Raw genomic sequence first — 144179 nt, forward strand, 5'->3', positions numbered from 1 at the left:
TACAGTATATGGTGCTGTGTGTATATTTCTGACCAGCTATACTGTAGGTACCAAAGAAATGTGTGTTTCAGTCAGTCACAGAAAAAAACAGTTGCAGAAATCTTTGAAAGCCAAATGACAATGCCAAATACATGTCCCTTATAAGTGTATATAAACATTTGACTTCAAATGTAGGTGTAGGCTATAGTACTCCTTAATATAACATTTAAGTAAACATGTTTCATATTAATTAATACACATATACCCAAGAGTTTACAGTGTAATGTTGATTTTTCTATGATACGCGTAAGCTGTATAAAATGTCTTTAACACACTAGACTTTATAACCTGTACAAAAATAAATAAATGAATATAAACTGTAATGCACTTGTAATTTTTCTGTCTCATTATGTGTGCTAGCTGTTTGAACATTAGGTCTTGGGAGTATTTTGGAAAATCATTGTCCTTTAACTCTGTCTATCTCTGCATTAAAAAATGCTCTTTAAAAAGTAGGATAAAAGAGAAGAACTTACGGAGGAAAGAGCAAAGAGAAAGCCATACACAAGCCAAAGATGGAAACATCAAGCAAAGAGACAGAAGGAAGTTAATCACTGTTTTTATTGCTAAAACAAAGCACTAGAGAGCTACACAATAAAATAATACAGTGATATAGTGAAGCCATTTGCAAAGATTGTAGCTACAGTCTTTGGCAAAATCTCGATCATCCTGGTCAGATTCCATTTGTTTATTTTCTATGTTAAATTCTAATGATCTTGTACACCTGTTAGCAATGGGTACGGCTGAAAAATCTGAACTTGATAAGTATGAGGGGTGTCCACATACTTTTATTGATATACTTTATGTTTAATTCAGCAAATAAACAGTAGTTATGCATTAAAGTGCATATAAGCTTGTTTCCTCAGGAGGATGTATTAATAAGTCAACAATATAATGGAATTTAAACCAAGAGTGTTCAAATTTTGCATAAACTGTATTATAGCACATCTTAGTTTTAAAGTTATATTCTTTATATTTTTTGGCAGTCAGTGTTATGTATTTTACTACTTCATTATCCAATTTGGCAGATTCAGAAATAACAAAACCAAACACATTTTCTTAAAGGTATCATAGACATGATACAGATTAATGTGCTTTTAGGGCCTATGAGAAAGAGTTACCATTTAACTGTCTATGAAAAACTGAAAATTAAATGAGTTTGATGAGGTTTTTTGGCAGTATTACATCAGGCCAAAAACTTCAACCTGTCATCATTACTAATTATATAGAGCACAATACATTTGTAATATCAACACCTTAACCATCCTCAACCATTACATCCTTTTTATTACTTCTTAGTGGGGGTTGGGGACCTAAGAGACCTGGGTGGAGTGGGGGACTTGGTACTCCTAGGTGGGGTAGGGGATTTTGGAGCTGGGGTGGGGGACTTCATTGATGGAGTAGGTGTTGGAGATTTAACAGACGGGGCTGGGGATGGACTGGGGCTTTTCACAGATGGGGCAGGAGTCTGGGGCTTGGCAGCAGGAGGTGCAGGGGTCCTGGGTGCTGTGCTTGGTTTGGCGGTCTGTCCCAGTTTGGGTTCTGGGATCTCCTCGCCCTGCTTGTACACACTGACAGTGATCTCCACAAACTCACCACCATACTTGTTCCTCACGTTGATGCTGTACTTGCCAGAATCATCCACGGTGACTGTTTTAATGGTCAGACTAGCAAACTTGCCACTCTCAAATGAGATCTGGTTGTGGTCACTGGACACGACTTCCTGTTCATTCTTGAACCAGGTGACCTCAGGTTTGGGGTCACCCCACACTGTGCATGTCAAACTTAGGGTCTGCAAAGTAGGGAAATCACAATAACACTGGATGAGGGCTGTGTTAGTTAGTTATTCATTTATTAAAGATTGATGTCAAAGTAACAATGCAAATGTATTTAATTATTATTTATTACAGCTGTTCTATTGTTATTTAATATCACTATTTTGTATTATTCCTAAGTGTCTCAGGTTAAGTGTAGCTAAAATTGAGCTCTAATTGAATGTTTTTCCTCATACATCACACACATTTTTTTTCATGACATTGTAAAGACTAAAAATCACAGTTGGGTGCTCAGGTAGCATAGTGCAGTGGTCTATTATGCTAGCTTACCACTACAGGCAAGCCATGACTGTTTATGTCTAAGAGGAATAGGATGAATATGAATCCATTTGAATATCAATTAGCTTGTAGGATAAATTTATACTATCAAATATAGAGTCAACATTACTGGTATTCCAATCTTACTTGTTAAGCAAAAATAGCTTTTTATTTACTTTGAGTTCTTAATACATAACACACAATGCAATGACATTAAAAAAGCCTACATAGTTCACTACATACTAAATAGACTGACATTTAAGATTCAGCCAGAGGTATGCCTAAGTACCTGTGTGTAAATGATTACACTAGGGTCACAAATAGGGCACAAATTTTGCTCTTTTAGCACATTTTAATTAGATTTTAAATATCATTTAAAAAGATTTATATAAAATAAAGTTTATTAGCATGTATAATGTATAAAGTATTTTGCATGTACAGTATATCTTTCATGTAATTCAGCCAAAAGGTTAATCGTGTTGATAGATTTATGTTAGGGCTCCTAAACATTTAAAAGTGTATTTTTGCCTTTCTAATTTAAGCATTATAATAATGACAATAGTTTTAAACAAGTGCTAAACATTCATAGTCTGAATGCTTATACCAGCCTGCATTCCAAGTGCAGACTTGAAGGTAATAAACCAAAAATAAACTTTTGGTTGTGAAATAGTTGAATGTCAAATTAACTTAAGCATTTGTTACATAAACAACAAAATAAGTGTGTTTATGTAACAAATGCTTGAGTTAATTTGACACTTGGGAATTATATTAGGATTAAGTGTTGAGTTCACTAACTGGCATTAGCTCACAACAAACCTCGTCCTACGAGCTGGACACACTTTCACTGTATGCAATTTTCTACTCAGAGGGCGACCACAGTGAGTATGCAAAACAATATGCAATTTAATGCTGGTGAAATACACATGAAGCACAATTTTAATGGCTTGTAAAACCAACGAGGACTCCTGTCACTGCTCAACTAAAGAAACCAAAAAAGCCAAAAGCCAGGTGTCATTTTTTTAATTTACTAAGGTTTCTGCAACTACGTATAGTCTAATACACACTGAAATAGAAGTCTCACATTATAATCGTTCAATTCCTACATGCATTCTGATTAAAGCCCAGGCCTGATAAATAATTAATTACCTTATACTCCATAATAGTGACAACATCTGGCAGTCCACCCAGTACCCTACCACGATCTAGATAAAGAGAAAATGAGGAGATGAAAAACCTCATTAAACATGAAATAAAATGAATATATTTATCTGTAAAAATGTACTTGAATTGAATTAAAAATATAACTGAAGTGGTGAGTGTGACTGATTAAGCAAGCTGTAAAACGCAGTAGGAATGCATTCATTAAATTGTATTTACTGTTATTATTTTACTTACTCTTCTCAGCAAATGCAGCAGCTCTGTAAAAAGAACACAAGCTCATTAAAATTACTTTTATTTATGCTAATTTTACAAATATTAGAAAAAAATAATTGTAATGCATTGTACTGTAATGTATTATTGCTTCTCTTACTTGAGCCTCTGGAACTCTGCATAAGCATCAGTGTATGCTGTTGAGAGAAGAAAACAATTATTAGGATTATATAAAAAAAATTTGCATTTGCACTATAGATTGTTCCTTTTTCCATTAAATTATCATTGTAGCTTGCAGTTGTCATGTAGCTACACATATGAGTGGAACGTTAGGGTTAGAGCTTTTAATGGTTCAGTATAATCCCAGATCTATTTAACAGCAAGCAAGCCTAAGAAAAACATTTTATTTTACTGTTTACAGCATGTAAACAAAAATATTCAACCGCCCCACTTTTCTACAGAGCTAGATTTTGCTTTAAATTTTGCATTCGTAGGTTAAATAATATTGAGATGAAAGATGCAGAGTACCAGGATATTTTGTTATTACTGCCTGGCAAAGTTGTTCAACCCCTACATAACATTGCTATCTTAAAACCTATTTCTAGTCTGTATGGGCTAAAGTTGAGTTACTACATGTTTAACCATTGGAAACTCAATAATAATGTCTTAATTTGCTTCAACTGTGATGTGTTATATAAACACCACCCAGAAATGTAAGTGTTCAAGGGGTGTTGCAGCCATAATGAAAACCTAAAAGCTTTACAAAAGTTGAGAGAGGGGGTCCTTTCATTGCAACAAAAGGGCAATAAGTATAAAAAGAAGTCATTTCCTGCAAAAGACTCACATGATGACCTGATAAAGGCTGGGACAAATGTGTCAGTGGCAACCTTAAGAAGATCACTTAACAACCAAGGACATTATGGCCTCCACGATGCACATCATTCTTGACCAAGAAGCACAGGAAGAATTTGGGTAGGTCTGTAGAATTCTGGTTCAGTTCTCCACACAGAAAGGACCCAGACCGCCCCACCTGGGGATTGAACCCAGGAACTTCTTGTTGTGAGGCGACAGTGCTACCCACTGAGCCACCATGCCATCCAACTTTGGTTATATCAATCAGCATTTTTTTGTGTGGCAAAAGGCCCATCATCAAAAGAATACTATCCTCACAGTCAAGCATGGAGGTGAGTCAATGACTATGACTATCTTGCTTTATCATTTTAGGGTGGGGGGTTGAATATTTATACTATAAGACCTTGACTATGATCACTGTTCTATGGGTACTCTGATTTGCACCAGGTACCGTATGGTGGTGTGCCACAGTGATGCCAAATCATTAGAATGTACAAAGTTATTATTACAAAATACTTCATATAGCAAAGACTTACCTTGTCCAGAGAGGTCAAAAGAACGGGTGTGAGCAGTTTTGCCATCATGGATCTCAATAGTGTACTGGCCCTTCTCTCTATCAGTGGGCTCACAGATCTGCATCCAGGCCATCTCAGATGTACCTCCAATCCTCATTTTTTCTGAAGAGGCAATCTTACTCTCCCTAAGACCCAAAACATCATTTTTTGCATTACTTCACTGACAAATATGAGGATCTTGTTAAATCTGGCAGATTAAGAGGAAAAAAACAAGTGGAAAGGAGGGTACCTGTGGAACCAGCTGGTCTTCATCTCCTCGGTGTAGTACTTCATGTAGCACTGCAATCTGATGCCCTCTGGTGTGCACTGCAACATCAGCTCAGAGGCAGAGGAGCCTGTAACAACCAAAAACGTTTGCTGTTTTGATATTTCAATTACCAGTCATGACAATTTCTCACTGCAAGTATTGCAGTTCAGGGACACAGTAACAGGGCTTAGTCATGTGTCCACTAACATGGCAATGTGTTTCAATACTCATAGATTCATCCATTCATTTATTGTCAGTTTTATCACGTTTTATGGACAGGTCAAATGGTCCATCAGAGGGCAAACACACACATTCTCTCACCCACTCTTACCTAGGACAATTTTGTATCTCCACTTAACCTGACTGCATGTCTTTGGACTGTGGGAGAAAACCAAAGCACCAAACCACTGTGCTGCCCAATACTGATAGATGCACATATACTTTTTGGAAACATATTACTATTTTATATTATTTATTACATACATTACAACACCACACATGCTAATAGCTAATAGTAAGTAAAACATTAGACACAGTGAACTTACCAGAAACATGTGCAATGGCATTGATGATTTCCTCAAATACTATAAAATAGTAAGGAAAGAAATAAGAATTAGAAAGCTGTTGCAATGTCCCCTAGTTAAACTTGATGTCTGTGAAATAAAAACCTTACTTTGGCCAGAAATGTCATAAATAGAGGTGTCCTTTCCACGATTGTCTTCGAGTAGAGCTTTGTAAATTCCCTGATCTTTTCTGGAAAACTATAAATACAAAAAAAAAGTTTTTGCTTTAGTCTAAACTATTAAAAATAACACATATTATACCTGATTTACTAAACTTTTGTGAGTTTAAAAACACTTGATTAACTCGATTATAACCATCTACTTTTATTTTGTGGTTCTTTAGCTGGTTTATCGTATAGCTCAGGAGGGGGTACAGAATACAGGATCATGCCCACTAATAACTGACAACCTCTGTTTTAAGCTGTTATTTTTGCACTCTCTCTAAGGCCATGATGCCGGGCATGGTACATTGTTTTTCCGCCAGTTCATATGGCAGCATTCTTTATCTTCTTTATTGGATAACTTAATTAAGGTGTCTTTTAGCCGAACAACACTGGATGGATGAGCTTCCTCCAGAGGTGTTGTGATAGCCCCCCTAGGAGTCGAATGAATCCACATATGAATCTATGCTGGATTGATTTTTAAAAATCAGATAATTAAAAAAAAAAATTTCTTTGAATGTGCTATCAATTAAGTTTTTAATGTTAGTATATTGTCTGCAAATGCCAGCTGAATACACATTCGATCTGCTCATATTTTAAAAATTAAATAAGGCCTGCAACAACAACATTCAAACTTAACAATTCATAATTACCAATGGGATAGGAAGAGCACAGGATCCAGACATTGGGTTGGGTGCGACATCAACAGTGATTTCCTCATCATCTTTAAACCAGGTAAATGTGGTCTCCTTTTTCACATTAGCCAACTATAACACAATCACACAAACATAACCAGAATGTCATTATTTTGGATCAGTAATTATGCCAGATGGTAAAAACACAGGATTTTAATGGATGAATTTTTAAAATATCCATTAAAATCTAGTAATTATAGCTGTTAGGAATCTATGCTTTGTTTTTACGATGAACACAAGGGTCCTTTATCTGCAGCCGGGGGTCTTACCTTACATACAAGTTTAACAGTGCAGTCCTCTTTCACATGGAAAGTCAAGTACTCTGAGAAATGAGGACCTAGACAAACAGTACAAAACATTAAAATAATATTTAGCAAAGTGTGATTTTAAAATGTGCAAAATGAAGTTCAAAGTTTATAACTATATTATTACATTAAAACAATATGCTGTATAATTGTGATTTATAACCTTGTTTTCTAATGTGTTCCTTTCTTTGGAAGTCAGCCTCCTTCAGTGCAGCCTTGAAAGCTGAAACCAAAAATATGTCAGACTGAAAAATAAAAAAACTACAACAACACTGAGATACTGAGAACACTGCATAGTTTTAGGATCAAGGCTTTAATTATATACAGTCAGTTTATTCATTAAAGTTCGCACCATCTCCAACAAGCACCAAAGAGCTTTGGGTCTTGGCTTTTCCATCATGGATCTGAACGGTGTATGTGCCCTCATTGGCCCTGGTGAAGTGCTCGATGACCATCTGAATGACTCCAGTGGAAGCATTGTGGCTGATCTTGTGACCCTAATCACACACACATACATGCATTAGAGGACAAATCATTTATGTCCAAACTGTACCTGTAGATTCTTTTGATATCAAGAAATACTTGTAAACCAAATAACCATAACCTAATAATCGGCTGTATTTGTACGCAAAAAATATATCAAATGTATTTTTATATATTTAATAACATAATGGGATATGAATTTGTGTTTGTTTAGAAAATAAATTTAGCATTATTAAAATAATATTGATAAAATTATGTAGCATTTATCAATAAGTTATCACCTTACAGTCTAACTAATGCAAAAAGGAACAATGCTACTGATTGACTAAAAAAAGTAATTAAACAGATAGTATTTGCTCAAACCAAAACCAAACGTGCTATTGTTTTGCATGGAGTGGGATGTGCTACAATTTAGCATGCTAGTTAATACTGTATTTTGCTGTCTGGGACACTTAATTGCATTCATCTTATTACAAAAATGAGTTTACACTTACACTTGCTTTATGCTTGCATAAGCTATATTTAATCCTTTTCTTGATGAGTAGGCACATTGAGGGGGTTTAAATAACAGAAAATAGTCTAATGTGGCTATATGTGGTGAAGGCTATAGCTTAAAAGACAAGTTATAGCTACACCACATACTATTTAGTGTAAATATAAAAAAAAACATTACCTTATTAATAATCAAAGAGGTTCACATTAAACTTTCTTCCATTATGAAACTTATTGCAGCCTTATGCACCAAAGCAGTGCAGTAACGGGTATAATTATTAATAGTTAAATTAATAAAAGTTAAAAAAAAAAGTGAGGGCCATTGGTAGTGCATTTGTAGATAGTGGTTTTGGCTCAGTAGCCATCAGACCTATATGTTTAGTATTTGGCCACTTAATTGTTGTCCAGCTAAGAAGCCGTCTGGACTTTTGACATTTGCATAAATAGTAATAATAACTGCCATGGTAATTATTTTACTAAGTAACACTATGAAGAATTTGTTTCACTTTTTAATATTAATAAGAAAATAAAAAATCATAAACAGGAACGGCTAAGTACCTCAGCACTGGTGACTTCCTTATTATTAACGATAAACCTGTAGGTTGCAGAATTAGACATCTTCTTAGCTTGCACCCAAAAACGCACATGTCCCTTCTCAAGAACCTCATAGTTTAGTTCTGTCTTCAGAGGAACAGCTAAGATTCAAAAGCAAAAAAGGCATTAAAGAAGAGAAAACTATATCCCAGACAGATTATTAAATTGGAAAATGATAGCAGTACTTACTTGGATTTTTGATGTTGTAGCTAAGTTCACGCATTTTGTTGAGTTCTAGTGGAAAAAATAAATTTTAAATGAAACGGTCAAGTCACATCATATGACTTTCTTTATAGACTGCACTAATGAACCATGCTTCTCCACGTTCATGTTGCTACACTGATATTTGCAAGTTGAGTTGCTTTTGTGCTTAATACACCCACGTTAACAGCACTTGTCTAATTTTTGCACTTACTCCTGATAAATGTTTATTCCCTAAATGCAGCTATTTCCCATAATCAAAAATGACACTGTTCACCTTTATACTGGACCATACATCATGGGCGGTTCACATACCCTCTTCACTTATAGTGTAACTGGAAGACACTCCGTCAGTCTCAGTTACTGCCACAGAGTAGAGACCCAGATCGTCCTTCTCAGGATTCACAAAGGTCAGTCTGGATCTGGAAGCAGTACAGTTACAGTTAACGTTAGCAGTTATGTATGAACATATTTTGAAGACCTGGGGCTGTATTGACAAACCAAAATCTATCACACAATTAGGAGTTTTTCAAACCAGATTCACAAACAATCTGAGAGGACTTTCAGTTAATATGAGCAGGTTCCATAAGTTGAGAGTGAGGGTGGGCTTGATCCCATTACTGTAGCTTAAATGTATGTAATGTACTCCAAGTTGTCACAGGTTTAGGAGGTGCTTTTAGTGCTAAAATGTTTTGCTAATCACTAACAAAAATTACTGTTAACAAAGACATTGATTAGATGTTTGTCCTTAATCAACTAGTTAGAAACAACCTTTAGAGTTAAAAAATTTTTGTCAATACAGCCCCTGTATGTTTAGCATCCAAGCAATGTAAAGCATCGTACCGTCTTCCCTCGCTTGTCACAGTTACTCTCTTGGAATCAGTAATTTCTTTGTAGGACTTTGACCAAGTAAACTTAGAGAGCTCAGAAGCCTCACTGGCCTCAAAAGACAGGAAAATATCTCCAGACTCTTCATCCACACCACATACAATCTCCTTAGTTCCTTTAACAAGGGCAAAGATGACAAAAATATTTTTTTTTATTATTTATAGAACATTATTAAATAATCAAATAAATAAAAAGAATGGAACAAACCAATATAAAGGTATGATTACCTGGCAGAGCCTTAATGCACACAGCCTCAGACAATTCAGATGCCTTTCCTTTACCTGCCACATTCACTGCACGTACTTTAAACACATAGAAAGCTCCAGTCTCCAGACCAGTAACCTAAATGACAAAATCGAGATGTATAAATGTAATGTTTTAAGTTTCCGGTAACAGTATTGATTACAGGTACAACACAAACGATAGAACAGAATCAGCCCTCAAGTTTTCATCAGTTTTAGCTTTAATAATTTCTGTTATCACATAACATATATCATAGAACTTTTAGAAAGTTGCTCATTACCCTCAGGTAACAGCGGCTCAAAGCTTCAGCATTCACTGTAGCAAAATCAGACGATCCCTTCTTGGCCATTTCCAAAAAGTAACCAGTGACGGGGCCGGTACCAGTGTACACCGGAGCCTTCCACTGCACCAGGACTGAGGTGTCCCTTACCTCCCAGAAAGTGATGTCATATGCAGGGCCTGAGGGTGGAAAAGGGGTAGATGTATAGCAATATATGTAGCATTTCTGACTTTTTCTATGGGATTAATAAAGTGATCTATCTATCTATCTATCTATCTATCTATCTATCTATCTATCTATCTATCTATCTATCTATCTATCTATCTATCTATCTATCTATCTATCTATCTATCTATCTATCTATCTATTATTAAACTCTCTGTCTCTTCTTGTAGAATAATAACACAGTAATTTTCTGCTTGTAATTTATGAAAATTTATGATCGATTGTTACATACAGTTTGTTACAACAACAGTTTGTCCATGAATGCATATGAAATCAAGGCTATTTTGATTTAGTCAAAACAAACTGCTATATTTTTCCATTTCTATTCCCATATTTCCCGTAACTAAAGGGTTTATTATGAAGGTAAACTTGTACAAGGGCAAGAGATACTTACCAGGCTCAGGCATGGTCCACTCCTCACAAGCAAAAGACTTGCTGGGTTCAGATGGCACACCAACACCAGCCAGATTTGCAGCTTGAATCTTAAACTCATAAAACACTCCAGCGGTCAGGTTCTCCACCTGTAAACACAGAATACACAGATGCATTCTCTCAGACAAATGCAAGAATCCCACACTTAAATGCACAAAAACCTTTGACTGCAAATATATTAGTTTATAGTGTGAATATAGTTTATCTATATATGAACCTTGTACACCCTGGTGGTGGCAGGAGTGGAGCTGGCCTCCTTCCACATCAGAGACCCTGCTTCACGTTTGTCCAGGTAGTAGGAGGTGATCTTGCTGCCACCGGTTGTTTTAGGACGTTTCCAAGCCAGAGTCATGGAGGATCCGTCACAGCTGAGCAAGGCGATGCCGTACGGGGCGGAAGGAACAGCTGAAGAGCACAGATTCTGAGATTTAGCCTACTGACTTCAGGGCTATTTTTCTGATTCTGAAACAGTATCTCTATTGGTTGAAATAAGACTGACTGAGGTGCTAGATCAGAAACCGAATAAAAAATTGCTTAATAACTTTTTAAATCAGTGACTAGAACATATTTCTGTGTGGATACAGTTCTTATAAAACATTACATGCACTTGTAGGGAAGATGTTGAAGAATCAAGATGCTTCATACCACAAATAATTATTTGGGGGAAATGGTTCATTTTTGGTGCAGAAGTGCAAGGGTGAGTTCAATCTTTCTGGTCACTGAATAGTACTTGATTACAGTCCTAATTAACTCAAGGTTGTATTAATAAAGCTACCTATCACATCATACATCTGTGTAAAATTACACAGTTTTTTTAATGAGTAGTTATTGATGTTAATGATCAAAATCATGGACTGGACAGGAACATGATGATTCCCTTGTGTAGTGTACTAGCTAAAAAGTCTAAGTTTCTACTTCTGTAACTACTTTAATTCAGGCCCAAAGCTAGCCCTATTAGTGTGGATTTTTAAGTGGTTGGTTTATAGATAAAAACCAACAGGAGGAAAGTGAGTAAAACAGGGAAAGGATACTGGAGAGTGAACAGTTAGCTAGTGATAAGAAGAAAATACAGCACATACATACCATAATCCACTCCTTTCTCTGTATAAGGCAACACAAATATTTATATCTTTCTTATGAGTTATTATAGCACTTAAATAACAAGATCTCATTAACATAATCATAAACAATAATGTAGTAAAAATGCAGCATTATTAATATGCTTGTCAAATTGTCAAATTCTCTGTTGTTTACACCCAAGAAAACCTGGGTGCAAAAAGGAAAACACCCTGAACAAAGCACTTGTGACTTTCCCTAATTCATCCACTCATGTGGGCATTTTAGAGTAGCCAATACTATAAGGAAACTGGGGCACCAAGAGAAAACACACATGGACACCATGTCAAACAACATGTCAAATTTCTCACAGACAAGGTTGTGCTGTACCTAAATTAGCCGCTGGGCACTTTTGAAGTTGTAATAAATTCAAATATTAGGTAACAGTTTAACACTGATGATATTGTCTGCTATAGTATAATGCTAAAGTAATCAGTTTGTCCCACCATTAATTCCAACTCTGTTTTGAAAAGTCTTTTCTGCCTCCCCTTTCAATCATTTGAAAAGTCTTTTCTGCCTCCCCTTTCAATCATTTGAAAAGTCTTTTCTGCCTCCCCTTTCAATCATTTGAAAAGTCTTTTCTGCCTCCCCTTTCAATCTGCAATTTCCTTCGGGATCAATAAAGTGTTATCTTATCTTATGTAAAGCCAGCCAATCTCCAGCATATAAACAAGCACAGTTAATGCCCATTCCAAGTGCATTACTTTTACCCAATGACAACAGGAAACTTGAGGAAAGTAGTAAAATAAAGTAAAATATTTTGGATTTTTAGAAAAAGTGTATTGGATTAAATCTTTAAATCTGGGATTAAATCTTTAACTTTTGGATTTGGTCCATAATAACATGTTTAGGGTTTGCTTAGTATGTTTTTATAACAGTGATTTGTGTTATATCAGACATTTGTGTTAAAAGAACTATATGAATCCAATAATCAAAAGAGGCAGAGGAAGAAATTTAACTGCATACTTACTGAGAGCAGCATCAATGAACAGGGGAGCAGACTCCTGAGACTCCTCGCTTAGCCCAAAAACATTCACTGCCTGGACACGGAATTTGTACGTATCACCAGAAGTCAGGCCATGGACCACAAACCTAGAGAGTCAGGGAGAGTCAGTATTATTAATGTGCTCTTTAGATAAGCACAAACTTCCACGCTTTTTAATTAGACAAATACAGCATTTATATAATACAAAATATTACAGAGGTAATAGAAAATCTCTCAAGAAAAAAGACAAAAAATCTTCAATAAAATCTAAATGTTCCAAATACACAGACCAACCATAACAATAAAACCACCTTCTTGTTTCTACACTCACTGTCCATTTTATCAGCTCCACTTACCATATAGAAGCACTTTGTAGTTCTACAATTACTGACTGTAGTCCATCTGTTTCTCTGCATGCTTTGTTAGCCCCCTTTCACCCTGTTCTTCAATGGTCAGGACTCTCCCAGGACCATTACAGAGCAGGTATTATTTGGGTGGTGGATCATTCTCAGCACTGCAGTGACAATGACATGGTGGTGGTGTGTTAGTGTGTGTTGTGCTGGTATGAGTGGATAAGACACAGAAATGCTGATGGGGTTTTAAAACACCTCACTGTCACTGCTGGACTGAGAATAGTCCACCAACCAAAAACATCCAGCCAACAGCACCCCATGGGCAGTGTCCTGTGACCACTGATGAAGGTCTAGAATATGACCAACTCAAACAGCAGTCAGTAATTGTAGAACTACAAAGTGCTTCTATATGGTAAGTGGAGCTGATGAAATGGACAGTGAGTGTAGAAACAAGGAGGTGGTTTTAATGTTATGGCTGATCAGAGTAGATTTGGGTCTAGAATAATTTAAAATTCTAAGAATTCTAATACTATAACTCACTGGGCATTTTTATTAATTGCCGTTGAAACAAAATAACTGATTTGGATAATATTTTTTACCTGGTGTGCTTGTATGGCCTGTGGTTGCAGGGGGACCAGACCTTGGAGCCAACAACACAGCAATCCACATAGTAACCCATCAGGTTGTTGAGGTTTTTGGGGGGATCCCACTGCACAAAGGCAGAAGTTTTGGTGTTTCTGGAAGCAATGACTTGACCTGGAGCTGAGGGAACACCTGCATAAAGCCCAGACACAGAAAAAAATATATAAAGACCCATAATCACTTTGATACCTGGGTGTGAGAATGTTGGCTTGTTGGGTTACATGTTGTTGAGTCTTATTGTGCTTAATTTCCTACCAGTTTTACAAAGAAAATACTGCTAATGTGAAAATGTGTAAAAATGATTAAAGCTCTGATATGCACACTGTGAACGTCAATAGTTGTGTTGTTCTCAAACAGTAAAAAAATGTATGTGCAATACATGATAGACGACCATTCAGCTTTGGTGACATACACAGTGAGCAGTGCCAAAAAAACAAAAAACGATTGTGGTGTTATTGGCATAACCAACATATAGTATGGTGATCCTTACATACCAACGTTTGGGATACTGTCTGAAAAATAGGGCATGGAAGAAATTTATCAAGGAAGCTTTTAGACTTCAATAAAATAAAATAATTTATTATTATATTATTAACATTGCTTGATATTTATCCATCTTACCATGAGCATCTGACTTCTGTACCAGATCTGTTGACTCAGATGGTCTGCTTTGACCGTACATGTTGACAGTGATAACACGGAAACGATAAGCTTTCCTGTCCTCCAGATCAAATAGTGGGTAACGTGGGGAGCGTATTTGCACACCAGTGTCGATTTTCTGCCACAAGCTATTGTCACCCACCGACTAAGAGGTAAAAACCATGTCAGCAGGTCAAAAAAATAAATAAAAAATGAGAATGATACTTGCAAGCTGTAAGCTCTCTAAACCATTTAAGCTGTACGTTAGTTTAAAACTCAAATACTGTTTAATAATTCTGGAATTACTTTAGTTGCCAAATACACAACATAAAAATCATATGGGCACATATTTTAATTAGTGTGTTTAGCTGAACCTTATTCTTTCTTGAAACTAACATATAGTTACCAGTTTGGCCATGTAGTCCATTTAAATAGCCTAATAATTAGATTTTTTATTGTGAAAGTTGTGGATTAGTGCTTTATAAAAATTAGGTTTAACAAACATGATTTGAATTCATAGACTAAAAAGCCAAATATCCGTACACACACCTACACACCTTTTCAATGAGGTACCATACAGGTGCCCATCCCCTTGGGCTGGGAGGTTTCCAGCTCAGCACAATATACGAGTGATTTATTTCGGAGGCATGCACATCTGTAGGCGGCTCCAGCAATGTAACATGTTCTAAATAAGAAAGGATCAAAGCTTGATCTAAACATGAAATTTCATTGTATTGCATTATTGTAGTTTTGGGTTATGACTTTGGACATAAAGGAAATGTTAATGTAAGTTATAAATGTAAAGATTTAGTTAGATATTTAGATATTCTATGTTATGTTATGTTAATTATTTAGATATTAATATTAATCAAAATAATAGTACCGAACACCAAACCACCAAACCTTCTCACATATAAAAGGTTGATTGTAATGTACTATTTTAGATTTACAGTTTCTTAATTTTTTCAAATGCATTGTCTCAAACCTGGTGACCCCTGCCCTTTACACATCACCCTTGTTGGCACACCCTTCCTCCTCCTACATGCATGACACTACTTGTTTACACCACTTGTTTACATCAGATATACTTATTCTTACACAAACAGAGGAACACACTACACCAGTCTGTATTCCCCCGCCACTTCAGCTAGTGCTAACACAGATAACAGAATTTGGTATTGCATCGACAAGAAGATGATTCCATAACCTTCCCTCCCTTCCCTTCCACTGAGGTGATCAGTTGTTACCTCGATACAAGTAACTTTTCCAACAAAAATGAAATGTATCTTGTTACTAAACATGTCATATGTGACATAATACTTTGAATGGGGTTTGATGTGTATGTAGAATGGTTGATAAAAAATATATTAGTGCTATATTAAGACCAAAAAGTTTGGAAAATGTGAGATTAGTGCTTCTGTGCAATATAAAAGATGGGAAGATGTGACATTTGTGTACAATAAGTTAGTAGATATCAACAGTATAAGATACCTTCTTGCAGCTCTTGTCGAGTCACAATATCATATTTCCCCTCAATCTGAATCACTGTTGTGATGATAAAGATCATTTATATACAGTATATATATATATATATACATCTTATTTTTTATTATGTAATATTGCATAAATTGCTTACATTTCAAAAAGGCCCCACGTAATTCACAGCCGTGAAAATTGTTTTATGAACCGTGAAATGAGCCATGTAATCAGTGTAAATGTTCTCTGTGTAATATGCAATTTGCTGTGAAATTCAAAATTTAAGGTTTGAGTTTAGCAATATAATGTTTCTCATTCGCGTAGCATTCAAGTGCCTCTTGTTTATTGGGTAATTTGCATCAGGCGGGCCTAGTGTAACTGAGGTTGGGCCCTGGTTACATGTAAAAATATCAAAAAAATTTATTAAGAACATTTTTTCTTGTATTAAACTTGTCTTCTGGTCAAGAAGGACTTCAGACTAGCACATGTCCCCTCTAACACATGTGAAGCCATTGCTGTTTTTTTTTCACCGGTCATATAGAGAATATATTTTGTGTTTGAGCTGAGCCCTACCTTCCACATCGCTCTCCACCTCAGCAGCAGACACCCCAGAAGACATCCTGGAGGGCCGACTCATGCCAGCGCTGTTCACAGCTCTGACTCTGAAATGATAGGAGGCCCCCTCAGTGAGCCCATGCACAGGAAGCTTGCACACTTTTACAGGGGAGTCGTTGCACTGGATCCAGTCCTTGGTTCCAGATTTACGCCTGGAGAAGACAATCGGAAACATTGGCATACTACACTACTTCTGGTGTAATAAGCAATGAAAAGTCAACATGATAATATTGTAAATCAGTTTGCTAACTTGTCCACAAAGTAACCAGTGATGTGAGGCTCATTGGTGGTGTTGGGAGGCTTCCAGGACACCAGGACATAATCCTTATTAGCATCAGAAACTTTGACATCCATAGGAGCTCCTGGGGCTCCAGCCACTGAGGGAGCAGCATCTATATAAACAGTTAAACAAACCCATACAGTATGGTTAATGGATTTAAATAAACACATAAACAAAACTGCTGGATGTAAACTATATGACTAAAAGTAGTTTTTACGGTATCATGAAATAATATCTAGCCTATGTCGTCTTCCTCACCTGTTTTACACTCTGCCAACCCCTGTTTGAGAAATGTAAATATATTGCCTGAAACTTTCTCATTTATCAACATTAACATTTTGTAACTTTTACTTATAACACACCTTTGACAAATAAGTAGGCACTGTGCTCAGTGGTTCCCTCCTTGGTCCAGATGCGCAGGGTGTACAGACCTTCATCATCCTTATTTAAGTGAGGAAAGGTAAGCTTGGCAGCTCCACCACCGACAGACATCTCAGCCCATCTAGACTCAGTCAGCAAAGTCTCTACAGTTCATACACAGACATGTGAGAGACAGAAAACTTTTTATAAAGCAGTAAAGAAAACTATGCAATACACAGATACTCTTCTTACCATCTCTGTACCACATAACCTCTGGTGGGAGGTTAGGAAGATCAGGAACAACCGCCATGTTGGCCGTCAGAGTTAATGACTCGCCTTCAGTGCCAAATGTCACTCCAAATCTATCAAGCAGGGTCACTTCTAGCTTACTTGCGTGAATATCAGAAGGAAAGGGTGCTAAAAAAGAAAACATAGAATATGAAATTATAGCCCAGCTGTAGTATCTTAGAGTTAGCTGTGCTACAAATTAGTCTACAAAATATCTTTCAGAGATGTAGTAGAAATACCACAACACCACACTTAATGATTACTGATGTAGACTAATTATTTGCTAGTTACACACAGTATACACTTGGTTATGTGCAATCATATTGTATGTGATTTTAATCAAGCAAAGCAGGTGGTTAAAATACCCACCTAAACAAGCTCACATAAACACAATCTATCCATTATGTTGTGCAATTTCTCATTAGCGTCTTTTCTCTTTTTTTAACTCAGTGCAGGCTGCATGAAATAACCAAATGTGGCTTAATATTTATCGTAAGTAAATTAATAGGTTTATAGTAAAGGTTATGTGTAGGGTCCTGCCTAATTCACAACTGAAAATCGTGTCACAATCCATGAAATAAATCTTTTCCTGTGTAATATGTAATTTGCTGTTAAATTCAAAATGTAAGGTTTGTGTTTAGCGATTTAACATTTTTCATTTGCGTAGCATTTAAGTGCCTAACGTTTACTGGTTAATTTGCACTGTGCACTCCATTTGCACTCCAGGGTGGTCCTAGCACCTATGACAGTTCAGTTAGCAATCAGTTAGTCAAAACATCCAAGATGTCGAAGTTTAAAGCAGCTAAAAACAGTAAAAACACAGACAAGTATTTTCTTTTCTGAGACATGAAGCCTCGCACCGTCGCTGGATGTGCTAGGTCAGGGCTGCCCAATTTGGGGCCCATCGTCTCTTTTTTTTGGCCCACTCGCTAGATCAAAGAAGGGCCTACTTTTGTCAGTAGCTGGGAATTTCTTTCAACAGGTGTTTAACTGCCTATAACGCTAGCTGCAATCCATTAGCTGACCACAATTTTACATGAGACAGTGGAGAGGAAAGGAGAGGAGAGGGGGCGCTGTGGAGCTCCTGTCAGCAGAGATCAAGTAACTTATTACGACACTAATGAGGCTGTTAATCATGGAGTGTATGAGGAAGTGGCATAAGGATGAACGAAAATTTAAAAACAGTTGGCAGCATGAATATTTTTTCATCGAAATAAATTCGACTGCAGTTTGAGTTCGACTCAGATTTTCTATCATCCGTTGAAATCAATAAAAGCACTGTTAATTAGAATAAACAGTAGTGTTTTATTTAACAATAAAAACGTGATATATTTTAATTTAATGCAATATTAAAATAACTAAACCTTTAAGTTTTGGCTTGTGGCCCTTTACTGAGATTAACTTTTAGCCCCTATAAGGAATTATTTGGGCACCCCTGTTCTAGGATTACATTCAACCATTAATGTTGGCTGTGCTGTCCTTTGTAGCTTCCATTTATTCTATCATTCAATTTATAAGTGCTATTTATTGACTGCCGTGAAATGTGACACTTTTCTTAAAAATCTGTGAGATCTGTTAAATTAAGCACATTTTCCTGTGTATTTAGTCTGACCCTAGATATGTGCCAAGTTGTTACTGTGCTGTATTATGTTTACAAGTTAAAAACTTGGCATCTGTTGTAGCCACAACATATTTTCCACAAATTATCAAGCTCCCATGACTTAGACAGAGTATGACAAAGGAAGTTATTTATGGCTTATGATATTAAAAAGAGCCCTTTAGATTTGATTTTCAGCCAGAACATGACAGCAGCCATTCTCTCACCTCTTCCTGGCAGATAAGAGAGCTCAGAGGCCCAAGATCCTCCTGCAGGGAAAAACAAACAAGTTAGGAAATTCGACACATAGAAATAGTAATACAATAAAAAAAGCTGAGGAGGACAAGGAGGACCAAAAACGTACTTCTCACACACACTGTGGCTTTAGAGATGGCCTTTCCTGCAGGGTTGGTAGCGACAGCGCTGTATACACCAGAATCAGCCACTGTGCATCTAAAGAGGAAAGATTCAAATGATTATTTTTACATTTCAAACAATTCTCCTAACATGGTACATGGTACAGTACATAGCCAAATGTATGTAAATACCTAATTTAATCAGTGGGATCTGTATGATGAGCCACTTACATATTCCTCCTTGATATTTAAATTATTGTATTCATACATGTATGTATATATCGGTTATAATCTATATTATTTTATCTATGTATAGTGCTATTATTATTATCTGTATATTACCACTATTATACTTATCCATACCTATATCTGATATAATTTCTATCTGATATACATAGTCTATATTCATACCTATATCTGACATATTTATATTATATTCTATATCTGATGTACATCTGTATATATATATATATATATACCCATAACCAATACATTGTATATATTTATAACTACAGTATAACAATATCCTTATTTCTATATTTATTCTTATATATCTGTATATATATTGTTTATAAGAATCTATCTATCTATCCATCCATCCATCCATCCATCCATCCATCCATCCATCCATCCATCTATCTATCTTGCTAACAAGTCAAACGTAGCCAAACAGTGTTTCCAAACAAAACCCGCCTTTGTGAATGTAGCTGGTCTAATATTTTATTTATTAACTAAAAAGCCTACAAAAATACTAAACATTTATTCCTATTCTCTTGAATGTTTTTTAAAATGTTAAATTTATTACATCTGTTTTATTAGCAGCTGTACGACACATGCTATACATGTTAAACACTTTGCTGACAACACCCTTAAAATGTTGGACTTAGTTTTTTGTCCTGATCCTCACATCTCCTAAATAATTTCCTACAGAGTTAATCCACTGTTGCCTTGGTGCAGTGGTAAAACATTGTACAGAACATGATCTCCCACTGCTAAAGCACATTGAACTGGCGAAGAGATGTAAAATATGCAGCGCTGGTCTTGAAGGAGAGGCCAGGGAATCAGAATAGAAAGAAGAAATGTGACCTTCAGTCAGACTATTTAAAAGCATCTCAGCTGCCTTGGCATTGAAAAATTAAAAATTACTTTATTACAGGACAGCTAAAAATTTTCTAAACTGCTATTATTTTATAAAAGAAAAAGATTTACAGAATCAAAAAAGAGTCCAAATGTGAAGAAAGATTTAAGACTTGTTATATGGGTAACTGTGTTACTGTAACAGTGTTAGTGTCACTCAGATGTCAGGCATTCCAGCATTGAATGACACAGAGCTCAGCAGTAAGGAACGAACAGCTGAGGCGTCTTGGAGATGAGGACAGACCCGCTCCAAGACCAAATAGGAACTCTTAGACCACTCACTTTCTACGACTAAGATATACTGTGTTGTTGGAATACTTTCATACCTGCTAATAATCAGACCGTGAACGCCATATTTGCTCTCGATTTTGTATTTTCCAGGTGCACTCAGAGTATTAATAGTAACACCATTCTTACACCTGCAAAGGTACAAGACAGAGATTTATATTAAGAACCACATAAATGAAGTTTATATCTTATCTATATCTATTGCATCTGCAGTGTAATCCAAATTTTTAAAAAAAGTATGTGTATCTCTATTTTTTGTTCTAAATTATCATTATATGATAAGTGGAGCTGATAAAATGGACAGTGTGTGTAGAAACCAGGAGGTGGTTTTAATGTTATGGCTGATCGGTGTGTGTATATACAGTGTATCACAAAAGTGAGTACACCCCTCACATTTCTGCAGATATTTAAGTATATCTTTTCATGGGACAACACTGACCAAATGACACTTTGACACAATGAAAAGTAGTCTGTGTGCAGCTAATATAACAGTGTAAATTTATTCTTCCCTTAAAATAACTCAATATACAGCCATTAATGTCTAAACCACCGGCAACAAAAGTGAGTACACCCCTTAGTGAAAGTTCCTGAAGTGTCAATATTTTGTGTGGCCACCATTATTTCCCAGAACTGCCTTAACTCTCCTGGGCATGGAGTTTACCAGAGCTTCACAGGTTGCCACTGGAATGCTTTTCCACTCCTCCATGACGACATCACGGAGCTGGCAGATATTCGAGACTTTGCGCTCCTCCACCTTCCGCTTGAGGATGCCCCAAAGATGTTCTATTGGGTTTAGGTCTGGAGACATGCTTGGCCAGTCCATCACCTTTACCCTCAGCCTCTTCAATAAAGCAGTGGTCGTGTTAGAGGTGTGTTTGGGGTCATTATCATGCTGGAACACTGCCCTGCGACCCAGTTTCCGGAGGGAGGGGATCATGCTCTGCTTCAGTATTTCACAGTACATATTGGAGTTCATGTGTCCCTCAATGAAATGTAACTCCCCAACACCTGCTGCACTCATGCAGCCCCAGACCATCGCATTCCCACCACCATGCTTGACTGTAGGCATAACACACTTATCTTTGTACTCCTCACCTTATTGCTGCCACACATGCTTGAGACCATCTGAACCAAACAAATGAATCTTGGTCTCATCAGACCATAGGACATGGTTCCAGTAATCCATGTCCTTTGTTGACATGTCTTCAGCAAACTGTTTGCGGGCTTTCTTGTGTAGAGACTTCAGAAGAGGCTTCCTTCTGGGGTGACAGCCATGCAGACCAATTTGATGTAGTGTGCGGAGTATGGTCTGAGCACTGACAGGCTGACCCCCCACCTTTTCAATCTCTGCAGCAATGCTGACAGCACTCCTGCGCCTATCTTTCAAAGACAGCAGTTGGATGTGACGCTGAGCACGTGCACTCAGCTTCTTTGGACGACCAACGCGAGGTCTGTTCTGAGTGGACCCTGCTCTTTTAAAACGCTGGATGATCTTGGCCACTGTGCTGCAGCTCAGTTTCAGGGTGTTGACAATCTTCTTGTAGCCTTGGCCATCTTCATGTAGCGCAACAATTCGTCTTTTAAGATCCTCAGAGAGTTCTTTGCCATGAGGTGCCATGTTGGAACTTTCAGTGACCAGTATGAGAGAGTGTGAGAGCTGTACTACTAAATTGAACACACCTGCTCCCTATGCACACCTGAGACCTAGTAACACTAACGTGTCACATGACATTTTGGAGGGAAAATGACAAGCAGTGCTCAATTTGGACATTTAGGGGTGTAGTCTCTTAGGGGTGTACTCACTTTTGTTGCCGGTGGTTTAGACATTAATGGTTGTATATTGAGTTATTTTGAGGGAAGAATAAATTTACACTGTTATATAAGCTGCACACAGACTACTTTTCATTGTGTCAAAGTGTCATTTTGTCAGTGTTGTCCCATGAAAAGATATACTTAAATATCTGCAGAAATGTGAGGGGTGTACTCACTTTTGTGATACACTGTATATCATGATTGACTGTAGTTGTGCCTCCTTTGTTTTAATAAAAGTACATGGAACAGTGGTCCTTTGGCAGGGTCAAAGAGAAAACCCAACTGTCACATTATGCTTAGACTAAATCGGTCTGGACGGACAGATACAATTAAAAAAAGCCGTAAAACAGCTCTGCCATAAATTAAAAGCTGCTAAAACACAGGTCTTAATGTTCACAATTCAGCAAGATTCATACTGCCATGGGCTTAGAGGCTGCCTTGTAAGTCAACAGCACTGCTCCAAAGCTGCCACAATAAAGCTTAACTGTAGTTAGGTGGTGGCAACATGGACAAAAAAAGCGGACATATGGCAGCCACTAAGACCATGGAGATGTCAAGAAATGTGTAATTAAATTAAAGTTCTAACCATTTGACGATGGGAGTAGGGGTGCCAGAGACGGTGCAGAAAAGCTTGACTTGGCTTTTCTCCCACACAGTATGAGGTCTTAGAGCCACCAAGAAGTCTGGAGCTCTGAGAATCTGTGTAGGAAATTCTCTACTGACCCACATCCTCTCTCTCACCTGACAGAAAACATACAAGTATTAATGTCATTGTAATATAAGCCTGGATATACAGTGCCTTGCAAAAGTATTCAGCCCCCTTGAACTTTTCAACCTTTTGCCACATTTCAGGCTTCAAACATAACAATATGAAATTGTAATTTTTTGTGAAGAATCAACAACAAGTGGGACACAATCGTGAAGTGGAACGAAATGTATTGGATATTTTAAACTTTTTTTAGAAATAAAAAACTGAAAAGTGGGGCGTGCAATATTATTCAGCCCCCTTGCGTTAATACTTTGTAGCGCCACCTTTTGCTGCGATTACAGCTGCAAGTCGCTTGGGGTATGTCTCTATCAGTTTTGCACATCGAGAGACAGAAATTTTTGCCCATTCTTCCTTGGAAAACAGCTCGAGCTCAGTGAGGTTGGATGGAGAGCGTTTGTGAACAGCAGTTTTCAGCTCTTTCCACAGATTCTCGATGGGATTCAGGTCTGGACTTTGACTTGGCCATTCTAACACCTGGATACGTTTATTTGTGAACCATTCCATTGTAGATTTTGCTTTATGTTTTGGATCATTGTCTTGTTGGAAGATAAATCTCCGTCCCAGTCTCAGGTCTTTTGCAGACTGCAACAGGTTTTCTTCCAGAATGGTCCTGTATTTGGCTCCATCCATCTTCCCATCAATTTTAACCATCTTCCCTGTCCCTGCTGAAGAAAAGCAGGCCCAAACCATGATGCTGCCACCACCATGTTTGACAGTGGGGATGGTGTGTTCAGGGTGATGAGCTGTGTTGCTTTTACGCCAAACATAACGTTTTGCATTGTGGCCAAAAAGTTCGATTTTGATTTCATCTGACCAGAGCACCTTCTTCCACATGTTTGGTGTGTCTCCCAGGTGACTTTTTATAGATATCTTTGAGAAATGGCTTTCTTCTTGCCACTCTTCCATAAAGGCCAGATTTGTGCAGTGTACGACTGATTGTGTCCTATGGACAGAGTCTCCCACCTCAGCTGTAGATCTCTGCAGTTCATTCAGAGTGATCATGGGCCTCTTGGCTGCATCTCTGATCAGTCTTCTCCTTGTTTGAGCTGAAAGTTTAGAGGGACGGCCGGGTCTTGGTAGATTTGCAGTGGTCTGATACTCCTTCCATTTCAATATGATCGCTTGCACAGTGCTCCTTGAGATGTTTAAAGCTTGGGAAATCTTTTTGTATCCAAATCCGGCTTTAAACTTCTCCACAACAGTATCTCGGACCTGCCTGGTGTGTTCCTTGGTCTTCATGATGCTCTCTGCGCTTTAAACAGAACTCTGAGACTATCACAGAGCAGGTGCATTTATACGGAGACTTGATTACACACAGGTGGATTCTATTTATCACCATCAGTCATTTAGGTCAACATTGGATCATTCAGAGATCCTCACTGAACTTCTGGAGTGAGTTTGCTGCACTGAAAGTAAAGGGGCTGAATAATATTGCACGCCCCACTTTTTAGTTTTTTATTTCTAAAAAAAGTTTAAAATATCCAATAAATTTCGTTCTACTTCACGATTGTGTCCCACTTGTTGTTGATTCTTCACAAAAAATTACAATTTCATATCGTTATGTTTGAAGCCTGAAATGTGGCAAAAGGTTGAAAAGTTCAAGGGGGCTGAATACTTTTGCAAGGCACTGTATATACATATATATACATATATATATATATATATATATATATGATTTCTATGATTTTCTATACACATCACTGCTAAATTATTCATTCTGACTGATCAGATGACATTGATTAATGATGTATAACAGCATATGTAAGCACTCTTTTTTAAATGTTATTTAAGATTTTTTAACCAATCAATTCCTAAATGAATTTGCACTTGCATATTTTCTTTCAAATGCAATCAATGGGTGTGTTCGAAAACCTAGGGAGCTCTCAACAGCATTTTACATCATCCTACAAGTGCTCCCAAGAAGTAGGCTGTTCGAAAACCTAGATGCCTTAATATCCACCCTACTCAGTGAAACCCGATGTTATCGCTGTCTAAGTAGTGCAATCAATATAACTTGCCTTATAAGTCGATGACTTATTAGAATCCTCTCTACTTAGGCAGCTGCCTGAGAAGACAGTAAGACAGCAAGGCAGCTCACTAGGTTTTCGAACACACCCAATAATCAGTTTTCACAAGGCTTGTGATTTTGTCTAATCCCCCAAAGTTTTCACTCTGAATTTGTGTTTCAAATAATAATAATTATTATTATTGATAAGTATTTTTGATACTATGATAAGCAGGACAAAGCCGTTCCAGAACATTTACAACATTCATGAAAACAACTTATAGCAAGGTAAATAGTTGTTTGATCTGTAACATGGACCACAAACAAAAATGAATAATTAAGGCCGGAAAGACACTCAATACAAAGGGTCACTATATCAGCTAAATTTTTCTGTACATTTAACCTTTAAAACATTAAGCAAACACTAAAAAAAGTGCAACCAAATACAGTTCAAGCAACTGAGGGTTTGAGGTCCAGCTCAAGGGCACAGCAATGGCAATTTAGAGGAGGTGAGTTTAGTACTTTAACCCTTTGATGCACAACCTGGGTCAAAAGTGACCCAACTGAGTTTTTATTTTCTATATCTTTGCAATAAATTAATTTCGTCATTCAAGCTTCCATGAATTTTTCAATTAACTTGTTTTTGATCATCACAAATCCTTATTTCAGTTTTATATTTTTTGCTTTTTTAATAAAAATCATTTTTGTATCACTACCCTTCTAATGCACAACATGGGTCAAAAATGTATTTACTATGGAATTTGACAGAAACTACTGACATTTGTAAGTGTTTGTAGTCAAAAACATATTTACTGATCTTTTGAAAGACAACCAAAGATTAGGCTCTTGAATCTTGAATATGTACTATACTATTTGCTTGCTAGCTGTTTACATATTCTAGTATAGATAGCTTTTATTAGCTAAGTCAGCAAATACATAAATAACTGACAAATGTGCATATGAAAATATTCTTGAATGGATGAATATGGGTCATTTTTGACCCATGTTGTGCATTAGAAGGGGTTTGCTTAGCTTGTGCATCAAGGGGTTAAATGCTGAGATAACACCACCTATTTTTTAAGTTTAAAGTGTGCACGTGAGTGTGTTTATCACTATGTCTTGGCAAAACAATTGAATTGTGAGCTAGTTTGGCAGAACAGCTGTGAGGTTTAGTAATAGCTTTAATATTTGTGGGTTAGTCTGTTGCCCCTGTGAGTACTGATCTTTTGACTTTTTTCACTTTCACAAGTTTTAAATGTTTGTTTTATTCTCTTGCCTTAAAAAATAAATGGTGCCACCGGTTTAAATAAAAGCAGCTGCAAACATCATTATTCTGTACCACTGGGACAGATTTTTTTTTAACGCATTTTCTCTCCATTTTCCTCCCGATTTAGCGCACTCAGTTTTGTCTTCCGCTGCTGAGAGATACCAGATTGCATCCAAGGAGAGCACGTCGCTGTACACGCCTCTTCCGACACGGGCACAGCCCTCCCCTTCTCGCCTCTGCTTTCTGCACAGGCGTCTCTTCCGCCAATCAGGGTCCTTACACAGCGTATGAAGACCCACCCACCCACACATAGTCCGGCCCCCACCCTGCAGATACGGTGGCCAATTAGTATCTGCTGCAAGCACTGCCAATTATGCGTGCCAGATGGAGCCTAGCCGACTGGTGGCAACACTGAGTTTCGAACCCTTTAAATGTATCAATGTATAAAAATAGACAAACTGCTAGCTTGGCAAGATGCCTGGGTACAAAAGTAATAAAGAACTTTTAGATAAGCCCTTCAAATGACACCTCACATCACACCACCATACTACCGATACTAGACCTGATTCCCAAGGTTCCAAAGACACAAAGACGACTCAAAGTTACAATAAAAATATCATGTATTAAAAATGGTATTTGCCTCTTTAGTAATCTCAATATTTTCCACTTGTTCATGAGTGACTCTTCTAATCCTGTGCAGCTCTTCCTGCAGGGTGTTGAGGTCTCTTTCAAGACGAAAGGCCACACGTTGGTACTCAGGCGTTCCTTCAGGCTCGCTGCAAAACAAAAAACACACACATATTGTGAACTTTTTTCTGATGTTTAGATGTGTTATATTTATGAAGGTTTGGGTTACAATTAATGTAATATGCATAACTGCATTTAAACTGTCATTTTGTTGACTCATTGTATTTTTATTTGCATCATATCTGCAATATTTCACCATAAGTATCATTACCAATACCAAATACATACAAAAACAAAGGAATGCCATTTATTGACAATACTGAATGAATAGATCCAAAATGCAACTATTGGCAAATAGTTTTTGGGGCACTCAAGACAAATATTTCTTATCATATTAAGGTGTGTTTGGAGCAGAGAGCAGGACTGGAGTTGAGAAGCTTTTACAGGTGGAGCTGTTGTGAAGCACAGTAGAGTTACTATAGCTATAAAACTTTTCTGCATGGTCAGTTAACTGCTCAACAGTTAGAGACAGACCTGACTGATAGTGCATTCTAATCTTCCTAAACAAGCATGGGCACTTTAGTGGCACAGGGTTCAAGGTCTGCACAGACATGATTAGCTAATGTCCCATGGGGGCAGCCTAGCCAAGCCACTGGGAGGTGTACTTGTCAGTGTGCTTTCAGTGCTGCGCCCAAGCCAGATGGAAATAGGAGGGTCGCATAAGGAAGGGCATCCAGAATAAAAACTGTGCCAAGTCTGGTACAGACGCCTATATACAGGGTCAGCTGAAAGAAAAAAAAAAACTTTCTCAAACAAAAACATGTTTAGCTTTCATAGGTAGGCTGCATAGCAAAAATTGTGTCCTTTGGAGGAAATACTGAGTATAGTTTATAATAAGTAGAGTTTATCCCTATATTGTTCCATTTTTAATACATAGAGCAAATAAAAACATAACAGCCTACATTTGTATTGTTTTATTATCTTTATGTTACTATATATTATTATTATTGTTATTATTATTTTGTTTTTAACAATATCAGGCAAATTTTACACATGAAACATAATTTGCTTTATCATTTTAAATTTTAATGAGCTCAATGTTTTTCAGTTTTAAATGCAGAAGCTTGTTTAAAAAGCAGCTAAAATGTTTTTATTCAACTGTGATTTTAAAAAGTTTCTCAAGAGAAACCTGGCAGCTTCCTGGTAATATCCTTAATTTAAATATGCTGCCCAGAAAACCAGATTCGGTGTGTGCTAGACTCTATAGAAATAACTTTCCTCTACTGATAAACCTGTTTGAGCTAAGATGCTAAATGCTAAGTGAAGTCGCCATCTTTGAATTCAGTCCTATTGGTAAGAAGCTAAAGTTAGGAGCTTACAGTGCTCAGGGATATCATTTTTACTTACAGTTGATGGGCATACAAGCTCAAATATTCTCTTGCACTCTCACTTTCTTAAAATAGCATGCTGGGTAATTACTTCATCTGCCAGCAGAACTCACCTCTCCCTGAAAGCAGGCACTGTATAGGCTGGTTCCGCCATAGCCTCGGAGGCCTTCTTCACCTGTACCTTCTTCACAGACTTTGAGCTGGTTTTTCTGTTCCATCACAAATAAAATGAGTAACATTAGTAAAGAACATGTATTTATGCATGCATGATAGTCTGTTGAAAGTGCAGCTGAAAGCAAGATTCAAAGCAGCTTTTTATTCTAACTGCCATAGCTGGGTACAGTATATTACTGTATATCACTATAGTATATTACTCTAGCCCTAAATTAAATGACCTGAACATGTGTTAAGGTTACACAAGGAGCAATACTAGATGATGTGCACTACTTCTGTTAAAACGTACAGTAACAAATTAGCATTAAACAACAAAGCAGTGGCATTCACTATTTAAAGGTGTGATTAGTCATGCTAATGTGATGTCAATTCAAAATTCCTCTAATTTAAAACCCCGGCCTGTGCAACTCCTGGTGAGAGTGTGTCATTTAGTAAATAAAAAAGCATATCTAGTTTGTGAACCACAGCTAAAATATGCTTTATAATTTCTTTGCAGTCAGTGATTTAACAAAAAAACGATGCACATGCACAAACCTAGACTGTAAGAAACAGGATTGAAGTTTGGTTTGTACTTCACATCAGTGATAATGACACATTCAGCAGGCAATGTACACTTAATATTTAACTAATGTTATTATACCATTCTACCATTAAATTTTAAAAACCACTATGTCTAAATCAGCACAGCCACTTTGGTTTTGAATAATAAAAATAGTAACTCTAAGTGCAAAAGGGGAAAATGAGCAAATTATTGATATGCCTGTGGTATAATCGCAAGATTACGCTTGTACCTGCACAAAAAAGGTCTTGAGTAACTATTTTAATAATGTTTTTTTTTTTTTTTTTTGCTCATTTTTGCAGAAATAGTGTTTAACATCAGTTATAATTAATGCAATACAGGACATGTGTCACCTAAAATGTAGTCACTTAAGTTTACTATCAATTCTTCAATTCAAGTGCAGATTGTTTATTGTTTATGAGTAACACTAGTTATGGATCCAAAAAGCTGACTGCACATTTTAATGTAGCCAGATTTAAATATTTTCATTCACTAATGGTTAAGCATTTAAGACTTTTTTAAAAATAAAAAAAGCATTAGGTTCTTCAAAGCATTTTTATTTTACAAAATGGCATTAAATGAAAGCAGCAACTAGAGCCAAAGATGCAAGCTTGCACCGCCTAAAGTGCACAAGTGCCCAGCTGCACACTCTACAGCCTTCAGTCCAAACCTGAGAACGTCCCCTACCTCGATGAGCTTTGCTGGACAACATGCTTTGAGCTGGAATATTGATGTGAAACCTGTTTCTGTGCCTGATGATAATACGGCATGACCCTCGTAGTAGGCATGTCAGGAAAACTTCAAACAAAGACCTAACAATCAAATCACATGCTACTGAATATTATTACAGTTTCTTGAAGGACCAACTGTAGAGTTATGGAAAAAGCTGGTGGTCTGAGTATGATAAATGTACAAAACCTACCTAAATAAAAGTATTACTCATTACTGGTAATATTGTTTAATTTATAGGGGTGCACAAATACATATCCTCATGAGCCTGCCACAAGATGATTATGGGCTTTAATTATGGGCTCTCATCCATCAGCCAAAGAAACTCTAAACACCTGCTAAACAAAGTTTAGGACTTTTAATACACTATAAGGCTGTAACTTCCAAATTCACAACTCATTAACTCACTTAACTAGATAAATAGTTGTCTATATATTTGGATTACATTACATTAGCTACATTTTTGTAACATTGTTAACAAGGATCTGGGCAAGCGCATTGAAGCATTACCTTGTACACCCCTAATAATTACAATTCAAGTTAATATTAATTCAAAATTGAGTACTGCTGATTAATTCGGAGGAACATTTACTTTGGTTAAAAGGATGTTAATATCTATATTATATTAATACAAAAGGTATCAACATAACACAACATGTTGTTGCTTAAAGATGTGCACTGACCAGCTTTTTTAAATGGAAAAAGCTACAAGAAAACAAAGCATTCAATCTACAGTACTGTCTTGCTACTAAAGAGGCAATTTACAGAAACCACTTAGTCATAACACCATCATAAGCATATCATAAACCTGTCATGCCAGATATACATCATATAACTTCATATACCATTACAGTTGACTACAGTTGCTGTTAGGTATTATAACAGTGTAACATAACAGCTACCATAAAAAAGTTATCCTGATATATTGTTGTATATGACATGATACTGGCACCAGAAATGTGTATTAACAATAGAAAAACAACATAGCATTCTCACATCTGTCCATTTGCATCACCTTGTCAGGCACAACAAATGGCTTAGTGGCCTAATCAGTGTCAGTGGGAAAGTGGTTCCCCTTCACTGCATTAATGACCCCTGAACTCATCAGGGTAAGGATGTGCACAAGGTCACACAATAAAATACAGCAAAATGAAATACGTTTTTTGGGCTCTTAAAAATAGCAGTACAACAGTCGGTTGAAAAAATGCTATAAGGTGCTGACATCTCTTTGTTCTGTGAGCCTTTTTAAAAAGGCTGTTATTGCTGTAAAACTTTAGTAAAGCTTACGAGGACGTGTTTGTCCTTTCACAATTTAATCTCATAAAAGGTTGGCACAATTAAACAATACCAAAATGTTACCCATTTTTGCCAGGCTAGGTCTGATCAGGTTTTCAGCTGACATTGGCTGCAGCATCAGATGGTGTTGTGACAGTTTGAGGGGTGTCACCTTCCTCACAGTTTCACAGAAAAAAGCAGGTTTGCCAGAATCTGAGTGGGAGAGCCTGTAATATATAGATGAACATCCACCTGGAGCGAGTAATTGTCAATTCAAAAGGGAACTGACACTTCCATCATCTCTGGATCCAAGCTTATCTCAGATGGACCAAAAGACCACAGAATTGTGTGCTGTGCTCAGATGTTTTTTAGTTAATTGTGCCATAGACAAATAGGTCCATCTAAAGTGTTATTAGGGAGAAATGCAGAGAGGATGGGGACACATATGTGGCCATCAAAGTGCCATCATCCTGCACAAACTACAACAAAGTGGCTTTGTAGACACATGCTTGACTGGCCTGGCTGCAGTTCAGCACAGGTACTGAAAATGTATGCTGCAAAGTCTGGTAAGCAGCTTGTATCCAGCCAGAATGACCATAAGTTTTACTTGTAAAACTGTAGTATTTGATATCCTGGTTCTAAAACAGCTAAAAGTGTAATTCATAGTAAGGGTGATATAACACAGTGGTTAAAAAAAACCAAGCCTCTGTCACCTTTTTTGAGTGTGCTGCTGCAGTCATCAAATTCAAAATGTATTTATAATTACAAAACACAAATAAGTTGGTCAAAAATGTGTTTTAAATCTTTATTCTTCTGTCAGCTAATCAAAGGTTCAAAAGAATGAATAATTCACAGATTTACTGCATTTTATAAAATGTCCCACCATTTATGGAAATGGATTTTGCATTATTATCATTTTCAATAACATGAAAATAAAATTACTCTCGACAGTCATGGTTTATTTAGTAATGCTTAAAGGTGTAACCATTTTTTTATTTTACAAAATTTGAGGAAAAACAAAGAAAACAAGGAATCTATATTTATATAAATATAAAAATGCATTTATATAAATGAAAATGTAATTCTTTGGATTTACATACAGATGTAATATAGTCTTAAAACATAGTTATTACAATCATTTAAGGGAATTCATTTTTTTAATGTACATAAACATGTTCTAGCTTCAGGGTTTTTTTGTGTGACAATGCTACACAGTCTACCACAGATCATCTATTATTTCTTCAGATCATAATTTCATATAATAATTCTGAACTGTTCATTCACATGTGGAAGGTTTACTTGGTTAACTAGACATGATGATAGAATAATGAAAAGAAATTTCGACTTACCCCAGGAGAACTGAACAGCGCTGAGAGTTAGATCAGTTGGGAGCACTTGGAACTGTCTTGCTGACCGAAACAAAAATAATGCTGCTCACTTAGAGGAAGCCTTCCTTCTTCCATCCCATGTATGGAGACACTTCAGCCTATATATAGCATTTACCTCCATTTTCAATCCTCATTTCACTTGCAGTGAGAGTTTGTTAGGTGATTATAAAGATATGCTTATGCCCTAACACAGGAAGGTGTCTTCTGTTCACCTGTGTGTTTACTGATATATTTGTATCGGGCTAGGCTAATCTAGAGAACAATAGGGATAACGTGAGGATGATGATGGGAAAACAAGAAAATATTATGTGCACACAACGGATTTTATGTAAAAGTCATTGTTCTGCTTATCAGTGCATGTTTTATACACATTTTATACATTTGTTCTGCATTCTGTCAGTGATCACACATCAGACATCAGCCTGTATTAATTAAAAACTTAACTAGCCCACAGACTGTAACCAAATAATAAAATAAGATGAAATAATAAAACATGGTTACATTTTTAATGAATAAAACAATTTTAAAGTTATTTACTGTTAAAATATTTGGTACTACATCTTGCCCTCGAGTCCTTTTTAGGGTTTTCTTATTTGATGCACCCTCCCTCCTGTAACAGTTGCCAACAACTATTTTTAACCGTGGATAGAAGACATTTCTCAGACTCAGTTGTGCCTGATATCCTCCACACTAACAGACATATAGTTGTATGCAGTTTGAGCATCAAATTACATACGTTCAAAGTATTATAAACAAAAAGTAGTAAAGTCAATCTCAGTAGCAAGAAATTTTCAGGAATATTTTTGTCCTGCAAATAAAGTTCAGTTCAGTTTTAAAGTCTCAATCCACTCATTAGGTTTGTTTGTTTAATTCTTAACGCCATGTCAGCTGCTATGGCTATTATCATGGCTAGCTAATAGATTATTTAAACATCAAGGTGGTGGGTCGATTAGCTTTTTTGTGCGTATAGTGATCGAGTGTCCACTCATTAGGTCTCATTGGGCAAGTCAAGAATTGTCAATAGAAACTGTTGACAGTTCAAGTGTGCAACAAATTCTCTGACTCTTTACACCATGTGCTACAACAACCACAGTCTCTTTTAGATGAATTAGCTGATCCCTACAAAGCAGAGAAATGCTAAAAAGATGTCAAAGTGCCCCTGGGTCATAGTACCCACTGTCCAAATATCATTAAGAAATGGCGGGTACAAGGACCTGTTAAAGTCAGGGCAAGAGCTTGCGGAACAGAAAAAAACCTCTCAGATAGAACCGATCATATGCTGGTCAGAAGGGCAAAGCAAACCCCTTATTGGACAGCACAGAACCTGCGTGATGATAATGCTACGACAGGTGGTAATTCATTGTTCTGGTGCGGAGCATTGATGGCACAAACATGATCCGGCTGAGTCAGAATAAGACCTGTAACCAAGGTCTGTAAGTCAACATCTAAAAGCACAAAACAACATCTACTTAAATCTTACATTTCTACATTGCATAAACCACTATTACCTTTAAGATTACAGTACATGGCCAAAATTATGTGAGCTTATATAAAATTAATACAATACATTTTAGTTGCAGTATGCAGTGAAATTTACCTCAGACATGTACGTCTTATAGCCAACCTGTTTTTTTTTTTTTTTTTACATCAAAGTATATATCCTGGGTAGAGGTCCAGGGTTGTTATCAGGAGAACGTGGGGATCATCTATTAAATTGTGTACACATTTTTTGGCCCTCTCTTATTTTGTGGTAGGTAGTCGTAGCTGTTAGGCAGATTCATGAGGTACACGGCTCAACTACAATTATTTATACTACTAGTTTAACATCAACCAGATAATACACACTACTCCAACACAAAAAGACACTTAACATAAGAGCTTTGGAGACTGTTTTATTGAATGCTGAACAGTTTCATCTGCAACAAAGTGAGTATTTTAAATTTAAATCAAACTTCAGAAAATCGTTTGTTACAATCGGCAAATAAAAACCTGAGCATTAACAGGATCACAGCAGATTAAAATTGTGAATTCAGAAGCATCTTTGGTTCATATCATCTAAAAGAAGGTAAGATTCAAAAAGCATAAAAACATATTTACAAATCATACACATCATTCATTACGGTGCTATTCTGGTTGCATCATTTTTCAAAACTCCAAAGACTTTGGAAGAAGTCGCTTTGTTTGTGCTTGGTTTCTGAAGCAGTCAGCGGGAATACTCGTTAAAGTGCTTTACATACAGTTTCAGTAGTTCAGGTGCATAGAATAAGCGAGGTAAACACTTTCATTAGCTCACATCAACACTCAGTTAAACCACAAAACATATCACACACACATCATTCTTACACAGCATGTGCTTATCTTATGTAGCATACGCTAATCTTATTACTAATTGTAATCAGACAGTTTTCTGTGGAGAGGACGTTATGGTTATGGATTACTTATGACTGACATGCAACTGAGCTGTGAGTGGAACACAGTGTGATTAAATTATTCCAGAACACCGTTATGTATATGCAGTTATGTAAATTGAATTCATTCGGAAGCTCATAAGCAGTCGCCAGAGACTATAAAGTACCATTCGGATGGGAAAAGTTTGGCAGAAATGTATCTGGTAAGCAACATCACTGAAATGCTAAAGCTGCAGTTTGTAACTTTTATCTTCTTGAAACAGATCAGGTGATTAGTGTTAGTATGTAGATACAGAATAGTCATTTATTCATTCATTCCTTGTCATGTTTTATCGTTGCATTATTCTTGTCAGGATACAGAAACACACCCCAGACAGAATGCCAATCCATCGCAGGGCCTTGGCCAACCCCTTCTCAGACACAGCCAATCATGTCTGTGCGTAGACCACCAACCAACCAATAGCACAGTTGGGGATTTGAACCCTTGCTATAGTTCCTTCTTGCAGGTGATTTATACTGTGCATGTGTAATTTGCTTTAAAAAATATGACTGGGCAAAATGAAGGTAATTACAGTGTGCAGGTGTAAAACCTCGTATGTTACACTGTACACACTTACTTAGTGATACACTGAGTCAACATCAGTCTTTTAAATTTAAGGACTAAAATGACATATTATTTATGGCAAACATGCACCCAAGTTTATTTTGACTATATTTTTAAATGATTGCTTAAGCATTAAATCAAGGCTTCATATGTGTACTATTTTTTTGTATCTGATTATAGGAAAAGAATACATGAATACATTGTGCAACATTGTGTGACATTCAATTCAATTTTTTCAAAAGCAGCAGATCTTATTTTTTTATTTATAATTTTGAGGTACCATGATGTAATTTTACTCTAGTGTTGTGTTAGTTTAGTACAGATTCTGTATTTTTGTTTTTGTTTTATCATAATAGCCCTGGTGGAAGACAATACAAAGAGCACTTCCAGAAGTGTCTACATACAAGAAATGCATCAAATCTTTTTACTGCTGGCTTTAAATACAGTACTACCTTAACTGGGGTCATTTTTATCTGTTATTTTATTATGAGATTTTTATAAAACAAATGTAGACAGAAATGTAAAATTCAAACTACTTCAGTAATAATAGCATTACACAATCAGTACGTAAAACTAATCCCATCCGAATAAGAAATGACTTACATTTTTAAAAAAGCTTCTATGTACACTTGATGGATAATCTTGCCAAATCTAATAAGAAACTAAGAAACTGGCACAGAGTAGTTTGATATTATTTTGCTGACGATGCAATGAACAGAATTTAGACTCAATGTGATCTGCACATAAAGTCAAACAAAAAAATTCACCTTCAAGAATGAACAAAAAAATGAACCGTTCCAGTTTAGCATGGTAAGAAAGTGCGATCAGTGCTTGCTCAGAAAAAGAAACCAGATCAGAGCTACAGCACACCCAAAACCCAAAACAGCACAAAAATACTGCATTATTCCATTTTTGGTGGTCTTATTTTTAACAAATGTACAAAAAACAGTACATTAAAGAAATGATCATTAAAAATAAGACTGCCAAATTTCTGTACCTCTACAAACCCATCCAGCGTTTTTAATTATATTAATTCCAAAGCCTGGGAGTGTTGGGCTGAGCAGTATTTACAGTGAATTAATTGTTGGACTTGTTTTGCTCAGTTTGTGGAGTGTTAACACTGAAAGGCACAAAAACCTGCGTTCTCATTGCTGCATGCAGTCCAACGGTTACTCAGTCTCAGCAATCATACTGGTGCTGTCAGCATCATCAAAGTTCCTCTGGTAGCGCACTGTAGAGAAGTAGCGCTGACGGGTCTTTTTATACACAACAAATGCAGCAACAGCAAGAACACAGATGAGCACGACGATGAAGAAAACCAGAGCGACCGGAGTACCTGCTGATTCTGAAATAAAAGAAAACAAGAGAATTTATTTATATATACTGTATATTTATTAGGATTTAAATGTCATGTTTTACACACTTTGGCTACATCCATGACAGGACAGGTAGTTACTGGTTACACAAGATTCATCAGTTTACAAGTTTAATGTCAAACACAAATGATGGACAATTCTGTGTCTCCAATTCACCTCACTCTCATGTTTTTGGACTGTGGGAGGACACCAGAGCTCCCAAAGGAAACCCACGCAGACACGGGGAGAATATGCAAACTCCACAAAGAAAGGACCCAGACCGCTCCACCTGGGAATCAAACCCAGGACCTACTTGCTGTGAGGTGACAGTTCTACCCACTGAGCCACAGTGCCACGTAAACAAATAAAACAAAAGAGCTCCAACCTTATTACACTTTGATCCATGTATATAATCAAAGTATATAATAAAGTAAATTTGTTGCATGTTAACAAAGTACTTGTGGTGGAACAAAAAAAAGGAAAGAGTCATATTAAAGACCGTTATTCTAAAATATGTTGTGCTTTTTAATGAATAAACTGTCGTTTGCATTTTAGACAAACACCCTGGTGAGGTGGAGTAGCTGAGTAGGTTACTTACTGGTGGGTGTTTTGCAGACAACACGGCTGCGGCTCACAGTGCAGTCTGCTTTTACCCAAGTTCCATTCGTCGACACTAATACAGCGCAGTCGGGGTAAGACTGAGGGGTGTTCCAGTTAGAGAAACTCAGTTCACTTCCATCCATCCATATAGCAGCTTTTTCTAAAAGATTAAAATATTTCAAAGATTACACTCTGCTTCATAAAACTTTTTCATTTATAGTTTCTAAACACTTTATGCTTATAATAGAGATATTTTATATAACGTTATTTAAACAATTGTTTTCTTTGAATTGCATTTATTTTATGCATACTGGGAAGAGACATTAGCATCATCACTTGTCTAAACTTAATATTTAACATGCAATACAGTACATAAACATATAACATTTAAAGTGCTTTTGAAAACATGTAAAGTGCATGTTCAAACAAATCATGAGACAGAGTTAAGATAAAGATCAAGGACAGATTCACACCAGGCTTTAATTGCCAAATTCAACTCAGAACTTCCTTGTTGTTACTTTACCTTTGGCGGCGGGCCGGAGAGCCAGCCAGACTCGTTCGGTAATAAGAGGGCTTTCAGCAACATGTCGAGAGACAAAGTCATTCTCATCCTTACTGTTAATGGTCAGAAGTTCGGCAGAGGAATCTAGATTTCACACAAACAAAACACAAAATGAGAACATTCAACAGTCTGAAGATACCTTTTCTTGGTGACACTAAGAGTGTGAAATCACATCAGGATACAATCAATTTAAGTGACCTTAAAATATAAAACATTTGTAATAAATGACATGTTGTTTTTCATGCAAAATAGATTTGGAGTTTAAAATTTAGTAATATTAAAGGTGGGTCATTTCTGAAGCTTACGATAAGAGAAATATACAGAATGTTAAGACGACAAGATTAAATATTAACGTAAGACGTTTTGTTTGTTTGGAAATTAAGAAATACGTGGAAAGATAAAACAGAGGCACGAGTACATGGAATATGCAGAATTGACATGTTTTTAGTTGTCCTCCACTTAAAAAAAAATCAGTGTGGCAGTGTTTACTGTAAAATGCAGAGTTTGTCAAATAAAGAACATTATGGGTAATATGGTGTTAAATAATATAAAACACTGGAGGTGCAGCGGCCTGTAAGGCTAGCCTACCACCACACCGCATCTACACAAACATGATTGGCTATGTCCTGTATGGCCTGTTCAGGGTATTCCTGTCTTGCAGCCAGCGGATGAACGATACCTGCCGTGACCCTGACCAGAATCAAGCAATAATATATAATAATTGGTCATGAAATTTTATTTACATTCTAATAAACTGCTTTGAAAAAAAAATACAAATAGCATTTTTATAGCACTGGCATTAAACAGCCTTTTCTGCCACAAACACCTGACAATAGTGTCATCTGAATTGCAATTAATAACGATTTTTAAAAATCATATCACAATTGTGCTGGATGTTTGGTCCACCCACTCGTTTTAAGCCAATAAAATATCTCATTTTATTTAGTTTATAAGCAGAAAAAAAAAAGTGCTGCAATAAATCACTAAAATCTCATTAAAGCATTTGATCTGTAATACATCAGTTTGCTACTGCAATGCTCCTACACCAAAAACTGAAACCTACCCAGTTTCTCACAGACACTCTTGGCTTCATCTATGGTGTATACTGAGTAGTTGTAGTTGGTCATGTCAAAGGCGTAACAGTGGTCGTTAAACTGGATCCACGAAGCCCGTCCATCACCCTCCGGACAGTAACCACTGTTGGTGTTTTTATGAGATTCTGTTAAAACAAAATAATAGATGTTTAAAAGGCGCTGTTACTGGTTTTACTACAATTCTGATATTTTTTCATTTCTTAAATTACTTTATTAACACAATACTATCCTCTATCCTGTTCTCTTAGTTTAAATATCCAGTATTCTGCACAGAGCTCTGACCTCAGCGACCAGTGAACAGCTTTGGAATGAACTGAAAAATCAATTTAAGCTTTCTTGACCCAACATCAGTGCCCATTCATACCAACAACAAAAAAGATGCGATCTTACTTTTGATGCTATGGTAACAGATGGCTCCTTCCAGCTCGGCATGACAGTTGACTGTAGTCCAGGTGCCTTTTGAATCCACGTACACACATTTCTCCTCAGATCCACTACCCACAAACCCTGAGGATATGTATCTCAATTTCGTCCCATCTGACCACTCATAGGGCCAACCGCTGTACTACAAGAATAACACAATCACATCCATCAGCATTATTCATACTGTACATCTGCTAGCCAAATCATAACTCTATTCCTTTTATTCTACTCTTTAGAACAGACTGTTGTTAAATACATGGCATCACCAAAAGTATACAGACACCCATACACCCATAATGAGTGTGTTAGACTGCTCAGAGTATCACAGGAGCCGAGCGTTTGTTTGATGACAGTCTAGAAAATCTGATGGGCTGTACGATAGGCTGTAGGAACTGACTCATTAGGGAGAAACTGTATTTAAAACATTCACTTTTAAGATTTAAGATTTGGTTTACATTTTTGCTTTTTGCTGTGGATTAAATTCATGCTTGGGTGTTGAGGCAGGTCTACCAGAAATTAAGAAAAAAAATCCAGCAGATTACTTACATCTTGTCTAGACAGGCCAATCCAGAGAGGAAATCCATCTCGTTTAGCGATCAGCGCCATGTCTTGGTTAGTCGTCTCATTGTGAATGCTCACAAGATGGCCACCACCTCTGCTGCACACCGCCAGAGCCTGGTACCAGTTCATTTTTCTGGGAACTAAATGGTAGTTATAACCAGGCGGTGTTTGCACATCTTCTGGCTTTATTCGGTAGTCATCTTTGAGATCTTAAGGAAAAAGACACATGATATCAATGGTTTTATGCTGGTTTTGACTCTTTTCACTTAATTCTTGACTGTGTTTTTCTTTCCAAATGCCCCAGTGTCCAAGAAAATATCTCCTAGGATCACCTATGCTGTCCAGTTGAAAACAATGAAAATAAAACAATACTGGAACTTCTTGTGGCATTGTGGTGCAGCTATCGCACAGCAGTGAGGGCCCTCGGCTGGATTTTCACCTCATTGTTTGTCATTGTGAAGAGTATATGTTACTTTGGCACTGGTGAAGAAGAACTCACAAGGGCCCCCTAGTGCTTCACACCCCTACACACAGTCTTACCATTTTCAAGTTTGCACACCACAATGGCCCTCTGCTTAAAAGCTGCGAAGATATTTTTGTCCTGAATCATGATCCAGTCACCATTCAGATCAAGACCAGCCATGAAAGGCTTCGTGATGTTCGGTCTTCCATCTTTCCAGTTAGAGTACTGAACAAATGTGTCATCGTACCATGTCATCTGATAACCTAAAACACACCAGACATACAACAATCAATCTAGTACTTAGAAAAATACAAATGTTAAAGCTATTAGAATGCAATCATTTAAAAACCGGACTGGTGAGATGAAACCATTTTTCTATTACAGTATGTTCTGTTATCCAGGCTTTAACACTACAATAATACATCATACAAAAACGACAAGAAAGAAGTAGCATGAAAACTAATAAAAAATATACATTACACATTTATTATTCATAAGAGCATACAGCAGGAGTTTATAATGGTTTAAAATACTGGTAAGTGTATACTGGAGTGTATAATGTTTTAAAAATACTGGTACAAATTCATTCAAATTTTTTTACACCTTGGTGCTGGAGTGATCAGCAGCAGCTCTCACCTACGTTGATTTTTTGTGCTCTTTCTTTCTACTCTATTATTGCATAAATTGTATCATTGACACAGATTGTTTGCCACTTTTTAATTGTGGTGATTCTGTATATAGTGTTTTCCTCTATAGTTGTAATTTGTCATACTACTATATAATAGTAATAGCCACTATATAGTAAAAAAATTTTTTTATTTTATTCTACTCTTTTTTTATTTTCTCTAACTGTATTTACTCTGTGCTGGAGCTGCTGTAACACTGGAATTTTCCCAAAGGAATCTTATCTTAAAAAAAAGAAGTATAACACTATTTCACAAAATTCAAGATTTACATGTACCTGTCTCGCTTTTGTGTATTCCCAGCCACACAAATTTTGCCAGGTCTTTAAAGGGCTGAAGTTGGGTCTTTATGAACTCATTCTCTTCCTCATTTCGAATAGTCAGAAGATGTCCCTTTTTAACTGAAAACCAAATTACATACATAAAGCAAACAAAAACCTTCATAAATATCACATTTCAGTCATCTGAGTAGCTTCAATGGCATCAAAAAGCGGGGAGACAATGCTGCCCGTACCTAGTGCCTGGCATGTATTCTTGTCGTTTTCCTGCTCATGTTCCTGCCATCTCAAAGACTCCAGCAGAATTGTATAGCAGTTGTTTTTGAATGGGATCCAGTTGGGTCCATTGCTCTCGTGTGGACACCTTGTTGTGTTCTCTTTCTTTGTAGTGCTGTCATCTAATTCATCATGGAAAGATTGATGTAAAAACATGAAATGTAGAATACTTTAAATAAACAACTTATGAACAACTATTTATGTGATATGTAATAAGGTTCGCACCATGTGGGATGTGACAGATCGCTCCTTTGAGCTGCTCGCCACATTCCGTGGCCTTCCAGAAGCCGTCGGTGTCCAGATAAACGCAGCCTCCTGCAGCACCATTCGGACCCCAGCGGCTAAACACTGTATGACTGTGATCTGTCCAGTGATAATGCTCATCCTGAACAAACACACACAGACACAAACTTGAGAACAAATGCATTTCTATTGACATTTTACTATCTTTACTTGTGTACACTATGCCAAATGTTCCTGCCAAATTTCAGTAATCTGTAAAAGCCTGTTCCAGACTAATCTACTTTAAATTGCACATTTACGTCAGAAAGTAAACAATCTAACAGGCTGTGATATCAAAATCACTGGCTACAAATCCTGTGTGAGCAAAAATAATACAAGTAACAAGAATGTTGATAAAGTCATTAGATTAAGAGGTCAGTGGGGCAAAAAAGAACAAGAATAACAATGACTACATTAGGAAGCTGTAAAAATCTGTTTAATTTATTTTTACTGTTTAAATGTTGAAATTGGCTATTTGCTTTCTGCTAGGTGTTCTGTTTTAAGTGAGTGAAAACTCTTTTAGGTATTTGACTATCCTAAATAGTATAAAATTAGTACTCTTTTAAACATTCCAATTAATAGGTAGTATCTGATTAGGGATGCAACACTCTTCAGCCAACAGTAGCATCACCATTAACATGCTCTTTATAGACTTAGCTATGATGCAGTTGGACTTATATAAGAGTACGAGTATAGTCAAAGTAGGGATGTAACGATGCACCACAAGACACATGCACACTCATGCACATGTGCTATGATTCGAATCGGTTATTCATTTAAGATGAATCAATAATCACTTTAAACAGCAGAGGGCACTGGCGCTATTCACCTTGCCTGGTTGAGTGCACTTTACAAAGTTGCCAGGTAGGAGATTTTCCAGCCAAATTTATTTATGTGAGGTAACTTTCTTTATGTGTGTTATTCATTTATTTACATAATGTTGGATTAGTTTTAAAATTTCATTTCAGTTTTTTTACACAATAAGCATTATTTGGCATAGTTTGTTCCTGCCTCAGAAATAGAAGGGCATTTAGATAAATAAAAGATAAGCACAAATACAGTATTTCATTTTATTTCTTTTTTTTACCGATACCAGGTATCGTGAATCCTATCGCATCGTGGGTAGAGTGTATCGTTACATCACTAAGTCAAAGTATCAGGAGTGTATTGCCAGGGTGCAGGTTATACTTCAAGTTAAAATACTTTGGTTTTTAGTTTTAGTTTATTTGTAAACTGTTCATGTTGCCTTCTGTGTCTTGATCATGCTTTACATTCTCTTTTTGTTGTTATTTTACTCTCTTCGGCACTAATGGGTGTAAGAAACATCATTCAGTTACGAATCATCATGACAGTCACGACACTGTGTATACAGTGACCAAATATTAAATGCTGTGCCATTTTGTCACAGCTGTGGATGGTTTTGGATTTATATGAACAATTAACAGCACTTTACAATAATTTTATTTTTCCATGTTTTTCAGACCGTGTTAATAAAATTGGCAGAAAATACATTATGTTGAGAAGTATTTCGCTAACTGCTGATTCGTGGTTTGGGACAGAACAAAAAGGTCTACATTAGTGGTTCTCAGATGTTACTGTCTGAATAACATCCCTGATCAAATCAAAACCTTCATGTACCACCTGTAATTAATTAATAATAGGAAAAAATACACAACATACACTATTATGCTGTAAACCTTTGTGCCAGTGAGCACTTTCTGTTAATGTTAAAGGGGAGAATGTTAAAAAATCTTTCTCTGTCCCAGTGCTGTGATTTTTGCTGTTTCAGCCATTACAATGTTTGCATTTTTCCAAAGTATTTCTATATATTTCGTCATGGAAAATCAGACTCAAGTCTTATGATTAAAACTTTAAGCTGCTAACATTAACTTCGTCTGTGGGTTTGAACAAACGATTGACATTCTGCAGAACAATGACACAGTCCTGTCAGTAGGTGGTGCAGCTGCACCGTAGCACTGAAACTCCCGACAATTCCTGTTACATTTCCAAATAACTGTGGTGTTAGTGTAAAGAGGTGAATGTTAAGATTCTTACATCTTTACTGAACAATCCAATCCAGAGAGGAAAACCTGCTTTGCTAACGTTCACAGTGAGCACAGCCTGCTGGTAGGCATCAGCCACAGAGGCCAGTTCCATGTCCTTCTGCTTACACAACTCCAGAGCTTCATACCAGTTCACGCTCACATTCAAAATGAACTGAAACGTGTGATTTCTGATGTAAAATTTGTCGATAGACAATGTTAAAGGCTTCTTTTCTTCTTCTGAAAGACATTAAACAACACAATTAGCACAGCTAACAACATCTGTCTAAACGACGTGCCTCTGAATGGGTCATTTTAAACTGTTAGTAATTATGTAACATTTTTACAGCCATACCCTCATTAAAACACCAGGTACCATAACCTCTTTGATGTACTACCATTCTGGTTCTGTACCAAACCCCACAACTCGATAGATGTCAAATGCATTGGTGTCATAGGCACTCTGAGCCCAGGATGTACACTTAAATATGAAATTGGTAGATTGTTTTTTTATGTTCAAGGTGGAAATAAGTGGATTGAAAAGAAGGGGGAAAGTGACAGAAATATATTTATTAGGATTTTAACGTCATGTTTCACACACTTCGGTTACATTCATGACAGAAATGGTAGTTACTAGTTACACAAGTTTAATGTTAAACACAGTCATGGACAATTTTGTATCTATAGTTCACCTCACTTGCATGTCTTTGGACTGTGGGAGGAAACCGGAGCTCCTGGAGGAAACCCACACAGACACGGGGAGAACATGCAAACTCCACACAGAAGGACCCGGATTGCCCCACCTGGGGATCGAACCCAGGACCTTCTTGCTGTGAGGCGACAGTGCTACCCACTGAGCCACTGTGCCGCCCAAAGTGAAAGAAATAAAACAAAACAAATTTTGTGGATAATTTCAGCCCATAATAGAGGCTGACAGCTAGCAGCTTGTTAGAATAGCTTGTATTAATCAAAGATTTATTCATTCTCAGCATTTCTTTCCAGATAGACATACCCAACCCCTACACCCACCATACACATGTAAAATATCCATCATAACTGTATGTTTATACAGTATAATTAACGTTATCAAACAGCGAACAGGCTGCATAGATAGCAGGTTGGATAACACTTTTCATCATCCTCTAATCATTTGCAGGACTGTAAATAAGTATAGACTAACCTGTATAATGCTGGCAAATAATGCTGGCACTCTGCTCATCAGTGCAGGAAGTGTAGTCCCAAGTTCCCAGCAAGTCTGAATGGTCATCATTATACATATATGCACACAGCTCCAACTGACCCTGCTCGAACATCTAACAAACCAACCAAAGCAAGAAAAATCAAGAACATCTGCAGTGCTACAAAAGTATTTAATGTAGTAAAATAGGATTAGAATACAGGTAAAAATTAAGTTCCCCAAAATCTGTGTTCTGTTGCATGTTGCTGTGTTAGGACGTTTGTTACTGGTAGTACATAAGGGGGAAAAAAGGGGGAAAACTTACATTATAGTGCATGGGTCGTAGCTGACCATGGAGCAGGGGGTTAAAGTTGAGGTACTTGACTGGCGTGTTGTCCAACCACTGAATTTCATGAAGCTTCAGCTTCATTCCAATCCAAATCTTCTGTGCCTTGTCAGGCAACAGAGTGGTGATGAAGTCTAAATTAAAAATAGGGGATATTGTTAAAAGCAGAAGGACATCTGACCATGATCTTTCATGTTTACGTATCTGGCACAATTCTTTAACCCAAACTGACTTATAATTAGACAAAAAAATAGACAAAATAATTTTGTGATTTACTGAAGTATCAAAAGACTCCACTAAGTGCTATTTTTGAACCTGATTTCTTCACAAACCACATCTGGCCAAGTTTAAAATGCTAAGTACTAAATTATCTAAGACCTTAAAAGCACTATCTGAGGACAGAATGCGCAAGCCTACATGCACATTTTGTCCTCCTGTCTCTTTACTGGGTTATATTATGTTAATCACTGACCTTAGTATTTCTCTCAGTCAGTAATAAATCAGCCTTTGTTTAGACATAAATGATAATACTATGGTATTTACACAGCAGTTGTGCTCAAATTGGGTAGCTGCCATTGTCAGTTACTTTCTACATTGTCAATTTCACACATAATGCCAACCTGGTGAACTGCCAGGAAACAGGAGCTGGTGTTGAAATGGTATGATTTCCTCTACTTAACCATGTGCTGACCTGAGGCAGTGTAACACAATTCAAGTAAAACTCACTTGGTTTGTTTTTTTCTGTAATACAGAAAAAGCACTGGGACCATGTCTGAACTTGCCCCCAATCCACCCAACACACACACTCACAATACAACAGGTGTACATGATCAGTTTACATATTACAATGAGCATTGTACACATTTTATATAGATTTATTCAAAGGTTTTCAATTACACTTTACATCCGTTTTGCATAAGTCTAACAAAATCTAAGGCACCAATTAAAGGAACAATCCATCTTCCACATTCTTTTAATCAGTCCAATGCAGTGAATTGTGAATGCAGTGAACAGTGAACAACCTTTGTGAATTGTTCACCACTTCTGCAGGCGCCTCAATTAGACAAAGGTTGCATTTGCAATCTGAAAGAAAAATGTTGTCAAACTTCCTCTTTCAGACACCGCCAGCAGAGCCAATTAGACATCTGGATGGCTAGCGTATTAGCCCACCGCTGCAACTGACAATATTTGTGCCCAGTTCTATTAAAAATCTGAGTGAAACTTGATCAAGAGGCATTTGTAATGTAGTATAGAAGCTTTCCTCCCCAAAATATAGGAGATTAAACACCCTATTTCAAAACAATGGGCATTAAGGTAGACTTGCTCTCCAAGATTTTGGAATGAGTCTGTGGGCAGGTGTGCCCATTAAGTCAAAGAACAATTGTGAGGTCAGTCACTGATGTTGGATGAGAAGAACCTTGCTGGCAATTGACATTCCAGTTCATCTCAAGTCCATTTACTCGATTTGAGGTCTGAATTCCACAACACCACAGTCATCAAACTGTGTATTATGCTGAAACAAAAAGTATTTCCTTGATTTTATACACGTTAGTAATGAATGTGGCCAAATCACAATCATTAGGAGGGGTGTCCACATACTTCTGTACATATAGCGTATAAATTTCTCTGTTTCTTTTTGTTTTAGACTCAAATTATGGATCCAGAGCCAGTATTTATTTACATGTATTGCATTTGGCAAAACCCATTACAGTGGCAATGCACATAACACTGTTATAATACCTCATGCCAAGTGTTGCCAGAAATACGAACGTGTAGTATATTAGAGAAGATACTTTTGTAACACTTAACTTTGATAATGTCAATAAGATCTGTCTCTCTTTATGAAAATGTATTTGCAGGAAGTGTCCTTACCTTGTTCAGCTTGGTCTCTGATGGACAGGAGACTGCCCCCCATGGTATGACACTTCTCATCAGCTGCTTTAAAAATCAAAGACTCGGGATTGATTACAATGTAACACTGTAAAATACAAACAGGAAGTGGTTATGAAAAACAGCTCACCAACTCTACAGCACCAGTGGGACAAGTCAAAATTTACAAATATATGAACAAAAGTATGTGGACACCTGAACTAACTGAACTGTGTTAATATTGAGTTGGCTCTTCCACTTGTGGGTGGCTAGAACAGCCACCATTTTTTCTGGGAAGGTTTTCCCACAAGATTTTGGTGTGTGTGGGTGGGGGGTTGGTTGTGCCCATTTACTTACAGGCACTAATTTTGGACAAGAAGGTGATTCAAATGATTCTGACAGTGTTCAGTGAGGTTGAGGTCAGGGCTCTGTGCAGGTCACTGGAGTTGCTATACAACAAATTGATCAAACTATGTCTTTATAGACCTTGTTTTGGGACATGGAAACGGACACACTGAAACAGGAAAAGAGCCTTCCACGAATACCACTGCCAGGTTGTCACTGTTGGTCCTTGAACAAGGTCCTTAACCCTCAATTGCTTAGACAGTATACTGTCCCAGTACTGTAAGTCGCTTTGGATAAAAGCGTCTGCTAAATGCCAAAAATGTAAATGTAAATGAATACCCATTAAATTGGAATATATTTCAGAAAATAATAATACAAATTTTTTTTATAAACAAATAAAGCAATAATAATAATAATTACACACATACACATTTACATTTTTGGCATTTAGCAGACGCTTTTATTCAAAGCGACTTACAGTACTCTGACAGTATATTGTCTGAGCAATTGTGGGTTAAGGGCCTTGCTCAATGGCCCAACAGCGGCAACCTGGCAGTGGTGGGGCTTGCACCAGGCAGGGACCTTTCGATTACTAGTTCAGTACCTTAACCACTAGGATACAACTGCCTACGTGTATATATGATTTTGTTTAATACACTGCTCACAAAAATGAAATGAATGAATATGAAGCGATAAAAAAAAGAAGCATTTGATTTTTTTTTATTGAACAACAACATCAGAAAAGCAAACGACAAGTCAAAGAAAATTGTTCGATTATGCAAATGAGATTCAAACTCAATTATCGTGATTGAGTAGCAAGTGACATATTGGTGGGGGTGAACAAAAGCATGTCAAACTGGACGAGAGTGCCACACATTGACTGTTCAGTAGGGTGTATGGTCACCCAAGACTGCCAAAACACACGGACAGCGAAGGAGTCCCTTTCTCACATGAAACGTGGATTCTCCCGTGTTCCTCGTTATCAATGATTTTATAAACTTGTTAGCAATGGGTTTATTTTAAACACAGTGTCCACATATTTTTGGCCACAGAGTGTGTGTATGCTGCACAGTGACTGAATGCAAACCTTGTCTCTGAAGCTGAAGCTGTTGTTCATGCATGGTGTTCCAGGGGGGTGCGCTACGGTTCCACTGTCTGCAGAAGTGACGTTTAACACCTCGCAAACAAACGGCTGCTTCTCGCTGCATTTCACACTAAAATCTATATATTCATGTGATTGGGTGTTATTGGTAGAAACAAACACATAAAACGCTGTAAAATATATTAATAAACTAAAGACTAAAAAGTCTATTTCATAATCCTTTAAAAACGTGTTTCCCATGTTCTTAAGCAGCTTAAAAATGAAAAATAGTGAAAATTTATGAGAATAAACAAATCTATACACCTACCAAGCACTTCATTATGTACACCTATCTGGTTTGTACGTTGATTATTTTATAACCTACACTTACTACAATTACTGACAATTAGCCTACCTGTTGCTTTGTGCACTTTGTCACCCCCTGTACCCCATGTATCAATCAATTAGACTTCATAGGACTCTCACTGGCCAGATATATATGAGCGCTGGACCATTGTCTTGTTGGGATTTTTAAAGACGGCCTCTTTATTAGGATCACATTAGGTTGGCAGTTACCCAGTGTGTTATTTTTTTAGAACTGAATACTTTTTGCTCACAGGACACGGTTGGCTTTATATTTTTGGTTGGAGCACTAATTATCTGACATACTTTAGAGGTGTGCCAATATAAATAAATAATGCCCACCCTTCTCCATCACAGACAACCAACAAGTACTTTCTGTTACCATGTTCTGATTTCAAAGATACAATGGTGACTGTGGTGTATAAATGCTACTAGCATACCTGCCGTGAAGGATCCAGGGGTAACTGAGGTACATCTCCCCAACAATGTAGGAAAATAAGGATGTAGGCGAGATAATCTAGTTAGACAGTAAAGATAAATTATTGTGTTAAATGGCACAGTGTGAATACATTCTGTTAAACAACAACCAAAAGCAGTTTCTTATGTACTCTACAAACAGCATGATGTTCCAGTATGATGAACAAACCCAGATGATTTAGTATCAGTGCAGAATTTCGCAGTACACTGCCAAAACTACGGGGGTGGATGAAATAACAGAAATATGTAACAATCATGACAAATATTATTGTATACAAAAAACTTATTCAAAGCTATACACCTGTAATAAACATGTATAGCATAATAGTATTGGGGTATGATTTGTATTAATGATCTCAGCAACTGTTCTTACTGTGACTCAATGGTTGAAATACGTATATACTGTGTCGGGTCAAAATATATATATATATATATGACAACTTGGTGGTGTGCAAAGATTTATAATGGATTCCTAATTCATAGATTATGGTGATTTGTGATTTCTGAAAGTATGGGTGACAAACATAGTTTAGCAATTTTTCCCTATAACATTTAAATCTTTGTGTAAGAAAAAGAAATACATTAAACTGTAATTACTACATTAATAATAATAATAATAATAATAATAATAACAATAATAACAACTCACCTTGAAGGAATAAAATGGCCAGGCTCACTAATGTCTACCCACCAAGATGCTGAACCTGCAATCTACAACAAACCGATTACCAGTTACATGATCCATATTTACAGATACATTGAGAATGAACAAAGTAAGTCATTTCTTTACTGGTTTTAACATTGTAAGACTTTTTCAGGGTTCAAATCTCAATCAGTGCTGACCGTTCAAGCGACATTATTGACTAATGTCCTCATCAGGTGTTGAAACAGACTAGACATTAGGAGGTGCTAAACCCGGATGAAATAAGGAAAGATAACTAGCATAAAAGCTGTGCCAAGTCTGCTAGTACTAAACAAAATGGTTATTTTTATTAAGACAATGTGTGTAAATTTTAAGAAGCAATGTGCATGTGTATAAAATGTGCTTAAATATTTATTGCAATGTACGATTGAATTAGACTGGATTAATTCATTAGGAAAGCATCTCTAAGAAAACTGGAAGCTTGTGTGAATACAAAGTAAGGCTTTATACTGGTAACTGGTAATATGATCAGCCCTTTAATAAGCTGTTGCATATTGTGCTGTTTTCTGGTTCTGATTCACTTTATCTTCCTTTTCTATTAAAATATAGCACTCCTAGTTTAGAGAAGATGGAAATCCAGTTATGCAAACCATACCAAGTACCACCATTTATTTACAATTCTAAAGCTGTTTACTATGGATTCCTGCAGTAGGTGAAAAATGTCTTCTCAATGCCAGATGGCCTACACCGCTAAACTTACAATAAGTAATTGTAGTTTGTAGTCTGTAATTTTAGTAATTAGGTCTCCTCTGACAGAAATAACACCTGTAAAAGCTGAAACTACTTTAGGTCCCCCGACAAACGAATCCAATCTGAATTGGACTTGATTGGAGTGAATGATCAAAGCACGTTTTGACTACAAAAATCTAGATCATTCTGAAGAGTTTAATTAATCTATTTATTTATGTAGATGTTTTACACTGTGCTTACACAATGGTTATATTCATGACAGGAAGGGTGGGGAATTTTTAAATTAGTCTATAGTGTTGTTTTAGTAGGGATGTAACGATGCACCACAAGGCAGTTAAAAATCGATTCACGTGTAACGATTCAAATCGGTTTACATGTATAATGAATCAATATTCACTTTAAACAGCAGAGGGCACTGGGGCTATTCACCTCGCCTGGTTGACATCACTACAGGGTTGCCAGGTTTGGAATTTTTCAGCCAAATTTATTTATGTGAGCATACTTTCTTCATTTGTATTATTTATTTAATGTGGGATTTCTATCATTTCAGGGTTTTTTTACACAAAAAGGGAAATGTGCAGCATTGGTTTGCATAGTTTGTACCTACCTCAAAAATAAAAGGACATTCCTTATTTATATAAATAAAAGATAAGCACAAATACAGAAGTTTTATTTATTTTTTTAAAGAGAAATAATAAAAGGAAACTGTCATAATATGTCTTCAATTTAATTTTGTTTTAAAAATTGTATAGTGAATCTTATAGTGAGTATTGTGAATCGCATCGCATCGTGAGTAGTGGGTATCGTTACATCCCTATTTTTATATATTTTTTTATTTTTTTGATGCGTTCTTTTAGACCAATCTTTTCCAAGAAAATGGGGAAGGTTTCTATTTTGGCTTGGTTAAAAATTTCTCTCATAGTCTTAGGTTGTTGTTCATGTAGGTATTCAGGGAATTTTATAGAAATAGGTATTTGCCAGATATGAAGGGTTTAAAAAGTCTTGCACCTGTACACTTTGGCTAGATAACAGACATGGATCCTGTTTTCTCTGTGTATGGCAGTAGTGCTTAAAGATCATTGGTGTTACCTTAACGATATTATTGTGCAGAATAATGGCAGAGTTGATCGTCCTGAGTGTGGCTAGTTTGCTGTGGTTGCTGCTGCAGTATGTGCTAGCCTCATCATAGGACAACTTCGGCTCGGTTACAAACCAGAACTCCTGCTTGTCAACAAATACCGATGTTTCATGATGTCCATCTGCAGGGCATGTCATAAAATTCCACACACACATAAAAATAAGCTTTCTTAAAAGACAGTGTAAGATGAACAAAGAAAGAGGAGGGTGATACACCACCTGGTTTATACCATTCCGGATTCTTTGGGGTTTGACCTGAAATACAGACAAAATAAAATAAGGAAACACTTAACACATATGCAAAACATGATTACTTGGGATATGTATTGAATGGCTCTGAACAGGAAGTCAGGACGTCTGTTAGGTAGATGTTTGTGTAAACTACATGGTGAATGTTTGTGTTTGGTTTACCTCGCGGGATCTGACACACCCATTCCAGCTTGGCATCACAGTGAAAAGCTTTGGGGTAAAACTGGAGTTTTGGAACTTCAGTCATCAGGAAGTACCACACGAGCATGTAGTTTCGTTTTAGAGACTGGTTACACAACAAAGAAAGAAGGTGTGGGAAATAATTAATGAGGAAAAAGTACCTGAATTACCGTTCTCTTGAGCTCATAGTCCTAAGTAAAGAAATGACCAACATCAAGAGTTAGCAATATGATTTCTGTATGTGTGCATTTACATTGATCTAGCCATTTCTAATTCCTGTATGTAACTCTGTTACTGCTTGGACTATCTTCAACCTCACCAAATGACCAAATAGCGCATCATGTGTCTCCTCTGACATGAGCCCAGTCACCAACCACTTCTTAACATCTTCCAGTGTTGGGCTCCCACGTAAGAGTCATATTGCCATCTTCTTGCTCCATACCCCCTCCAGAGATTGCACAGCACAGTAGCAGGGTATGGGATGTCGTCCGACCTTCCCTCCCTTCCTTCTCTACACTCAGCAGTGATGTGCTAGCACATTAAATAGTTAAACCTCTACATGTGCTACTTAATAAAATCTGCTCAGCAAATCCGCCAGTTCTTAAGGTGAACTGGGAACCAGCAAATCTCACCCAAGTTACTAGTTTTTGGGGCAAACTTATTTAAAAAAAAAAAAAAAAAGATTTGTAAGGTCAGGAACTAATGTTGTATGAGAAGGTTGGCTCACTAGTGACATTCCAATTCATCTCAAAAGTGTTTTATGTTGCTATGTCCCATATAGCTCTGTGTTCAGGACATTGTTACACATTTCAGAGAAGAAATGTGCAGTTGAGTTGTTTTCTTAGTATTTCCTACTTCTGACTTCTTCACAAGCTTTTTTTAAACCCTCTCTACCTGTCACACACCGATTCTCTCCTCCATACACACACACACACACACACACACACACACACACATACATGAGCCATGGTAAAGCATGCATTCAAATCTGAAAAAGGATGGCCCCTAATGAGGACATCTGGACTGGACACAGTTTTATTTATCTGACCACTCTCCACTGTGTTGTGTAATGTTCATACACTGAAAAGGTGGGTTGTGATCTGTTCTCAATTATAATCTGTTTGTACTGACTCACTTATGCTTTCCCATAACCGCACACTGTCAGTTACACCAGTGTGTGAAGCACAGAATGACTACGCCTAAACTGTAGAGTGCTGGCTGACTGCCATTTGCCAGCAGGGAGAAACTGATATTTATTTTCATCCTTCCTAATAAGTTCTGACAGTCGTGCAAAGCAAATGGATGCCAGCAACCCAGACACACTCTTCTTAGCTTTCACAAATGGTTTTGAAACAATTCACCAGCTACATTTAATACACACTGTATTAACACTAAGTCCATTATGCCAAACTATGTATACATACTGTGGAGACACATACATATGTGGAGTCATAAGCTTGATGGACATCCTATTCCAAAACCATGGGCATTAATACAGAGGTAGCCCCACCTCACAAATGTAACAGACTCTACTCTTCCAGGTATGCTTTTCACAAGATTTTAAAGTGTAAAATTCTGTAAAAAGAACATGATGAAGCCATGTACAAGTACTGGACAACAAGGCCTGGCTAGCAATCAACGTTTTAATTCAACCTAAAGGTCAAAAAGGTCAGGGCTTTGAGCAGGCCACTGGAGTCCCTCCAAACATGTGGTCACCACAGCAGAACATTCGTCTGCATGTTTGATTTGGCACAGACATAATGTGTCCCCCAAATGTCTAGCTTCACAAGATTCCCCATCTGCTGTTGAATGATCTAAGAGTTCTGGTTGGATCATATCTAAAAGTAATTCACTAGAATACATGGAGACCATGGAGACAATAAAAATCAATAAAAGAACCTTAAAATCAATTCTAAAAGACACAGAAAGCCAATGGAGTGATAAGTGCTGGTGTAATATGATCCCACTTTCTTGTACAGCATTCTGAACTCTTTACAGTTATCTAATAGAACTCCTGGGTAGGGCAGAAAACAGATACAACAACAGTCAAGTCTAGATGTGACAAAAGCATGCACAAGTTTCTCGTTATCAGCAGGAGTTAGAATGTCCCGAACAGACGTTACTACAGTGACATTTAAAACTGGACTCATTATCAAAAATGACTCCAAGATTCTGACACATTGTTTGGCCTCCAAATTCACAGGTTCTAGATAAGCCTGTATTTTGTTTGTGTCTTACTTCTAACAATTAGAACCTCACTTTTCTCTGTTTAACAGCAGGCCATTGCAAGACTTCAAATAATGATCTCACTTATGCATTTGAACAAACAGTGAGCTGACAGACTTGCAAGAATTTGGTGCTAGGGATATATAAAGCTGAGTATCACCTGCATACTGGTGGTGGTAAATGTTATGAATCTAAATTTTATCAGACAATGGAAGCATATAAAGGTTAAAATGCAAAGGTCCCATGATTGATCCTTGAGGTACTCCACAGGTAATTGAATGACGATTGAAGGCATTTAAATAAGTTAGAAACCAGTTTAAGATCAGTTCAAACAAACCAAATTTGAAGTTTTTATGGTTATGCAAACCATACCAATTAGACAGTTCCCAATCCACCCTTTATTTACAATTGTGAAGCTGTTTACTTTGGATTACTGCAATATGTAATGACACACATATACAGTATACAGTGTATCACAAAAGTGAGTACACCCCTCACATTTCTGCAGATATTTAAGTATATCTTTTCATGGGACAACACTGACAAAATGACACTTTGACACAATGAAAAGTAGTCTGTGTGCAGCTTATATAACAGTGTAAATTTATTCTTCCCTCAAAATAACTCAATATACAGCCATTAATGTCTAAACCACCGGCAACAAAAGTGAGTACACCCCTAAGAGACTACACCCCTAAATGTCCAAATTGAGCACTGCTTGTCATTTTCCCTTCAAAATGTCATGTGACTCGTTAGTGTTACTAGGTCTCAGGTGTGCATAGGGAGCAGGTGTGTTCAATTTAGTAGTACAGCTCTCACACTCTCTCATACTGGTCACTGAAAGTTCCAACATGGCACCTCATGGCAAAGAACTCTCTGAGGATCTTAAAAGACGAATTGTTGCGCTACATGAAGATGGCCAAGGCTACAAGAAGATTGCCAACACCCTGAAACTGAGCTGCAGCACAGTGGCCAAGATCATCCAGCATTTTAAAAGAGCAGGGTCCACTCAGAACAGACCTTGCGTTGGTCGTCCAAAGAAGCTGAGTGCACGTGCTCAGCGTCACATCCAACTGCTGTCTTTGAAAGATAGGCGCAGGAGTGCTGTCAGCATTGCTGCAGAGATTGAAAAGGGTCGGGGTCAGCCTGTCAGTGCTCAGACCATACGCCGCACACTACATCAAATTGGTCTGCATGGCTGTCACCCCAGAAGGAAGCCTCTTCTGAAGTCTCTACACAAGAAAGCCCGCAAACAGTTTGCTGAAGACATGTCAACAAAGGACATGGATTACTGGAACCATGTCCTATGGTCTGATGAGACCAAGATTAATTTGTTTGGTTCAGATGGTCTCAAGCATGTGTGGCGGCAATCAGGTGAGGAGTACAAAGATAAGTGTGTCATGCCTACAGTCAAGCATGGTGGTGGGAATGCCATGGTCTGGGGCTGCATGAGTGCAGTAGGTGTTGGGGAGTTACGTTTCATTGAGGGACACATGAACTCCAATATGTACTGTGAAATACTGAAGCAGAGCATGATCCCCTCCCTCCGGAAACTGGGTCGCAGGGCAGTGTTCCAGCATGATAATGACCCCAAACACACCTCTAAGACGACCACTGCTTTATTGAAGAGGCTGAGGGTAAAGGTGATGGACTGGCCAAGCATGTCTCCAGACCTAAACCCAATAGAACATCTTTGGGGCATCCTCAAGCGGAAGGTGGAGGAGCGCAAAGTCTCGAATATCCGCCAGCTCCGTGATGTCGTCATGGAGGAGTGGAAAAGCATTCCAGTGGCAACCTGTGAAGCTCTGGTAAACTCCATGCCCAGGAGAGTTAAGGCAGTTCTGGGAAATAATGGTGGCCACACAAAATATTGACCCTTCAGGAACTTTCACTAAGGGGTGTACTCACTTTTGTTGCCGGTGGTTTAGACATTAATGGCTGTATATTGAGTTATTTTGAGGGAAGAATAAATTTACACTGTTATATAAGCTGCACACAGACTACTTTTCATTGTGTCAAAGTGTCATTTTGTCAGTGTTGTCCCATGAAAAGATATACTTAAATATCTGCAGAAATGTGAGGGGTGTACTCACTTTTGTGATACACTGTATATATATATATATATAGCTCACCTTAAAAGCAGTGCAGTCTCTGTTATATTCATCATCTTCATGAAACTCTTGGGGAAATATCATCATGGACACCTGTTACAGAGCAACAAAGCTATGTCTGCATTGGTGACAGAGAAACTCAAATGATTGCCGTTTAAGAGGCTTCACTGAACAAAGAAGCCATAAAGAAAAGGTAGATACCAGTTGCTTGTTATGCTAAGAACTTACAGGTTGCCCATCGCTCCACTCCCAGCGGTTGTCGTTGTTTGGGTTCCGACGATTCAACCCAACCCAGAAGTAGCGGTCATTACTGTACAACAAAACAAATAAACTTAGACGTTTCTTCTAAAAGGTATAGCTCTGTTCAAAATGTAGGGTTTAAATGAAGTAAGCTTGCACTTAACTGTTCTAACTGTAATAAAAAATAAATATTGCAGGAGCATGAGTGATGCAATGGATTATGGTGCAGTTGAGTGCCTATGCAGACATAATTGGCTAGGTCGGGGGAAAAGCCCCGCAATGATTTGGCGCTTTCAACGTTTCCAATGCTTCCAACTTTGTGTCACTTGTTTACAGAATGCCCTCTCCTGGTTAACATGACTGTGCCCCAGTGCACAAAGGCGAGGTCCATCAAGACATGGCTTGAGTTTAATGTGGAGTGTGACCTTAATCCCATTAGAAACCTCACAAATGTATTTTTGATTAAATGGGCAATGGAAAGTAATTCCTACATACACACTAAAAGATCTCTGTAGTAATGGCCATGTTTTGAAAATGAATGTCTAAAAAGCTCAAGTTAGGTGTCCAGCTACTCTGGCCATACAGTTTTACTTAAAGCAGTAAATAATGATTCCATTGACTTAATACTGTAAATGTAATCATAGATTGCAACATGTTAAGTTCTGTTAAGACACACCTGCAGTGTTGAAAGGTTTTAGAATGCAATTGTGAACCATGTGTCAAATAAATGTAAATGTATATAAAAGATTCACTTAAAAATTCATTTTTTATTGAGCAAAGTGTCTTGCACTTTGATCATCCAGCGTTTTAAAAGAGCAGGGTCCACTCAGAACAGACCTCGCGTTGGTCGTCCAAAGAAGCTGAGTGCACATGCTCAGCGTCACATCCAGCTGCTGTCTTTGAAAGATAGGCGCAGGAGTGCTGTCAGCATTGCTGCAGAGATTGAAAAGGTGGGGGGTCAGCCTGTCAGTGCTCAGACCATACGCCGCACACTACATCAAATTGGTCTGCATGGCTGTCACCCCAGAAGGAAGCCTCTTCTGAAGTCTCTACACAAGAAAGCCCGCAAACAGTTTGCTGAAGACATAACAACAAAGGACATGGATTACTGGAACCATGTCCTATGGTCTGATGAGACCAAGATTAATTTGTTTGGTTCAGATGGTCTCAAGCATGTGTGGCGGCAATCAGGTGAGGAGTACAAAGATAAGTGTGTCATGCCTACAGTCAAGCATGGTGGTGGGAATGCCATGGTCTGGGGCTGCATGGGTGCAGCAGGTGTTGGGGAGTTACATTTAATTGAGGGACACATGAACTCCAATATGTACTGTGAAATACTGAAGCAGAGCATGATCCCCTCCCTCCGGAAACTGGGTCGCAGGGCAGTGTTCCAGCATGATAATGACCCCAAACACACCTCTAAGACGACCACTGCTTTATTGAAGAGGCTGAGGGTAAAGGTGATGGACTGGCCAAGCATGTCTCCAGACCTAAACCCAATAGAACATCTTTGGGGCATCCTCAAGCGGAAGGTGGAGGAGCGCAAAGTCTCGAATATCCGCCAGCTCCGTGATGTCGTCATGGAGGAGTGGAAAAGCATTCCAGTGGCAACCTGTGAAGCTCTGGTAAACTCCATGCCCAGGAGAGTTAAGGCAGTTCTGGGAAATAATGGTGGCCACACAAAATATTGACACTTCAGGAACTTTCACTTAGGGGTGTACTCACTTTTGTTGCTGGTGGTTTAGACATTAATGGCTGTATATTGAGTTATTTTGAGGGAAGAATAAATTTACACTGTTATATAAGCTGCACACAGACTACTTTTCATTGTGTCAAAGTGTCATTTTGTCAGTGTTGTCCCATGAAAAGATATACTTAAATATCTGCAGAAATGTGAGGGGTGTACTCACTTTTGTGATACACTGTATATATATATGATTCACATACATAATTTCACTACTGCACCTAATGTATGATTGTAAAAGCATTTATTGACAAACAAACCCCAGTATCCATATAGGTTTGTGTATACTGTACGTATGTTTGTACCTAATAGATTCTCTCAGAATTTCATTGAGTAAAGTCATCTCCTCCAAATCAGTGAAGCTGGCCAGATGAGCACCCAGCCCCTCACAAAAGCCTTTGGCTTCTTCCCAAGTGCGCTTACGACTTATCCTCTCCTCATGGAACACCTACGGGCGCACACAGATGCACGACAATCAAAAAACGGGTGTATTTCATCTCACAAGTGCAGAAATAAACACGGCCTCACCTTGTAACAGTATCTGACTCCTTCTTTCGAGGTCCATCCTGCTGGGCAATTGGCACGGAGTACAGGTTCGTCCGGATCCAGGGGAGAAGGCGGCTCATCAGGAATAGGGCTCTTACAAACACTACCGGCTTTAAACTCAGTGCAGTTCTTCACCATCCACTGTCCCAGCGGGTTTGTAGTCATTACTGCACATCCTCCCAGCTTAGCTGTGGCACATGGATTTTGCATTTTAATAAGTTGTTTAAAAAAAAAGCCATCTGTAAAGATCTGACAAGGATAGATGCACTGGCCAATCACATTGCTCTAAATGTTGCAATTAAGGTAAATGTACTATGTGAAGACAATACAAACAACTTTTAAAATAATTAGAAAAGATGACAATCACAGGACTGAGAAAACTGTATGTGAACAGTGCTGGTTTGTTTACATTCCTCCGGCCTGTCCCTATTACTCTGTGTCCACAAGAGACCTTTTTTACCAGTGTTTACTGCTCATAAATAAAAGCACTGCAGGCGCTATTGCTAAACGTATGTAGGACATGTATTTTCCCCAGGATGTTGTTTATGATTGGGTGGATGAGGGAAAAAGGTAAAGGGGTAAAGGTGGGGTCACAAATATTATTATATCTGTTGATGTGCCATAGGTAACTATGGTAAAGTGTTGTATAAAATAATCTATATGCAAACAAATAAGTGATGCCTTTCTGATCAATGATACAAAAGTTGCAATTTGTTCAATTTACCCAAGTATTACAAATAAAAATATATATATATTGTTATCATGACGAATTATGATACAAGATAAGACTTTATTGATCCCCTTAGGAAAATAAACAACATGGGTCCTGTGGTCTGCTGTAGAAGCCCATCCACCCTAACAGGTCATGTGTTGTGACAATTTTTGCTCAACATGGTTGTAAATAATGTTTTTTAAAAGTTACTGGTAGAATTAAAGCCATGGCTAATCTCTTATGACCTCCGTCATCAACGAGCCATTTTCAATTGCAGAACTGATGCATACTGGGGTTTATTTTGTATTTTATTAATAAATCGCTAAAAGTCAAATGAAGATTTATTAACAGCTAAAACAAACATACTGGAATGGAACGATAGAATGTACTACAAAAATATGCTTTACCTGGTTCTCCCCACTTCCAGTTGTCAAACGTGACTCGTGTTTCTTGCTCGCCGTTGCTGGACCAGTGGTACTCTCCTGTGCCTTTAATGTCCTGCAGTCCAGTCCAGAAATACTGCGCCTTTTTGCTAACATGCTCCTTCAGGAGACTGTTAATGAAAGTCTGTTCAAATCTAAACAGAGGTGAGAGAGAGAGCATCAGGATCTTTTTAAGTCAGTGCAAATTAACTAGAAAGTGTGGATGTCAGAAATTGCTTTATGAAATCTGTAGATTTCATGGATTTTTAAAGAAAAGCACCACATTTCACGACAGTCATTAAATTACACTCGTAAACTGAATGATAGAATAAATGGAAGCTACAATACACAGCACAGCCTACCTTAGTAGATGAATGTAAACCTAGAACATTTAGCGACAGTGTATGGCTTTATGTTAATGAAAATACTGCCCCCCCCCCCAACCGATTACCATACGATTGTTAGCACCTCTTCATATTGCAAATTAACCAGTAAATGTGAGGCACTTGAACGCTACCCGAATGAAAACGTTATATTGCTAAACACACTAAATTTCACAGCATATTGCATATTACACAGGAAAGGCCCATTTCACAGTCCACGACGTGATTTTCTTACTGATAGGGTTTCAGTGCAATTCTAGGTACAAGTGAACTGTTTTACATGAACTATTACCTGTTATTAATGATAATTTTACAGCTGTTCTTGTAAAGGACCTCTTGTGTATCCACTTTATAACATGAGTTCCCATGTCTCCTCCAGTCCTGCACAAATAGAGAGAAATATGTGCTGCATTTGTTCTCATTTACTCAGAACTCTGGTAAATGGTTTTGCTAATGACCAGACAGGAAGACATTAACTTACCCCTTCTTTTGGGCAGCTGTCCTCTGTTGCGCTCTCATTCACTGTGCCGTTCTTTTTACATATAAAGGCGCGGGGAAGACTGCAGGGAACTACACTCCACACGTGGTACTGAGGGTGAAAGTTTGGACTTGGAGTTTTAACATCATGTTTTACACACTTTGGTTACATTCAGTTCATCAGTTCAAGTCTTTAATGTCAAACACAGTCATGGACAATTTTGAATCTCCAATTCAGAATCTATTTAGAATTATTGCTGTGCTATTATTTAGAATCTAAATAATAGCACAGCAGGTTATGATAACTCTGCATGATGCAATGCATCAACTGACATAGCTAAAAACATGCCACCATGGTGAAAATTCTGAAGGGTAGACACACACTCTTGCTTACTTTTAAATAAGTCACTTCCATTCGAAGTTACAGCATTCCTGATAGGGGGACCTGAGCTAGCTTAGGCTTCATTTTTCCCTTTACCTCAGCAATTTTTTTTAGAAGTTTTTAAGTTCTTTTTTAAGAAACACTGTGATTAATTATTTCTTATGTAACTAAACCATACAAAGAAGTATGAAAACAGCTTGTGCTGACCAGGCTCCAATTAAGAAAGTGTCCATATCTGCATGAGAGCTTTGTTATAAATTGAAAATTATTTAGCTAGTTGTCTGCTTATTTTAGCAGATAGACTATGACTCAGATGGGAAGTGACCTTTATAGTCCAAGAGTATGTCCATGTATCCAGGAACTTCAATCTTGACTGCATTCGAACTTCCTGCTTCTTAATCCCCTTAAGACTGAGCTTCTTTACGTGGGCACTAAAACTTCACTTTCCTTCCTCACAAACTCTCCCCTCCTCATTGGGAATGTTTCCATCTCACCCTCTAACTGGGTACGAAATCTTGGTGTTCTGTTTGACCCTACGCTTTCATTCGGACCTCATGTGAAATCACTATCCAAATCAGCCTTTTTTCACCTTCGCAATATTACTCGTCTCCGTCCCTTTCTTTCATTTGAGGTGGCGGAAACACTGATACACACTTTTGTCACCAGCCGTCTGGACTACTGCAATTCCTTATTGGACGGACTTCCCGCCAAAACCCTCCGTCCCCTGCAAACTATACAAAATGCGGCTGCTATGGTCCTGACATTTACCCGAAAGTTTGACCACATCACCCCTGTTCTGGAAAAACTACATTGGCTGCCAATTTCCATGCGTATTAAATATAAAATTCTGGTCCTCACTTTTAAAGCACTTCATGGTCTCGCCCCCACCTATCTTACTAAACTTCTCACATGTCACACACCATCTCGCAGACTAAGGTCGTCAGACACAAATCAGCTTACTGTTCCTAGATTTAGGATGTCCACTATGGGCGGCAGATCCTTCAGCGTTGCCGCCCCAACACTCTGGAACTCTCTGCCCCCGACTCTTCGCTCTATCTCTTCTCTTTCTGTTTTTAAGGTGTCTCTAAAGACCCATCTCTTCTCACAACATTTTCATTCTACCTCTTGAACCTATATTTCTAACCTATCCTCACACACTTCTGTTTATTTTTGTTTTGTTTCCACTCTCTATTACTGTACAGCGACCTTGAGCTTGGTTAAAGGTGCTATATAAGTTGAACTTATTATTATTATTATTAAGAACATCAGCAACATCTGACAGGCAGTTTGGGTTTAGCAGATGCCAACAGAATGCTTTCTGCATTCAGCAACTCGTGAGGTGATTTGCACAGTCCTGACCTCAATCCCTTTTACCACCTTTTAACAAGTATTCATTCTAAAGCCTACTAGTTATCTGGTGGCAGAATGGAAGTGAATCCCTGCAGTGATGTTAAAACAAATCTACTGAAAACCTACCCAAAAAAGTGGAGGCAGTTAAAACGACACAGTGGGAACCAGAAATAGCTGTTGGGTGTCCACAAAGCTTTACCTTTATAGTGTAATTTGTAATACAATGTTAACCAAACTTTTAGCAAAACTAAAAGTATCTGAGCAGAATAAAAAGAGAACACAAAGACACATACCCTTTCAGCAAGCATCACACATCTGGTGGTGTTGACCGTCAGCAGCGGGGGTTGATTACGTTCCCAGTGAGTAATTGACACATTTGTTCCATCCTCCCATTTAAAAAAATGTGTGTTTTTCTCTGCCTTTAGACCGAGCCAGGCTGCCAGGCTCTCTGGAAAGCAAACAGACAAACATACAGATGATTCAGATGAAATATAGTTTACTTCCAAAGAAAGCTTTTACAAGTTGCCAGTAAAATTTTACAATGCTTCAGTGATTCACATTACTGGCAGTACAAAGAAAAGTCAAAAGTTTACATACATTTACAGATACACAAGCACAAATATGCCCCCAAAAGTTGGAACAGTAGCAAATGAAAATAAAACAAACAAAAAAGAAGGGATATGTAAATAGCCCCCAACACCCCCCCAAATCCTTCTCACCCAATCTCGCAGTTTTAATTTCCCTGTTGTACAACAACTAACACTTGCACCATCAGTCCTGGCTAAAGAGAGCTGCAGACTAAACACACCTTCCAGAGCCGTGTCGCATACTCCATATGATTCCAGTAAGTACGTGTAAGTATTAAAAACAGCAGTCTACAGGACATGCTACCATGACTGAGTAAAAAAGCATTTACAAAAGGCAACGATGTTTATGAAAAATTATTTACATACAGTCCATAACATTAAAACCACCTCCTTGTTTCTACACTCACTGTCCATTTGATCGAGCTCCACTTACCATATAGAAGCACTTTGTAGTTCTACAATTACTGACTATAGTTTCTCTGCATGCTTTGTTAACCCCCTTTCATGCTGTTCTTCAATGGCCAGGACCCCCACATGACCCAGAGTAGGTATTATTTGGGTGGTGGGTCATTCAGAGCACTGCGGTGACACTGACATGGTGGTGGTGTGAATCATTCATTCAATGCTTGACCGCCTAACATCATGTCAACGGTTTGTGACTTCACTTCCCTCCACTAATGACTACTTGAATTCATGAACGATATTATTATTATTATTATCAATAATTATTTAGTCAAAAGTAAAAACCAGTTGCAGCACTGCCTGAAAGGACCAAACTGCTTGTGCAAAGTGTGTTGTGTAAACGTTTCACCACAAATGTATGAAGCAATACCTCGACTTCAGGTGTGAGATTGTGTGCTTACTTTCTGAAAACTGTGTGTTGATCAGCTCTATGTCATCTAGACTGTGGATGCTGGCCAGCTGAGCATCGTGCTGCATACACACTTGCTGCGCATCTGTGTAAGTCGCCTGGTTTCTGTAAAGCTTATAGCAATAGCCATGTCCAGGAATCCAGCCACTCTCACACTCTGTGGGCTTGTACTCCACTTTAACTTCAGACACACACACACACACACACACACACACACACACACACACACAAGAAGAGGAACTATTAGATGCACACAGGTACATATAAGATGCAGAAGGTCTACAACTGTTATGATCAGAAAAGCATCTCAGAATGCACAAAACCTTAAACCCTAATGAATTACAACAGTAAGAGATCACACCTGGTTCTGATCCTGTCAGCAAAGAACAGGGAGCTGAGGCTACAGTGGGCACAGGTTTACAAAAACTATGAAGTTAAAGATGGGGAGAAACGTAGCCATGCCTTTTCAAGGATCTCGACTTTTACTATCACATGATGATTTATGTCAGAAGTTTAAGGTCAGAACATCATGGTCTTGTCAAACAGTGGTTAAACATGATGTGGTCTTAGGGCGCATTCACATGAGAAGCAGCAAAACCGCGAGCCTTGGTGCTTGGCTTGAGCAGTGCAGTAAAATGCCATCAAAGTGCACCACAACATGAATATGCATTTCTGTGGAATAAACATCAAATCCACTCTGAAAGCTTCCACATGTATCTGTGTTTAGCTAGATTTTCCTCACTGATTCACTTTTAAACTTGTGTCATAGCTCAGGGTGCTGAGAAATTGTGAGAATCAGAATCAGCTTTTCCGAGAGTCTAAAACGCTTATCGTTAAAAAAGCTTAACGTGGTTTAATATATTAAAAAATACACACAGGAATACTAAATCTCTCTTAATTATTACTGCTCATAAGTTCTCTCCACTAATGAAATTCCTCTCTCATTGTTTTAATATAATAAGTCATAATAAGCTTTGTTCACGCCAAGCTTTGTTTGTTGTGTGTTCGTCATATCAAACAGTGCGTCTCACTGGAGGTGCTTTGAAAAGGTCAGCAGCAAACTAGGTCAAATTTTAATCAGGTGAACAAGCACAAAAATCGCAAGCCCAACACAGGTTCATGCCCCATCATTCTTATACTGAGTGTGTATGCAGATATTAAGAACAATACAATTAGTAGTAAGTTCATGTACAAGTCTGTGTCTTACCTGTAGCTGCAGTCTGCGTGCTGTTCTCTTTCTTTTCACAGATATATGGAAACCTTAGCTCACAGGTCTCACCCCTAAAAAGAAGATCAGGGGTTATTACCCCACACTCTTCTTTCCAGATAGTCTTTTCTGAGGAGTAGAAAAAACCAAGGACATCATTAGTTCAAACTCACAGTCATTAAATGTTTAGTGGATGAAAAGTTGTTTTTAGAAGCAAGGAGAAACAGAGACTTCCAATCCCCAGGACCTATGTTCCTGTACAGCACCCACACTGCCAGCTGCACAAACACACCAAGCTGTTATTACTAGTTTATTTTTTATTATGGTGCCACAGTTTATTAAACCAGTATGGGTTTATGGATTGGCACCCAGTCCAGGGTGTGCTCATGCCCATTGTTTTTGGGGGAAACAGACCAAAGTCTTAATTATTATTATTACTATTAGTGATAGTAGTAATAGTCTTCATAGCAGACTTCAGGGTTCTAAGGACCAGGGTTCGAACCTCACATCCAGACACTGCTTCCACCCGGTGTCAGTTTCTCTTTGGATGGTTTGAGTATTTCTTTAAATCTTGAGTAACTACACCCACAATGATTTGGTCAGACAGATGTACCCTTCATCAGTTCTAGAAACACATGAGCACAAATGATCCAATTCAAGCTGCTTGAATACAAACACAAGAAGACATTTTCCAGGCAGACCCATGCAAATAAACACGTTCGCATGAACAGCGGCATTGATGACAACAGAGGCCCATTGTCATTACACAACGATGTTGCGACTGACCCAGCTTAAGCCTGTACAATAAAACACACTGCGTGCTACACTCAAACAAACACAAAAAAACAAAGGGGTGTGAAACAGGGTTGCATCCCTCACAGAGCAAAAACACAACTTTTGTTCTGTCTGGTTTAAAAAGTAAAGGTTTGATTACCTGGTTTCCATGGAATATAAGCTAAGGGGGATCCGTCTGACCACTGCCAGCCCATCATCCAGTCCATCTGGTTTAGCCCAATCCACAGCTGCTCAGGTAGATCAGTCCGTGTTTTAACTGCAAGTCAAGTCAAGTCATATTTATTTGGATAGCTTTTTACAAGATACATTGTCTCAAAACAACATCCAGGACCAAAAACCCCTGCCAAGGGTGACAGTGACAAGGAACAACACCCTTAAAATTACAGTAGGAAACCTTGAGAGGAACCATATGAAAATAATGTAAGTAATGACCCATACTGTAAGACATTCCACTGAGACTCTAATAATAATTCGAGTATAATGCATCATTTTATTTACATTGCTGCAGGTCTTCAGGGCTCGATACACTCAGCAAGTCTCCACCCTGACTGCGGCAGGCATCCCGTGCCTCGTGCCATGTAACCATCGCTGTGGAAACCACCTGGTAACAGCTGCCATCGCCAAAGCTGGACCACAACGTACCACATCCCTCCTCTGCAACAGACACACAACAGACATGTTTCTATGGGGAAGAAAACATGGTAAAACAGAGTAGATAAAAAAAAATTAGATTTATTATTAGGTTTAATGTTTCTCCGACGTTGAAGGCATGCAAAATGAAAAGATGCTTTAGGTACACTACATGGCTAACAGTTTATCAACACACGAAAAAGTGTAAACTCCACACAGAGAGGACCATAGCATCCCAGCCCCCTGTTGCTGTGAGCACCCACTGCACTACTGTGCCACTCCTTTACTACAAATGTATTAACTAAATTTACAAGAAATGGAAACACATGGACTGTTTAGAGTCAAAAGCTTCAGGGATTTGGTTACCATGTGCTGGCAACTAGACACAAGCCTAAGATTACCATGCACAATGCCAAATGTTAGCCTGGGTGGACTCACAGCTGTCAAGAGATATGTTTAGTGATATTGTTCATTATTATTACTGGTTAAACTATTTAATAATAATAATAAAACTGCTTATGGGCAATCAGGTGGTGTAGTGATATATTTTTCTACTGCACTATCACTGGCATCCAGGGTTCGTATCCCTCAGTTGATAGGGCATCTAATCCCAGTGATTGGCTACGTCTGGTGTTACTGCATTGCGTCCTGTGATTCCGGGGAACGCCACACCCACCATAACCCGTAATACAAACATACAAATGAAATACATTTATATCTCATTATTACCAATCACTTGAACCACAGCTACCCACAGAACAGCAATTAAGTCACATTAGCAGAATAGACACAAGCGTACCATATTTTAGACAGTTTCCCCACTTCTGATCCTCGTCGTAGTTATCTGTGGTGGAACACCAGTCGTGAGGATGCTCCGCATCACTAGGAAGACAGCTGTGGTACCATTTGCTCTTATAGACAAAGGGAAACTTGCAGGGGGCTCCATAAGCATTACCCCCGCTAGTATGCATTGCTGTAAACACAAAAAAAAAAAAAAAAAAAGGATTTATTACAGAGGAAAATACCAGAGTCTAAGCTTTCTCAACATTGTTTCGGGGCAATTTGACTCTGTTTAAAACAACCTTCCAGTCCCATTCCAATTGCTTGCACCCTTGGTGAAGATGCACTAAAAGGGTGAAAAGAAATGTACCATTGTTGAATTAGCTTAATCTCAAACTGGAAAAAAAGGAAAACCTGACCTTTAATTGAAGTAAATATTTCCCTCATTATCACTTTAACATTTTTAAAAAGCCACATGAGCCACAATTATTGGAATCCCAAGAAAGTTTTAAGAAACAAAATGTAACTGAAAATGTAACTAGGGACAGTGGTAGCCTAGTGGGTAGAGCTTTGGGCTATCAACCGGAACATTGGCAGTTCAAATCAAGGCTCTGCTATGCAGCCACTGTTAAGTCCTTGAGCAAGACCCTTAACCCTATCTGCTCCAGGGGCGCGGTACGATGGCTGACCCTGCGCTTTGACCCAAGCTTCCAAACAAGTTGGGATATGCGAAGAAAGAATTTCATTGTACTGTACATCTGTATATGTATATATGACAAATAAAGTATATCTTCTTCTTTTAATGTCTAAGAACTTTCAAGAAGAAATCCATGACTTCCTCTTATACTGATCATTTCCCTATTTGGCCTGGTTTCTGTGGAATGACTCAACGCAATGATGTAACAAACCCTGAAAAGAACACCAATCCAATCTGGGAAGGAAATGGTTTAAATAACTTAAATAAAAGGCTACAGAATTAGCAGTGGTGCAACGGTGAAACACACGCTAGAACACCAGAGCTGGGATCTCGAATACATCTTATCGAGTCTCAGCTCTGCCTACCGGCTGGGCTGAGCAGCCACACGAACAATGACTGGCTTGTTGTTCATATAGGGGTGGGGTATTAAGCTGGATAGGGACTCTCATGACAGATGCAATTACGACCTCTGCTGGCTTATTGATGGCACCTGCACCGAGACAAGGAAAGAGTGCTGTCAGGGTGTGTCTCTCCGTGCTGATCCGCATTGCACTCGTCAAGTGTAGGTGACAAAAAGCATACGGCTGCTGCCCACATGACGGAGGGGGCGTGGGTTAGCTTCGTTCTCCTCAATCAGAGCCATGGTCGGCATTAGGGGAGAGGAAGCATGACGCAATCGGGAATTTGGACGCGCTACAGTCAGGAGAAAAAGGGAGAAAATGCATAAACAAAATATAAAATAAATAAATAAATAACTTGCCTAAATGAGAACGCAATTTTCTTTACCTCCCACGCACGGTGCAATGGATGGAAAGAGAGGCAAAATATCCCCAATAATCACTGTTGGAGGGCTACAGAAAAGATCCTGGAGTCACCTAAGCTCCAAAACTAGCATCAGATGCCACAACTATGCCAACAGAAACCTCGCTCCAAGGTCAGATGTAATGCAATTTGTTTAAAAAAAGAAGGATGACATTAAAAAGAACCAGGAATAATAAAATACCAGAACTTTCTATTCAAACATGTCTGCTTCTGCCAGGGAGCTAAACTAAACTAAACTGGGTCGTGTGTCTTCGTTGGCTCTTCCAGTAGGATAATAATCCAAAACATATGTACAGATCAACAGGAAATCAGGCTTCTGCCATGACCATCTCATTCCCCTCATCTAAACCTTCTGTTACTACATATTTTAAACAATAAATAATTTATTATCTTTAAGCAAAACATCCTAATCCAGTGGTTCTTAACATTCTTTTCAAGCTGCCGGCACAAAAGCTGGTCTCACATGCAGCACACATGTTTTATTAAAAAAAACAGACCCATGGTGCAGATGTTTTGGGACTGGTTGATGCTTAATGGAATAGAATAACAGTTGCACTTATGCTCCCCACACTGTCTCATTATCCTGACCTGCACATCTTTAAGGTTTCTTAATTAATATACACTGATCAGCCATAACATTAAAACCACCTCCTTGTTTCTACACTCACTGTCCATTTTATCAGCTCCACTTACCATATAGAAGCACTTTGTAGCTCTACAATTACTGACTGTAGTCCATCTGTTACTCTGCATGCTTTGTTAGCCCCCTTTCATGCTGTTCTTCGATGGTCAGGACTCTCCCAGGACCATTACAGAGCAGGTATTATTTAAGTGGTGGATCATTCTCAGCACTGCAGTGACACTGACATGGTGGTGGTGTGTTAGTGTGTGTTGTGCAGGTGGATAAGACACAGCAGCGCTGCTGGAGTTTTAAACACCTCACTGTCACTGCTGCCAAAACCAAAAATATCCAGCCAAAAGCGCCCTGTGACCACTGATGAAGGTCTAGAAGATGACCAAATCAAACAGCAGCAATAGACGAGCGATCGTCTCTGACCTTACATCTACAAGGTGGACCAACTAGGTAGGAGTGTCTAATAGAGTGGACAGTAAGTGGACACGGTATTTAAAAACTTCATCAGCGCTGCTGTGTCTGATCCACTCATAACACAACACACACTAACACACCACCACCATGTCAGTGTCACTGTAGTGCTGAGAATCATCCACCACCTAAATAATACCTGCTCTATGGTGGTCCTGATCATTGAAGAACAGGGTGAAAGCAGGCTAAAAAGGTATGTAGAGAAATAGATGGACTACAGTCAGTAATTGTAGAACTACAAAGTGCTTCTAGATGGTAAGTGGAGCTGATAAAATGGACAGTGAGTGTAGAAATAAGGAGGTGGTTTTAATTAGAGATGGGACGATTGATCGGCTACGAATCGGTATCGGCCGATTTTTAATCAAAATATGCTATCGGCGATCGGCGATATTTCCTAAAAGTTGCCGATCCGATCGTGTGATATATAAAGACCATGTTAAGTTAACAGCTCAGTGGATTGATCCAGACTTTGAGCTACGAAGCACCAACCATCACATCACCATTCATCAACAATCGTACAGAAACCACTTCATAAACAGCTTGAGTGTAATCAGCCATTCAGTTACAACAATAGACTTCTAATGCAAACAGACTGTAGGAACTGCAGGAGAGAGGAGAGGAAGCACACTCTCACTCAAACATACACTAGATAGAAAATTTTATCCTATACTACATGGTCAAAAGTACAGTATGTGAACATGCCTACTAATTATTATGTTTGTTTATTAGGATTTTAACGTCATGTTTTACACTTTGGTTACATTCATGACAGGAACGGTAGTTACTCATTACACAAGATTCACCAGTTCACAAGATTATATAGAACACAGTCATGAACAATTTAGTATCTCCAATTCACCTCACTTGCATGTCTTTGGACTGTGGGAGGAAACCGGAGCACCGGGAGGAAACCCACACGGACATGGGGAGAACATGCAAACTCCACACAGAAAGGACCCAGACTGCCCCACCTGGGGATCAAACCCAGGACCTTCTTGCTGTGAGGCGACAGTGCTAGCCACCAAGCCACGGTACCGCCCCCTTACTAATTATTAAGTGAAGGTGGTTTAGTTACACCCATTGCTAACAGGTGTATAACAATTATTATGCGAGGGCTCTTCAAAAAGTTTCTGCATTTTTTAAAACTCTATTTATTAAGAATTTCAGAAACAAATGACATCACTTTTCTACATAATCACCTTCCGATGCATTTTTCCAGCGTCGTTTTTTTTTGTTTTTTAATGCCATCAGAAAAAAATTTTTTTGGTTTAGCATGTAGCCACTGATGCTGCGCTGCTCTTACATCATCATCACATGAAAATCTTCTTCCTTTTAAAGCTTCTTTGAGCGTCCAAAAAAGATGGAAATCAGATGGCGCTAAATCCAGACTATAAGCGTCTCTCAGTCTCTCAGACACCACCAATTACTATTCCTCCCACCCTCACAATTTCCAACCAAAATATAAAAGTGTGGAAACTTTTTGAAGATCCTATCTATCTATCTATTTTCCTCGGCACTGCATTATTGATTTGGCACAGTTTTTACACCGGATGCTCTTCCTGACACAACCCTCCTATTTATCCGGGCTTGGGACCGGCACTACAATGCGCTGGATTATGCATCCTAGCGGCTAGGTATCTATAGGGCAATTCAGTGTCTCCAAATAGCCTGGCTGCATGTTTTTGGACTGTGGGAGGAAACCTGAGCACCCGGAGGAAACCCACGCAGACACGGGGAGAACATGCATCCGGACCTGATCCATTTCTGTACAGGCGGGTCGGGCAACCAACCAAGGTCCCTACCCAACCCCGCCTGTTTAGTCCGGACTTTTCCCACCCAGCAGACTAGTGGGCAATTTTGACTGCTGCAGGCACTGCATATTGTGCCTGCTAGTGGGCGCCCAGCCGAATGGTAGCAGAGCTGAGATTCTAGGAGAGTTCAGAATATCTCACTGCAGAAAGACTTGACCCCTTTGAACTGGATGAACTGGAACAGTGATTACTAAACATTTTCATCTAACATCAGTAACTACACTAGCATGTCTGCAGTGCCGACCTGTCTCAAACGAAAAGTGTGTGATGCATGTTGTAGCCCATAATCCCTCAGTACACTACATTCATAACAAAAGATCAGCAAAATAATCACAGAAGTGGAAAAGTGGGTGTCTCTTGTTCCTGACCATTAAAAATTGTTGTTAAAAGGAAAGGTGATGTAACACAGTGCTCAACCTATCCCATACGAGGAATTCTACATTTCCAAAACAAAAACAAAGCTCATGAAGGAAAACAGTGAGCAGAGCATTCCCCACTGAGCTACAGAGCTGTGGAGCTGGAAAATTACAGGAAGAACCAGAGGGTGAGAGAGACTGGCCGTTTCTGCCTGGCTTGGAAGAAATAATCTCTGCAACCAAGGAACCCAAACGTGGGTGGTTTTGCATGTTCAAAGTGTTCATACTTTATTTAATAAAAAAACACAGTAAGCAGAACTAGTTCAGAATTCAGAATGTATATTTTACACAAGAGTCCATGTGAGCAAATGGTCTTCCTGCTAACATTAGGATAAATATTAGAATATGATATGCAACGTTTTATCTTTAAATTGGAACATGATCATCAGGAGAATACACAATAGTACTATTTATGGCAGCTTCCCTAAATGACTCAGTAGATAACATTGTGCCAATAACAGAGCTAGTGTTCTGTGTTATTGGAACTTCTGGTCTGTTTTACTGAAGGGTTTTTCAAACTTTTTTCAAGCAACCCACATTTTGTCCATAATTTTTACCGCAGCCCAGGCAACACATCAAATTCATCAAAACAAAACACAAACCTAAATATACTTCATTAATGAAATTGGTGGCAATCTGGTCCCACTGTGGTTTACAAGGTGTAACTTAAAGTCTCCACAAGGGGTGTTCGTTCACAAGTTAAAATTAGTTTTAACTTTTTAATTATTTAATTATTATTACTTTTGTCTGCGACCCATTTTTTGGCTCGCAACCCACCAAAGGTTCACAATCCAGGGTTAAAAAAAAAATTCATGGAAGCTGCCATAAATTATACCATTATATATCTGTTTAATTGGCATTAATTTACTTGCTCAAAATACCTGAGGAACACCATGTGTTTTGATAAAGACACAAAGTAAAGCATTGTTATATGATACATTAACTGTGATCTCTGAGTTTTAGAATAGCAACATAAAAGTGACTTATTCAAACATAACTGCATCACATCTGCATCATTCAGCATTCAGTGATCTTATGCTTATGACTTCTCTGTAGATTATCGTCAGCTGGTTAAATATTACCATACCTTGTGTATATCCATACTGACATATAATAAGAAATATTACTGTAATAGGCCCAGCATTCTCTTATCAGTGCATGTTTACTGTAATAGACCCAGCGTTCCCTTATCAGTGCATCTTTACTGTAAACATTAATACTGATCTTTTTAATTATATCGTTCCATTTCAATTTGTGTTTCAAACAGTCAATGCACAGTTTTTATCTGAATTCTTTTTAAGAGCTATAATTTGCAATTATATTAGCATTGTATTGTGATATTTACTCTGGTATCGAATGCAAACAGTACCATGGTATAAAACATGATCTGTAACACAGAACATAAAGCAACATGTTTGAAACTTGTGTAAGCTGGCTGACGTTTACTTCCTCCAGTGATGAGGTGGCTTTGTAATCAAAGTCAGCAATTTTTAATCAGAAAACATTCTCAACATTTATAACAGAAAAAGATCTGCTCAGATTAAAAGAAGTCTCTGTGTCTGTTCCAGCTGTGCAAACAAAACAAACACACAATAAACATGCAACCTATCAGAAAAAGCAGGCGCCTCTGCTAGACTGTCAGCTTAGAAAGCCACCTACCCACACTAGCGTTCCAGTGTTTGAGCTCAGGAAGCACAAGCACGTGTGCTTCTGGTGTAATGCTTCGAGCAATACCCAAGAACTGAGAATTAAGCATTTAAATCTGCTTGATTTGACCATTTTTTACCACTTTAACTGATAATTGTTAGCTTATACTAAACCTTTCAAACAATGATTTTCATTTCATACAGACTACAGCTTTGCTCTCAACTTCAGACACCAACTGTTTGAAATGAATTAAACCAACAGCATTAATTAAACAATGATTTTTTTAAAGCATTTAATAAAATTTTGTAACGATTAGATCATGTCTTTAGTTTTTGTCAAAGTTAAATAAAAACCCCAGAGCGAAGGACTGTGATTACTCAATATAATAAGTGTCAATACTCGTTAGAACAGTCATTTCTGTTTCTACCTTGAAACAAACTGAAAGTAAAACGATGTCGTAGCTAGATTAAATGCCAACAGCATTACACCTAGATTGTATCTACTTATAATGATTTATAAAGGAATTCCCCATAAACTCCACAAAACTGGTAGGACTGTAATATGTAATATGTACATACAAAATCAGCTTTTACACCACACACACACACACACACACACACACACACACACACACACACACACACACACATTATTACAACCAATCTGTTATATATGTAAATGAACCATAAAGATTTATATAAAGAGTTATTTTTCAAACTGTAAAGAAAGTAGTGTGATGTAATATTCTGTTTATACCCTTGACATGATGCACATACAAAGAAAGAGAATTTCCTGTCCATCTGGTTCTGTCTTCTAAATAAACACAGTTTCTAGCAAAGTCATTTCAGCAATCTTATACTAATAACAAACTGATACTGATAGTTTTACCTTAACAGCAATCATTTTAACACGAGGAACTTGTTATAATAGTAATAATAACATTAAGAAGTTTAATTTATATTGTGCCTTTTACATACCCAGGGACAATATTAAAGGAAAGAGCATATAATGTCATTATGAGGATAAAACACAGCAAAACAAACACAGAGAGAAAGAATAATGTGCAGTAAAGAAAGAAGTTTTTAGTTAAGCTTCAAAGCAGGAGATGGAGGAACAGTCACGAAGCAATTGAGGAACGAAGTTCCAGAGTTTGTGGGGCTGAGGAACTAAAAGACCTGACGGTTGAGATGGTAAGGGTGAAGGACTTCACTAAGGTAGGAAAGGGGCAAGGCCATAAAAGGGCCTATTTATAATAGTTTTGTTTGATCTTTTGGTTTTGTCTGTTTGAATGTTGTAATGTAATGCTTCTTCTGTGCAGAAATCTGTGTGAGTAAGTGATTTAATGTGATTAAAACTATGCTATGAGTATAGCTAAGACTATACAACGCACCCCTCAGCCACACTGCCAGCCTCATCTTTTCACCCGCCAGTGGCGGAGTCTCACAGAGAGCCGAACTGCGTACGGAAGGATATGCTATGAACGACTTCACCTCACAACTAGTACAGACACCTTGACCAGACAACAAAGGTCGCAATTGTGCAGTACAAATCAAGTCCAGTCGACCTTCTCCCCTCAGACACAGCCGACAGAACACCCAGCTAGGTTGCTGACAGCACCACCTGCGCTTCTAGATCTCAGCATTGGTGGGCTAGAGTATAATAACACTGAAGGCAATTGATTTTAACATTTTAAAAATCAGTTCGACCTGCTGAAAACACATTAGCCTGTTTTACGAGTTCATTTAACCCAATTAGGGCTAATACAAATCTGTCAAATCTACCATATGCAGTATACAGCATCTATGAATCTGTACAATGCTAAAGCCACTTACTCTTGTATGGCCGCTCGCAGATGTTTTCCGACGTGCCTCCTCTAAGCCAGGAATCGGTCGTATTCCGTTTGACCGTTACAGTTCCATTGGTGACGCTCAGCCTCATCTGATAGGTGGTGTAAATGGAACCTTCATAGCAGCGCCACTCCAGAATAGAACCACTGGAACAGTCGGTGAGAGACAGGGCTTTGGAGACAACATCCAGGCCCAAGCAGACCAACAATCCTGTGTGAAAGAGGCGATGTTCTGAACCCCATTTCCATGACTTGGCTGTCTCTGCAGAGCAGTCTCCCAGGGTCAGAGAGTCTTTCTGAGCAAGGAAACATTTGCCTGTGCCCTCATGCTGGATGGAGAAGGTGTCGTCCCCTGTGGGACCACAAAGACAGATGTTAGCTCACCAAAGCCACAGCTTCTGATAACAGAGAGCAACAAGCTTATCTAGGACCGTTACAGAAAACATAATACGACACCTGGTCAGTATGTGAAGTTAATCAGTATTTTTTTATAACTTAGTGTGTTTTCTTATTGATTTCTCAGTTAGAAGCACTTTCACCATATTCACAACACAGTCTGTTTCAGACAGGAAAGCAAAACCTTCACAGCTGCAGTTGCACAAAACTCTCATGCATGTAAAGCATTTTCAGCAGTGCAATGCCCACAACCACACACACACACACACACACACACACACACACACACACACACACACACACACACACACATATGTACACCGATCAGCCATAACATTAAAACCACCTCCTTGTTTCTAATCTCACTGTTCATTTTATTAGCTCCACTTACCATATAGAAGCACTTTGTAGTTCTACAATTACTGACTGTAGTCCATCTGTTTCTCTATATACTTTTTTAGCCTGCTTTCACCCTGTTCTTTAATAGTCAGGACCCCCACAGGACCACTACAGAGTAGATATTATTTGGGTGGTGGATCATTCTCAGCACTGCATGGTGGTGGTGTGTTAGTGTGTGTTGTGCTGGTATGAGTGGATCAGCGCTGTTGGAGTTTTTAAACACCTCACGGTCACTGCTGGACTGAGAATAGTCCACCAATCAAAAATATCCTGCCAACAGCACCCTGTGACCACTGATGAAGATCTCAAAGATGACCAACTCAAACAGCAGCAATAGATGAGCTATCGTCTCTGACTTTACATCTACAAGGTGGACCAACTAGGTAGTAGAGTGGACAGTGAGTGGACATGGTATTTAAAAATTCCAGCAGTCTGATCCACTCATACCGGCACAACACACACTAACACACCACCACCTTGTCAGTGTCACTGCAGTGCTGAGAATGATCCACCACCCAAATAATACCTGCTCTGTGGTGGTCCTGTGATGGTCATGTGGGGGTCCAGAACAGGGTGAAAGCAGGCTAAAAAGGTATGCAGACAAACAGATAGACTACAGTCAGTAAATGTAGAACTACAAAGTGCTTCTATATGGTAAGTGGAGCTGATAAAATGGACAGTGAGTGTAGCAACAAGGAGGTGGTTATAATGTTATGGCTGATCAGTGTATATAAGAGTCTTCAGAGGTGAGTATCAAACCCAGCTCCTCAGGATTCATGTTAATGTGTGGCACCCACTCTATGAGCTGTACTACAATGCCACTTGAAAAACAAAACCCAGTATCATTCAATTGAATAAAAAGTAACACATTTTTGCATTATTACAGAATGTCAGCAAACACTTGAATGTTTGTTCGACTCTTCTATGTGACTTGCTACAGTATTTTGTTGCAATAATGCAAAAATATAGAGCGGTAGCTCTGCAGGTAGAGCTCTGGACAATCAATCGAAAGGTTGGGCCCTTGAGGAAGGCCTTTGACCCTTACGAATCCAGGGGTGCCATAAACTGGCTGATCCGAGCTTCCAAACAAGTTGGGACATGCATAAAGGGAATTTTATTGTATTGTACATGTGTATACGTATATATGACAAATAAAGCCATTCTATTAAAATGGGTGGTAGCGCAGTAAATAGTGACACTAGTGCTGTTTGCAAAAATGTATTCATACAGCTATAAGAGTTATTAAACAAATATCAGTGCCTTTATTCTTTGTTTCAGGCACTGTTTTAAAGAAATTTTGCATATTCTTGAGAAGAAATTTGTGTAAACAATGAGTGTGTTCTGCAATGTCCTGAAATGAACTGCCACCCTGTACATGGTGTATTTATGCCTCACATAGGGTGTTTCCATGTGGTGCCACCCACTCACCATAAACCCAGTGAGGATAACGCATAAAATAGTTGTGTGAGCCATTCTGAATCATTCTGAATCTAGGTGCTTAAAGAAAGCAGTTCTGGAAATCACACTGCTTGTGGCTTTAGGGTGGAGACATGGGATTATCATCTACAATAAAGCTTTTTTTATGGATTAACTTTCTATTTTAGACTTGATTGTGCTTAAGCGATAACGGATAATAAAGGAATAACTTTCACCAAAATACAAAAGCTGTAAAAGCACTGTTTATTATACCACAAGTTTATGAAAGGATTATGTTTATAATGGCACGCTTACGTACTTCACTGTAAACTAGATGAGTGTGCTTGGGTAAGACTGTATTATATGAAGTACCGTAATGCGCACTATCTAGTATGGTAGTATAGTACGTGAGTTTCCTGAAAGTAAACCAGAGTTTTGGTAACTAATTCGTGAATTAATTAATTTAAAAACATAAATGTGTATTTCAGGTGTTAGGTGTTTAGGTTTGAGGTGAGTATTACAAACACAGCAGAATTTAATGTTATATTTTTACTACAGCCGGGTTATACATTCAAAGCACATAACTAAATATGCTACAGGCTATCAACTGTATTGAATGGGCGTTAGATATATACCCAATTTAACAGCTATTTGTTTATTTAAAAAAACAACACATTATTCGACACATTTATTTATCTAAGTTATTTAATTTACGGTTTTTTTTTAACTTCATGCTTAATTTATCTAAATACCAAGAACAATAAATTCCATGTTTTTGTCCTAAGGTTTAACGAAAGGGAAAGAGTGCAAGGAAAGAACGTAGTCTTACCAGTGATTACTGCGTAATTCCCCAAACCAAGCGCGCTTTCTTCGAAAATGAACCACAGTAAAGTATAAAACAACCCGCGTCCGATCCAATCCATGCTTCCAAACAAACTTCCGATTTAGGTCATAAGTCTTTTAGCTTAGTGCGCTTGTAAACAGAGGAGCATGACGAGCTCTCTCTCTCCTCCCAATGACTTGCAGCTCTAAAACCTTTCTGTGTGCTGTTATTGCTTTCCTAAATGCTGCGTCCTGATTGGACAACTGTCAAATACGTAAGGAAGCCACGCCTAAACTGGCGTACTGTACAGCGCATACTGTACAGCGCATACTGCACACTACACACTGTCCAGAGCATACTAAACACTGTCCAGAGCATACTGTACACTGCATACTGTCCAGAGCATACTAAACACTGTCCAGAGCATACTGTACACTGCATACTGTCCAGAGCATACTGCACACTGTCCAGAGCATACTGAACACTACATACTTCTTCTTCGTGTCCAGCCGTCATCTAGATCATGTCTTTCCAGTGGTAAACACAGGCGAGAGCGGCTGCGTTTGGTTCAGCCAGGTCTTCTGCAGTGCACTGTGGAGCAGAACTGCATCTCATAAGATGTTCCATGGAATGGAGTTCACCGCACACACACGAGTCAGTTGTTATTAGGTTCCATTTCTTCAGGGATGCCTTGCAGCGCCCCTCACCGACTCGCAGGCGGTTCAGGGTTTTCCAGACATTCCATGGTTGGTCATGGCCGGAGGCAGGGTGTTCATTTGGGAAGATCCCTCTCTCTGTCCACTGGGCTGTCTGGCTGCCTAGATTGTTCCACTCTTTGATCCATTCACTGACCCTGGCATAGGCTGGACTGGTCTCCAGTGCATCTGTGGTGTCCAAGAAGCTGCTCCTGGAGCTAAGTCGTTTGTGGGCGACATAATGTGCATGGAGTAGGTGCCGGGTGTCATTGACTTGCTTTGTCCGCTCAGCTCGGGTGGTAATTGCTCTCCGGATGTTGGGGGGAGCAATGCCTGAGAGAGCATAGAGACAGGGTACTGGAGTTGTTTTAGTGCACCCAGTCACTATCCTACAGGTCTCATTGAGAATAGGGTCGATTCTGTGTGCGTGGCGGGATCTGCTCCATACTGGACAGGCATACTCAGCGGTGGAAAAACACAGGGCTAATGCGGTTGTTCGTAGTGTGCTTGGGTGGGCCCCCCACTTAGAGCTTGTTAATCGTCGTAGTAGGCTGTTTCTGGTGGAGACCTTGGCTCTTGTCTTCCTAATGTGTTCTCTGTAACTCAGGGTACGGTCTAAGGTTACTCCCAGGTATACTGGATACTGATTGTTTTCTAACCTCATGCCGTCCCAGGTTACTTTAATCTCCCGTTTTGCTTCCCTGTTTTTGAGGTGGAAGCTGCAGATTTGGGTCTTCCCAGGATTTGGGCGCAGGTGGTTTTGTAGATAGTATGTTGACATATCTGATAGGCCTTTTTCCAGTGTTGACTCAGCTTCTGGGAAGCCATACTGCTGTGTTGTCAGTGCTAGGTCATCAGCATAGATGAACCTGCTGCATCCTTCTGGTAGGGGCTGGTCGTTGGTGTACACATTGAAGAGGAGGGGTGCCAAAACACTGCCCTGTGGCAGCCCATTAGTCTGATGGAACCATCTGCTTTTCTTGTTATTGAATGTGACGTAGAACATTCGGTTGCTCAGGAGGCATCTGATTACACTGCATAGTTTAGCATCACCTGTCATGTCATAAAGTTTTTTGATCAGCAGCCTGTGTTGGACAGTGTCATAGGCTGCTGTCAGATCGACGAAGGCGACAGCAGTTATAAGCTTCTTTTGGTATCCATCTTCGATGTACTGGGTTAGGTTCAGCAATTGTCCTGTACATGACTTTCCGGGTCTAAAGCCTGCCTGGTCGTCGGTTAGCTGGGCATCTATCTGTGAGGATAGACGTGTAAGGAGCAGTCTCTCAAACAGCTTGTAGGTGATGCATAGTAGGGAGATGGGCCGGTAGCTTTTTGGGAGGTTGGGGTCTTTCCCACTACATACTGTCCAGAGCATACTGCACACTGTCCAGAGCATACTGCACACTGTCCAGCATATACTGCACACTACATACTGTCCAGAGCATACTAAACACTGTCCAGAGCATACTGTACACTGCATACTGTCCAGAGCATACTGTCCAGAGCATACTAAACACTGTCCAGAGCAAACTGAACACTACATACTGTCCAGAGCATACTGCACACTACATACTGTCCAGCGCATACTGCCCACATACTGCGTACTGAATACTGCCCAAGTGTATAATGCATACTGCCCAAGTGCATACTGCCCAGGTGCATACTGCATATGCCCATATGTACACTGCAGACTATTCAAATGTATACTGCATACAACCCCAGCAGTTTATGCATACTGCATACTACCTCAGCATATAGTGCATACTGCATTAAACAAGTATACTGCCTACTATTCCAGTGTATACTGCCCAAGTGTATACTGCATACTATTTAACTATATACTGCATTACTGTATTATTATTATTATTACTGTTATTATTATTGTTATTATTATTAGTTGCCATAAAGCACTTATTCCACACAAGAAAACCCTTCCAACTCACAAAAAAGAAAAAAGAAAAACATGTTTTTACGTGCTGTAGCAATCTGTTTGTTTATATTTATTTAAAAATATATAATTAAAAAAGACACACAACAAAATAAAGCAAATATCTATGCATCTTATTGTAAAGTGTTTTATTGTGTAGCAAAAGTGTAAAGAATACTGTACATTTCCAACGTAAAAAGAAAGGCATTTAATACAGATGAGGTCCTGATACTTGGCACAAGTTTCAAAAGTGTGAGGACACATTAATATTACAAGTGTGCAGCCATAGTGTGTTTTAAAACCAAAATCTCATTACAAACAAGACTGTAAACTAGGACTCACAATACTGTAAAGATTGGCAAGTGGCAAGTCATGGCATTCATCAATACAGTGCATATTCCTTGTACTTTTACCAGCCCTATGTGTTCCTAACATTCTGTTACAGAAAGAGACTCACAGAAATCAGTGAGATCCTGAGACTGTTATGAGATATGTGAACCATTGTGTTATAATTGACTATGAAAAGTGTTGACAGTTAACAAACAAATACATACGCTGAGCATTTGCACTATAAAATCATTCATCCATTTATTCCCTTCAAAAGATACTAAATAAATCCACTTCAGCACAGCTGATCTTGGACTATTTACAGATATTACGCTTATTCGATAGAGCCTCAGGCAGAAAAACAAAAGGCTAAATTCAGTTGATTTACAAAACAAAACAAACAAAAACCACATGATTAGGGTGTAGACCTAACCTGACCACGGTCAAAAAAATCCCTAAAATCCCTAGAAAATGTTATGGTAGTAGAGACATTGGGCGAACATTAAAAGTGAAAGCATGTAACACTAGTAACACTGATGAAAAGTCAGACAGTCATATTCTTACACATAAGCAATAGTTTAATAATCACCACCATAAATATTTGTAAACTGTTATAAAAACAACCTGTAAAATCAAGAATCAATAAAAAGGAATGATCACCAAGTAAAATAAGTAAGTAAAAACCCAATTCCAAAAGTCAGGACTGTTTTTTAAATATATATACGTATATGCTTATTCTAAAAAAGCACATATGTGTAAACAAAACCTTTCCTATACTGTTAAGGGCCTTGCTTAAGGGCCCAACAGTGGCAACCTAGCTGGAAACCATTACTGTTCTGTTCACAGATGCTACAATGTGTTTTGCTACATTTTTCATACAGGCTCGTATCAAAAACTTCTTAAAGTTGCCTAGTGTACAGAGTAGGGTTCCATAAGTTGAATCGGACAGCTTCCATGATCTTTATTTTACTAATATAAAAACCGAGCAAGATGAGTTAAAAGGGGATTAACAGCTCACCAATGAACAATAAAAAAAAAACTAGATTTAGAATTTAAGAAGAAAAGAACCTCTCTAAAAGCCCGTTTTTAATACTGATAGCACAAGACTGAGGTGTCTTTACAAAGTAAACATGTTAGCATCACAGCTGCTTCGGTGTGCTGCAGCTCATCTAAAAACAATGATATTATTTGTTGTTTAGTGTTCCATTCCAGACTAATGTAAACGTCCTGCAGAAGAACACTGTCAGCGTTGTATAAATAGGCTTTTTCAGCAGAAAAGTCCCCAGCAGACCCTGTTAGCTGATTGATCTAAGCAGCTGGAAAATGTCTCCCTGATAGTGTTAAACTTGAAACCGTTCGTTTCTGTTTTTTATCAGGACATCGTTAAACACTTTGTGTGACCTGATGAAAAGTCAGGACAAGAAAGATGGAATGTACAGCACCTTCATAAAAATGTATTTCCCAACCCATGTTACATACAGTAAATGATGAATTCAATGAATACCTTCAGTGCTAGGTTTGTGCCTCTCTGTGGTTGGATCGCTGGCTTGTTTTGAATGCATTTTTATTTGTTCTGTAAACCTCACACAGAGTAAAACTCTTTTGGGCTTGTGAATAAACTGCTGATTCACAATTTCGCCACGTGTTCACTATTAATAAAGTTGGCAAGGTAATACTGCATAATAAAAGCTGTACACATACAACTGGTGTTTATACTTTTTAAATCTCAATATATACTGTTTTGTTTTTACTCAGTTGTCAACTTTTGTCTTTTGACATAATGCACAATGTTTTATGAACCCTATTTTTGAAAAAGTTTGGACAGTTCCTAAAATACAATGAACATGAGAATCTGTGATTTTACAACTAAATACAACTAAAAACATCCAAGGGTTTCAAAGACGAACTGAATTCTATTTTAAAAATTAGGGCTGTCAAACGATTACATTTTTTAATCACGATTAATCTCAGAATTTCATATAGTTAATCGCGATTAATCGCATTAAAAAAAATCTGTGTAAATGTTATAGAAAACAAGGATTTTTAAGTGAAATGTTACAATTACAATGGTGAACACATTTTATGCTAAATGTACTAATGTTAAAAACTGCTGGGACAAGAGAAAACTGTAAGGGAGTTTTATTCACTCACATACTAGGCAGTAATACTATCCAGTGGTTTAATGGACGTTTCTACACGAACTGAGTGTGTTTAGACTAGGGTGGCCAGATTCATAGTAACAAAAAAAATTCATTACACCCCAAAAAGCCGGACATCTTATTAGGAACAGTGGGACATGCTACTGCAACACACAGAATGAATCCAGAACCCATATAACAGTTTTTGACCAATTTAAGCAAGAATTATATAACAAATGACTGTTTTACTCACTAAATGTTGTGTCTTTTCATATTTAGGTCCGTTCATCGCTGCCTCAAAAGTTTACTTTTTGGCATTTTCACCGCGTTCCTGATCATTAGAGCTGAGTGATTGACTCAGGTAGCGCGGTGTTTACAAAACAGAGAGGGCGGGCGAAATTCAACCACCCAATCACAGACTAGCATTTAGAGGGCGGACCTTCTCCGATTGGCCAGTGGTAGCTCTATAAGGAGTCAAATGAGGCTGTTAAACCAATGAAATACAAAGCATTTGTTTCGACATGTACCTGAGCCAATGGTAAATAATATTGATCAAAAATGAAACCAGTTTACTCCAAAAGGAGGATTTTTAAGTGTCCGTCCTAGCGTTACGTGAATGGAGGACTGGCAGCTTCTTTATTATGCAAGTGCATTACTACGACACTACCACGCTCGGTAACATTATGTTAACAAACCGCAAATAAAAAACGGTGGCAAGTCTCAACATGAACTAGAATTTGCGTTAACGGCACTAATTTTTATAATCGCGTTAAATTGAGATTGCGTTAATGCGTTATTATCGCATTAACTTCGACAGCCCTATTAAAAATATAACCAAATTTAGAATGATTTGGCATACTACTACTTATTTGGATTAAATTCTGTTACAGAGAATCTTTGCTTACAAGGACTGAGCCCCTAGGAATTCTCTCTTCATATCCCATCATAAAACATTCATCTGTTACCAATTCACATGCTTATTGTGGAATGTTTCAAAACAGTTGGATATTCAGGCCGCTCAGGTAGTGCAGCGGTAAAACATACGCTGAACACCAGAGCTGGGATCTCGAATACATCGTATCGAGTCTCAGGTCTGCCTGCCAACTGGGTTGAGCGGCCACCTGAACAACGATTGGCCTGTTGTTCAGATAGGGGTGGGATATTAAAAAGCCGGATAGGGACTCTCTCATAACTAATGCAATGACAACCTCTGCTGGCTGATTGATGGCGCCTGCACAGAGATGGGAAAACAGTGCTGTCAGGGTGAGTCTCTCTGTACGCAGGGCTGATATGCATTGCACTCGTCAAAGTGTAGGTGACAAGATGCATACGGCATGCTGCCCATGTGTCGGAGGGGCTGTGGGTTAGCTTTGTTCTCCTCAATCAGAGCGGGGGATTGGCATTGGTGGAGAGGAAGCATGACGCAATCGGGCAATTGGACGCGCTAAAAGGGAGAAAAAATGCATAAACAAAAAACTGTTGGATATTCTATAAACTTTTACCTATTATAGTCCCCTTGTCCCAGTTATTTTTAGTGTGTTGCAGACATTAAATTTAACATTTGTTTATATTTGCAAAATACAATAAAGTTGCTGTCAGACAACATTTTTTTATTCATTTTGTCTTACTTTTGACAAATAAATAAGGGTTTGTGAGGATTAACATATTACAGATTATTATGTTTTTGTTTAATTTCACAAAATGTCCCAACTTTTCCAAAAATAAAGTTTGTATAAATTAACTGACAAAAATACTTTTATATTTTTAAAATGTGCAAGCTGACTCAATAGGATAGAAATTTATAGAGGTTGAATACTCTTCAAGGCACTGTATAAGATTAATTAAGTTTGGTCATACACAAAAATCCCTGACAGAACACACTCACACACACTCACTAATCTCCTCCTTGAGTCTCTAGGTCTGTAAGAAGAACATTCCCATCCGAGTCCATGGCTTGAGAGCTGCTCTGTCTGTAGTAGGCAGTACCAAGTGATGGGAGCCTCCTGAAGCCCAGCGTGTTTCTCTTATACATGAACCAAAACAATCCAGCCGTCATGGCGAAAAACAATATTGACACTAAGACTGCAGCTGGAACGATCCCATGATGTAAACCTGAAAGAAAAACAAGATGGATAGCCTTATATATACAGCAATCTGCAGAACATGCATTTATGCTCAACGGTTGTGGTGAGTTCAGAGCCTATTCTGAAAATGTTAAGAGCAACAGTGGTATACACCCTATACTTCTTCTAATGTTATAACATGCCACTGCTGAATTCATGCTTTTGTTTAGTCAGAGGGTGTTGGTTAGTAAAAACAGAAATGTGGGATATGGGACTGCACTGATATGGGAATAGAGGGATGGTATTTAAGTAGGTTAAGAATATTAGTGAGAGTGGTAACTTGGAGCTCAGTAGTGGGGGTTTGGGTAGGAATAAGTTTGGGTGAACTATGCAGGGGTTCTTAGTGAGGGGTGTGACATGCTTACTGCATGTGGTTTGACTCCACCAGTGGGGGTGGGTGTAAGCGAAGTGGTATGTGAGTGAGACTGGAGGATAGAAGTTAGCAGTTATGATATGTAAAAAGGGGGAAGTTATGAATAGAAGTAGAAGTGGAGTGAGAGTAATAAAGAAAGTACAGAATTGGGATTGGAAAGTAAAGGTAGGATTAGGGGTGGGATAGAATTGGAAACTATGGCTATGACTAGGAGTGGGGTAGAAGTTGAAGTTATGGAAAGCAGCAAGGGTGGGGGAAGAAACTTGGGTGAGAAAAGGAGTACGTTCAAAGTGTAAGGGTAAGAAGTGCTGATAATACAAGGGTTAAAGCATTAGGGTAGAGATGGCGGTTGGAGTAAAGAGGTGGGTGTAGAGTGACTGCGGTCGGTATAGAATAAGCGAAATTAGTTGAGGTGCCGGTAAAATGTGGGGTTAGGAAAAAGAATGTGTGTTGGGGTATGTAGTAGGAGTGAGTAAATTGGGTCAGGGATAGGTGTATGATTGAGGGTGTCAAAGTAAGATGGGGGATGGGGTCAGAAAGAAATTTAGGCTCTAGGTGGAGGGTTAGGTATAGAAAAGAGGTGGAAAGACTGTGGTGTATAGTCATGCCAGTAAAAATTCAAACTGAATATAAATCAATAAAATCATATTTTTAACAAGAGCAATGTGTAACCACTAGTAATTTGCTCTAATAAAAGTGGAATAAAGAGTTATTGGAAAATAATCAACCTCAGGGTGGTAAGACCACTCAACCCCATTAATAATTCATTTTCCTTTAACATCACACCCAGTTAAGCTTTATTCTTTAATTGTTGGTTGATCTGACTGGAACTGCTTTTGCAGAAATCTTGTACAACACAGTGGTGCAAAATCAATAAAGCTGGCAGCTCAGACGTATGATTTATTACATTTCCCTTACATAATCAAATTAAGGCGCCATGATAAAGAGGGTGAAAGGAAGCAGGCGGGGTAAAAATAAGAGAGAGTACTTACCAGTCAGTGGTTCTACCACCACCTCTTGAGCTGCATCTGACATACAACAAACAATAAAACAACGCTGCATTAATTATCCATTCTATACAAAACCAAGTGACATAATACTTTATTAAACAGACGTATACACCGATCAGCCACTCCTTGTTTCTACACTCACTGTCCATTTTATCAGCTCCACTTACCATATAAAAGCACTTTGTAGTTCTACAATTACTGACTGTTTCTCTGCATGCTTTGTTAGCCACCTTTCATGCTGTTCTTCAATAGTCAGGACTCTCCCAGGACCACTACAGAGCAGGTATTATTTGGGTGGTGGATCATTCTTAGCACTGCAGTGACACTGACATGGTGGTGGTAGTGTTGGTATGAGTGGATCAGACACAGCAGCGCTGCTGGAGTTTTTAAATACCGTGTCCAATTACTGTCCACTCTATTAAGACACTCCTACCTAGTTGGTCCACCTTGTAGATGTAAAGTCAGAGACGATCCCTCATATATTGCTGCTGTTTGAGTTGGTCATCTTCTAGATCTTCTTCAGTGGTCACAGAACTCTGCCCACGGGGTGCTGTTGTCTGGATATATTTTGGTTGGTGGACTATTCTTAATCCAGCAGTGACAGTGAGGTGTTTAAAAACTCCATCAGCACTGCTGTGTCTGATCCACTCATACCAGCACAACACACACTAACACACCACCACCATGTCAGTGTCACTGCAGTGCTAAGAATGATCCACCACCCAAATAATACCTACTCTGTAGTGGTCCTGGGAGAGTCCTGACTATTGAACAACATGAAAGGTGGCTAACAAAGCATGCAGAGAAACAGTCAGTAATTGTAGAACTACAAAGTGCTTCTATATGGTAAGTGGAGCTGATAAAATGGACAGTGAGTGTAGAAAAAAGGAGGTGGTTTTAATGTTATGGCTGTTCGGTGTATGGTAAACTGCTCTAACCCACTAGTGCTTGGATCTAGAGAATCCCCAGTGTTGCTATCAGCCGGTCAGGTATCTACATACAGACATGATTGGCTATGTCTCAGCAGAGGCCCCACAATAGATGTCCAAGGTGTGTAACTGCACTACACATTTCAGAACAAAACCTACATCTGTACAGAAAGTATAGGGCCAGTGATAGCTCAGTGGTTAAGGTACTGGACTAGTAAACAGAAGGTTCCCGGTTCAAGCCCCGCTTACCACCAAGTTGCCACTGTTGGGTCCCTGAGCAAGGCCCTTAATCCTCAATTGCTCATTGTGTAAGTCGCTTTGGATAAAAGCGTCTGCTAAATGCTGAAAATGTAAATGTAAAATGTATACCATAAAATAAAAGCAGACAAATTATGTTCATGTGGCTTTTCACATCACACTTCACTGTGCACTTAATTTTATCACAAGTTCCCTTTTGCATCTGCACATCATAGAACAGAACAGAAGTATGATTTATAGTTGGCAAAACAGCTGATGTTATGCAACAGGTCTTTTATAACTTCTCTATAACTTCTCTTTCTAATGAGAAACAGCTAACAGAAAAAACAATGTGAGGACAGTTCATGACACTCATCTATTATAGTTGTTTATGACAAATGGAGCTCATGCATGTGAAAGTATTCATTTAAAAAAGTATGTGCATGCTGTTCACACATGGTCTCATTTTTGCTGCTGCAAACGCCTCCATGTTTCCAGGGTTTTTTTTCACAATAGATTTTTGAACATGACTGGGAATTTGCATTAGTAACTTTAGGCACAGTGTTTTACAAATAAGGCCTGACTCATAGTTGGTATTCCAATTCATTTCAAACGTGTGACAGTACAGGCTCTGTGTAGGGGGACAGTGGTAGCCTAATTGGTAGGGCTTTGGGCTGCCAACTGAAAGGTTAAGGGTTCGAATCTTAGCTTTGCCATACAGCCATTGTTGGGCCCTTGAGCAAGGCCCTTAACTCCAGGGGCAGCGTGCAATGGCTGACCCTGTGCTTTGACCCCAGCTTTCAAAAACAAGTTGGGATATGCAAAGAAAGAATTTCGTTGTACTGTACACCTGTATATGTACAGTATATATGACCAATGAAGGCATTCTATTTTATATTGTATTCTATATTGTATTCTATATTTTATTCTATATTCTACTTTACATTCTATTCTATATTTTATTCTATATGCTATTCCATATTCTATTCTATATTCTACTTTACATTCTATTCTGTATTCTATTTTATATTCTACTTTACATTCTATTCTGTATTCTATTTTATATTCTACTTTACATTCTATTCTATATTCTATTCTATATTCTATTCTATATTCTATTCTATATTCTACTTTACATTCTATTCTATATTTTATTCTATATTTTATTCTATTCTATTCCATTTTCTACTCTAAATTCTTTATATATTCTATTCTATTCTATATTCTATTCCATATTCTATATATAAACAAGACTAGCTTGGCTGAACCCATTAAACACAAGCATTACAATTCACAAGTAAAATAACATTACAGGACTTACAAAAAAAAAAAAAACATTAATAGATGCATAGATGCATTTAGTTAGAGATAAATAAATAACATCCCAAGTCAAATCCCTAAACTTCTGAATTACTGTATCAGCTGCCACACAGTAAAATATTAGAAGACATTGGGTTTATCTGAAAACCTAATGATCTCTCTACATAGACACATTTTATATCATCACACCCACAATGTGAATGCCAGCTATGAAACATGAAAAATGGAAACACAGAGCTCAGGGATCAGTACCTGAACGGGTTTTGCAGATAAAACCCAGTCTGTCCCTGCAGTTGGCCAGGATCCACTCTGCATCTGAAACTTGCACTGATACACACGTGTCAGCATGCATCACACTCGCATCGGGAGGCTTCTGACGCCAGTTAGTGAAGTCCAGAGCAGATTCATCCAGCCAGGTTAAAGCATCGTCTAAAACACAGACAGTTTTACTTAATACTTAAAAAAATTGAAATGAAATTATTAGGTGAATACAAGACCCAAAAAAACTGCAAACTAGCTATGTTTTGCATGGTGCATCACTGAAAATATAGTTATAAAAAGTAATTGCAGGAAACTAAAGTTCAACTCTCTTCAGCTGTGATCAAGCCAAATTAATATATTACAAGTTAGTTATATTGTTGGCTATCTTGAATGTGATTAACAAACTGCATCCTGTGGTATGTGGTTTGGGATACAGCCAAAATTATGGATGTTCTGTTTCATTTCAAGCATGTCTATCACTCTGGATAAAAGCCTGCCAAATACTATAAATGTTACTGTATTCTGATGGACTTGGATACTGTTAAAATATTAATACAACAATAAGAACTATTACACTAACCTGAGGTTTAAACCTCAGCAGTGCTATTGACTGGGCATCAACACAGACATGGGGGGGCACCCTGTCCAGGGTATCTTTAATTGTCATGCACCCAGTGTTTCCTGGTGGAACTGGCCCTGCCACCAGTTTATTAAAAATAAAATAAGGAGAAAAACAATAGTGTTTTGTTTACATTCACAGCATTTACATTTTCAGCATTTAGCAGACGCCTTTACCCAAGCGAATTACAGTACTGTGACAGTATACAGTCTGAGCAATTGAGGGTTAAAAGCCTTGCTCAAGGGCCCAACAGCAGCAGTGGTGGGGATTGAACCAGTGACCTTATGATTACCGGTCCAGTATCCTAACCACTTGGCTACAATGTCCATTTAGCTAATGATTTTATTCAAAGCGCTTTCCAATTGTGACTGAACACGGTGCAAGCAATTGAGGGTTAAGAGTCTGTAAGAACTGTGGCAACTAAGCTGTGATGGGGTTTGAAGCAGTGACCTTCCAGTCAAGAGTTCAGGTAGTTAACAACTGAGCTATTACTGTCCTATTTTAACTTAAGTTTTTACTGAAAATAACTTTTGTCACTTCAGTGATCCGAGTCCAAACTTGTCAAGTCAAGTCAAATTTATTTATATAGGGCTTTTTACAATGGACATTGTCTCAAAGCAACTTTACAGAATCCAGGACCAACAGACCAAAAACCCCTATTGAGCAAGCCAAGGGTGACAGTGGCAAGGAAAAACTCCCTTAAAATTACAGGAATTTGTGACTGCTTGTGACTGCCAGTGTAAGTAAGAATGAAGAGTTAAAAGCCAGTGAGTCTTACTGTCAATGTTATAATAAATGCCCAGCCAGACGGCCTCATATTCATCATAAAAGTTCTTCATCTGCTTCAGAAAAAAGCGGTTCTCCTCTTCATCTCGAATCGTCAAAACATCTGAGGAATTCTCTTAAAATCACAGAGATGAAACAAAATTCTAAACACAATTCAAACATGCTTAGACATCTTATTCTGAGTTTACACTACATGACTTTCTAAATGCTCAGATCGCTGTACAGTTCAATCTACACACCTTAGCACATCTAGCAGCAACCTGTCGGCGAGCGAAAATCAGGGCAAAAATGAAGTAGTGTAAACTAGGTATTAGATATGTGATCTATTCCCTGTACAGCCCACTTGAGGGTGTGCAGGTCAAATGTTTTAATATACCAGAGCCACTGTACCTTTGTTCCTGCAGTACTCTCTTGCTTCCTCTAAAGGCATCCTTAAGACAACCGGTTCGAAATTGTAGCATCTCCCTCGAAACTTCAGCCACGTTTCTGGACAAACCACCTCACTGTAGGTGGCAAAACTTTCTGATGGAGGCAGAGAGAATGTGGCAGAATATGCTCAAAATAGACCAGAACAGATTCACAAGGCCTTAAAAAAGTAGCTTTAAAGATCATAAAAATAAAAGCGACAGAGACTTACTAGGGGGAGGTACGTAACACAGCGCTCCAGAAAGGAGCATGTCACAGTCATCTCTTCTCCAGCCTCCATCGATGTCCATGTACACACAGTCTCCCAATACAAAGGACATATCCCAGTCATCACCAGAGTCCCAGTGAGTAAATACATTATCACTGCCATCAGTCCACTGGTAATTTATACCATCCTACAGAGAAAGGAGGCTAGTTTAGTGTTCAATCATTTCTCCCAGTTAAGTGGAATCTCTAGTAACAGCTTCACATGCTTTCTCTAAAAGGTCATTCTAGCTACTTCTTTTTAGAAACAATTTGATGCCTCTGTTAATGATGTTTCAGAAGAAAAACTATTATTGTTTACTATTGTTTACTTACTACATTCACAAACAAAGCTTCTTCCATTTCAAAATGACTGAGGCCACTGTATTTCTGGAAACGCTCAAAGCCATAAATATTGTTTATAGTTTTTCATTTTCCTTGCCCTAATCTATGCCTTGCCACAAATTATTTGTGAAGCTCAACAGACAGCTCCTTCATGGCTTGGTTTTATGTGATTACAATGCAGTGCAAATTGTGGGTCCTTACAGACTGCGGTGAGCCTTTGCAAAGTATGATCAATAAATTCCAGTTGCAATGGGTGGACTTTAATTGGGTTCTAGGCACATCTTAAGGATAATTAAGGCAAGCCCCACAGTAAAGATTCAGAATTTTTAAGTGAATTATAGATTTTTAGTTTTGCAATTATATTTATTTACGTTTAAATCATTAAACTGTAAACATGTTAAATATATACAATTAAAATGTTTTGTTTTTATTCTATTTTATTTCTGCATTTTCTCCCAATTTAGCGTAGTCAATTTGTCTTCTGCTGCTGGGGGATCCCTGATTGCAGTTGAGGTGGGTATATTGCTTCTTATACCTCCTTCGACCCGTGCACAGCCCTTAGCGGAACCCTTTTTCACCCATGCATTCCACACAGGCACCTCTCTATCTGCTAATCAGGGTCCTTACACAGCGTTTGAAGACCCCACCCACATAGTCCAGTCATCCCACCCCAGCAGTAACGTGTCTGCTGCAGGCACTGCCAATTATGCCCGCTAGATGGCACCCAGTCGACTGGTGGCAACGGCGAGTTTCAAACCGAGGAGTTCAGAATCTCGGCGCTGGTGTGCTATTGGAATATCCCGCTGAGCCACCTGGGTGCCACATTAAAATGTTTTCTAACCAGACATCTTTAATAGTTATTAGCACAAGAGTATTCAGAATTCTAAAGCATGTGACATCTCTTTGTTTACAAACATTCTGAAGCAGAGATATACTCACATCCTCACTGAACAGGCCGATCCACTGGGGGGTTCCCAGTCTGTTGATCAGCACAGTTAGGTAAGCTTGATGAAATGGGTCTGTGATGCTTATAAGCTCTGCGCTGTTTTTAATACAACCAGCCCGGGCTTCGTACCAGCTCATGTTGCCACGAATAACATGGTAACTCCTGTTCCTGTACTCCGACACATCCAAGGAAGCGGGGTTATGGTAAGAGTGGGAGGGACGTTTGGTCTTGTCTGTGGAGATTGAGGGAAAAAAAAAACAGAATTACTGATTTTGTAATGAATTATTTATACATCAGACATTTGACTTATTCTGCGGTTAAAAGGCAGAGGTAAAGCAGTCTAACATGCTGGCTATCCCCTGCGAAAACCATGGTTTGAATCTTGACAGTGCCACCAGCCTGATCAGGCACTATACAGACAAAATTGGTGTGTCTGAGTACAGGACGGCCAGATTGAAAATTACATCTTTGCTACAACAGCATCAATACCTACTGCAAAAAATACAAAAGACTCTCTGAAAGAATCAGCTACTTGTTGGTGTAAAGAAGCGTCTGTCAGCTTCACACTTGGAGAAGTTGTGTGATAACAGTCACCAGAGCGCATATGGAATTAAATATATACAAAACTAGTCCTATGAAAAGGGAAAATAATTGCAGCAACAGTGAAATTATCAACTATAAAAACTATAAAGACTCCTAAATTCAATGTCTGTATTGTCTAAAATTGTGCTGAAATAGTAGCATTTAATTGCTGAAACAGTTGTTCATACCTTAAACTACTGGTTCATGGTGTTGATATTAATTTTGCAGATCTTTTTATTTACGCATTATCTGGGGGAAGATTCAGTCCTGCGATGCTAGAGGTCTTGCTGGACTACTACACTGCTCTATTGCCAAGAATTTCAATGTTTCATGAAGGGTTTGTTGGACACTGTAGCAGGGTGGGTTGGTCCTCACCAGTGATAGGTGCAGGATATTTTAAGATTACATTTGTCAACAATCTGTAACACTCACCCATCCAGTACTCAGGCAATTAAAGCTAACAAATCTACATGCTACATGTTCTGGAAGAAACATAATAAGAGTACCCAGAAACTGAGAAGACACACTAAAAACATACAAAACTTCTCACAGCACAGGGATGAGACATCAAACAAGCAGCTTTTTACTACAAAACTAAATGGCACCTTGTTGATAGTACAGAAGAGCTAACAGACATGCAATTAGAGTGTGCTGGTCTCACCTTGTGGCTTCTGACAAATAAAGCCATATCCACTTTGGCCACACTTCTCCTTGTACCATTTCCCAGTAAAATGAAGGTTGTGATTGTTGGAGAGAACTGTACATAATGGTTTAACCTCCTCAGCTAGGTGCTCCTCATGCTGTAAACACAAACAGCAAAACATCACAGTACAGGAAGTCACAGTCAAGTTGAACATCTCCTGCTGAGTATGTGAATGTGACTTACAGAATCTGAGGAGTGCTGTGGTTCCACAGGAGACCAGTTGGTGTAAAATACAGGCTTTTTATCGGTCCATTTCATCAAGTCTGAATCTTTTAAGCCAATCCAGACTCCAGCAGACCGGCCGTGAAGCAGCATGGTAATGTACGCTTAGACCAAAAGCAATTATTTAATTATTCAGTTATTTCACCCTTAATTATTTACATAAAGTTGATGTGTAACTAAGTACATTTACTCTGCAATACTGGTGACACTGATAATAGATTAACAGCAATATTATCTGCAAAAATGTGAACTCCTCTCTCAATTTCACTCTTCACTATAAAACTACAGATAAGTAAAGTCATATGTCCAGGAGGTTTTCTGGCATCTTTTGACTAAATGGGCACAAATTCTCACAGACACATACACATATTTATGGAATCAAAAGTGGCCAACTTTATATTAAGTGACTTGACTATTTAAAGTAACAAAATCTGTCTATGGTATGATTTTGTTATACGTACATGTTTTTCTGGAGTGTTTAAGTTACAAGGTTCGCACTCTCACCTTGTTCAATCTCGTCTTCAATTGTAACCAGCATGCTGTGAAAATTGGAGCAAATGGACTGAGCATTCGTCCAGCTCTTCCCCTGGTTCGGCTGAGCTGGGAGGTGCAGCAACAGACACTATCCAATCATACCCAAACGCTTATTAACAAACATCAATTATTTATTGATTTGAATTATTTAATTACAAAGACAAAATCAGTGTGCATGCCGTACCTTGTGGCCATAATAAAACCAGTTTTCTGGACAAGCACCAATATAGTGAGGCTCCCGTTTGGTCTCCACCACAGACACAGTCCTGCGCTTACATATGTAACCATGAAGATCTGAACAGTGACCTGTCGACCACTCTCCTACACAGACAGCATGTGGTCAGATTGTGTAATGTATTTTATATGGACACAAGAATAAATTATATTCAGACATATTCAAAATTTGCAGCTCATTATAATTAGACAAAGCCTTTTTAAATGGATATTTTGGTTTTCAGTGTTTTATGACAATAAATCTATAAAATCCATAAAAATTGCATAACATTTAGTACAGTTATATTTGTTTTAAAAAAGACACAATGGTGGATGTTTGCCCTAACCTTTACATTAGCATGCAACAAGTGGCTGAAGTTGCTGATGGTTTGCCACTTTTAAACACTTTCAAACAAGCAACCACATGTCTGGTTGGGAGAAAACATGTCATGGCAATATATATATCTATTAGGGCTGTCAAACGATTAAAATTTTTAATCGCGATTAATCTCAGAATTTTACATAGTTAATCGCGATTAATCGCATTTAAAAAAATCTGTGTAAATGTTATAGAAAAGAAGGATTTTAAGTGAAATGTTACAATTAAAATGGTGAACATATTTATGCTAAATGTACTGATGTTAAAAACTGCTGGGACAAGAGAAAACTGTAAGGGAGTTTTATTCACTCACATATTAGGCAGTAATACTATCTAGCAGAGAACCTTGACTTCATATAAATGTCAGATGCGTAGTTATTGTAACAGACTTTTCTGTGGTTGTATCGTGACGATGGTTTGATGGACGTTTCTACACGAAGTGAGTGTGTTTTCACTAGGGATGCATCGATACCATTTTTTCCCAACCGAGTACAAGTACATGTATTTTTGTACTCGCCGATACCTATTTAGAATGATGCAATCTGGAGCATTATGGAATAGTTTAGTTTTTAGTGTAAAATAGTGCAGTGGAACAGTTGCTTGCCATCACTAATTGTAAAAAAAAAAAACACCGCACAGACATCATTGAGAAAGCTTCTGACAAGCTAACGTAAACGTTCATTAATAAACGCACGTAATTAACGTTGTGCACATCATACATGCGATGCGATTCTGCTGATTGAAATATTTACTTTAAAAAGATAATACAGTCCGATCCCATCTGAGCCGATTCTATCAGCACGTTCGTGGTTCACCTCGGTAAATCGTAAACGACTCTGAGTCGACTCCCGCTCTGTGGTAATAACCAGTATAATTAAGCCTCAGCTTTATAATGTAAGCGAGTCACACACAATGTTCTGTAGTATTTGGTGTTTATTTACAACCGCATAATTCATTATAACAGTAAACACGGAGAGATGACTGAGAAAAGAAATTTACGCTGCGCTTACAATGAATCGATTCTTGAATCACTTGTATCGACACTGTGAACAGAGTATTGAACACAAACAGCGGTCGCTGCTTTTGTAACCGGTTTATCTTCGCTGTTAGCTCTATTTTTAAGGGGTTTTTTTGTCAAACGGAACTAAAGAACATTAAACGTGCGTGTGAGCGTGGTCAGTGAGAATAATTCAATCTGTCTCCCGTGGGTGAAAAATGAATTGCTTTAGTTTTAGAAGTGAAAAAATCTCGTAATGTAATTAGTGCGTTAACGGCACTATTTTTTTAAATCTCGTTAAATTGAGATTGCGTTAATGCGTTATTATCGCGTTAACTTCGACAGCCCTAATATATATATATATATATATATATATATATATATATATACAGGGGTTGGACAAAATAACTGAAACACCTGGTTTTAGACCACAATAATTTATTAGTATGGTGTAGGGCCTCCTTTTGCGGCCAATACAGCGTCAATTAGTCTTGGAAATGACATATACAAGTCCTGCACAGTGGTCAGAGGGATTTTAAGCCATTCTTCTTGCAGGATAGTGGCCAGGTCACTACGTGATGCTGGTGGAGGAAAACGTTTCCTGACTCGCTTCTCCAAAACACCCCAAAGTGGCTCAATAATATTTAGATCTGGTGACTGTGCAGGCCATGGGAGATGTTCAACTTCACTTTCATGTTCATCAAACCAATCTTTCACCAGTCTTGCTGTGTGTATTGGTGCATTGTCATCCTGATACACGGCACCGCTATTGGATGCACATGGTCCTCCAGAATGGTTCGGTAGTCCTTGGCAGTAACGCGCCCATCTAGCACAAGTATTGGGCCAAGGGAATGCCATGATATGGCAGCCCAAACCATCACAGATCCACCCCCATGCTTCACTCTGGGCATGCAACAGTCTGGGCATGCAACAGTCTGGGTGGCTTCTCCACACTGTAACTCTCCCGGATGTGGGGAAAACAGTAAAGGTGGACTCATCAGAGAACAATACATGTTTCACATTGTCCACAGCCCAAGATTTGCGCTCCTTGCACCATTGAAACCGACGTTTGGCATTGGCACGAGTGACCAAAGGTTTGGCTATAGCAGCCCGGCCGTGTATATTGACCCTGTGGAGCTCCCGACGGACAGTTCTGGTGGAAACAGGAGAGTTGAGTTTAATTCTGCTGTGATTTGGGCAGCCGTGGTTTTATGTTTTTTGGATACGATCCGGGTTAGCACCCGAACATCCCTTTTAGACAGCTTCCTCTTGCGTCCACAGTTAATCCTGTTGGATGGGGTTTGTCCTTCTTGGTGGTATGCTGACATTACCCTGGATACCGTGGCTCTTGATACATCACAAAGACTTGCTGTCTTGGTCACAGATGCGCCAGCAAGACGTGCACCAACAATTTGTCCTCTTTTGAACTCTGGTATGTCACCCATAATGTTGTGTGCATTGCAATATTTTGAGCAAAACTGTGCTCTTACCCTGCTAATTGAACCTTCACACTCTGCTCTTACTGGTGCAATGTGCAATTAATGAAGATTGGCCACCAGACTGGTCCAATTTAGCCATGAAACCTCCCACACTAAAATGACAGGTGTTTCAGTTATTTTGTCCAACCCCTGTATATAAAATGCACAGAATCATATCATATAGCCGCTTGGTTACTTTTTCATTTTTTTCCCCATTTGTTTATACTCACCAAAACATAGCCAAGCAGGAGCACAAAATTAGCAAGAGACTGAAGCTGTGAAGGAACAACGTTTACGACTTGCATATGATTTGTTCACTGTTTGTTTGTTTATTAGGATTTTAATGTCATGTTGTACACTTTGGTTACATTTATGACAGGAACAGTAGTCACTCATCACACAAGATTCATCAGTTCACAGAGTTATATTGAACACAGTCATGGACCATTTTGTATCTCCAATTCACCTCACTTGCATGTCTTTGGACTGTGGGAGAAAACCGGAGCACTTGGCGGAAACCCACGTGGACACGGGGAGAACATGCAAACTCCACACAGAAAGGACCCGGACCGCCCCACCTGGGGTTCAAACCCAGGACCTTCTTGCTGTGAGGCGACAGTGGTACCCACTTAGCCACCGTGCCGCCCCAATTTGTTCACTGAATCTACCAAAACATTAAATTATATTAAAAAAATGTTAGTTGACTGCTTTATATTGTTTGTCATTTGGCAGTTTTACAGAAGAAACTGATGGTCTCCTAAAACTTTCTCGATCAGGTGTGTAAAGGTAGTGTAGGGAATGGCAAGACGATTGTGAACATTTATAAACATGCGAAAATATATACAGTTTTTATATACATAGTATTTTCTTAGACGTTAAAATAAAATATTAAGTGTTAATAAGACATGATATTGCAGTAAGTACTAGGAGTGGGCGGATCGATCCAAATTTCGATAGTATTGATATCAACATTGGTATTGGAATCGGATCGTTACTAGTGTGATAGTATCGATACTTCAGTTTTACTTTTGTCTCTGCTACATTTAGTACATTTACTCTTGTTTCATAAGAAAGTAGAGATCATGTCTGGACAGACACCGCTCCTTTCACATCTTACTTGAACACACATTATAATACACATTAAAATGAATAATGTGCATCCTGAGTCGGTTTAGTGATTCAGTAAGTTGCTCATAATGTATGTGCAAATGTATTGTTTTTGTCAGCGATACAGTGAAAGTAGCAGCAAAGACACGTGCATTACTTCTTTATTCTTTCAAAGCAGGGAAAGCTGGAGAAGCAGAAGCGAAATAAGAGGAAACCATACCGAGACAAACTCAGCAAGGATGCCTGGGAGCGTTATTTGGATAAATGATCATCTGTTAACAGCACTGATAAGCTAAGTTGGTTGTGCTTGTAGCGGTAAATGTTTGTATTATTGATGTTGCTTATTTTGCACAAAGAGTATTTAGTTTTGTGTCTGTGTCTACCTACAACTACAAATAAAGTACATAAATTAAAATTTACATCGCTGTACATCACATTTACTGTCCTGATTTGCGCACACACTTAAAAACAATGATTCTTCAGTCGAGATGATGGTTCATTTGCATGCTTAAATGTTTCTTTGCATTATTAAATGTAGGCCTAATTATAGTCGGAAAAAAATAATGCAAACCACATTTAATGTTAGTCCATGGTTTTGTGTCCTTGATGCCACTTTTAAAGCGAGCAGAAGCATATATCAATCTCCATGCTGAAACTTTCTCTTGGATCTAATATTTGTTTCGTTCTTCTTTCATTCTGACAGAAGAGTGTACGTTTCTAAATACTTTGCTATGCACATACAGAAATGGGACATTTTTAATGAAAATGATAAGTTTTAATTACATGTACAGTACGAACGCACCTTACGCACTTTGCGCACCTTACGCAAATTCACGAAGTACGCTGGGTACGTAGGTCAGGTTCGTGAATCGGAGCATGCGTAGTGAGGCTCTCCCTCCGGGCGTTTGTGTTTTGATGAATAAACGCTCCTTGATTTTGACTTTGTGCCAATAAATGTAAACAGAATAGCATCTATTTATAAATTTAAATAAAGAAGGACAAATATATTGGGTCTTTATTTAAATTTTACATATTTATTCACCCAGCAAGCACAACTATGTATGAGTTAGTTAGCCGCTTGGTGGTGATACACAATGTTATGATAGTAACGTTTTACCTCAGAAGTGGAGCGACAGTAAAGAACCCAGAAACAAGAAATCTGACCGCTTTAAACATCTGAATTCATCTACAACCCTTCTGAGAGCAGCTACTTACACAAATGTATGTATTACAATATTAATATGATAGTTATATTTACAGAGTGCTTATAGAAACAGAAATCACGGCAATTAGCTTAGCAGCTAACACTAGCAACCAAGCTAACACGTTCCAGTGTTGTTGACATTGGATATTAACTCAGCTGTAATGTCGTTCGTATAGTTAGTGTACTACACACAGTGCACAAGTCTTTATTGTATATCTATAACAATAATAGTTATGGTTTATGAGTTATTTGGGTTTTAGTCAGTATCTCAGCTGTGAACTAGTTGGCTAGGCTAGGTATTGACACCACACGGCTGTTCTAACTTTATTACATTATTGGTTGTGCGACTCCGTGCCAACGGTCACAGAAATCACCCGTAAATCACTGTAACACTCTCCGACACCAGCAGGGGGAACCGCAGATCAACAAACTGTTTTTCCACACAAACTACAGATGCCATGCGAACTGGCGTGGGGCTTCTGAAGTGTTATACTGTGTAGAGCAGCTTTGAGTTTGATTCAGAGGAAGGCACAGCCAGAAGGTCCTGAACTCTTTCCGGGTTCTTTCTGTGTGGAGTTTGCATGCCAGTGTATTTATGTATTTATTTTTTAGTATTTACAATTTTGTATCTCCAATTCACCTCACTTGCTTGTCTTTGGACTGTGGGAGGAAACCGGAGCACCCGGAGTAAACCCGGGGAGAACATGCAAACTCCACACAGAAAGGACCCGGACCTACTACCTGACAAGGTAGAAGGCTAATGTTGTAGTTTGCTGTCTATCTAAAAAAGTATTTCTAAAAGTAAACAAATTTATATTTTCCATATTAAGGAGATTTCTTTCTCCAAAGAAGCTTACAACTGTTACTGTATACAGTCCAAGCAATTACCTTCTGATCACTAGTCCAGTACTTTAACTGCTGAGCAACCACTGCCCTGACTCTAAACTAAGTCATTACTATAACAAATAAAGACATTTCTCTGAACATTTGCTAAACTTAAGAGGCTTTACTTAAATATACATATTTCTAGTATTTCTCAGGTGCCAAAGAAATATCAGTCTGTGCCTGTGCATTCCTGGACCAAATAGCTAATTCTGTTGCTGTTCTACCTAGTGCTCTCAGCTCATTTAGATCTAGTTCGAGTTTGTGAGAGAAAAATGTTAATTATAAAACGGATAGTTCCGGTCCTAAAATCTGATTGGCTGAGCCGCGTTCGAAGCCGTTGTAAAATCCCAGATAAACGCACACCTATGACCACCTCACATCATTCCATATTAATACGCCACTGAAAAGAAAAAATGTATGTTATGTTCGCCCTCATGTTGCCTAGCAACACTGTTAAATCGAAGTACCTTGCGTCGCGGAAGAATGCTTTATTGTAAGTTTATACACAATAAATACATTTCTGAATTAAACATTGTTGTATTTATTGTATTTTATGTTGACCGCCGCTTTATAAAAGCAATAAGCCACTCGAGACCGTGCGTTACTGCTATGATTTTAGCACGGGAAAGAAGTTTTAGGCACTCCGCTTCGCGCTACGCACGGCCTCTCGTGGCTTATTGCTTTATTTACACTAGAAGTTTACACTTAGAACATGTAGATATGCTTAGGACATGATTGCCAGTAGTCATATTCCAAGAATACCGCTACAGTAGAACGTTACTGGATAAGAAGTGTGTCAATTACATTGTATGACGACCAAAACGAAGTTCTAGCTGGTTTAGACCAGTTCCTATGTTCTAGCTAAGAAATCTCTGTTAACGGTGGAATCTTCCACTGGCCTACAAGGTCACCAACAAGAGTATAAAAGGATGTTTATCGCATTCACAGAGCCTCTATGTGAGACTTTGTCGGTGTGATCGTTCTCTGCAGACAAGATAAAAACTCTTTTCTACTCACAATTCAGTCTTTGAGGTATTTTTTATTAAGGGCTTTTCCACCACAAGTTTGTAAACCAATTAGTGTGGCGTTTGTCAGATAACATTCACTCACCGACCCACTCTTATCCTTTTTTCTACTCAGAAATCATTCTGATTCTGTTCAGCGACTGCACTTGGGTGAAATATTGGCTTGGTTTTGAATCCTTAATGTTGTCCTTCACCACCCTGTTACAAGCACATAATTATATGCCTACTAATTTATGAAAAAGCTTACCAGTGAGAGAAGACATAGAAGTGCATTTTTGTCCTGACCCTCTAAAAGGGCTTCCATTCTTCCAGTTCTCATAATCTAGAGCCGTTCCATCAGTCCAGCTAAAGAAGAACCATACACACAGATCCACATATTAACATGCATGCACATTATTACCCATGTATTTAATTTAGTCAGCATTTCTGTATGTAAACACTTTATATTCTGTCAGACAGAAACATCTTCAGCTATAAACATGAGTAAAGATACAAACGTACCTAAAACCTTGATGTGCACTGTTAGCTGAGAGCCCAATCCACCACTCAGCAGAGCTATAATGAGTCTGAAAATAAAAAAAGGAAAAACAGGTTAGGTATTTAAAAATCACATGCTCTGAGTTATCTGCAGAATCTGATGGTTGTGTTTGTCTTAAAGGTAGATGGGACTTCTAATCAAATTAAAAACAATGTAAATGTTATTCTCTTTCTGCATTTTGGACAGTCATGTATGAATTTTTCAGCAGTATTTTCTGATGAACAATTCTGGCAGTGATTAATACAGTGTTCATGTGCTTGTGTTTACTCACTTTCTTTATGCGTTCTCTAATAAAGTCCAGCTCCTCTTGGGAGTGTATGGACAGCAAGTCAGCTCCCATCAATTTACAAGCAAGCAACACAGACTCCCAAGGAAATGGTTGTTCAGCCAAATAGTACTCTGCTCCACGGTAGAACACCCAAGGCTCACTCTCTGCACAGATAGATAGAGTATTAATAATGCCTTACTATGCAATCACCAACACAATCATTATTCATTACATTTTTTTATGTTTTACCACCACTTTATCCTGTACAGGGTTGTGGATAGGTCTGCTTTCCCTGGAATCACAGGGCATAATGCAGTAACACACCCCAGGCAGGACGTCACTCTATTACAGGGGCTCGGCCACCCTCCCCCACCCCAGTACCCTTCTCCCATAATTGAGGCTAAGTGTTTAAAACTCCAACAAATGTGCAGCCACTAACATAAAAATCCCAAAGGAACGTTTACATTATCTTGTGTAAACCATGCTGCAAAGCAGTAATGATCAAAATCAAAGAGGGTTCAACACAAGATTAGTATGATGTTCTTAATAAGTCACTTACGATTGTTGTACCAATAAGGCTTTGTTAACTCCACACCTGGGGAAATAAATAACAATCACCCAAATTATTTCAAATCTAGCATTTGTAATAAATAGTTTTGTTCCCAAATCTATTACATCTGCATGCCTACCTCTGGGTACTTTGCAAATCCATTCATGTTTGGAATCACAGGGTCGGGGTATGAGCGTGTTTGTTATATCGCTGTATACAGCACACTCATGATTGCCCACTTCCTCATTTCTGTCCTCTAGGAATGATGTCACTACCTGCGAAAAACATTAAAATACAACTGAAACAACTTTAACCTGAGAGCAAACTTCTAAAATGAAAGAGAAGTGCAAACAACTAAGAAAATATACTGATATGTGGTTATTTTTTTCATAGCATAAAAAAAAACGGCACTATGTCTGCTCTTTAGTATGAACTTAATGGCTGTGTTAATGCATGCAGCATTGGTGTCTGCATAACCACATTGGGTCTGTCTGAAAACTTCATGAGCTCTCTACTTAGATACAGTACTTTAAATGCTGCCTACTGAGAAGCCTTAATTCAAAGTGATAATCTGACTGAATAATGAGGGAGCATCTGATGCTTCCCTAGCAGTGAAGGCAATCCCAGCGTTCAACGTTTTCACAAAAAATTACGAATATGATGAACGGATGCGGAACAAGAATGGAGTTCTTTTCGAATGTAAATAAATTCTAATTGATTTTTAATTTGTATAAAGGTGTACAAGTGTGATTTACTCGCAAATTCAGGCTTGTCAGTGACAGTTTAGCTGTTTTCGGTACTCGGAGGGAGATGTTAGCTGGCATGCTAGTGGGTTGTGCCTCATCAGCCTATTGGTTTGAATGGCCTGAGGCTAACTGTGTTAGCGTAGTAAGCAAAAACTGTGGTGACGTAATCAAGGTAATCGCTGTCTAAGTAGTACATCTGAATAACCTTAAGTTCCATGTCTTATTAGACACCTCTCTACTTAGGCAGATGCCTAGATAGGCAATAAGCAGCAAGGCAGCTTACTAGGTTTTTGAACAGACCCATTTTATCCAACAGACTGTGGACACTGCTTGTGCTATTTAGGATTCAAGTGCAAGTCACTGTGCATGTATGGGACTAAAAATTGATGGGCTGAGGTGACCCGTGGTTGCAGGTGAAACCTGGTTTAAACTTTGTGGCTGGGATCATTGCACTGACGGCTGATCAGCAAGCCAGAGATGAAATCTCTCAATAAACCTAAACTTAACTAGCCAACATAAACATAAATAGTGCTGGTTCTAATGCCAGTTTAAGCATGATGTTAGAAATTCTTTTATTTAACTAGTGGACTTCAGCGACCTTAAATGTGTATGTGAATATTGAATCGTTGTTGTTAAAGCTATATGATCTTATTTTTGAGTTCCTAATGACCACTTATCCATCAATCCTTTTGTCATTCTTTGCTCTTTACCGGTGTGCCGTCTGACCACTCCCAGGCTCCAGCAGATAGTGGGTCTCTTTTAGTGAAGCCAACCCAGAACCAACGGCCCTCTGTACTGGAGGAGAAGAAAAAAGATGTAAACAGAGAGAGAGTGAGAGGTGGCAGATTCATTCATAAGAGTTACTAGGCTTTACTTTTTAAGCAATTTTTACTTTGATTAATTATATATGTTGACAAAAATGTCACTGTACTAGGGGCACTGGGTGGAGCAGGGGTCTTACATGCTAGCACACCGCTGTTCGAATCCAAGTTTGAATCTCAGCTGTGCCACCAACCTGGTCTAACAGTTGGTTGTGTCTGTTGGTTGGAAGGTCGGGCAAGAATTCTTCTCTTTGCTATCTGGGTTCTAGTCTAAGCAACGCAACGTTAGTGGACAGGCATTACTGTCACAATTGGTCATGTTTGAGGTATTAAAAGGCCATACAGAGTGCCACTTCCTTGCCGCTGCAACAGATACTTCATCTGGTTGAGGCAATGACACAAATGCCACAAGAGGAATAATTATATGTGAGTAATAAATAAATATATGAGAGTAATGCATTGGTGTCACACTGTCAAGCCAACCTATCAAACATCTTGGTGAGCATCTGTTTGACAAACTGCTGGTCCTTATAGTAGTGAAAGCTGGCAAGATCAGCCCCAAGAGCCCGGCAGAAAAACTCCGCCTCTGACCACGAGCGATGCATCAAGATCTTCTCGCTGTGGAACACCTGAGAAACCGAATAAACATCTACTCGGTCTGTAAGTCCAAAACCCCACATTCTGTTTATCATATTTATCCAAATAAAGTCATTTACTAATCGAGGCCGGCGATTCTAAACAATAAAAGTTTTATTTCTCACCTTGTAGCAGTAAGGCAGGCCTGACTTGCTCTCCCATCCATCCTTACAGGGTGCAATTATATCCAAATGGGGAATGGGCATCAGCATATCATGGTAACTGCTCACACTCTGCTCACAAACTGCCAAGGCCTTAAAAGAATTGCAGTTTTTCGCCTCCCAGTGGCCAAGATTATGGCCACCTGTCATTCCCACGCAGCCTCCACCAGTCACAACTACAGAGGAATAAACCACATTCATGTGGTTTTTCTACAGCACCACTGTCATATTTGTATTTAATAAATGTGTGTGAAAAAAATCCCAATATTTTTATAGCTACAGTATAATAGGTTTGGTTTGATGTTTGTAGTGTTTGTATGCATATTGCAATGTGAAATGCAAGTTTCAGGTGTGACTGGGCCTGTAAGCTGATAACACTGGGGTATTACTTTTTGGTAAACATATCCTGTTGTTTAAGCACTGTTGCACTATGGGTAAAATTATATATCGTTGAGAATTATTAACATGCAGTTTCCAGCACTGCTGACTCACTGGGCTGATGGCGGTTCCAGTTGGTGTAGGTAAGAGGTGCTGTAGAGCTGTTCTGCATCAGCCAGCGATAATCACCGGTTCTGTTCTGGTCCTGGAGAGCGGTCCAATAGTACTGAGAGGTAGAAGAGTTCCTGGCATTGATCAGACTGTTTAGAAAGGCCTGCTCATACCTGCAGTAAGATAAGAGACGCTCAGTTTTAGAGATAAAGCACTGTGTGGACGGAGGATACTTGAGGTGTATGAAAAGAGACTTTACGCTGTACCTGTTTTCAATGCTGACAAGAGATGATTTACAGTAATAGCCCTTCACTGCTTCCTCAAAGGTCTGTTCCTGATCAGCGATCTTATAACAGGAGAATCCTTTTCTTTTCCATCCCTGTGCAAATAACCACTTCAAATTTATACAAGTGTCTTTTGAGTTATGAATATAAAAATGATGTATTTATAAGAATCAACTAATAAATATTTAAGCAACCATAAGGGTCCCTCTGATGAACTTGCAGTCTTGAAATCCTACATACATGTTCAATGGTATTTAGATTAAATTGGTTTTCTTTTTTAAGAAAAGAAAGTTCTTTTTTGTTTTTAGGTTTGGGTCTTGGCTGATGTGATAAAATTGTCTAATATTTCTTTGCACTTCACTCAGCATTCATCCATCCATCCATCCATCAACATAAAATGCATTTTAATTAGCAGAGAAGCAGGGACATGTCATGAGGTTCCCACCTCCTACAAAGAATGAGCATCTCTGAGGAGTTTCATTATTATATCAAAGGAAGGTAGAGGTCATTAGATCCAATGATTGTTTAGCTTGCTCCATTTTTTGGGATAGTAACACCACTTGGATATTTTGTTCACCCATCACTTTACATGCTCACACACACATGCACAGAGTATGGAGGCCCCTGACTGAGTGCATCTGGCGTGAGCCCGCTTGTTGTTGAGGAGTTAGCAGTCTGTTATGTGTTTTGCAGCATCAAGCATCAATAGGAGTTCAGGACAGATCTCATCACAGCCTGGCACTGTTTTCACAACTGCTCTTCATTTGGCCTTAATTCCACTGACCTTCACTGCTTTGAAACATGCAGCTCGTAACCTGATCCAGCCTGAAATGGTCTGGCGCCATCTGCCACCATTTACTTACTGTTTTTTAATCTCCTCAAATGACAATTTTAGAGATTTGAGTGTGTGCACATGTTAGAAAATCTAAATGTTGTCAGGCAGTGAATGTGTATGGAAACTGAATGACAGTGTAGCCCCTTTTACACAAAAGCTGTGTTAATACTGGGTTATGGGACTGGACTAGTGTGCTAGTTCAAGCCCCACCACCACAAAGTTGCCACTGTTGAGCCCATGTAACCCTTATAACAGATTGGAAGTTGCTTTAGATAAAAGCGTCTCCTAAATGTCATAAATGTAAAACGTAATGTACACATCTTTCTACACATGAACAACTCTGGACACGTGATGTGACATAGAACTAAAAAGTTGTTCCTACTTGTATGTAAAATAAAGGCTTCTGTGCTTGGCTTTCGTAAGTGAATCTCAGTAAAAAAAAAGAACTTTGCTTATGCTCTACTTGTTAAAAAAGACCAGATAAGAGCTGTGTGTGTGTGTGTGTGTGTGTGTGTGTTCATACACAGTCAATATGTTACAGAACATGTTACCACACTGTGTGTTCTCCATGTGGCCAGAAGTGTCTAAAACCATTAGCATGGATATGGAATCCCTTGTCCCAGCCTTGCAACAATAACAGAAGTGGAACTATGCAGTCAAGTGAGGTTTAAGCTGCATGACATTATAGAAGTTTGGACACAGACAAATTAATGATCTTTGTTGCTATGCATTTATTTTTGACTTTTGACTATTTTTGTTTTAAGAAATTTTACCAAGCCAGCATTTACCAAGCAATTGTACTAGCCTATAACCCGCTCTGTATGTGAGCAGCTTTGTGTGGGTCTCTGGATCACAGTGGTCTCCTTTTGTCTCTAAGCAAGTAGGCAACCATAAAAATTCCCTTGTCATTCTCTAGCTGGTTGAGTCACAGAGCTAACTTCTTGCCCAGTAAAAGTTCAGGCTGACACACGTCAGTCTCTAAATAAGACTGAATAAGACTGTTGTTCTCTTGTTTCACCCTGCACTCGTGCCACTTCCACACAGCGACCCACACAGCCCCTCTGTCTGTAGCACAAATCTGTGTATCAGTCACACAGGAAAAGAAAGGACAGTCTATTTATATACACACACTATTCATAAGTGTTATGCATAAGGCTGGACATACCTGATTAAGTTCCATGTTTTGGTGAACGATTTTTAGCGTGTCCAATTTGTACACAATTGCGTTATGCTTCCTCTCTACTGGTGCTGACCCGCGCCCCACCTGAGGAGAGCAAACACGTGTGCAGTACCCGACTGCATCTTTTCACCTGCACGAGGCGAGTTCATATACGGATCAGTTTTGTGCACGGAGAACCACACCCTGATCAGCATTATTCCCCAATCCTGCACAGGCGCCATCAATCAGCCAGCAGAGGTCGTAATTGCACCAGTTATGAGGAACCCTGATCCGGCTCATCCCACCCTGTGAATAACAACCAAACATTGTTCATGTAGCCACCCAGCCCAGCAGGATGGCAGAGCTGAGATTTGATACGATGGATTCAAAATCCCAGCTCGTGTGCTAGCAAATTTTATGACAGCACCATCTGAGCTGCTTTTTTACCTATCCTTACTAAGGCTACCAGTGATTCTGAAAATAATCATATGATAAAGGATGAGAGGTGGGATCAAGAGCCCTCATAAGTTTTGTTATGTTTTGACACTGACTGTTTCTATCACATTGACTTTTTCAATTTATTGGCTGATTTTGACTAAATGGTGCAAGGGGATAAAGTCTTATTAGGGAGAAAAACAACTTAATTTGTGTTGAATAAGCCAAGCTATGCCTTCTGCAGAGGATGTACAAATGTCTGTAGAGGATGTAAAAGCACCGGATCTAAACAGTGTGCTGTTATCCACATGTAAAGATGCACAAAACTGTCCAACAGTACATCAATCATTCATATGGCTTATTTACTGAGATTTAAGACCTAATAAAATGTTGTGTGTGTGTGTGTTGAGACTTGTGCAGTACTAATGTGTGAAATACAACTGTTTTGTATTTACCTCTGGACAGCCCTCATCCCACTCTCCTGATGGGTGTAGGGGTACAAGCCCTGATGTCCGACACACTGCTGGATGTTTTTTTTGACAGTCCTCAAACTGCCAGTGCCCATTCTGCACCACACACACAACCAAATATGTTTATCTATATATAGTGTTCATACAGGACACATGAAGCAGAACAGAGTAAAACACTATTAATTTATGATTTGTGTTCCTATTAGATCTGATTTGACTTTGTGATCTCACCCTTCTATCAGCAGTGACACACATGCTTTTGTCACCCTGGCGAGGAGAGGGTTCTTGTTGTTGCCAGGATGTCATAGTCACAGTGGATCCATCAGACCATTCAACCACAGCAGAATCAGCCTCCATATACAAACCGATCCACACCTGAGAGTCAGTCGCTAGAACACAGGGAAAGCTTACCTTGTAACTCGAAATCTTTGAAACTTTTATATTATATTTGTGTTATTTTCAGTGTGTAAAAACAACCCCATTATTTTACATTAGCCTAAAATATATGCAGTTCCATGGGACCATCGAACACATTAACAGGTTTTCCATACATCCCTATGAGAAAAAATACCTTGAAACTCCGCGCCTTTAAAATTTAACACCAGTCCCAGACCCAAATGACGTCGAGCTTCAAGGTACCACTGTACTCTGTTTAAACCCCAATAACAATGGCAAAGGTGTTTGAGAGTTAATGATCAAGAATTTATATGAATTATACAATACATGATCAAAAGTATATGGACCCCTCAGTAACAAAAAAAGAAACTGTAACAGTGTAACAGAGCCGCTCTGGTCAGCTGTTATTATTGTAATGTGATGATGCTGAAAGCCACAGAGGCTAACAGAACACGACATACAAGAATTCCAAGTCTAAGAATTCCATTTGCAATGCTAGGAACTCTGGAGCAGCTGATCAACCATCTAACAGCTAGAATCTGTGTTTGGCACATGCCAGGATAAAGCTACATGACTAAATGCAAGATGGCAGTAATAAACATGCCACACACAACATACTGTAACATTTTAAAGAACCCTGGGCTTCTTAATTTGTATGAGCCGTTTCGGAAATGTCCTTTTCTGTTAAAGCATGACACTTTCTGTTTTAGCGTGACACTTGTTCTGGGTATTAAGCAACATTTATACAGAAATGGTTTGTTTAGTGTGCAATTCAGGACTCGACTGGCCTGCACGGAGCCCAGACTTCAACCCGGCATAATCACCTTTGGGATTGAGTAGAATGCAGACTAAGCAGAAGGCCCTGTCACCAAACAACACTGGGTGATTTTGCTAAATCAACGTGAATCCTTAAAATTGTATTCCAAAGTCAAATAAAAATCTATCTTAGAACAGTGAAAGCTGTTATTGCAGTAAGGAACAAATTCATATTAATGCCTATGGTTCTGGTATGATACAAGATGCATGTATAAATATGGTTTGCAGTTGTCCGCATTTGTTTGACCATAGTGTATAAGTTACATCTGAGAAGTTATTTGCAACACATTTATCCTTAACAGAAGTCTGTAGTAAAAGATGATGACTTTTTTCTTGGATGCTTTTATATAATTCTGGGTTTAACACAGCGGATCATTCATTCAGCCACTCTTACTAATATAAAAAAAATGTGTGTTTCTCTTTAACAATGCTGAAGCGTTTGTACTCACCATTAACAAGGAGTGCCAGCAGCAGTTCCTGCTCAGAGAGAAAGTGGACACTGGTCAGTTCTGCCCCGAGAGCCTTGCAAGTGCTGGAGGAGTTGTCCCAGCTTCCCCTCTCATCCACATAGCGATAACAATAGCCATTATGATCAATCCAGCCATCCGGGCACACAGTATTCTTATACTGCCAGTTATCTGAGACAGAGAGTAGAGTAGTGTTAGTTCCATTTGTACAGATCTGCACTACACACTCACTGTCCACTTTAATTGGAACACAACCTGATAATTCCTGTAATTATCTAACCAACGAGTCATGTGGCAGCAGCACAGAAATTACAATTACTGTATATGGGGTGACCATATTTTGGTTTTCACAAATTAGGACACTTGGTAGGATGGGCCAGACGGACACGGGGGGTTGTACACATACGTGTCAGCTTTGCAGGTCATGCATTGTGCTTCCCAAGGATCCCAACCAAGACAAAAGCATGTATTTTTTTATTATTCATCTGTGAATTTGAAACACAAAGGATAGCACACTCAGACTACGAAAGCCAAATCAGGGCATGGATGCAGTTTTTAGATCCAAAAAAGAGAACATGTCTGGGGAAAAAGAGGACGTATGGTCACCTTAAATTATACAGAAAAGGATCAAGAGCTTCAGTTAATGTTTACATTCACAATTTACATTAAACATTAAAATTGAATGAAATAGGATTTCAGTGACTTTGTGGAAGGATCACTGGTGCATGAGGGGTGGTGCACTCCCAAAACTAGTAAAATCCAAGCCAAGTAAAGAAAAAGGTTCTGAGTTTAGTATTAGTATGGTATTCCTAATATATAAAAAGTATATATAAAGTGGCTAGTAAAGCAATATCACAAAACATATCACACAAATTGAACTTTCTTTCAGGCTTGTTACCGAGCGGCTCAGCTCTGCTGCTGATGTTGGGGGTCTTCTTGCAGATGTAAGGCACAGCAGAATCACAGGACATGGTCTGCCACTGCCCCACCCCTAGAGCTGAATTAAACACCCCACATAGCTGGTTCTGCCCCACTGCAAATGATGTCATGTCTGGCAAAAAAAAAACAAATATGGCAAACACATAAACTAACACCTAATAACAACAACTTCTAAATACATCTACAGCACTACTCATCTACACTTTATTTAAAGTTTTTATAAATATGACTTGTTTTTTATTACTACTGTTTGATAAAAAGCTGAGCACATTTTATTATTGATCAAATACATGTTACTGTTAAAATTTCTTGTTACATTTCTTTTTGTGTGTGCTTTAGTTCTCACAAGCAACTTCTGGGAGGATTTACCAGTATTCCAGGTTTTTTACATTTGTGAATACTGACTTACTGTGGTTCTTACAGAGGTTTACAGCACATACACATACATTTACAGCTCGGGGCGGCACGGTGGGTAAGTGGGTAGCACTGTTGCCTCACAGCAAGAAGGTCCTGGGTTCGATCCCCAGGTGAAGCGGTCCGGGTCCATTCTGTGTGGAGTTTGCATGTTCTCCCTGTGTCCACGTGGGTTTCCTCCGGGTGCTCCGGTTTCCTCCCACAGTTCAAAGACATGCAAGTGAGGTGAACTGGAGACACTAAATTGTCCAAAACTGTGTTCAATATAACTTTGTCGAACTGGTGAATCTTGTGTAATGAGTAACTACCGTTCCTGTCATGAATGTAACCAAAGTGTAAAACATGACGTTAAAATCCTAATAAACAAACAAACAAACATTCACAGCTCATGCTGTAACGCTCATGCTCTCACCTGAAGTATATTGGAGAAGAGACAGGGGAGATCTGTCTGACCACTGCCATCCGCCTTCATAAGCCAGGTGGTTTAGTCCAATCCACACTATTAGGCCCATGTCTGCCAGTCTTTCTGTGGAAAGGAATATTTCAGTCACTTCGGCTGCACGTACACAAACCCAAAAACAAGCACTGCTGAGTTATAACAGCTTTTAGTTATCAAAGATTATTAAAGAAGTGCAAATTTGACTACTTTTCACCACTTTTACTTGCAGTTTATGAATCACTTCAACTTGAAGAAAGGTCAGTAGTGGGTGTGTGGGCACCTCTGATGTAGATGTGCTCTGCAGTGGTGGTGATGGAGAGCAGACTGCCTCCCTGTAACTGACAGGATGTGTGTGCTTGGCTCCAGGTAAGAAGAGAGTACAGGTTAAACTGATAACAGGCCTTCAGTTCAGTATTGCTCTCCCAGAACGGACCATAACCAGGAGCTGCACAAAACATACAGCATAGTGATATTACACGGTTATTATTCACTATACATGTTTCACATGTGCTACATGCTAACAGTGTGTACCTTCAGTTGGGCAGAAGCCCCACTTCTCGTCTTGGTCATATCGACTAGAAGTTGCACACCAAAGGTGCTGGTCCTCTCTGCCCTCTGAGGTGCAGTCCCAATACCACTTACTGTTGTACTGGAAGGGAAAAGTGCAAGGCATACCCTGGGCATTTCCCAGCAGAGTGTGAATTTCTGTTAACACAGAAAAACAATTACACCAAAAGACATGTTTCAGTACAGCTGCATGTTATATTGTTAGAAATAATGTATCTACAATACACTATATTTCCATTTGCACTTACAGAACATCCATTAGTCTACAGAACATTAGACCAAAAGGCATAGCAATACAAATGTATCACGGGTATTTATGATGGTCTCAGACAAATGGTCAAATCCTAAATGATGACAATTTCTGGCACAAGCAACATCTGGGAAGATTTACCAATATTCCAGGTTTTCTACATTTGTAAATACTGGCTCTCACTGTGGTTCACTAACGTCCCAAGGGATTGGCTTTGTTACCCATTCCAGACCAATAACTTTTTTACCAACTTTCAAAAAAATATTCCTATTTACGAGGGTTCTTCAAAAAGTTTCCACACTTTTTTTTTACTCTTTATTTGGAACATTCAAAAACAAATGACATCACTTTTCTACACAGTCACTTTTCGATGCATTTTCCCAGCGTTGTACATACTTTTTAATGCCATCAGCAAAAAAATATTTTTGGTTGAGCGTGTAGCCACTGATTCACAGCTGCTCTTACATCATCATCACGTGAAAATATTCTTCCCCTTAAAGCTTCTTTGAGCGTCCAAAAAAGGTGGAAATCAGATGGTGCTAAATCATAATAAGCATCTCTCAGTCTCTCAGGTACGACCAATTACTACTCCTCCTACCCTCTCCGCTTCCAATGAAAATATAAAAGTGTGGAAACTTTTTGAAGATCCCTTGTAGATATAGGCCACACATGAATGACCAAAGTCTTCATTCTATCACTCATGCAGATGTCTTGACCGGACAGCAGGTTTTGCTGTTGCAGCAGCAATTAAGTGACCGACCAGCTGTTCTTTCATCCCGCTGACTTTGCCAACTGTGTCTGTAGAGAACCCAACCAGGCTAGTAGGTCCAGTAAAACAGGCAAGCATGGTATAAACCTCATTTCCAGAAAAGTTGGAACATTTTGTAAATTAATTTGTTTATATTTATAAATACTATTGGTCAGTATAATTTCACTGACCAAATACAGTTGGTCAGTGAAAACACTGGAAATCTTTTTTTGGTACTTTTTTAGTTGAATAAAAGTTAAAAAAATAACAAATGATTGTTATTTCATGGCATTTTACTAAATTAATCTTTCCAGAAATAATGTTTTAAGCCAGTCAGACTTTGTATAAGTAATTATTAATGTTCTTATTTACATATTTAATTTTATAATTTGTGTTTATCTAATTGTGTTCTTTGTGCAAGTGAGGGTGCAACGACCAACTTGCCTTCATAAGGGTAAGTGCAAGGTGCCTCTCCAAGTGCTCCATAGATCCTCCACTCATGCATGCTGGATCTCTTTACCACAACTTTGGAGCCCATGGCCACTAGTTTCTTCTGAGTTGAGGTATACAGCATGCGGCCATAACAGCGCCACCACATGGTATGTATGGGAACATCACACTCAAAAATACCCACTTCGGCCTGCTGGCCTGTTACGTTGCTGCCCAGGCACCTGCTGGTAGCCAAGTTAAAGAGACGATGACGGGACACCCACTTCCACAGCAGGGCAGATGTTGGGTGATCACAGCTGGCCATAGAGACACCAGAGGAGTTTGCACTGAGACAGCTCTGCAGAGATACACTCTCCAGGAGGAACACACCTTTACCTGAGATAAACACACACAGTTCAGTTAAACCTTTCTTCAACATGTAATCCTAGATTTACTAATATAACAAATACACATTTTGTTACTTTATTTTTATTTTTATTTCATTTTCAAGACTTAGCACTGATTTATTCCAGTCAGGGTCGCAGTGCAAGCAATTTTTCCTGGAATCACAGGACTCAGTGAAATAACACACCCTGGACTTGACGTGCGTGTGACTGCTGTTTTGTTCAGCGCTTGGCTTGAGCGGTGCTGTAAAACGTCATCATGGTGCAAATATGATACGAATCTGTGACATACGTATATCTGTGTTTAGCTGGATTTTCCACCTGTTTCACTTTTAAACTTGTGTTCTGAGAAATTGTGAGAATAAGCTTTTCCGAGAGAGTCCAAAACGCTTATCATTAAAAATATACGCTAGCACACCAGAGCTGGGATTTTGAATACATCGTATCGAATCTCAGCTCGGCCATCCGGGTGGGCTCGGCGGCTACATGAACAACGTTTGGCTGTTGTTCATCCAGGGAAGGGAGCCGGATAGGGACCTCACAACTGATGCAATTACAACCTCTGCTGGCTGATTGATGGCGTCTGCACAGAGAGAGGAATAATGTTGAACTCGTCTCGTGCAGGTGAAAAGACTCAGTGGAGTACTGCTCACGTGTCGGAGGGGGCGTGTGTCAGTTCGCTCTCCTCAATCAAGGGTGGAGGGTCAGCATCAGTAGAGAGGAAGAGTAATGCAATTGGGTAAAAAAAAATTGGACATGCTAAAAATCGGGAGAAAGGGGAGAAAATGCATAAAAAAGCTTAATGCGACTTAATGTATTAAAAGAACAACATAGGAACACTAAACCTTTCTCAATTAGTTAATTACTGCTCACAAGTTCTCTCCAATAATTAAATTCCTCCATAGAAAAAAACGGCACAGCCAGCGCAAAAGCTATTTTGCTGCTTCTCATGTGAATGCACCTTTAGTGAACAGAATACAGTATTCCAAGATCAAGCATCTCCACGATTAAGAAGCAAGTGCTAAATTAATCTATGCACTAATACAAAAGTCTCAAATAAATATAAAAGCAAAACAGACAAGATATGTTATTCTGTACATTTTAAAGATGTCATCCTTCAGGTCCACGTTATAAATGTTTGATGTCTTTACACCTGTAACTGTGTTTCTGTATCTATCAGACCGGAGTCTGAACTCTTGGTCTAGACTTGAGTAATGGGAAAGGTCTTTCTTTAAGAGTATTCTATGATCATTTGCATGCAAGCCCATGACATCTGATGAGATTAAGCGTCATTGGAGAATGTTACCTATTCAAGGGCAGCAATGTATCTGAGTGAGCTGATAATACACTGCATAGATAAAAAAGATAGCATAGCTAGATCACATTTCAGGTTTCCAAAAAGAAGCCTGATATTTCAAAGTTCTCAAATTCCAGAAAAGGGTGAGGGTCTTGTGAACAATGGCATGAACCTGTAACTGAATACACATCAGGTTTAAACAGACACGACACTTCACACAGAAGCTCTACCTGGGATGGGATGGGATGGGCTAGCCAAATAAAGAGGAGTAATCAACAACGTCCTCAGTTAGTCTGAGAAAAGCCTAAGGGCAAGAAAGCAGGGCTTGTCTTTACATTTGTGTGCTATAAGACACTCTTAACAACCTATAAAAACAGCAGGGGACAATCTATAGCTCATACAGATCAGCCGGTTATATGCCTCTTCTGTAGCTCCAATCTGTGCTTGGTAAAATAACTTATCACCAACATTACTAAAAACATAGAAAACTTGTATAAACACACATTTGTCACCATGCATGTAAGCGAGAGAGATTGACAATCAAGAGAGACTTTTTGTTTGCACACTTGCACTGCAATACAAATCAAATCACGTTTACTTATTAGGATTTTAACGTCATGTTTTAAACACAGTTCACAAGGTTATATTGAACACAGTCATGGACAATTTAGTATCTCTAATTCACCTCACTTGCACATCTTTGGACTGTGGGAGGAAACCGGAGCACCCGGAGGAAACCCACGCAGACACGGGGAGAACATGCAAACTCCACACAGAAAGGACCCGGACCGCCCCACCTGGGGATCGAACCCAGGACCTTCTTGCTGTGAGCCGACAGTGCTACCCACTTAGCCACAGTGACGCCCTTTTACTGTCATATCACATTAACACAGGTGTGAAAGGTGAGTGAAAATCTCAGGTGCATAGTCCCTAACACTTGTAATACACCTTAAATATAAAATATACATATTTACTTACATACACTAGCGCCATCTGTTCAATCCATACAGGTTGAGCTGTTAATGTACATTTCTCTGAAACTGATGCCAGGCTAGGTCCGATCTGGTTTTCTGTTGGCATGGGAGGCCAGAATCTTTCATATATTTTCAGGGAACTTCAGTTTCTAATGGGTTTTCAGTCCCAGCATATTTCATGAGCTACGCTGACACCAGTAGTAATTTATGGGTAAATCCCTGTACCCCAATACAAAAAAAGCATTAGGACGGCACGTTGCTAAGTGGGTAGCACTGTCGCCTCACAGCAAGAGAGTCCTGGATTCGATCCCCAGGCGGGGTGGTCCGGGTCCTTTCTGTGCAGTTTGCATGTTCTCCACGTGTCTGTGTGGGTTCCCCCCGGGAGCTCCGGTGTTCTCCCACAGTCCAAAGACATGCAGTCAGGTTAATTGGAGACACTGAATTGCCCTATAGGTGAATGGGTGTGTTTGTGTGTCTGCCCTGTGATGGACTGGCGCCCCGTCCAGGGTGTTACTGTGTGCCCTGCGCCCATTGAAACTGAAACTGGGATCCAGCCCCCCCCTTCCCCGCGACCCTGATTGGATAAGCGGTTAAGAAACTGAGTTAAATTGTTTAAACTGGTCTGGAGTAATTGCACCAAGAATGACAAGAAATCACTACAGACATTATTGAAGACTACAGCGAAGAACAACTCTATTATTATTTATCTATTTATTACCAGTTATAACTTTTAGATCATTTAATTCTGTGTTCGTATGCTCTGTGTAAATCGTGTATTTATTTAAAGTATCATCCTGGCCACCCAAGAAGGATGGGCCCTGCTGAGTCTGGTTCCTCTCAAGGTTTCTTCCTGTAATTTTCAGGGAGTTTTTCCTTGCCACAGTCGCCCTCGGCTTGCTCAACAGGGGTTTTTTGTATCTGTTGGTCCTGGATTTTGTAAAGTTGCTTTGAGACAATGTCTATTGTAAAAAGCGCTATATAAATAAAGTTGACTTGACTTAAACTGTAAATAAAAGTTGCACAGGTCACGTGATCTGCTGCAGCCTATCAGTGTGGTTTTAAAATCACAGTCTTTATAAACATGCAGGCTTAGCGGCTAAAACTCATTTCAGATATTTAAATGGTGAACGATATTGTTTAGTTTCTTTACTCGCGTTTAACAGCTGACAGGAGCTACTTTGTGGAGGCTGAAGACGCCGAACATGGTGCTGAATTTAGCAGAGTCGGACAGACTGACACTACCAGACAAACCGACGCTACACGGCTAACAGTCCTGCGGACACGTAGTCCAGGCGCGCGCACACACACACACACACAGCAGTTTAGTTCTTCATGCGTTTTTACCACAACACACTTACTGTAGAGCTCTGAAAGCTGCCTTCGGTCCAGGACTTCATGCTGTGTGGTGGAGGAGGCGTTTAAAAGCAAAGCTGTACACAGAGTAAACAACTCACACACCAGCTTATGTGAAGTTAAACGACGTCGCTGCATTTCCACAGACAACCGGAGACAGAAGAGCAGCAGAACTCAGAGCTCATTCCCCACTCAGCAGCACTTCCTCTCAGCTTCGCTTTCCGCTCCTCTCCTCTCTCTGGCTCTTCCTCTCTGGCTGTTTTCCACAACTTTTGGGGTTTAATACGTCACCGAGTCTTCTGTGGAACAGCTGGACGTTTCTGCTTCCCGAAAAGTGCTTTTGTTCTGGGCGGGTTTCTCTCAACTACACTTCGGATCCCTCCACAATAACATCCAACATGTCAGAACGAACTCAATTCAATTAGTTTTATTTAGTGGCGGCTCCTGCCAAATCTCTCAGGGGGGGGCAATTCTTGCGACGATGGCCAAGGTGACCAGTTCAATGGGTAAATTAAAGCTTAAATAATTAACATCTTAAGTCATCTGTCAGTTTGTTTTTTCCATTAATCATAAAATGAAGTAAAGCCTTCACACTAACAATTTAATTCAGTCTGCATCAGATAGCATTTTATTTTAGGTGCAGCAGATCCAGAATAAAGACATCTGGGCTGATGTGCAATGAATAAAGAAGTACAATTAAACAATTGGGGAGATACAATAAGTGCAATAACAGTGCCCCCCCCCCCCCCCCCCCCCCCCCGGTTGTAGATACTTCCTTGAAGTTTAAATTTGGTCTAGGTGGCCCTAATTCCTTAGTTGCTATTTTATCCTGATTACTACGATGACTGAATGGCATTTCCCTTAATGACACGATGGAGTTCCTCCGAACTGAGGTATTGGTAGTCATGGTGACGAGATCGCGACACCAGGTTACGTGTGACGCAAGCACGTAAGTGCGTGCCCTCCCGGAACCCATTCAGAATGTATTGCAGCGCCTGCAGTTCAAAAAAAAAAGAGCCTGAATATGAGAGTCTATGAGAGCAATCCGGGCGATTTTCAGTCAGACTAAAATCACCCCAAAAGGGGCGGTACTGTACGGAACACGACTCGACACTGATTGGACTACGATATTCAAAGACAAGACTGTCCAGAACAGTCACAGCTGTGATAGAAAAATGTCTTCCCCTTCGCCCTTTGGTGCGTCGCCCGATCGCCCTAAGGAACGAGCCGCCCCTGGTTTTATTTAAATCAGAGCTGAATAATAACACACACTGAGGGGTGGATGCATGTTACCACACAGCTGGATCTACACTCCACCACACCTCCGAGCTGCAGAATCGGCACAGGGATGCGAAAAAGTAGTACAAAGACCAAATACTTGTAAACAAATGAATTTAACAACAAGAAAGAGGAGGAGAATTTGAGAATGATGAAGAAAAAAGAAAATATAGAGAGAATGTAAAAAGTTTGGTGATTAACATTAAAAAATAGATGAGATGAGAAAGAAAAATAATAAGAAGAATACCTTTATTTGTCATATGCACATATACAGGTGTACAGTACGTTTTATCAGCTCCACTTACCATATAGAAGCAATTTGTAGTTCTACAATTACTGACTGTAGTCCATCTCTTTCTCTACATACTTTTTTAGCCTGCTTTCACCCTGTTCTTCAATGGTCAGGACCACCACAGAGCAGGTATTATTTTGGTGGTGGATCATTCTCAGCACTGCAGTGACAATGACATGGTGGTGGTGTGTTGGTGTGTGTTGTGTCTGATCCACTCATACCAGCACAACACACACTAACACACCACCACCATGTCAGTGTCACTGCAGTGCTCAGAATTTTTTGTTGGTCATGGATTTTGTAAAGTTGCTTTGAGACAATGTCTTTTGTAAAAAGCGCTATATAAATAAAGTTGACTTGACTTGACTCAGAATGATCCACCACCCAAATAATATCTACTCTGTAGTGGTCCTGTGGGGGTCCTGACCATTGAAGAACAGCATGAAAGGGGGATAACAAAGCATGCAGAGAAACAGATGGACTACAGTCAGTAATTGTAGAACTACAAAGTGCTCCTATATGGTAAGTGGAGCTGATGGAGGTGGTTTTAATGTTATGGCTTGTTAATGTTATTGATGTTGGGGTCAGAGCGCAGGGTCAGCCATATTACAGCGCCCCTAAAGCAAAGAGGGTTAAGGGCTTCGCTCAAGGGCCCAACGTTGGCTTCATGGCAGAGCTGGGATTCGAACTCTCAACTTTTCAATTGATAGTCCAATTCACTGGGTGAAAGGTAGGAAACACACCGCACAGGTCACCAGTCCATTACAGGGCAAACACACACACACACACTCAAACACAATTTTAGTAGTTCCAATTAACCTGACCATATCTGCATATCTGACTGCATAGGAGAAAACACAGTCACAAAGACAACATGCACATGAAAAGGACCCAAACTGCTCCACCTGGGAATCAAACCCAGTATGTTCTTGCTACCCACTGAGCCAGTACTGTACCAGGGTGTGGTGGTTTTCTATAAGCACCTATAGCCATGAGAATCACAGCAAAAGTAAAATAAGTTTTGTTTATTTGTTTACTGGTTTACATCAACATGGATTAAATAAAGCAGTTTGTTTTACTCCATATAAAGAAATCACATAAGACCGCTTGAGCCAGCAAAATCCACATTTATTTAATATAGCAAATTTAATAAAAATCATAGAACACATTTTAAGGCTCAGCCTTATTGTAGCTCATTACATACAGTTTGTAAACAAAACTACACACCACACAACATAAAATCTAAAACGCTAATTTATGATTTCCAGTGTTTCTACCCGGTAATGTAGACTACAGAATTATCAGCACCCAGAATTACTATTATAGTCCATTAAGTAACATAAGATGACCTATTAGCTTTTAACATGCAAACAGTAACCTAAATCATCATAAAATTATGTTAAATTAAGGATACATTATGTTAAATTAATAAACAATATTAACAAAGAATCCCGGGGTATGTTTACAGTCATGTTACTAAATAGCACGCTGTGTTATAAAATAACTAGTGGTTTAGGGTTATTTTAGGGCAGTGGTTGCCAATATCAAAATAATTAAGCCCCATTCACAGCACCCAAATTGGCATTTATAATTTAACTCATAATACCATATTAGAACTTAGTTCAATATAAGCATCACTAAATTAAGTATGGATTAAATGACGACCATTTATTTAGACACCATACTATAAGGTCATCAGAGCTACAAGTTTAGTGAATTTAAGTAAAGACAAAAGGGTTTAATAGGGCGTAATTAGCCTATATTATGCTTCAAAAACAGCTTTTTAATGCTTTTTGGGGCTTGAAAGATTCCAGTAATGGCACATGATGCATTTTGGAAGTGTTTGGAACAGCCTCTCGGGAGACAGTGAACCATTTTGCTATATTATGGCATATATAAATATATAAATACCTTCAAATTGAACTCTAATCTGTGCATTTCAGTTGAAAAACGAGCTGAATAGTATGGGGGTAAAATAAAAAATAAATGATGTGGGTGCATAAGTGTGCACATAGTTTCAATAAGATGCTGATAATAGCATCATCCAAGATCTCGTGCATATCGGTAAAGAACAGACTGGATTTGGCTTAATTCCAGTTGTCATTTACAAGGTTCTCAGGATGGCAGTGTAAAGTACAGTATTGTTTTTTTTCTTTTAAAGGTTGCCAATAATTCTGTTTCCGACGCTCTTTGAATTTCTAATTAATTTAGCAGCAAATATTATGTACATATTATATGTGTAGATATAAAAATATTTAACAGTCTGACTCAGATGTAAACATCATTAAAAAAAAAAAAAAAATCACTTATAAAAGTCACACACACAAACTCAGACACACATTCACAAAATGAACAGTAGTTTACAGTCAGTACATCAAATCAGTTTGTGCTTTTCCTTGTTAACAAATGCCATCTTTTTGTCTACCTGTATGTTTGTATGCCACATTTTTAAATGTTGAGGTTGAACTCCTGAAAAGAGGGTTTGTGCCCTATAATGACAAACATGATAATTAATTATGTAATACATATGTAATAATTAATACATAATTATTAATACACAGCATAAATAAGGATTAATGTAAGTTAATCTGAATGAATAAATAAGGATAAATAAGAATTTATCAATATTATAACATTATTCTTTCAAAAGTGTTGCAAACCACGTTTGGGCATTTTTACATTTTATAGAAAAATAATTAGCTTAAGTTATTTAATTTCAATTTGATTACCCTTTTTAAGATTTGGCAACATGACAAATTAAAACGTAACATTTAACGAAACGTTTCTCCTTCTGATGACTTGGCATTTAAATCACATTTGTGGGTATGTTCAGGCTAACACTGGAAGATTACAGCCACTGAGCAATTAACAATTTAGCTATAACTTAGCTAAAAAGCATCTAATGGCCCCTTTTCACTGCATGGTGTCTTATGGTATGTTTTTTGAACAATTATACCACATTTAGTGGTTATTCTCATTGCCACGTGACCTGCACTGTACCTAAGTAACCGTGCTATATTATATGTCATTATGTATCTAACACATCACTAATAACTACAAGTACTAAATAAAACAAGACTTTTTGATGTATGGAAAAATAATGCTGATAAATTGGCACACTATTTGATAAAAAATCTTGATATGCAACACTAATCAAAGATAAACTTTAAATTTTAAATTAATGTTTATGTTATTTTATTGAATTCTCAGAAACAAAAAACACAAGCTGAATAACTTACTGATTGCCACTTCGCTTTAGCTCTCTCTGCTTCAAACTTGGCAACTTCCTTTTTGTCGTGGACATAAACAAAAAGCTTCCAAACTACCAAGAGCGCAATGCCAATCATAAGTACAAACATACAAACACCCACAGCAATCATTGCAATGTTTAGGGGTTTGGGACAGTCTGTAGGACAAACACAACCAAAAAAACACACATTTACACTCCACATTCAAGAACATACAGTACATCAAGAAAATAACAGTATATGTTTATTATTGATGTTTACTGATAATACAAGACTGTAAATTTCCTCTGAACGCATCTATACTTCTATTTATCTGTGTTTATAAATTAAGTATAGCTGTTCTCAAAGAGGTTTAAATAGTGAAAATGCAGCTGAATTAAAAGTGTTAACAATTGCTTCAATACACACACACACACACACACACACACACACACACACACACACACACACACACACACACACACACACACACACACACACACACACACACACACACACACACACACACACACACACACACACACACACACACACACACACACACACACACACACACACACACCATTAATCTATATGGCAATTCAGTGTCTCCAATTAACCTGTTTTTGGACTGTGGGAGGAAACCAGAGCTCCAGGAGGAAACCCACACAGACACGGGGAGAACATGCAAACTCCGCACGGAAAGGACCCAGACCGCCCCGCCTGGGGATCGAACCCAGGACCTTCTTGCTGTGAGGCGACAGTGCTACCCACTGAGCCACCGTGCCGCCCATGAAAGGTACAGATACTTGAAATTGCCGTTTGTCAGTAGGTCAATAATAAAGAGAATGCCATCCCTCCTGCACAGACAGCATTTTTTACAACACTCTTTTGGACTCCTGGTCATAGATAGCTTTGGCACTAACTGGACCGAAACTAGCCATCTTCTAATGACAGAGTGAGCACTTTACTATTGTGCCACCTTGTAATGCAACTATTCCTTTCCTGTTATTTTCCACACTATTCAACCATCCTCAAAATAGATGAACAGTATTCTGACTGGTTGGAAAGAACCACACTAACCCTTTGTGGATAAGATTAAACACTCTTGCTGTAGGTGGTGCTAGTGTATTAGCATATTTGAATTAGGATACAAACAACGCTGTCAAATGAGTCCCAAAAATATTGAGTGGAAAGAGGTGGGTGTCTGAAAGAAGCTTTAATAATGAAACGAAAAATTATTTTATTAATTTTAAAAAGGGGAAAATAGTAATATAGTTTTCTTAAAAAAAAAATATTTTAGAAGAGTAATGTTTAGCTACTGCCTGTGTAATACCCTGCCATTCTTGTTGAGAGCTAAGAATTATATATATGCAGGCACTTCTTCTGAGCACTTTTGAGGATACATATACAAGTCTTTGGTCTTTTGGCACTATCACTGTCATTACCTTCAATGGCTTTACACTTGGATGAAGTCTGAATTTTGAAAATAACTCTATGTTTATTTTTAAATGTAATGATGAGGTGTGAGAATTGGACAAACATGCCCTTACCTTCAAGTCTGAGCTTGTACACAGTGTTACCCTTATCACCACCCATCAGAGAGAAGGAGAGAAGACATTCATTATCACTCTGAAGAATACACAACATTGCACGACTTTCCTCAAAGTCTGAAACCAAAACCAAGAGAAATGTGTGTGTGTGTGTGTGAGTCAGACAGTAAGAGAGACTGACAAACAAATAAACTTAAGCTGTAATATCTAGTCTGCACAAACATGTGGTCATCATTAACCCTGAAAGAGAGACTTTTTTTAAACCATGAATGGGAATGTGTAATCTATGACACAATGACCCAGATTTACTTTGAGTTACACACAGCTCTTTAAAAACAAAAACAAACTATTGTACTTATTTAACAGTGGTTATAGAGAATTGTATTCTCACAGTGAGCAAAACAGTTATTGTTTTGTGTGCTTGCAATAGTAATCTCAATATGATTGGGAATAAATACACTTTTAAATAATTAAGCATCAGTAGTGAGTTTCCAACTGTGAATATCCTTTTGAAAGTGACTTGTGTTAAAACTGGCAAGAGAAAAGGCAGCTGCCATTGTTATGCTCAAGTTGGTACATGTATTGTGGCAAGAACATGACTACAAGAAAATTATCAAGACATCAAGAATACATTTTTAAACTTACTTTAATTTATGTAATAACTCATATGGTAATATTATTTATTATTATTTAAGCCATGCCTCGACGGGTCAGGGCTGTTTTGGCAGCAAAAGGGGGACCAACACAATATTAGGAAGGTGGTCATAATGTTATGCCTTACTGTATATTACGTATGATAGATAATGAAAAAGCATTTAAAATCCTTCAATCTTGTTTTTCCTTCAAACTCATGGACTTTTGTGTCAAAGACTGTTGTGCAAGACATAAGCATAAGATCTTAGTCCATGCAATGAGCAGCGACTATATATTAATAGATAGATAGATAAATACTTTATTGATCCTTTGCAGGAAATTTCTTTTCTTAACATCCCGATTTTAAAGCAGCGACTTCTTTCCTATGTAGTAGCCTTTAAGCTCATTGTGATATAAAGCTTGCTTGACTGTGGACAGTGTTTCAATTGTCGTTTGGCTCATACAACACAGTGTGTAGTTTCTTTAGACACAGCCACATTAGTAATGTCTTATAATACTATTTTTTGCTGAATAAAATGTAACTTTTTCTATTCAAACTTTCTGTTCAAACTTTTGAATTTTGTAAATAAGCTACAAGCCAGCTAATGGCAAATGCAATCAAATGCACTTTATGCAAAGTCATGTTAGTTTGGGATAACTTTAGGCCACTGTTTGTAGTTTATCTGTCACTCTATATCTTTGAACTGATAGAATTTCCATAAATCCACCCAGTAATCCATCAAGCATGAATAGAGTACAATTCTATCTCCCCATCTATCAGATCATGTACGTGTACTGTTACATCAAACAACAAAACACAAGACAAACACTGTTTTTTCACTGAAAGAAGTTCAAGTTTCTTTTTTAAGGCTTTCGGTGTGGTCCTCAATGAAGACTGACTCTGTTTTGTGTCCCTTCACTGTATCTTTCTTTTGGAAACTATAGACAAAGCTCCAACACAGTTCATTGCTGCTCTAAACTGAGGGGACTGTATAATGGCCTCTCCTTGTCAAGAGACTCGATGGGCTTGTGCTCATTGAGGCTTAACAAAAGGCCTGTCTGCACAACAGCCTAAGTGGCTTGTACATCTTTGTTAAGTGTCAAAAGGTCTAATCTAGAGGGTGTGTGTGTAATGCATGTATGTATGCTGAGACACAATGTGTAAAGATGGTAAGACCACCAATTAGTATTCAGTCTAGTGAGTTCTAAAAGCTGCATTGTAGTTTTAATTGGGATTTGTGTTGTGTGACTTATTTTCAACACAGTCAGGGTTGTGGCAGGTCTAGTTCCACCTGGTAACACTGGGGACAAGGCACTGGGGAATACCCTGGACAGGACACCAATTCATCGCAGGTCTACGTTCCAAACACCCCCCCCCCCTACCCCAACCGTAGTAAGTAGCTCTTACTACAGACATAAAGATAAAAGCAGGTGAACACTGACCTGTAGAGTTGCTGACAGTAGTATGAACAGTGTTACACTTTTGGACACACTCTTCTGAGGGCTCAGCAGTTTTAAGATAGCACTCCACACAAGACCTATGGGGGCCACACACACATACACAAAGCATGTCAGCTGTTCAAAAGTTTAAACTTAAATGAAAGATTAATTTTGTGTTTGCTAAAATGAGACCCTTCCAAACACTTTTTTAATGTCTTCCTTTTATCTTGTTACCAGAGAGCTGAACTGCAGGATCCTCAAAATGCAGAAATACGATACTGATGGCCTGTGATGTGTTATGTTTATGGAAACAGTAAAAAACAAAAATTCTACTATCTTACAGAGACAGGTATTAGACTTTTGAGCCACACTTCTTGCAGATGTCCAAAGACAAATTGCTGTTGTGCATAACAATCTAGTAAGCGTATCAATGCCAAAACTGGGAACAAAAAATCTAGAAATAAAAAAAGGTGCTTATTATAATGTAATTCTGGTTTTATTCCACAAACAGTTGGAAAAACCTACAGTCTATACACACAATGCGACCAAAACCTATCCAAGCATGAGTGTTGTAGGGAATCTACAGTGTGTGTCCGCACCTGATTGAACTACAGGCGTCTCCACAGGTAGGACATTTCTCACACCTTTCACCTGAAGCTCCAGGGTCGGTACACTCGCATTTTCCACACACACACTTTCCACGCCCACTGCAGACTGAGCCATTTGCAGATATACACGCGTGTGTGCTAGTGCTGCAGTTGCAATACTCGCCCATCCAGCCGTTGTTACACAAACACTCACCACAGTCACACTCTCCATTACCTAAAACACACACAAGAACACACACATGTACAAATACAGATTTATATACTACATAATGTATGATTTATTTATTCATTAGGATTTAACGTCCTGTTTTACACACAGTTCAGTTCAAGTTTAATGTCAAACACAGTCATGGACAATTTTGTATCTCCAATTCACATCACTTACATGTTTGAACTGTGAGAGGAAACCGGAGCTCCTGGAGGAAACCGGAGCAGACATGAGGAGAACATGCTCTACATAGAAAGGACCCAGATTGCTTCACCTGGGAATCAACCCCAGGACCTTTTTGCTGTGAGGCGACAGTGCTACTCACTGAGCCACGGTGCCGCCCTGGTCGTAGGTTAAAGCACTGACCATTTAGTGGGCATTTACTTTTACTATATACATGTTGTAGGTGTTGCCTAAGCTTTAATTCCTCTAATGTATAAAAAGGACATTGATGGGACATGAATGACAAACCAAGTGGGGTTCCAAAAATGCAGTGCAAATTCTCTGCAGTGTAAATCGATAGCTACTGAATGCCTTTTCTGAATACACACAGATCCCTTCCTGCTGCACTGTAATTCATGTAATTCACTTACGGTAGAGCTGTGATGCTGAAACTAGTGCACCCCTAACTCCCTGTAAAATGCATTAGTGTGGGTGTTAAGACTGCGAGTAATTACAAGGATGTTATTGTTTCATTAACATTCCCAAGAGTGAGTGATTATATAAACACCTCCCTACAAACTGCAACGTCTGTCTTTTCTATCAAATCCACCTACTGTACTTCCCTCTTTTTGTTTGCATTGCAGGCATTACTAACCTGAACACAGTTTCCCTCTAAACCTGGGGCAGGAGAAATCATCACATTCGCAGTATTTTCCATACACACGGCCAAAACTGGACAGGTGACAGTGGCACTGCCCACAAAAGCACTCGCCCTGCCCACTGCACACCTCCGAACCTTCCTCTGCCCTGTAAAAGATACACACAGTTACATTAGTCATTCATGTATTAATTCATTCATTGTCTGTTTTATTCTAGTCAGGGTTGTGGTGAGTCTGGGAAAACACCCCAGAAAGATCACCCGTTCATCACAGGGCAAACACACACACACACACACACACACACACACACAGGTCAATTTCTAGTTGCTCCAATTAGCCTGACTGCATGTCTTTGGACTTATGAGAAGAAACTCACACAGACACAGAGAGAACATGCAAACTCCAGACAGAAAGGACCCTCACTGCCCAGCTGGGGATTTACTTTACATACTTCACTTAGTGTATTTGTGATATGTATACTTCAAATATTGCAAACATAGTCATCTGCTTTTGCATGGCAGAAATGTACACTGCATGATATAAAAATTATACACGTGTAGCAAAGTCTGGCAGACGGTTTATCATTTGTGGCTATTCATCATCAAACAAGCTGGGTGAGGTAGTGAAAATAGATATGCATTTTTAGACTATGCTCTTCTGTTCTAAGGCTCTTGTTTAGGACAAACACGATGTACATGTCCCATGGGGTCGTTGAACACCCAATTAAAAAAACCCGAAGCCAAACAGAAGCCACTCTTTTGAGAAGGCCCTTATGTATGCTATTTGGGTAACACAGTATATGGCCAAAATTATTTTCTAAGTTCTATTGTTTTAGCCATCCATTGCTAATAAGTGTGTAAAATCATACATAACTTGCCAATATAAAACCAGTTATGTACTTTAGACACTGTGGAAAAGGTGTGAAGAGACACCAGTGGCCAGCACAGAACCCTAAGTTTAACCCCACTGAAGATCTAGGGGTATGAACAAGAGTGTCGATTGCAAGCCAGGCTTTCTTACCCAACATCAATGCCTGACATCACCAGTGCTCTTTTGATTGAATGGGAATAAATTCCCATAGACACACTATTTGTGGGAAGCTTTCCAATAATATTGAAATGTGTGTGGAAGCTAATGGGATCTAATGGAAATATACACTACACTTTAGTTTTAATTACTGCTAGTAATTAAATAATTACTCATTTTCTCACCTGCAGTCACTGATTTGATCTTTGCCCTCAATGCACTCACACCTGGGACCCACGATCCCCAGGTGGCACATACAGGAGCCACACTCCAGATCTCCTTGTCCATCACTGCAATGTGGGCTGTTAAGCTCAACGCTCTGCTGACAATCACACTCACACAATGACTCAAGCTCCACCTCTAAAGTGTCCTGAAAACCCGCAGAACGCAAGGAGAAGCGGTGTGGTCCATCCGGACAGCCAGCCATCTGAACTGTCACATTAAAGGCTACCTGAAGAAGAGCATAGTCTTTTACTATTTTGGAAACCAAATATGCTTCAATAGTCCTTAGAGATTCTTATAAACTAATAGAAAGTATTAGTAATAGTAGTAGTAATAGTATTACTATTACTAGTATTAGAAATGCTATAAATATAGTAGAATTCCTGGGAATTTAGCAGAAGGGTTTGAACAAATCATAACCAGGATAGATACTGGAGCCCTTCTTGAAATCTGAGTAAATTTTACTGGTAAATAAACAACTTTGTCATTCACACATCCTTGCTTCACACACAATTTAGCACAGTTTCCTCAACTCTGTACATTTGAATCCCATTTCATACCCTTAAATTTAGAAATTGCATTCTCAATGTCCAGAATTCAATTAATGTTAGAGTGTATATTTGACCTCTTCTAAAATAAACTGTAAAAAATGGTAATACACCCCCTGTATAAACAGACATAAAGATTTTGTGGTTGTCTTAAGTATAGAGACACTCAAGGAAAGTTTTGTAATATCTTACAAACCAAACCCTGCTTAGTTGAAAACATGGAATAATAATTAATGGCAGACATGTAATAAAAGTTATAAAAAAAGCCACATCAAGTTCAGCGTACATGCTATGCCCTGACCAAGTGAAGTTTCTGTGAATTCCCTGTGCCCTGTTAAGTGTTAAATGCAACATCTGGGGCTGATGTTTTGTACCAGACCACTCCTTGAGTTCTGGTGACTATAGGTTGCCATTTTCCTTCTCGAGTTTCTTATTAAAGCCATAAAATTTCTAGGTTACCCTCTTCTCTCTGGCTTATGGGTTGTAACTTGCTGGTCGACTGAGTCACTGGCTGAGGTCCATCAGATTACTCTTTGTTTCTTCCCAAATCTTTTACTTAACTGCTTAACAAGTTTCCCCTCCTGTGTTTACTCCCTACTGCCTTAGGTGTTTCCTATATCTTTGGCTAGTATGACAGCATGCTTTGATGACAGGGTGTTTGCCTTTGGCGACTTAATACAGTTGATTCTTCAGTTCAACCTGCTTATTTGTTTGTTAGGGTCATTAATTTTTCCAGTTTGTGGTTCATTTTCTTACATTCTGTCCATTATTACAGTCTTACATTTCTATTTCCTTTTTCTAGTTCACTAGTTTACTTGCGTTGCTTCTTGTTTTTCTTTCATTTTCAGTGCAAGTTTAGATATAAAATAAAAGATAAGCTTTCAACTTGGTGGCAATGGTTTTCCTGTTCCAGCACAAATAAAGACAGATTTCAACAAAAAGATATTCCTGTGGTATTGCAATGGAATGTCTAACAAACTTTTGGGCAGGTCTCCACATACTTTTTCAATGCAGTGTAATTTATCAAATGAATGATACAGAGGAATAGAAGTTTTTATAACTCACTTATTCTAACATGTTTGTATTCACTTATAGAGGTGTTAAAAAATGCCCCATCAGTTTTCTCTTATTGCCTCTGACACTAAGCCCACCTCCTTTTGCAAAACATAATTTTATGTATTTAAGAGGCAAAGTTATGCAACATGCAATTGCCCCTTAACTTCAGAGCCGGTTGTATAACATTTAACAGGCATGACTGCAACTCTTAATTTAGGATTAGTCCTTTACACTAGCCAAATTTTGTTTGAAGAACTATTTTTTCCAGACACACTCATAGGTTTTTTTCCCATTAACTACCTGTAAAAGGTCCTGCCAAAACATCTACATTGAAGTGAAGTCAAGAATTTAATTTTTACTTCTGTTTACTTCAGATCAGTTTTCCTATTCAATTTCTATAGATCATGGCATTATTTTGCAGTATAAACTTTAATTCTGATGGTAAGTGTTAGACTAAGATTATTATTCTACAGGGCTGACTGAAATTAAGCCTGACTGTGTTTGACTATCTAAATTGGCTTGTGTTTTACAAAATGCATTTTTATTTATTTCTCAAAAATTGCTCTATGGAAATGATCATTTCTTTAATGAAGAACATGCAATAATAGAGTTAACTAGAAAAGGGGTAATAACTTTTACCTATAACTGTATACAGTATTTCTAATACATCAAAACATTAAAACTGATACAATACTTACAACGTCTCCAATTTTAACATTGGTGCAGCGCTTGTACCCAGCGTGGACGGTCCCATCCTGACAAAGAGCTGTGACAGAAATCTGAAGATTTTTAGAGTTTCCTAGAACCTCCAGCTCAATCTCGGACCTCAGCTCCTGAGAAATAAACATGGCTCATACATCACCTCCTCCTGAATTGATTCTACTTGACCTCATGGAGCAGTTGTAGCTGCAGACAAGACTAAGCAGTTATTTACCATGACATGCAATGCATACAAATCTGGCTCTTGTTCGGTCTTATGTCAGCACCCTTTATTTGTGTTTCCATTTTAAAGGTACTGTGCAAAGTACAAGAGTAATAAATATTTAATGACAGACATGCTCTACTGAAGCAACACCTTTGTTCTAATAATAGCAAAGGAAATACAAGGTGATACCACTACCTGAACAATAAACATACAGTGTGGGCCACAAGCCTGAGACCGCTAGTAAAAATACTTCCATTTTGCTTTTTGTAATTTAACACAATGCTTTTAATTTTAGATGATCTAATCAGCATAGGCTTAGTAAAAACTTAAATAGTTAAAATGTTTATTCATTTCAGAGTTTCTTAGTATTTGGTATGGTCATGTTTATAATATTTAAAAAACTAATAACACAGCTGAGATTCAAACCCTGACCAAAGTGGGGATGGGCTGGCATAACAGACTGCTGTGCACCCAAGTGCTTCTCATGAAATTCTTCTTTAGGAAAGCGTTAAGTGTTCTGCTATGAACTGGCTGGTTTTTTTCACTACTTACAAATTCTGATCAGATGTATCAGTGTTCAAATTTACTAACCATTTATTACATTTTATTTTTTTAAACAATGCCCTTCTTCACACTACTAACCTAAAATACCACTTTGCTTTATTTACAACTTGCAGGATATAGACTTTAGGTAGCTACACTATACTCGCTTTTTAACTACCCATATACTGTTACACTCACAAATAAAGACAAAAGCCTGTCTGCACATTAAGACGCTTGAGTGAAGTGGCACCTACACAAACAGCTAGCATCTGAACGATTGAAATAAACCAAGTTATTAGAGAGTAAAGAGGAAGGGAGTGGGGGATGAAGGAACACAGATAGTAAGAAAAGGTAAGATCAAACGGTTCAAGGAAGACGAGTGCAGACATGCTCGTCTCAGACAAAAAGAAGAAGAAAATAAAAAGCAGTGTGCAATGTTCAGACAATCTTACAGAAGCAATCACACTGAAAGTATTTGTCCTGGCTTTATCTCCTGTTATTTTTGCATATTTGCCAAATGTAATGGTTTTAGATCCTCATTCAAATGTAATAAAGCCAATGTGGACATGAGAAAACAAAATGATGTAATTTAATGAAATCAAAAAGGTTAAGCAACACCTGTAGCACCAATGTAAAAAGCAATCGCCCCTCTAAACTTAATAACTGGTTGTGCACTCTGTAGCAACAACAACTGCAAATGAACACTTCCAATAACTGGAGATCATTGTTTTATAGTACCAGAAACAATCTGTAATGTAAGAATTGCTTCAGTTTAGCAACACTGGAGGGTTTTAACAATAACTGCCCATGTCTTGTCAAAGCAATGAACAGACTTTTTAGTTTCATGTCAGAAACTGAAAATGCTTAATCTTGTTTCTGATGAGCCACCTCCGATGAGGTGGGCTATTCGCTTTATATCAGTGTCTTGTTTCCAAAGCTTAAACTTTAGATCATAAACTGATAACCTGACATTATTTTTTATTAATTTCTGGTAGAGAGTTTCTAGAGTTCATTACTCTTATCAATTAAAGCAAGTCAACCAAACCCTAAGGCAGCAATGCATCTCCACACTATCACACCATCATGTTTGACCGTTGGTATGATGTTGGGATTATTGTGGAGTGCAGTGTTAACTTAAATGTAATGCGGTCCATGTCTTCCAAAAAAAGTTCCATTTTGGGCTCATAAGTACACAAAACATTATTTTAATGCTGCTAATGGAAAGACTTCGATTTTTGTTTGGGTTTGTGAATTTCTGGATACGTCATTGAGGGACTCTTGGAGGAATTGTTGTATACTGGACACATCTGGGAAGTATACTGTATTCTGGACACATCTGTTTTGCAAGTATATTTTTAACCAAAGATAATGGCTCTCACTATTGTTCATTAAAGTTCCAGAATCACACATTTAGCCATAAAACTCTTTCCAAATTGTGTTGTGTTACATTTTAAATGAATTTAATTACTGTCTAAAACCTGTTTGTAATAAACAGCTTGACACATGCAGGATCATGGGTGCCCTTTTACCTCATAAGCAGTCAGGATCAATTTAAGAATATTTCGGGAATCAGTCTCCAGCACGCCCACTGTAGCACCAGGAATTAAATTCGCATAGTTCTGTTAAAATTGAGAAAAAACATGGTTAATAATAGTAAAACAGTCATTACTTTTGTGGAATGTTCAGAGAGTGTGAAGGAAGATGGGCATAAGGCCAATGAAACATGAGGGAAACATTGTTTCATACTTAGTAAACATGGACAGGATGATCGTGTTGGAGCATGTTGAAAGCAGAACTGAGTAAGTCAATAGCACCATGCATTCCACACTGATATGTGACTACTTTTATCACGAAGGAAAAACTTTTAATCTCGGACCATGCTTTCAAATGAATGAACAAGCCAGAAAGTCCCTGTGTGGGCTTGACCTTACCTTATATGTATCTTTCTGATTGGCTGTCACTGCAAATATGAGGAGAATGTTGTTTTCCACCAGCTTGTCCACAAGTTGCCCTAAAGTGGGGTATTCCTAAACAGAAGGATACAAAATAACTCTATCCATCAACATTACCTGAAAACAGTACCATAGATCATTACAATCAGTAGTAAACTGGCAATTAAAAGTTTATAAACCATTTGTAATTAACTGGATTTTAGCAATAAATGCTTTTAAAAGATGCTCTGGTCTTATTTCAGTCATAACTATGGACAAACTGTTTTAAAGTAAAACACTTTTATTTTTATGTATGATGGATTTTTGCATGTTTTATATATGACCTTGTAGGTTTCCTTTAAGTACTCTAATTTCCTTTCACCCCCAAAGCATGCAGTGCACTAAACAGCCCCTGGGGGTGGGTGACCAACTTGACACTGACCAGGATTAAGGAAATGCAGTTACACAACTAACCAAGCACAATCAAAGCTGAAAATGTATCTGAACATCTGGACTAAACATGCTTTGTGGAAAGACAGTGTTACAGTCTACACTAATTTTCTAAGTAACAATTAAATAATGTATAAATCTAGGTAATCATTTAGGGGTTCACAAACTTTTAACAAGAAACTTTTACAAATCACAAATTTTTAACAACTAAGCTAACATTTTATAAACATCAGGCTTCACCTTACCAACTTGCCTGCCATGGAGTACTCATTGTTGCTGTCCAGGTGGCACTGGCCATCGTTAGGAATGACAATCCCTGACATTTTGCTGTCCATCCCAAAGTGAGAGTCATCATCACTGGCAAACACCAACAAACGCATAGAGTCGCTCCGCCACCCAATCTTATCCTAGCGAAGATATTCTGGATGAGACCACCATAAGTGTGTTTCTTTCAGAAAAGCAAATGTCCAGTTCCACAATGATAAACAAAACCTAAAATAAAAATGCCTCACCCCACACACTGCTACCTGCATGATGGCATCAAAACCGCACTCTGGATTGTCAGTGTTTCCTGAGACCTGCTGTTCTGAGATAATCTCATTGAATTTATCAGTGCTGCTTGTTAATGATAGGATGTGTCTATATCCGAACGTGGGTTGACACTCAAACTCCACACTCCTACAAAACACCAAAGAAATATTTATCTTTATTGTTAAACAATGTTAGATGAATCAAAAGTCATTTTGAAATTACCTGCAGGGATTGCTCAGCTCTTCTGGAGTAACTTTAATAAAAGGCAAAACAGGTTTTTCTACGAACGAACCAAATCCCAGTCTAAATTTACTAGTGAGATTAGCCATTGCACTAGAAAGAGTGGATCCAAGGTGTGTGATCGTCTTCAGATCATCGAACATTGAAGCTGACAGATCCATAAGGTAATACATATCTACAGGATGGTCTTCTGGTTGTTGTACTTTTACCTGAAAAGTTACCTGCGTTCCTGGTGAGAGAAAAAACGAAAATTAGAAGCCTTGCTATTTTGTTTTGTCACTGCTCAATCCCACCTACTAGCTCAATGTTCCCTATTGAAAATCATTAGCGGGTGTGAGAATAAGGGGCTAGCATATGCCTTCACTGAGACACATTGAGTATCATTTCAAACTCACAATCTCAAAATAAAAGTATTGAAATGCATCTTATGTTGTTACTTGGATGAAAACCTGAATGGTATGGGCACTTTTGTACCTTTAGTATGAATATATTGATTAGAAAGTACATGTAGTGTAATTTTCCAGGTTAAAGAATTAACTCCTAAGGTACATTAGACATACCCTTGATGGTACCACCCCAGGGACAAGAACACTGCTTTCATTTCTAGGAGTGCAACTGGGCAATGCACTGTCTTTAGGTAGAATAGTGCACTTGAAGGCGGGTTCTTACAGCTCCTAGTAATTTAGCACTGGTAACTTACCTGGATTGGTTTGCATTACACAGTAACTGTAATTTATTTAGACAAAGAATGCATAATCCATAAAAAATACTAACAAGATTGTATTAAACAGGTTTACAAATCACAGAATTACTCTGGTAAAATCTATCAATTTCACCTTGTCAAACAGGATATACATGTATGTATGCAAATGTAAGTAAATAGGAAACTGCTGTTGGTAGCCCAGTAATCTGCTGAATTAACAGTGAATCACTTTGATTATGAATCATTAGACAGAGTAAAAACACCCACTTTAAAAACTAGTGTTGTAAACATAAAATCCACCAAATCATTGAATGTGGCATGTTCTCCACCATGTGTAAAACAGGTCATTCATGTGTAAAAGAGTGCAAACCGGTATGTGAAATTTCATCTGTGAGAAAAACATCAAAGTGAGACATTACCAGTAAAGGTAAACCAGTAATTTGATTACTCTTTTCACACATGTACATTAACTTGGGTATTTACTGGGTATGTAATATGTGAAGCGCAAAGTAAAAATGCAGATTGACAGGCCAATTTAATGGGTTGATATGTACTCCTGGGTAACCGTTATGAACATTTCACCTATTAAGATGAGTGATTAAAAACATAATACAATAAAGAAAAGAAAATATTGTACCACTCTTATGAAGGGGAAGTTTTTCCAACCTTCTGTACTAATCTGTACAATAATATTAAAGCAGGACGTCTGTAAAGGTTTAAAATTCTTTGGCTTTTGCCAATCTGTTTCTATGGAGAGACTATCTCTGTGCTATATAATTACCTGGCCTAAGTTTGAGAGCAATCCTCTGTGGTGCTATGTAAGACACGTTGATGCGATCTGCCCTTTTCCCCAGTGGCTCGTTTGCCAGCACTGTTATGTTGCTCACTGGAAATTCCATGTACTCGCTCGGGCATCCTTGAAGAAGAAGTTCCTCCCGTGTGCCACATCGCTCACTTACAACCAAGGAGTCTGTGAAATTCTGCCAAAAAAGAATGATCAGCATGCCCGGTCAAATTTAATCCAGTTTTAGGTGTGACATCATGTTGGAAACTGTTACTCGTTAACATGTCTATTTTGGATCTAGAGTGCATTTTAGTTGCAGCACTGTAGGTCAGGCCTCGGGGTGGATAAAGTCTTGGTTTGGGCAAACAGAAGCTCTAGTCTAAGCATGTTAGGTATTATTAAAAAAATGTCTGCTTCTAATGGCGAAAACGAAAAAAGGAACTAATGCAAATATTACCAATATCACAACCAACCAAATATGATCTGTCAGTAGATAAAAGGACTTTACTAATGGTAACCCTATTTGAGTAGCAGTAGCAGTATTTTAAAATCACAACAACACTGCTACACCTTACACACTCATACAATAACAACACATTACAATATCATTACCATGTAGGTATCATTGCAGTGCTTTGAAAGAACCAGCACCCACACATTATCTGGTCAGCGTGGTCCTATAGGTCCCTCTCAGTTGATAATTGAGTAAGGGGGTGGAGTGTAAAATGAGCAAATGTACAACAATCAGCCATAACATTAAAACCACCTCCTTGTTTCTACACACATTGTTCATTTTATCGGTTTCACTTACCATATAGAAGCACTTTGTAGTTCTACAATTACTGACTGTAGTCCATCTGTTTCTCTGCATGCTTTGTTAGCCCCCTTTCATGCTGTTCTTCAATGCTCAGGACTCTCCTAGGACCACTACAGAGTAGGTATTATTTAGGTGGTGGATCATTCTCAGCACTGCAGTGACAATGACATGGTGGTGGTGTGTTAGTGTGTGTTGTGCTGGTATGAGTGGATAAGACACAGCAGAACTGCTGAAGTTTTTAAACACAAAAAAGCAATAGATGAGTGATCGTCTCTGACTTTACATCTACAAGGTGAACCAACTAGGTAGGACAGTGAGTGGGCTGCTGTGTCTGATCCACTCATACCAGCACAACACACACTAACACACCACCACCATGTCATTGTCACTGCAGTGCTGAGAATGATCCACCACCTAAATAATACCTACTCTGCGGTGGTCCTGTGGGGGTCTTGACCATTGAATAACAGGGTGAAAGCAGGCTAAAAAGTGTGCAGAGAAACAGATGGACTACAGTCACTAATTGTAGAACTACAAAGTGCTTCTATATGGTAAGTGGAGCTGATGAAATGGACAGTGAGTGTAGAAACAAGGAGGTGGTTTTAATGTTATGGCTGATCAGTGTATACCCACAAAGTTCATTTGCATTGTAGCTGTAGCTTAAAATGTAATTAATAAGTGTACAAACCCCATTTTAAAGTTGGAACTGTCGCCTATTCTTGCTTAACATCCTTTGTTCGCTTTTGTCTGATTCTCCTCTTCATGATGCTCTATACATTTTCAATAGACAACAGATCCCGACTGTGTGCAGGTCAGTCAACCATGTGTAGACAGTGTCTACAATGCCCCACTGTTGTAGTATGTGCAGAATGAGACCTGGCATTGTCTTGTTAAAATAACCATGGACTTCCCAGGAAAAGATGTTGCCCTGATGGCTACAACTGTATGTCGTTCTAAAATTCCAAGATACGCCTCTGTGCCAATGCTACTTTTGCACATGTGCATGTCACTCATGTATTGGGCACCAATGCTCCCCCTTACCATGAGAAAAAACTTGAAATAATTTTTTCCCTGAAAAAAAGCTGAAAGGTGGACTTCTCATGTGACAACAGCACATTTTTTTACTGTCTTTCAGGCCATCTGAGATGAGCTCGGGTCCAGAAAACTTAGAGGCGTTTTGCATAGAATTTAGGTATGACTTTCTCTTTGAGTAATAAAGTCCTAGGCTGCATTTCTTGATGCATTGGCAGACTGTGTTAAGTGAAAACTGTTTTACAAAGTACTCCTGAGCCTCTGTGGTTACACTTATCCCAATAGCAAGATGGTTTCTTATGCAATACCATCTGAGGGCTCGAAAGTCATGCACATTTAGCAGTGCTTTCCGGCTTTGCCATACAAAGACTGACATTTCTCTGGATACCCTGATTTGTTTCAGAATGTTTTGTATGGTATATGGTACACTACCTAACTGATTTGCAATCTTGCATTGAGATTCGCACAATGTGGTGAGCCACAACCCATCTATGTTTGCAAAGACAAAGTTGGATCAAACCCTTATATTCAATAATGATACCCTCACCTGCTACCAATTCACCTGCTTATTGTGGAATGTTTGTTTAATTAATGTATAAACTCAATTAATAATGTTCCCCGTCCCAACTTTTTTTACCTTGTTAAAGGCACAGTTCACAGGCAAAGTTCAAAATTTGCTGATTTTTACAATATACATTTACACTGCAGCCAAACCATTAAAATTCATTTATTTTTCATTTACCTTTTTTAGTTAAATAAGGGCTCAAGAAATATAATAGATTCTGGTTTTTATTGCATTTTACAACTTTACCTAAAATGGGGTTTGTATTATTTGTAGATACTCTTTTTATGCAGGTATTGTGTTGGTGGTATAGAACTGAGGTGGTAGTACCTGCAGAGTACACCAGGCACACTGGGGTCCCAACTGCACACACTCTCCACACGTTCGCGCACCTCCCTCCGAACAGCTGCCTGAAACGAGTGGCAGAAACTGTGGTGTTTTAATGTGGTTGAAGTCTGTCACGAAACTTCCCTCTCCATGTATCATTCGAGCTTTCAGTTTACACACTATAATCTATTGTAGGTTCTGAAAAATAATACTATTACATATAGTGCTGCAAAGTTGAATAAAAACAGAAATTTTGTTAAAACATGATAAATATAAACACTGTAAATGTTGTTCAATCAATATTGTTGGTGTCACAAAACAAAACATGGCAGTGTTGTTATGCTTTCATATGTACACTTATATTCATATTCTCATAATTAAAAAAATACTTAAAACTATTTAAATAACTAAATAATGAAATTACTGAACACGTGCAATTCCACTGACTTTCATAAATATTAAAAAGCTAAATAAAAGAGCATTTAAAAGCAGTTTTATTAAACTTTTTATTGAATTTATTTATCATCTTACAACAGATTTATCTGGTGACTTCATACACTCTAACAACTATACAATACTGTGATATCAAACTAGATTCATTAAGAGACATGCATTTAAGAGCAGCTGTGGGATTTGAATGATTTTTTGTGACTTTTTCCTGTGACTGACTATAACTTTTAGGAACTATTGTTTAAGAAGAAATTCTGTTGCAAATTTGACTAAATGTCCAGTGAATGGTGAGACATGGAATTAAATAATGTACCTACCAATTCTTGAAAAATGCCTTTTTTGTTGTTGTTTTTTTATATTTACATTCTCTGCATTATCTATCAATGTTACTTGCAGTTGATTAATGTAATATGACAAATTATCATATCAAAGAATTGTAAACACATTGGAAACATGCTATGTTCTACCTAGTGCTATGCTTATTTTTGGGTTTATTGTACCTTTACTGTATAAATAGTTTATTCAGCTCTGCTATGAAAATACTTTCATTCTGAGGGAACAAAACAATTAATACATAGCCACATTATTAATAACAAAGTGAAGAGTAAATGAGGTGTTGGACCATATTCACAGCAAACAACTTTACTGTAGAGTTTTACTTCAAATATCCAGTGTAAAATCTTACCTTGAACCGTGCTAAGCCAGTAGTGAAGGAGAAGGCTGATTAAAACAATCCCCATTAGTCCTCACGCTTGCTGTGTAGGTGAGAGAAGATAAATGGAGTTCATATCGGGTAGAAAAGAGAATAGGCTGCTTGTGAATACAGGGTAAAAAGCGTACAGTGAATATGAGGGTGGAACTGAGGTAGTTAAGTCTCACCTGAACTACCCCAGTGAGGAATGGGCAGTCTCATACCTGTCCAACTTCAACCCGAACTTCCGCCCAGGTGTGTGAGAGCGGGCGCGAGCGAGCGAGAAAAACAGCGCGTGCTCGCATCCTATTTATTTATAGTTTCAAAACATTACGAATATTCTTTATTAGAG

The 144179-nt window shown here is 38.6% G+C and overlaps 4 protein-coding genes across 6 annotated transcripts; all 4 read right to left on the minus strand.

Moving 5' to 3' along the window:
* Positions 1-579: 579 nt before the first annotated feature.
* On the minus strand, positions 580-32939 carry myom2a (myomesin 2a). 3 transcript variants are annotated; one of them, XM_063012589.1, is made up of 37 exons: positions 32883-32939; positions 30217-30341; positions 28910-29005; positions 27362-27497; positions 23267-23421; positions 20907-20999; positions 19452-19540; positions 19315-19356; positions 17455-17619; positions 17205-17366; positions 16813-16954; positions 16521-16714; positions 15963-16016; positions 15029-15156; positions 14454-14637; positions 13790-13964; positions 12823-12944; positions 10954-11141; positions 10699-10825; positions 10080-10258; positions 9784-9898; positions 9512-9671; positions 8984-9090; positions 8657-8701; positions 8432-8568; positions 7251-7395; positions 7062-7121; positions 6863-6930; positions 6552-6665; positions 5848-5935; positions 5720-5758; positions 5157-5262; positions 4889-5052; positions 3661-3697; positions 3525-3547; positions 3276-3331; positions 580-1828 (listed from the first exon to the last, which is right to left on the minus strand). In XM_063012589.1, the coding sequence occupies exons 2-37, from the start codon at positions 30315-30317 to the stop codon at positions 1325-1327; spliced, it is 4500 nt and encodes a 1499-aa protein (XP_062868659.1). In that variant the 5' UTR covers positions 30318-30341; positions 32883-32939; the 3' UTR covers positions 580-1324. The 3 variants fall into 3 exon arrangements, with proteins under 3 accessions (XP_062868659.1, XP_062868657.1, XP_062868658.1); XM_063012587.1 differs by lacking the exons at positions 14454-14637; positions 15029-15156; positions 15963-16016; XM_063012588.1 differs by lacking the exons at positions 14454-14637; positions 15029-15156; positions 15963-16016 and having other exon boundaries at positions 30217-30327; positions 32883-32914.
* A 1868-nt stretch (positions 32940-34807) lies between these two features.
* Positions 34808-80189, minus strand: ly75 (lymphocyte antigen 75). The gene is made up of 35 exons (XM_063012404.1): positions 80017-80189; positions 76963-77328; positions 68652-68825; positions 67721-67876; positions 67362-67478; positions 66428-66556; positions 65213-65401; positions 64056-64210; positions 62035-62142; positions 61846-61934; positions 61156-61325; positions 60019-60224; positions 59796-59938; positions 57735-57816; positions 57528-57599; positions 53152-53275; positions 52960-52995; positions 52693-52862; positions 50860-50921; positions 50174-50250; positions 49377-49510; positions 47948-48053; positions 46055-46209; positions 45733-45865; positions 44566-44792; positions 42454-42613; positions 42189-42350; positions 41953-42075; positions 41069-41254; positions 40514-40737; positions 39935-40109; positions 39514-39669; positions 38412-38534; positions 37887-38048; positions 34808-37278 (listed from the first exon to the last, which is right to left on the minus strand). The coding sequence occupies exons 1-35, from the start codon at positions 80108-80110 to the stop codon at positions 37103-37105; spliced, it is 5121 nt and encodes a 1706-aa protein (XP_062868474.1). The 5' UTR covers positions 80111-80189; the 3' UTR covers positions 34808-37102.
* A 6620-nt stretch (positions 80190-86809) lies between these two features.
* On the minus strand, positions 86810-124559 carry pla2r1 (phospholipase A2 receptor 1). Its single transcript, XM_063013431.1, has 31 exons — positions 124511-124559; positions 120935-121006; positions 116917-117297; positions 115439-115612; positions 115188-115352; positions 114881-114994; positions 114014-114166; positions 113098-113286; positions 111668-111825; positions 111422-111532; positions 108520-108632; positions 108257-108426; positions 107729-107940; positions 107451-107596; positions 106857-106941; positions 105540-105675; positions 105406-105445; positions 104854-105010; positions 104546-104610; positions 104292-104389; positions 96941-97077; positions 96727-96844; positions 96184-96326; positions 95959-96097; positions 94709-94947; positions 93393-93576; positions 93146-93277; positions 92748-92870; positions 91342-91518; positions 88586-88621; positions 86810-87209 (listed from the first exon to the last, which is right to left on the minus strand). The coding sequence occupies exons 1-31, from the start codon at positions 124557-124559 to the stop codon at positions 86992-86994; spliced, it is 4434 nt and encodes a 1477-aa protein (XP_062869501.1). The 3' UTR covers positions 86810-86991.
* A 339-nt stretch (positions 124560-124898) lies between these two features.
* On the minus strand, positions 124899-140063 carry itgb6 (integrin, beta 6). Its single transcript, XM_063012375.1, has 14 exons — positions 139946-140063; positions 138444-138690; positions 138203-138368; positions 137936-138097; positions 137241-137336; positions 136839-136928; positions 134540-134674; positions 132201-132466; positions 130986-131137; positions 129952-130174; positions 129356-129450; positions 127280-127396; positions 125739-125905; positions 124899-124988 (listed from the first exon to the last, which is right to left on the minus strand). Exons 1-14 carry the CDS (start codon positions 140061-140063, stop codon positions 124899-124901), a joined length of 2124 nt encoding a protein of 707 aa, XP_062868445.1.
* Positions 140064-144179: the final 4116 nt, after the last annotated feature.

The sequence above is a fragment of the Trichomycterus rosablanca genome, chromosome 17, assembly GCF_030014385.1.
Source record: "Trichomycterus rosablanca isolate fTriRos1 chromosome 17, fTriRos1.hap1, whole genome shotgun sequence".
NCBI classification, from domain to species: Eukaryota; Metazoa; Chordata; class Actinopteri; order Siluriformes; family Trichomycteridae; genus Trichomycterus; species Trichomycterus rosablanca.

Bases quoted from the DNA above. Each gene is read 5' to 3' on its own strand.
- myom2a (XM_063012589.1), bottom strand. From the start codon at position 30,317: ATGCCTACTACGAGGGTCATGCCGTATTATCATCAGGCACAGAAACAG. The intron at 27,498-28,909 runs GTGAGTTCTGCT...TTTGTTTTGCAG, and splicing joins GTGCCTGCTTTCAGGGAGAG to CGAGCCTGAAGGAACGCCTG. The intron at 13,965-14,453 runs GTAAGATGGATA...GGCTTTATGCAG, and splicing joins ACAGAAGTCAGATGCTCATG to GTGTTCCCTCAGCTCCAGGT.
- ly75 (XM_063012404.1), bottom strand. From the start codon at position 80,110: ATGGATTGGATCGGACGCGGGTTGTTTTATACTTTACTGTGGTTCATT. The intron at 52,863-52,959 runs GTGGTGTATCAC...CATGCCCTGCAG, and splicing joins TCCGGAATGGTATAAACCAG to ATGGACATCATGAAACATCG. The intron at 38,535-39,513 runs GTAGGTTTCAGT...TGTGAAATCTAG, and splicing joins GAGTGTCTGTGAGAAACTGG to ATTCCTCTGCCGAACTTCTG.
- pla2r1 (XM_063013431.1), bottom strand. From the start codon at position 124,559: ATGCACGAGATCTTGGATGATGCTATTATCAGCATCTTATTGAAACTA. The intron at 111,533-111,667 runs GTGAGATCACAA...TGTGTGGTGCAG, and splicing joins GTGTCACTGCTGATAGAAGG to AATGGGCACTGGCAGTTTGA. The intron at 92,871-93,145 runs GTACAGTGGCTC...TGTGATTTTAAG, and splicing joins AGAGTACTGCAGGAACAAAG to AGAATTCCTCAGATGTTTTG.
- itgb6 (XM_063012375.1), bottom strand. From the start codon at position 140,063: ATGGAATTTCCAGTGAGCAACATAACAGTGCTGGCAAACGAGCCACTG. The intron at 136,929-137,240 runs GTAAGGTCAAGC...CAATTTTAACAG, and splicing joins ATCAGAAAGATACATATAAG to AACTATGCGAATTTAATTCC. The intron at 129,451-129,951 runs GTGCGGACACAC...TGGCCCCCATAG, and splicing joins GACGCCTGTAGTTCAATCAG to GTCTTGTGTGGAGTGCTATC.